The sequence below is a fragment of the Jaculus jaculus genome, chromosome 20, assembly GCF_020740685.1.
Source record: "Jaculus jaculus isolate mJacJac1 chromosome 20, mJacJac1.mat.Y.cur, whole genome shotgun sequence".
Classification (NCBI taxonomy): domain Eukaryota; kingdom Metazoa; phylum Chordata; class Mammalia; order Rodentia; family Dipodidae; genus Jaculus; species Jaculus jaculus.
In genome coordinates, this window is record NC_059121.1 from 23,899,197 (window position 1) to 24,043,375 (window position 144,179).

At 45.3% G+C, this 144,179-nt stretch overlaps 2 protein-coding genes across 5 annotated transcripts; both read right to left on the minus strand.

Annotated features, from left to right (window-relative positions):
* Positions 1-929: 929 nt before the first annotated feature.
* Positions 930-75,435, minus strand: Ndufs4 (NADH:ubiquinone oxidoreductase subunit S4). The gene is made up of 5 exons (XM_004664946.2): positions 75,322-75,435; positions 47,721-47,799; positions 19,749-19,921; positions 14,238-14,311; positions 930-1,117 (listed from the first exon to the last, which is right to left on the minus strand). The coding sequence occupies exons 1-5, from the start codon at positions 75,417-75,419 to the stop codon at positions 1,014-1,016; spliced, it is 528 nt and encodes a 175-aa protein (XP_004665003.1). The 5' UTR covers positions 75,420-75,435; the 3' UTR covers positions 930-1,013.
* Positions 75,436-124,279: 48,844 nt separating this feature from the next.
* On the minus strand, positions 124,280-131,497 carry Fst (follistatin). 4 transcript variants are annotated; one of them, XM_045138981.1, is made up of 6 exons: positions 131,410-131,497; positions 128,716-128,907; positions 127,781-127,999; positions 126,672-126,896; positions 125,205-125,432; positions 124,280-124,408 (listed from the first exon to the last, which is right to left on the minus strand). In XM_045138981.1, exons 1-6 carry the CDS (start codon positions 131,492-131,494, stop codon positions 124,326-124,328), a joined length of 1,032 nt encoding a protein of 343 aa, XP_044994916.1. In that variant the 5' UTR covers positions 131,495-131,497; the 3' UTR covers positions 124,280-124,325. The 4 variants fall into 4 exon arrangements, with proteins under 4 accessions (XP_044994916.1, XP_044994919.1, XP_044994915.1 ...); XM_045138984.1 differs by having other exon boundaries at positions 124,280-124,333; positions 125,205-125,435; XM_045138980.1 differs by having other exon boundaries at positions 125,205-125,435.
* Between the last annotated feature and the right edge of the window lie 12,682 nt (positions 131,498-144,179).

Consider the following 144,179-nt stretch of genomic DNA (forward strand, 5'->3'; position numbering starts at 1 on the left):
TTTTTAAAAGACTGCCAGTACACTCAGTACCAAAACAGACTCATATAGATTTACTCGCTGATGAACTTTGTTGCACTAGATCAATGTGCTAATATTGTTTTTTTTTTTTTTTTGTGACAGGCAATTGTGAGACAATATAAACTTTGAAGCACTGAAAAACGTGTGAATCATCCAGAGAAGTTATCTGCCATCAAGGAACCCATTTCTTTATAGCTACAGTGAGCATCAGGCTGTATGGGCTCACAGACAGATACATGGGTGTCAACACCGTCGTGGCATCTGCGACCACTGTGAGCCTGAGCATGCCACCTTGTCCTTTCAGGTCTCCAACTGTGCTTTTGCTGTGCAGTGCCAAAAAGTAACAGTGAGATCTTGACAAACTTCAGAGGGGTTGTGTTCAAAGTGTCTGCCAAGGAGCCCAGCGAGAGCATGCGCTGGTTTCTTAGTCACTGAAAACTTCGAGCTAGCTGGGCGTGGTGGCACACGCCTTTAATTCCAGCACGGGAGGCAGAGGTAGGAGAACTGCCACGAGGTGGAGGCCACCCTGACACTAGAGTGGATTCCAGGCCAGCCCGGGCTAGAGCGAGACCCTACCTCAAAAAGAAAACAAGAAAGAATTCCAATTAGTGAGGAAAGACTCGGGTTTGGGTTCGTGGGACTGCTGTGTTCCACACCTCTACCTGTGGCGTAACTTTGAAGAAGGCCTGTCAGGATGGCGGGAAGCTATGAACACAACTGGCTCAGGAACGACTGTAAAAGCAGAGCAGAAAAGAGCCAGGTTGCAGATGGCCTCAGGCGCTCCTCTAACAGACTTGGAGCACGGTAATTTTCTTGAGGTACGATCGCCTCAAATCCCCTCTCCACACAGGAAATCGTAATGTGTTAATGCGAGACAACAGGAAACACTAAACAGAAACTGCAGAAACGTGGCAGATTCGAGGCCAAGTTTATTAGGAGGTTCAGAGACGTGCACGCATGGTGTACGAGCACTGCTCAGCTGACGTCAGGCACCCCTATTTTGTGGACACTCTTGTTCTTTTGTTCCAGGAGAAATTTGCACCGTAAGACTTAGACTTGGGTTTCGGAACCTTCCTCTCTTCCACATCATAGCTCCACCCTAGGGTGAAAAACGAGAGAAAGAAAGACTCGGTAAGCCACCCACAGGAGGAGCTCGAGCACGGGCCTGCGCACAGACAGCAGAGGCAGACTTCACACGCATTCCTGCATTTCTTATTTACTGACCTACTTGAGAGAAGTAGAGAGAGAATGGGCGCACCAGGGCCTCCAGCCACTGCAGATGAACTCCACATGCACGCGCCCCCTTGTGCATCTGGCTAGCGTGGGTCCTGGGGAATTGAACCTGGGTTCTTAGGCTTTGCAGGCAAGGGCCCTAACTGCTAAGCCATCCCTCCAGGCAAGAGTCCAAGCGCTGTCTGCGGATGGCTTCTCGTTTCTCAAAGGTGTGACCTGTGATTCCTCCCTTACCCACTACTACTAGCACGAGTCCTGATGGCTATGGATGATCTGAAAACTAGGTTTCTCTATGTGGTTCAACACGCTCCTCTCTCTTCACTATAATGAGGAAGATTAAACAATATACCTCATCTCACAGTAACAGAACCTGGTGCCTTTTCAACAGCTTGGACCTCATCGGAGATCGGAGGAGGCACACCGGCTGGAATGGACCTGAGGGACGGACAGCCTGTCCAGCCTCCTCGCTGGGATAATGGGCCGGACTCAGGAGCACCTGGTAACGATGCCGCTCTTAGGCATGACCAACATCCAGTTGGCTCAGACTTTCTGGTGGGGACTTAAGAAATTCCACTTAAACTTAATGCCAAGAAAATGAGGCTCAAAAAACAAGAGAAGTGGTCCAAAATGTCCATGTGAGGTCTAGGGAGGTGGACACAACGCACACCGGCCACACAAGTGTGAGGACTGGCCCTCGGGTTACGGTGGCCAGCGCAGAGGCAGAAACGGGGTCACCAGGGCAAGTTGCCTCGCCAGATGAGCGGGAGACTGAGCCCGGCTGAGACCTCGCATCAGTACAAAGAGTGGAGTGTCCCTGGGGAAGACACTCACTGTCACCTCTGGTCTCGTGTGCTCACACTCATGAAAACACACACACACACACACACACACACACACACACACACACACACAAACCACACACAGAGACATGAGTAAACAAACAAAGCCCAGCAAACCCTGTCTGTGCTAGGAGTTTACATCTTCTCTCCAAAGCCTTTTGAGTGTTTTGGCATTTTGAGAGCTGGATTTGTCAGTACGTTCTTGTTTGAGACCTCTTCTTTAGTTCTCCTAAGAAAAGTGATCAAATTAACATACTCCTCCTCAAACACATAATGAAGTTATCCTTTTATTCCTTTTAAGCAACCCTTATAATCTTTAATAAAATCCATTTTTCCGTCATTCTCTCTTGGGACTTTCTTCAAATAATTCATCTTGAAACATGTTTCATGGTAATCATATATACAATGTATAAGCTGCATATTGTATAGTCAAAAGAAGTGAATGTCTTGATCTCACAAGTTCTGAAGAATTCTAGCATCCCTTCATGAGTTGAGTACTTCCTGCCCCGATGCTTATGTCTCGGCATCCCTGAGCTGGAATCCACCTTCGCCACACAAGCACGACTTCTGAAGCTCAAGCCCAAGCCCGGTACGGGTTGTCCGAAAAGGGAAGGCCCGACTTGAGGACTGTTTGCAGGTGTGTGTGCGTGTGTGTGTGGCACTAACACCTACGGCCCGACTTTAGTATTGTGTGCGTGTGTGCGCACCTGTGTGTGACTGGGGAGGCCACATGCTGACACGCGTGTCTTGTCTTCATCGCTTTCACCTTTATTTTCCTGAAGAGGGTCTCTCACTAGAGCCCAAAGCTTATCAACACCCCGAGTCTAGCTAGCCAGCTTGCCAAGGGGATTTCCTATCCCTACCTCTTAATGCTTGGGGAAACATGGGGCCTCCACGCCCACCCAACATTCATGTGGGTGCTGGGATCCAAATTCAGCTCCCCAAGCTTGCAAAGAGAGCACTTTATGCACTTGGCCAGCTTCTCAGCGCCTTACTGCAGTCTTTTAGAGGATTTTAAGTGGACGAGGACGCTACATTGCCCCTGGCAGAACTCTACCTAGGTTCAAAGCTCAATGGCTATAAGGACATGGGAAAGCAGTAAGGCAAATTAAACATCAGATATAGTAGAGAAAACGCCTATTCAGTTCACTCGTTCAACACGACTTTGTTCTCAAGCTGACCAAGAAACCGTACTTCTCTGAACGTAAGTGGAGAAGGCCCGTTGAAGACTACAGCAATGCACACTCGATACTAAAAGGACAGGAGACATGTAACTCTCTCGCTCTCTCTCTCTGGATTTTCTACCACTCAGAAAACTTTCTTTTTCACTATGTTAGAGCTGTTATAAGAAAACTGCTCTTTTTTGGGACATAAGGCTCTGCTTACATTTGCAAGCATACCCATTCCAAAACATCAGCGCTGGAGAGATGGCTCAGCAGTTAAGGCGCTTGCCCGCAAAGCCTAATGACCCTGGTTCAATTCCCCAGGACCCATGTAAAGCCAGATGCTCATACTGGCACATGCATCTGGAGTTTGTCTGCAGTGGCTGAAGGCCCTGGAGTGCCCATTCTCTCTCTCTCTCTCTCCCTCTTCAAATAAATAAAATTTAAAAACCAAACCAAACCAAACCCTCTACCGCAGCGTGCTTGGAAGGGCGGTTACTGGCCTCGCTATACTGACGCCAGGGTTATTAGCACAACGGACACTGCACTTCAGCTGACACGCAATGACCCGGAGAACTTGAACAGCACTTGAAAGACACTGAACACACTCAGCAATGGGCAAGGTACAGGAAGTATACTTTTGCTTTTTCTCATTTTAAATGTTTTCCTAACAAGGAAGAGTGAAATATATTTTGTGGGAGAGCATAAAAATTTTTACTTGTAAATTTTTGAAATGCCCGAATTCCTATACGGTCCGCTTTTCCACTCTACGGTGTGCGCACGTGTACGACGCACACCTTGTGCTTCGGGGCGGCAGAGGCAGCGAAGCCTGCACTAGGAACGCCTCTGCGAGACGACAATGGGCCCATAGGCTGCCTTGCTCGGCACTCCAAACCAGCCCGGGCTCTTCCCAGCTGCGCAGCAAGAAGATCAAGGGGGCTGCCCAGGGATGGGGGACGCCCCCTTCCTCGGAGGAGGGCAGCCATATGGTGCGGATTAGCCGCCCCCAGGCAGCGGCGCAGGCGTGATGAGGAGCTGCCGGCTGCCCTGCGTGCTCTCAACGTCCAGCTCGAGTCCAGAGGTACATCTGGAACATGCTCAGTCAACTTTAATGGGAGCCTTAACAGCCAATGTCCAGTTTCTTTTGCAAAAAAATATGCCCCATTCACTTTGTAGCTCACTACATTGTGGCTAGGGAATTCTATTTCCTGATTTGACTTTAGCAATCTTTTCAAATCACAAAAACAGAGCTCCTGATCAAAACCGGACCACAGTTAACTTATGACAGAAAAGGAAAATTCTATTCATTTTTATTTCCAGAAACATTCCATTTCTGGTCCAGTAATACAAAACGTTTATCACCGCTAGTACACAGATTCTAGTCCTGTGAAGTCTTTCTCCTTTAATGACATAATCGCAAACCCTGGCAAGGATCACATGCAGCAAACGTGCGCAACAGGATGTCACTGCGACCTGTGGGTTAGGACAGCACAGCGCTGCGGTGTTTCGAGGAGGAGGGACATCAGGACGTGGAAGGGCTCCGGTTCCTGCTTAGATTCTACCGATACTCGCCCTGGCTGAAAGCGGAGCACGCCACTGGAGAACAGCTCCTCAGAACTGCACTGCACAAACCCTCTTTGAAATGACCAAGTAGCCAACGCAGTGATCAGGGCGACAAAGTTTACATTAAGAGCATTTTGGATCTCTTGTGGGAAAATATTATGAAAGGGCCATAACAACAAGGACAAAGCAATTCTTTTTGATTTGAACCAGCAAATAAGGCTAGATATGAGGAACTTGAGATACTGATTAGATTAAAACCCTGTATGTGATGGACCAGTGACATCCTCTGAAATAACAACAAAACCCTTGAATGTCATGGTCCATGGTCTCTTTAAGTTTTACCTTTGAAAATCATACAGTAGCCATACAGTATTAGTATTATTTCCAAAGCAGTATCTGGAAGCACGCTACTCAGAATTTGCCAGAAAACAAATCGAAACAATGATCAATTACTGTGGCTTTGTGTTGTGAATGCACAGGTGAAAACCAGTTATTGGAGATTTAGAACACATTATTCTGAAGAAGGAAATTATATGCAAATAGCCAAATTTCATGAGCAGAGATTCTGGCTTCTGCACAGGAAGTCCCAGAAAACACTATACCCTAGGAACCATTAGGAAAACATCATTTCAGCATTCCAAAAGGGCATCTACGGGACAAGCCCTCCCCCACGGCATCGACATCTCTTCCCTGTTTCCCAGCTTTCTGACACTAAGGACTGGGAAGAAAGAGCCATGCAGGAGAAACAACACAAAGAACAGTGTAAGCTGTAGGCACAATAACTCTAAGTTGTGGACTCACCAATCAGTAAGAAAGTACCCCGACCTCGCATGTGAACTCACCAACTCAGTAGGGAATAACCCCAACCTCGCCTGTGAACTCAACTCAAAAAGGAAGAACCCCAGCCTCGCCTGTGAACTCAACTCAGTAAGGAAGAACCCCAACCTCGCCTGTGAACTCAGCTCAGTAAGGAAGAACCCCAACCTCGCCTGTGAACTCAACTCAGTAAGGAAGAACCCCAACCTCACCTGTGAACTCAGCTCAGTAAGGAAGAACCCCAACCTCGCCTGTGAACTCAGCTCAGTAAGGAAGAACCCCAGTCTCGCCTGTGAACTCAGCTCAGTAAGGAAGAACCCCAACCTCGTCTGTGAACTCAGCTCAGTAAGGAGGAACCCCAACCTCACCTGTGAACTCAACTCAGAAAGGAAGGACCCCAGCCTCGCCTGTGAACTCAACTCAGTAAGGAAGAACCCCAGCCTCGCCTGTGAACTCAACTCAGTAAGGAAGGACCCCAACCTCGCCTGTGAACTCAACTCAGTAAGGAAGGACCCCAACCTCGCCTGTGAACTCAGCTCAGTAAGGAAGAACCCCAGCCTCGCCTGTGAACTCAGCTCAGTAAGGAAGAACCCCAGCCTCGCCTGTGAACTCAACTCAGTAAGGAAGAACCCCAACCTCGCCTGTGAACTCACCAACTCAGTAAGGAAGAACCCCAGCCTCGCCTGTGAACTCAGCTCAGTAAGGAAGAACCCCAGCCTCGCCTGTGAACTCAACTCAGTAAGGAAGGACCCCAGCCTCGCCTGTGAACTCAACTCAGTAAGGAAGGACCCCAACCTCGCCTGTGAACTCAACTCAGTAAGGAAGGACCCCAGCCTCGCCTGTGAACTCAACTCAGTAAGGAAGGACCCCAGTCTCGCCTGTGAACTCAGCTCAGTAAGGAAGTACCCCAGCCTCGCCTGTGAACTCAGCTCAGTAAGGAAGAACCCCAGTCTCGCCTGTGAACTCAGCTCAGTAAGGAAGAACCCCAGTCTCGCCTGTGAACTCAGCTCAGTAAGGAAGAACCCCAACCTCACCTGTGAACTCAGCTCAGTAAGGAAGAACCCCAGTCTCGCCTGTGAACTCAGCTCAGTAAGGAAGAACCCCAACCTCGCCTGTGAACTCAACTCAGTAAGGAAGAACCCCAGCCTCGCCTGTGAACTCAGCTCAGTAAGGAAGAACCCCAACCTCGCCTGTGAACTCAACTCAGTAAGGAAGTACCCCAACCTCGCCTGTGAACTCAGCTCAGTAAGGAGGAACCCCAACCTCGCCTGTGAACTCAGCTCAGTAAGGAGGAACCCCAACCTTGCCTATGAACTCAGCTCAGTAAGGAAGTACCCCAACCTCGCCTGTGCACTCAGCTCAGTAAGGAAGAACCTCAGCCGTTGTCCTTCTGTGGTGTTTTATGAGAGGCACAGAGGGAAAGCCTGAATCACCTAACACACAAGGCCGCAGCTGAGGTCACACAAGGTAAGGTCCTGCCTTCTGGCTTCAACCCTCCCCATGTTAGGAAGTATACCTTTTTTTTTTCCTAAATTTTTATTTATTTATTTATTTGAGAGTGACAGACACAGAGAGAAAGGTAGAGGGAGAGAGGGAATGGGCACGCCAGGGCTTCCAGCCTCTGCAAACGAACTCCAGACGCATGCACCCCCTTGTGCATCTGGCTAACGTGGGACCTGGGGAACCGAGCCTCGAACCGGGGTCCTTAGGCTTCACAGGCAAGTGCTTAACCGCTAAGCCATCTCTCCAGCCCAGGAAGTATACTTTTTAAGGCCTATTTAGAGTCACATTTTTGTGTTTTGGTTCTTATGCATGGTTGGTTTCATTGCTTTGAAAGGTTCTTACCACTGTGCTAGAAGACCACACTATAGGGGTTAGACAAGCTGTGCGAAGTTAGCATGCCGCGGGTCTCAAGTTCAGTGTGCCTGAGCTAACAAACTACATCCAGCAGAGCGTCTCTGACAGGAGCACAGACAAGCGTGTGTAAGCAGAGGCCTCTGGGAACCCACCGCTGTATCAGTCAGGTAAGCGATTAGAACTGGCAGGTAAGTTCTGTCCTACGTTGTGATTTAACTTGCACTTCACACCCACCTGCCTCAATCCCAGAAATAACAGCATCTCCATTTGCTAATTCATGTAGTCTTGGTTTCTGAATTAGTTATAACAAATCTAGCTGGCTCTTTTGTGAACTCAATTACTCAGTAAGTAGGCAATACCCCAAACATACTCATCCTTTTGTGGGTTATAAATTTTTCAACCCATGTTAGAATCATATCTGCCTTTTCCTGGAAGCCTTGTCTTAATATCTTGAAGGTCTCCATGATAAGTTCAATGGATTCACCCACCAAGGCAAGCATACTTCTTCACCAAAAGATTACATACCTATGCTTAGTCCTGCACATGGTTCTACTTGGTTCCAACAGGCGAATCCAAAGAAGCAAGAGATTATTACTAACTCTGTTTTCAAATTAGCCACTAATTTGATGAATTGATTTTACAATCTACTTGATAATATAATGAAGAGATAAATCATTATCTATTCTCTGTTGGGTGAAAGAAGACAAAGAATCTGGTTAATATTCTCTACTGTGAGCTTCTTTAATCAGGCTGGAGAGATGGCTTAGTGGTTACGGTGCTTGCTTGGAAAGCCAAAGAACCTTGGTTCAACTCTCCACGACCCATGTAAGTCAGATGCACATGTGTTTGGAGTTTGTTTGCAGTGGCTAGAGGCCCTGGCACACCCATTCTCTCTCTCTCTAATAAATAAATAAAAATAAAATACTAAAAGTTTTAATTGAAAGGCTAGGCAGATGGCTCAGCAGTTAAAGGTGCTTGCAAAGCCTAACAGCCTGAGATCAATTCCCCAGTACCCACATAAAGCTAGATGTACAAAGTGGCACATGCATTTGGAGTTTGCTTGTAGTGGCTGGAGGACCTGGTGTAGCCATTCCCACTCTCTTTCTCTCTGCCTGCTTCTCTCTCTCATAATAAAATATTTTTAAAGGTAGCAAATAAATAACATAAAGAAATGTTATTAAATAAACTATCCCCAAAATTCCCAGAAAGCAAGAAAGTTGAATTTCTAATATTTTCAATATGCTAGATTTAAAAAATACTAACAAAATTGGTTTGCCTAGAAAAACTGTGAGATTCAGCTTACCCCAGAAAGGATGGCAATCATCAAAAAATTAAGGAGAGGTTGTGTGGAAAGAGGAACCCTCAATTCACTGCTGGTGGGAGTGCAAACCTGTACAACCATTACAGAAATCAACAGGGAAACTCCTGAAAAAGATGGAGGGAAGACAGAGCTACCCACTGAGCCAGCTGCCCCTCGACTGGGCACCTACTCTAAAGTTCTATGCCGCCCTGCAGAGATATTTACTCTAACATGTTTATAGCGGCTCAACTCATAATAGCTAAGAACTGGAATCAACCCAGATGCCCATTGTTTTATGAGTGGATAATGAAGATGTGGTACATATACGCAATGGAATTCTACTCAGCCGTAAGGAAACATGACATACTGAAATTTGTAGGAAAACGGACAGACATGGAACAGATCATACTAAGCAAACTCACCAAAGCACAGAAAGACAAGTGACACATGTCCTATTTTTTTTTTTTCCTTTTTCAAGGTAAGGTCTCACTCTGGCCCAGGCTGACCTCTCAGGGTGGCCTCGAACTCACCGTGATCCTCCTACCTCTGCCTCCCGAGTGCTGGGATTAAAGGCGTGTGCCACCACACCCGGCTACATGTTCTATTTTATCTAAGGTTCCTAACCTGGAACACCTGGAGTTGCAGGTATACCTGACACGCAACTCGAGATAACAGGGATGGAAGTTTTTTTGGGGAAATGGAATGGAAGGGAGAGGGAAGATATATACACACACAAAAAAAATCCAAAATGAATTTGTTCCAAAGCAATTTTTCTGCTGGACAGCAAACTAAACGATACATCCCTCAACAGGAGTATGCAGGAATTGTCTGGCAAGAAAGAAGGTTCCTGAAGAGGGTGGGATGGAGCCGAACCCTGAAACACCTGGCTCTGGCTTCTAACTCCCAGCACCAGAAATCAGCTAACATCCACACTGGGCTGTTGTGTGCTAACGGGACACCTGTGCAATCGCGGCACCTGGCCTAGGTAGGTAACTCGTTCTCTGGCTGGCTAAGAGAGCCACTGAGTAGAAGAAAGCCTCAGACGGCAGTGGGAACCGAGTCAGGGTCCTATGGAGACCAAGGTCGTGGAGTCCAATGAGAAGCCCCCACTGGTCTTTACCAAAACAGAGGCTGCACCATGAAAATCTCTCAACAATGCTTATCTCACAAACCTATGCTGAGCTCAGTCTCCTTTGGAGAATCTGTTTTCCTCTTCTGGAAGGCAGTGAGAACTGAGAGAGAAAGCACACAGCAGCCAGGGCCCGGGCGAAGCCACAGAGGAACTGGCGAGGTGAGCGAGAGCTGTTTCCGTGGTGAGCCTGGCAACCCGTGCCAGGGGCATGGAGACACGGTGAGGACACTCACAACGCAACGGAGCAGAAGTCCAGACCCTGCCGAGGGCGCAGCACTACCGCCGATTTAAAGCACACCCCCCGCGGCCTGGGGAACTCTGCGGAAGAGGTGCGGGAACGTAAGAGCCGCGGTTGACGGGCACATCCACAGGCCCTGCCCTACATGACCGGCTGCTGCTCTCCCATCTCAAAACCCACAACCCCGTGGTAGATGCCAGTGAAGCACTGAGGAAGGCCCCAGCGGAATGGGGGCAGGAGGAGGGAGAAGAGGTACCAACTTGTGATGAGTCTTGACGAAGCTTCTACTCAAAACTGGCTTGTAAACGTGCTGTGCGTGTGTCACGGGGGCCGCGGAGGGCGGCGGGCGGCGTCCCGTCCCTCCTGGCTGGTTACTTTACTCAGGCAGGCCCCGCCCTGCTGCTTCCCGAACCTGTTCTGCCTTGACCGTCTCCCACAGGCACAGCCGGATTTCAGAAGCTGCCGCGGCTTCTGGATTTTCACGGGACCCAAAGTCAGGTTCTCAGAGTCAGGCAGCAAGTGCTTTATTTATCCCCGGAGCCTTCTCCCCAGCCCTAGAAAGTTTTCTTTCTTTCTTTCTTTCTTTCTTTCTTTCTTTCTTTCTTTCTTTCTTTCTTTCTTTCTTTCTTTCTTTCTTTCTTTCTTTCTTTCTTTCCTCCCTCCCTCCCTCCCTCCCTCCCTACCTCCTTTCTTTCTTTCTTTCTTTCTTTTTTGAGATAGGGTCTCTCTCTCTAGCCCTGGAATTCACTATAGAGTCTCAGGCTGGCCTTGAACTCACAGCGATCCTCCTAACTCAGCCTCCTGAGTGTCTTCACGGGAGGAAAGAAGGAGAGCTTTTGGTAGGAGGCCTCCAGAAACGGACGCCATACAGAAGGAAGGCACCAAGCTCCAGTGGGCCTGCTTTCAAACTGTCAGGGAGCAGTGATTTTAGAGTCCTTAATCTCGTCAGAGCATTGACCAGGCAGACAGTTCCTGTGTGTTGTAGGCTAAAAATCCCCACCCCGTTAGCTCACTGTTTTCTAAGGCACGGTGCCCTAAGCGTTCCCAAGCTAAATTTTCTACCGACTCTTCCCTGGGGAGGCAAAAATGAAGGGAGTTCAGCAGCAGCGGTGACTAGCTCACATCGACAATTCTTGTGACAACCTAGAGACTAACTGGGGAATGAACAGCTGAATTTGATTTCCTATTAAGCTGATGTTACAGACTCAGATGAATGAATCATCTTCCAGGTGTGAGACATGAACTATGGTAGGCTGGAAGGATGATGGAAACAGTAATAGAAATGTTGAATTAAAATATTATTCTTAATAGAAATAAGTCTGGTATTCATTTTAAATCAAAATATTAAGGACCACGAGCACTTTCAAAACAACTTTGTATCTAGGAAATTTTGAACTTGTCTGAGAAAATATTAATAAGAAATTGTATAAAATCTTATTATAAAAAGCTTTCAAAGTCATTTACAGTATAGTAAGACGTATTTATAGACTTTACACAGTATGTGTTGGATCCCATTCTCATCACTGCTCTTCTTTTAACTCATTTAATTCTCCCAACCATTTCCATTTTATATATGAGGAAATCATACAAAGTCACAATGACATACAACTGATTCACATCCAGGTAGTTTGGCTCTGAATTCTGAGGCTCGGCTGCTAGGGCAGGGCCAGCCCTCGACTTCAGTCTTGTAATCATGAGCTCTATAATACTAAGTGAGGGAGAAAAGCAAATAGTATAGGTACCATTGCAGTGCGTTCATATATGAAATATTAGATAACACTAATTTTTACATTTATATAAATATTTTATAGTAATAATACCCTTAAGACATGATCTCACTCAAATTGATAAGGAAATTAGGCTGAAATTCAAATTGACCAGAGAGAACTTAAGTATCTGTTTTTGAGTGTTAAATTGGGGAATTTCCAGTATGTTATCGTTTGGCTACTTCCACCCTATTAAAACATTCCCTGCTGGTGAGAGGAGAGGAGAAAGGATTGTAAGACTCGAAGATGAGGAGGAAGCAGGGTTCCCTCGGCGAGGCTGTAGGAGCGAGCAGGAGCTTGGGGAGGGCAGGCTTCGGGAGCGCCGCCCGCGGGCTGGCAGGAAGCAGCTTGTGAGCGATCCATGCTGGGCGGCTTCTGCCGTCCCCTGTGCTCCTGCACGCGCCTCTCCCCAAGTCCTACAGATAACCCAGAGACAACCCCTGGCTCATTCACAAGCTAGACTTGGGTGGGGTTCTCGCCTCTCTGGTCTGTCATTATTAGTGCTCTAGCTGGGTGAGTAACCATTCGATCACGTGTCCATGGGAAACGTGCACACAGCCTTGTCAAATAGAACGCACTAGGTACAGACATAAGCAGTGCATATGAGTGAGAGGGACACAGGCAGCATGAGTGCCCGATGGGAGGCGGCGAGGGTCAGAACTAATTATCAGTGACCGACTCCGTGTCATATCCATGTGATATTCCCACTGCATGAGGAATTCCTTCAGCTATGAAGAAACGTTAAGTCGGCTACAAAATCACTCCAAAGTCACACTGCGTCAAAGTGGAGTAGGCTCCAGCTGGGTGTGGCCGCATGTTTCATTTCCCTACATTGTGTTCACAACAGAAAATGATAAAAGGGGGAGGGGGAAATCTTTAATGCCAGCACTGAAGAGGCTGAGGTACGAGGACTGCCAAGAGTTCAAGGCCAACCTGGAGCTATAGAGTGAGTTCCAGGTCATCCAGGGCTAGAGATCCTACCTCAAAAGAAGAAGAAGAAGGGATGGGCTGGAGAGATGGCTTAGTGGTTAAGCACTTGCCTGTGAAGCCTAAGGACCCCGTTTCGAGGCTCGATTCCCCAGGTCCCACGTTAGCCAGATGCACAAGGGGGCGCACGCGTCTGGAGTTCGTTTGCAGAGGCTGGAAGCCCTAGCACGCCCATTCTCTCTCTCCCCCTCTATCTGTCTTTCTCCCTATATCTGTCACTCTCAAATAAATAAAATAAAATAAAATAAAATAAAATAAAATAAAATAAAGAAGGAAAAAAAAAGGCACTTGACATTGTGTTCAGAGCAAGGTCAATGTCAGCCAGTGGGGTGACATGGCGTCTGCAAACGCTGATGCAGATTCTTAAGCTGCATCTGTGTGGCTGTACCGTGCAGATGTCTGGAATTGTTCCTGCCACAGCTACAGAAGTACCACAGGGACACAGGTAGACTTACAGGCAATATTAGGGTGAGCACAGTAACTATTTTCAAGCACTTGAAGAACTATTGGTGGAATAATAGACATTATATTATCTTGGCTCAAAATAAGAAAGAACTTCATACTGGAGATATCTTATTCATTTAGAGTTTAAATAACCAAATGTTAGTGATTTTGAAAGAGTCAGAAACAAGGTAGGTACTACATAAATGTGATCTTTTATTAATTTCTTAAAACTTTTTACGATCTTATTCTCAGCCCCTACTTCAAAATAGAGCAGTTTAATTTTTACCTGGAACAACAGACCATTCCATATAAATTTTTTGTTTTGGGCAGAGAAGCATTCTAATAATGTATTAAAAAATTCTAAGAACTATGGTTAGTTTTATTGAAAGCTTTCTTTCAATTCAAATTCCATAGTCTCAAATTGTTTAACAATACAGAAAATAAAACCATATCTGACTTCTGTGTTGTTTGATTCATGCGTCGCCCATAAACTCAGGTGTCCTGAATGCTGGGTTCCCAGCTGATGGAGATTTGGGGATTAACACCTCTTGGAGGTGGTGTATTGGTGGGGGTGGGCTTATGGGTGTTATAGCCAGTCTCCCTTGCCAGTGTTTGGCACACTCTCCTGTTGCTATTGTCCACCTGATGTTGGCCAGGAGGTGATGTCCACCCGCTGATCATGCCATCATTTTCCCTGCCATCATGGAGCTTCCCCTCGAGCCTGAGAGCCAAAATAAACCTCTTTTCCCCACAAGCTGCTCTCGGTTGGGTTTTCTACCAGCGATGTGAACCTGACTGTGACAACTAGGAAAAGAAAGGGCAAGGAGGAAATGGAGAAAGGAGAGACGGGGAGGAAGGGTGGCCACGCCAGGAAATCTTACCATTTTTTTCTGCAAAGGCAACCGCATCTTCTTTCGTACTAAAGTTTAGAACCATGTTGGACAAGGGGTCAGCCCTGTAAGAAAGAATTTGCCAAGATTGAATATTAAACTTTGGCCATAACCCACCAACATTTAAAATAAAGTGCTTAACAGATAGTTGCTATAATATCAAATTAGTGTACTATTGATGGAACATTTTATTTGCAATAACTTTTTAAAATGAACAAATACGTATTTCTGTGTTAAATCTAAGAAATTTTTCTGACATGTATTACATAACAGCAAAAATTGTAACTGCGAAAACATTCAGACTACAGTGAGATGCCGTCCTGAAAAATGAAACAAAATGAAATTCAGGTATTCATTAACAATGTTTATAAACCGAATAAAAAGGAGAAAATAATGCTTTAACTTTTTTTGTTTTGAGGTTGGTCCTCACTCTAGCTCAGGCTGACCTGGAATTCACGGAGATCCTCCTTCATCTGCCTCCCGAGTGCTGGGATTAAAGGTGAGTGCCACCGTGCCCGGCTCAACAATGCTTCCACTTAAAGACCCAAGAAAATTCTCAACGTAGAAATCACTGACGACAGCATAACTGTCAGCCCGCGTCGTCCCCGGTCACAGTGACGTCGTGACGGCGGCATAACTGTCAGCCCGCGTCATCCCCGGTCACTGTGACGTCGTGACGACGGCATAACTGTCAGCCCGCGTCATCCCCGGTCACTGTGACGTCGTGACGGCGGCACACCGTGGGCGCGGTCGTCCCCGTCACTGTGACGTCGTGACGACGGCACACCGTGGGCGCGGTCGTCCCCGGTCACTGTGACGTCGTGACGGCGGCACACCGTGGGCGCGGTCGTCCCCGGTCACTGTGACGTCACGACGACGGCACACCGTGGGCGCGGTCGTCCCCGGTCACAGTGACGTCGTGACGGCGGCACAGCGTGGGCGCGGTCGTCCCCGGTCACTGTGACGTCGTGACGGCGGCACACCGTGGGCGCGGTCGTCCCCGGTCACTGTGACGTCGTGACGGCGGCACAGCGTGGGCGCGGTCGTCCCCGGTCACTGTGACGTCGAGACGGCGGCACACCGTGGGCGCGGTCATCCCCGGTCACTGTGACGTCGTGACGGCGGCACACCGTGGGCGCGGTCGTCCCCGTCACTGTGACGTCGTGACGACGGCACACCGTGGGCGCGGTCGTCCCCGGTCACTGTGACGTCGTGACGGCGGCACACCGTGGGCGCGGTCGTCCCCGGTCACTGTGACGTCGTGACGGCGGCACAGCGTGGGCGCGGTCGTCCCCGGTCACTGTGACGTCGTGACGGCGGCACACCGTGGGCGCGGTCGTCCCCGGTCACTGTGACGTCGTGACGGCGGCACAGCGTGGGCGCGGTCGTCCCCGGTCACTGTGACGTCGTGACGGCGGCACACCGTGGGCGCGGTCGTCCCCGGTCACTGTGACGTCGTGACGGCGGCACACCGTGGGCGCGGTCGTCCCCGGTCACTGTGACGTCACGACGGCGGCACACCGTGGGCGCGGTCGTCCCCGGTCACTGTGACGTCGTGACGGCGGCACACCGTGGGCGCGGTCGTCCCCGGTCACTGTGACGTCGTGACGGCGGCACAGCGTGGGCGCGGTCGTCCCCGGTCACTGTGACGTCGTGACGGCGGCACACCGTGGGCGCGGTCGTCCCCGGTCACTGTGACGTCACGACGACGGCACACCGTGGGCGCGGTCGTCCCCGGTCACTGTGACGTCACGACGGCGGCACACCGTGGGCGCGGTCGTCCCCGGTCACTGTGACGTCGTGACGGCGGCACACCGTGGGCGCGGTCGTCCCCGGTCACTGTGACGTCGTGACGGCGGCACACCGTGGGCGCGGTCGTCCCCGGTCACTGTGACGTCACGACGGCGGCACACCGTGGGCGCGGTCGTCCCCGGTCACTGTGACGTCGTGACGACGGCACACCGTGGGCGCGGTCGTCCCCGGTCACTGTGACGTCGTGACGGCGGCACACCGTGGGCGCGGTCGTCCCCGGTCACTGTGACGTCACGACGGCGGCACACCGTGGGCGCGGTCGTCCCCGGTCACTGTGACGTCATGACGACAGTTCAACTGTGAGCACGGGTCATTTTTAAATGAAATACATGACTAAGGCAAGTTTAAAAGTGAGTTCGCCATGAAGTAGAACAGTTTTGGAAGCAAGGACAGCACAGACCATGCTCCTCTTCACCAGTAAGCAAAGCACTACCAATGAGGCAAGTGGTAGGTCCGCTTCGATAACTTCTTATGGATGAGGCTGGCACGCTGTGTGGGCAGTCAGGCAATGGGAGAATTAGCAACATCTAAATTAGTGACACATCTGCTTAAATTAGATGACCTTCTGTGTCTGTGATGACATGAAGTCAATCCTTGTTTTCAGAGCTAAATGACAGATTCATAATTCTCTAATGAAAAATTAAATGCAGAGTTCCTATTTTTAGAGGATGATGAAATTAACATAAAAAGTATTAAGTCTAGAGGTCAACACCTAGTGTACACTAATATAACTGAAGAAAGCATAAATATCCTACCTGCTATGTTTAATGAATTAAAAGCCTTCTTATAGAAATGAGAAGTGAGAATTTACTAGTCTAACAAATAAGTAAGTGTGCGGACTGACTGAGGATGAGTCACCCCTGGGCCATGTTACTGGATCAAGGAGATTTAAGCAGTCAAAACTTAGGGTCAAACTGAAGTGATGATTTTCACATCTTAGGATATTTTTCAAGTTTACATAAAGATAAACCTTTACCTCTGAGTTCTAACATTTAAAGATTAAGGTAATTAAAAAAGCCTAAGAAATTTCTGCTTCAGATAAGAAATGTAAATACGTATTTAAAAATATGAAGTTAGAAATCTAAAAACAAAGATCAAGCACATTTATCATAAAATCCTACACGTAGACAAAAGCGGCCTTTCAAAATTACAAAAAAATGCTATAGATAAATAGGTGACAATAAAATTTACTCTCCACATTTAAAACATCAAAATTGTGTTCATTAGTTAAGATGGCTATTTTCTTTTGCTTCTAATGAAAAACATGGAAACATATTTGAAATCAAGTTTTTGTCACAAAATCATCACAATCACTTTACACTCTCCTCCCCTAGGAGGTGAGTGACCTTCCTATCTGCGTGGAGTGGCAGGGCCAGGACGCCTCTGCGCAGATTCAAGTCCCCCCCCCCCTTCTCTCTCTCTCTCTCTCTCTCTCTCTCTCTCTCTCTCTCGATCCTCGACATTCTTCTCGTGCTGCGCGCTGCTAAGCACAGCCTCCTCCTCCGCCAGCGCTGGCTGTCCGGGCGCCTGCCCGGTCCTCCATCCGCAGGGCCGTCTAACCAGAGGGGCTCTCCGCAGGAGTATCGGCAAACCTATTAGGGAATGCTGGGTCTTTCGAAACAAACGTATTTAGGGTTAGCATGAAGTTGTTTCTCTTTCTGCGTATCCAAGACTTCTTTGACCTACAGTAAAAATCCTTTGACATTCTTTTTCTCATTAAATGAAGCAGTTCTCTCATTAAAAAGAAAAATTCACCTGGGCGTGGTGGCACACGCCTTTAATCCCAGCACTTGGGAGGCAGAGGGAGGAGGATCACTGTGAGTTCAAGGCCACCCTGAGACTACAGAGTGAATTCCAGGTCAGCCTGGACTAGAGTAAAACCCTACACCAAAAAAAAAAAAAAAAAAAAAAAAAAGGAACATTATAAGCTAGAGATGTGTCTCTGCATTAGAGCACATGCCTACTAAGCACAAGGCCCTGGGTTTGATCCCAAGCCCCAGACAGACAGAGACAGAGACACAGACACACACACACACACACACACACACACACACACACACACACAATGATTCTACAAAGGCATCTCTATGCCTTAAAGATTTTTCCTATATTCTGCATGTTCAGATTAAATACATAATGAAGTACAAGCAGACTGAGTACCCAACTATGGTCAAGCCATTAATTTGAGATGCAAATTTAAATGATGAACTTTTAAGTAGGTAATATGAAACTTTCTACTTCCAACAATTTTAGAGTTTAAAATATGTCCTAGGAAGAAGCCACAATTCAATATCCAATTATACTATATTTTTATTATTAAAATGCTAAAGATGAAAAATGAGATCTTAATAATAGTGTCATAAAATGTTTGTTTTAATCAAAAATAGTTAAGTAAATACTTAGCCACAATTTTTCTTCCTGTAATATTCATGTTAGTGGTTGTTTCTTATTATCACAACAAAGGTAAGTATTTCTTAGATACTTAAAATGCAAAATATGCTTCAGACAAACTAGCTAGAAAAATCCTTTGGGAAAGGCATATTTGAAGTGAAATTTACCTTTGGCTGTGGTTTGAATAGAAAGTGCCCCCCCCCAGGCTGCTGCTGCGTCTGCACGCTCGGCGCCCAGCTGGAGGCGCTGTCGGGGAGCCTGTGGCGCCTCAAGAGCTGGGGCTTGCTGAGGAGGTGAGCCTCGAGGAGGCCTCGAGGTCTTAGGCTGCCTCTGCTGAGGAGGTGAGCCTCGGGGAGGCCTCGAGGTCTTGGGCTGCCTCTGCTGAGGAGGTGAGCCTCGGGGAGGCCTCGAGGTCTTGGGCTGCCTCTGCTGAGGAGGTGAGCCTCGGGGAGGCCTCGAGGTCTTGGGCTGCCTCTGCTGAGGAGGTGAGCCTCGGGGAGGCCTCGAGGTCTTGGGCTGCCTCTGCTGAGGAGGTGAGCCTCGGGGAGGCCTCGAGGTCTTGGGCTGCCTCTGCTTCCTGCTAACCCTCAGCCAGGTGAGCAGCAGAGCTCCGGCCTGCGTGTCTTCCCACCACAGGGCTGCCTGGCTGCTGGTTTAGCCAAGCTGCTGAGCTCCATGTTCCCGAACCCCGACAAACAAAATAAACGTAAGAAAGGTGGCCGACTTTCACGGTTAAGAAGTTACGGCTAGGCGTGACTTGTAACCCAGCACTCAGGAAGAAGAGGTGGGGCTGCCGCAAGTCCGAGGCCGCCTGGTCTACTTAACACAGGGAGTTCCAGGCCCACCAAAACCCTGCCTCAAAAACGTGCAAAGCAAAACGAACACGCAGACAAATCGGGGTACGGTGGTCTTCACCTGCCACAATCTCAAGGCCAGGCTGGAGGACATAGCAAGTCCTGTCTCAAGAAAAATAAATAAATAACAGCTCCTCCCAAAACCAAACCAAAGTAAGCCAAACCAAACCAAGTTAAAGTGTCAGTAGCTACTAATACCATGCATAAGTTATCACAGACTAGCACAGAGCGTTTAACACCATATTTACTGATGTTTATGATTTTATATAATTTAGAACAGTGTATGAATAACTAATACACGAATAATTATGTAAATTTATAAAAATACTATGTCTATGTTTTTATTACAGTGATACCTCTATAAGTTTGAAAATCAGGATTGTCAAATGAGAAGTCTATACTGAAAAAGCTGAAGACAAGATTCATGTCAAGCCCAAGTACTCACGTTGATGCCCAGCCCATCAAAGGGTTCTCCCATCTCTCCCTAGTATCAAATTCCATCTTCCATTTCTTCGTGTTGTTCACTCCGGACTGCATGTTATTGCGAGCAGGAACAAAGATTCTGACCCTCCTGGTCTTGATATGCTCCTCTGGAACACCAGTTAGTGTGGTGATGTCCTGAGGAAAAACAAGTAGACATGCTTCACAGCCCGCACGCCAACCACCGTGCCCTCGCTGTTCCCGTACCCACACACTTTGAGGGTTGCGAGCTGGAGGACGCGTCTTGGCCTATTTCACTACCGCCTTGAGATTTTATGATGTCAACTGATGTACACGCGAAGTTTGAGAAGCCGTGAAGGGAAACAGTAGGAAAGGAGTCATAAAAAGGCCTCTCTGCTGAGGACAGTCGGAAGCCACGGGCCAGTGCGTGCAGGCAGGTGTTCAACCCCCACCACACATGCGGCCCCACATGGCCGTTTCTCATTGTGGGACGGGGGCTCACGCATGGCCTTGAACTCACTACGGAACCAAGGATGATGTTGAACTTCAGATCCTCCTGCCACCTCTTCCCAAGCCAGCACAGCTTGTGTAAAAACTTGCAGACCATATGCTTTTATTTGGTGAGCAGATATAACTGATCAGACAAGATAAAATGTAAGGAGATAGTAAAAGAAAAGGCAGTGAAGTGACTAAATCCTAAAGAGAAAAACAAAGACCAACAACAACGATGACAAGCGGTTTCTAGGTCGAACTGCTCACAGGAAGACAGACGTTACTTCAGAGGGACATCTGACACTTTGGGGAACAAGTCAACTCCAGGAATTTACTATTCCATTTTTGGTTACCTTGGTGAACTGACACAAACCTAATCTGTAAAGATAAGCTAGAAGTTGCACAACTTTTGCAGAATGAGAAATGACAACAATCGTACCTTTTCAAACTCAGTCTACACTTTAATCCCATAACAAATGCTAGATTGGGGAACTTACAGAATTATGGTGGTCACATGGTAGTAATCAGGGCACAAAACAATAAAGTAACCAAGAGTTTAAAGCTCCACCTAGTAATATTTTATTCTACTAAGGCAAAATCACATTAGAATCATAGCAGGGCCAACGACATCATTTGTATACTTGGGATATGGCTCAGTGGCAGGACACTTGCCTAGCATGTGTGAAGCCTTGGATTCAATCTGCAACATGCCAGAAAGGGAAAACAAGTTCATCTATTAACCCAAGTAACTGCTTAAAACCAAGAAAAAGAATAAAATTGTACCAGCTTCTAGAATCTAGCGAAAACCACTCGTTTTGTGGCCTTCTCTTCCAGTGCCGTGCGCTCCAGTGCAGACTTTCTGCGCAGTTCGTTCATCTGCGTGTGACCCAGAACACCTTAGCTCCTCCTCAGCTAACGCACTCTCCACCTTCAAGAACACACCCTTCACGTCCCTCCTACTCCAGCCAGTCCTCTGCCCAACTTGGTCTTTCACCAGCTTATCTACTTAGGGAAATCACAGAGTCATCCACATAAACATTTATACAAATACGGATTTCTGATACACATCTGTATGTTAGTTCTCTCACATCTAGGATAACATGAAGATAAACTTACAACTGGGATAAAAAATGAAAACAACGCATAATAGGTACAGAATTTAAATTATGAATGTAAACTTTAACTGGTAATTTCTTTTTTAAAAAATTATTTCTTTACTTATTTGAGAGAGGAAGAGGCAGAGAGAAAGAGAGAATGGGCACACCAGGGCCTCCAGCTACTGCAAATGAACCCCTTGTGCATCTGGCCTATGTGGGTCCTGGGGGAATCAAACTGGAGTCCTTAGGCTTCGCAGGTAAATGCAGGTAAACGTGCTAAGCCACGTCCCCAGCCCATAACTGGTAAGTTCTAATTGCCAGGCTGAACTTCAGATACAATCTTAAGTCTTAGTGTGTTTTAGGAGGTGGAGGGTGAAGCGTCAGCTTCGGACACACAAGGAACGGGTTTCAATCTTCAGCACCATAGGCTGCACTGCACCCACACCACACACCACTTTAATGTTAATTCTTATTTAGTATTACGAATTGTTAGGTTAGTAACTGCGCTTTCCTTACAGTTTATTATTAGCATGCCACAGAATTAAAGGGTAAGGCAACTTCTCCGCATTCCACAGTAACTTCTCTATTCTGAGCTGAGCTCCTAACAGATTGACCTATGATATTTTATTCTTCTTTACCTGTATGAAACATTACCTCAGGAAAATGAGAGTGCTGGGAATATTAACTCTGTCTTTATATACTTCTATATTGTGATACATACAGCAAACTAAAACATACAATAAAGCTTTGAAACAATGAAATCATGTGTTTTGAATTTTATTGAAAAGTAGAAAATGACATAATTCATTTTAGGATGGAAAATCTTCAAATTAGTGTTTGCAAAATGTTGCTAAGCTCTTTAGAGTTTGAATTCGTAATTATCAATCTTTCATATCTGTTCAAATTATGGCACTTATATGTTGACATATGCCCCCAATTCAAACCATCTGCGCAATGAGTTCCTGCATTGTGAAGCCTGGCTGTCCCATGTAGAAGTACTCTGTCTGCAGAAGCCGTGTTCAGGTCCTACAGTCCAGCTGAGCTGCTGCCAAAGGCAGAAGAAAAAGGCTTGGCGTCCCTCACACACCTGACACCTCAGGGGCACAGAAGCCTGAAAGCCCTGGTCCCTGCAGACACACTCACACAGATTTCTCACACTAGCAAAATGCATGACACTATTGTTATCACTTCACCTGCACAGCTTCAGCTAATGACATAAGAACATGTTTCCAACAGACATTTCAATGGGCCTAAAGTGCTTACTGCAAGATTCTAGTAAAACAACGTAACACTTGAAAAAAAAAAATCTATTAGGCGCTATGCTGAACTGTCTTCAATACTTTTCTTTCTAACTTCACAATGAATGAGTTACCTGTGACTCAACTTTCACGAACTATATGTAAATAAAATATCTGCAAATTAAACTATGTTGAATTAATGGCATTCTCTATCTATTTCTACTTATGAAATACTGATTATCTGTGCTCTCTCTAAAACCTATTTTTATTTTAAAAATGAGTTGAGGGCCAGAAAGATGGCTTAGTGTTTAAGGCACTTGCCTGCAAAGCCTAAGGACCCAAGTTCAACAATCCAGATCCCACATAAGCCAGATGCATAAAGGTGAGGCAAGCACAAGACTGCATATGCCCAATAGGTGGCACAAGTATCTGGAGTTAGAACGCAGTGGCTGAGACCCTGCTAAGTCAATTCTCTCTCTAAAATAAAAAATAAAAAAAAATGTGTTGGAGATTACAGTAATGTTTTTTACAGATTTCTCTTTGGTAAAATAAATAACTGATAAATAATGACAAACATTCAAGGGGACACTTGAAGAAACTTGACTCACTAGTTAAGATTATCTATAAATTCTAATAAAGTACATAACCCAATATATAGATCATGTATATGGATTTGTTGAATTTTAAAATTTGTAACAGTTTAGTTAAGAATGAAACTCTGACTTCTATTACTGCAGTATGTTATTATCCTAACATCATTTCAGACATACGCTTTCACTCACAAAATGCTTTTTTATGAAATAGTATAGGTCAGCTATGATTCATGGGCTAAGGCATTATGACCAAAACACCACTCCAGCCCACCTCTTCCAACTGTAGATCCTGGATTGATCTGTATCTGATCCACTTAAGGGAGGAAGTTTAGTGTTCTGAACAAAAATTGTAATTCAGCTAACCATCCCATTATCTTGTGTGACTTAATTTTTTTCTCCCTTTTTTAACAAAGGAAGTAAGGAACAAGCAATGAGAAGTTGGTATCAAAATGCACAAAAACACGCCAGCAAGCTTCTTGTAACCAACCACCCAGGATGTAGGCCTTGCTGGCTGCTCTCATATCAATACCAGAATTTCACACGTTTCATTGATTATTATGACTTCAAAGAATCAACTTTTCATCATTATCTGTCATCTGCCCGTTGATTTGTATAAAGAAATTCTGTGTGCACTCCAAACAAAAGCCTCCTTACTTTTGTGGCTATATATGAAGTTTACAATTTTTGTTTGTGACAGTTGCCTGTCTGGTAAATGAGGGTAGCGGTAAAGGAGTGCAGCTGCTCTGCAGGAACCTCCTTTTTGGCACCATTTCACTTAAATAAAAACTGAATAATTAGCTTCTGCCTTTATTAAACCACAAAAATGCCCCTGGTCTTAGTAATTACTTCCGGTTGCCTCACCTACTTAACCTTATCGGTTTGCACTTGTTATAAAGAAATAAATGAAGTTTTTGCATTTTTTCAGGGAATTTTTGCTGGAGCTCTTACAGCCAAATATTTCTTTTTAACCAGGCCTTCTGGTAGTAAATTAACCAAATTGCATGCATATGGATCAACAGAGCACACATTAAAACATTAGGGGTGACACTTCATACACAAGCTTCCTCCACAGTAGGCTATGAGTGATTGCATTTAAGTTTCTTGCGCAGCTAAATCTGATCTCAATCTGACAGCTATGTTTATGTTCGGGGTCGGCCGGGAAATATGCTGAAGAAAAACACTCAGATACGTAACACTGACTTCCTGTCAGCTGACACATGCCTGTAACAATAGCTAAGGAAAGAGGGTCGTGAGATCTAGTCCAGCCTGGGCTATAAGAATGTCTTAGAATTATGTTACTATGATTTTCATTACAGTAATAAATACTTAAAAAGCCCTAAGGTGTGTTTGGGGCGGGTCTGACTTCCAGCCACGAGGAATGCCGAGCAGTCCAAGCTTTGGCAGGTCCCTGCGGCTGGCTGCCCGGCTGTGTCTGCTTGTGCTGCTGGCTGCTTGGAGTGTCTCTGCTTGGACTGACAAACGGGAGCCAGCTTCTTCTGTCAGCTACGGAACTCCCCCTCAATCTAGAAGCTCAAATAAATCCTGTTCCTCCCCAAAACCGTGTCTGCTTTGGATGATCATCCCAGCAACGTAAAGCTGTCTTTAAGAATTATTGTGCTTTTTAAGTACTTTAATGAAAATCATAGTAACTTAATTAATTTTAATTAAGATAAAACTACAATTAACCAGTGCCTAACAGGGTGCACAGCCCTGGAATCACAGAAACCAACCCTGGCAGCTAACTATTCCAGAGGGGAACACTTGCTTCTAGGGGCAGAGCCTGATGGGTAGGAAATAAACTCTTGGGGTCACTTAGCCGAGAGCGGCCTAGCTGCGTCTACAGCAGAGCCCAAGGGGAGAGAACACGGACCGCTGGAGTCCTTCGGAGCACGGGCGAGCCCCTGCGTGTGCTGAGCTGACACGCCTGCAGCGGTGGCTCTCGCTCCCAGGCACTCATTGGTGTTTTTACTCAACAGCTAAAAACCAGTAATCCGTGAACAAGTGAGCATCCCCTGAGCAAGGGGCGAGGCACTTCCAGCCCTGGGTAGTCCGTAAATGCTGGCTAAAGGAAGAGTTCAGAGCGGCGGGGCTCTGCCGATGCAGACAGAGCTCACGCTCCACCAGCGCTCACAAGTGCACTCCCACTAAAGCCGCCTGTCCTCTTCCACAGGGCTGGGGCAGCCTGTTCCTGACCGTGCTGTCCTCAACGGCACGCTCAGCTCTCCCCTGCAGCTCTCCCCTGCTCTGGCCAAGAGCCCAACCAGGCCCCGGGGAATGGGCAAAGAGCGCAGCGTGTGATCGGTCAGCAGCTCTGAGCATTGCTCATCAATACTGACCATCTGTGCTGGTCAGGCCACAGGTAAACCGAGGCAGAGAAGCCTAGCCACACTGCTTTAGGCAGATGGATTCATGGGGTAAGATCAGCTTCAGGGCAAGTTACAAGTCAGGAATTTAGAAATCATCTCACAGCAATACTCTTCAAAAAGTACTCTGTAAGGTCTGTAAGACATATTCCACTGTTCTTTCCCATAGCTCATTCCCATACTTTGTTCTTATAGTTCATCCCAACAAACTGAGATAAGTGTTATAAAACCTTCCAGTCTCTTTGATATATAATTGCTTTTTTAAAAGGAGGTAAATTTTCACATTGCTAATAAGCACATTAGTGGCCAATTTCTCTTTATACTCTTTGAGGCAACAACAAAATGTTAGCAAAATTTCCTCGAGAGTGACCCAGCTTAAAGCTAATATAAGAGCTACTGCCAGAAGAAATAAGAATACAATGAAACAACTTAAAATCTAACTGCTCAAAACTGTAATTCTGGAACATGATACAGATGTGCAACTGCTTCGTGACTGTGTAGGAATAAAATACATTCAGAAATTTGACTTCATGGAATTTCATTTTGTGAAGTTGGGACTCAGAACATTCTACTTAGCATATAACCCCAAACTAGCAGCCTTTGAGAAGTCAGTCTCTGACCTCCTCCTGGGCCACCCTCTTCTCTGATCTTCCTGATCTGCCTTCTCTGAATGTAGTTTTTATAGCTCTCATTCCAGAGACATCCACCCTAAGAGTTGATCCAGCACAGAGTCTTCAATTTTCAATTCCATCTACAACTTTACAGCACAACCTTTCTGTTCCTACTTCTACACAACTGTCTTTTTTTTTTTTTTTTGTTGAACCAAAGCATAAAAATTCTCAGTTTTAAAGTCAGGCCTGGTGATACATGCCTTTAATCCCAGCACTCAAGAGGCAGAGGCAGGAAGACTGCCATGAGTTTGAGGCCAGCCTGAGACTACGTAGTAAATTCCAGGTCAGCCTGAGCTAGAGGGAGACCCTACTTAAAAAGACAAACAAAAACCCTCAGTTTTCCCTGGGTCTTTGGTATGAAACCACCTGTGTTTTGAAATTTTGACAAACTTAATTTGCTATTTTCTCTTGTCCCTTGTTCATCTGTCTTTTACTGTTGGATGTTCGCTATGGACCTTGTGATAAGTGTAGAAAAAAAAATCTTTTTTTCTGGTATAGTAGCTCATAATTAAACATGGTATACCCAAAATAAACCTGTAAGAAGCCATTTTGTGACTAAATGCCACATTTTAAAAAATGATATAGCCAGGCATGATGGCGCACGCCTTTAGTCCCAGCATTCCAGAGGCAGAGGTAGGAGGATGGCTGTGAGTTCAAGGCCACCCTGAGACCACAGAGTGAGTTCCAGGTCAGCCTGGGCCAGAGCTTCATGAGCCTGTCTTATTTTTGCGTGAGGATGACAATGGCACCTGTGGGTAGCAGCCACGTTCTGCTGCAAACTCGAGATGCAGTCTCGCCCTCCTACACACGCGCATGCACAGCTGAGGAAACACTTCCCCAGGCAGCTGTTTTCAAGCGGGGACCCCTGCAAGAGTATTCCCAGTTTCAGCTCCTTCTCTCTTTTCTTTTCTTTTTTCATTTTTCAAGGTAATGTCTCACTCTAGCCCAGGCTGACCTGGAATTCACTATGGAGTCTCAGGTCGGCTCTAAACTCACAGAGATCCTCCAACCTCTGCCTCCTGAGTGCTTGGATTAGAGGTGAGTGCCACCACGCCCGGCCAGCTCTCTCTCTTCAAGTGAGTTTGCGTTTTCACGAGGCGGGAGCCTTTGGTGGGTGGGTCTTGCCTTCAGAGCAGCTTTGTTATTGCTCTACTGCAGAGTATGATGTTCCTCTCTGGTCCTATTATCCTGAACAAGTCCATCTGATCTTTTCTGATGTTTCTTTAAAATGGGGCAGGTTTCTTAGCCGCTGTAACTGGTTTCTGGGCACTCACAGTACCTGCAACTTAAATGCACACAACTTAAATCTAAACTGGACACTTTTCTCATTTGACTCTTCTTACTGCCCTCTCTCTCTCACTGCAGGGTGGGTAAGAACAGTAGGCAAAAAACAGCCTAAATTCTATTGTCTTGAAATTTCCTCCACCAAACAAATGAATCCATTACTTTGAATTCAGCCTCACTCAAGTTCTCAAGACACAGGTGAATACTTGAAGACAATATGAAACACTTTACGACAGTACCCAAGTTAGTCCTTGTTCCTCTCTGAAATGTCCAGGCTAAACCTCCTGTGGATATTTTTCTTGGTATTCTGTGCTTCTGATCTTCCACCAGAATGGCCCAATAAGCTTTGCTTACAACACCACATACATGACCAGGTGACCAGTCAGGTAGACAATGAAGGATAAGCACCACAATAATGAAAAGTTAAGCAGGGTGTGGTGGCGCATGTGCACGCTTTTAATCCCAACACCTGGGAGGCAGAGGTAGGAGGATCACTGTGACTTGAGGCCACCCTGAAATGACATAAGCATGAGCTCAAGTGAGATCCTACCTCAGGAAAAAAAAGGGAAAAGCAAGAATGCATACGCAATCCCTATAGCAAGTGCTGCAAAGGGAAGAAAAGAGGAAGATAATTTAAAAAAAGGATCACATTTGAGGACAAAACAGCAACTTATGAATGACACATAATAATCTTCATTCTTTATGCACCTAACAGTAGAGATTTAAAATCAGTGAAGCAAAAACTGAAAATAAGGGCTGGAGGGATGGCTTAGTGGTTAAGGTGTTTGCCTGCAAAGCCAAAGGACCCAGGTTTGATTCCCCGGGGCCTATGTAAGCCTGCACAAGCGGGTGCATGTGTCTAGAGGCCCTGGTGCACTCATTCTCTTTGTCTCTTTCTGGCTCTCTCAAATAAATAAAACTTAAAATAAATAATAAAAGTAAAAAAAAAAAACCCTAAAAATAAAAAATGAAGATCCAAATAATGGAGTGAGGACATAAGTTAGAGTAAAGATGTCAACACTCTCATTCTGAACTGACAGAACATGTAGAGAGAAGTATCACTATGGATTTCCAAACTAAAATTTTAATTACGATTTACGGAATGTAAATTCTGAAGCCCGGCAAATACATCCTCTTTCCAGCTGTGCGTGGAGCGTGCGCCAAGATAAACTGTGCTGAGGGCGCAGCAACACTTGCCTAACGCCTGCAGGGACCCGAGTTCAGTCTCCAGCACAGAAGAGAGACGGCGCGAGGCTGTACTTTTAGCAGCAGCAACATTTAAGAGCGTCTAGGTTCCCAGATAAGACCACTGGGTAGAAGCGCAGACGCTACTTCTGTGAGAGCGCAGACTAGCAGTGCGAAGGGGGGCGAGGACGAAGGCAGCGGTGGGCGCGCGAGCCGAGAGGGCCGGGAGCAGGGCAATGCACTGGAGGGAAGTGACCCAGGCAAACAACGTCAAGCCCTGTGCTTCCCAGTAGCGCAGGCAAGATGGTGACTTGGCCAGAAGGTGGGACTGCAGTGGAGAAAGCCCATTCTGTTACGTACATGACTTGGAGAAGCAACCGATTGTTTAAAACCGAGCTGCTCTGGGGGAAAAGATCCGCAAGTCACAGACCTACTGAACGTAACCTATCACAGGCCTCGGGGCAACACCAACCCTGGGATGCAGCTTTAGGAGGCCGAGGGTCAGGACGAGGCGCTGACAAGCTGAAGAGCCCAGGCTGCAGGAGCTCAGCTCAGGTAGTGAGATGCCCAGGGAAAGGAAGACCTCTGCAGACGGCAGCCGACAAGGAACGGCACTGCAGCTGGACAGCCGGGCTCACGTCAGAGGCGAAGCAGCCTCCGGAGCTGTGGATCGGCCCCTTGCTGGCCCCACCCAAGGGTTCTGAAGCGCATCCCTTCTCAGGCTGCTCAGCCTTAGGAGATCTTGAAAGCTGAAGACAAGCTGTCCGCCTGTACAGACTTCAGTGCTGTGATTGCTCCCCACACCCCCAACACACCTGGGCGACACCTCCGAGCTAGAACACCTGCCACCCCAGTGGGTATGATACAGGGCATCTTGGCAGTGAGAAGAGAACCTGCCCAGACCACAAGCTGCAAACCTCAGTGTGGCCAGCAGAGGCCCCTGGTGCAAAGGAGGCAAGGTACTGAAGTGAGATGCTGGGTACCCGAGCAAAACAGGTGTAAACCACCAGTTCTTGTGACCCCACCCACCACGCCCTCACCGGCAGCCTCCAATCATCAAGACGCAGAAAGACTCTGCTCTAACACTTCATCCTATTACCCCCCACCCGCCAAACTGGGCTTCCCCTCTTACTCTTTTTCTCTTTATTTCATGTGTGTATGGGAACATCATAGCCTCTTCATGCTGGGGGAAAAAAAAAAAAAGAAAGAAAGAAAGCCAAGTGCTCGTACGACTTTGTGTCTGGCTTTGTGAGGGTGGCTTGCAGTGAAGGCTGTGTCCACTGCTCCCTCATCTCCACAGCTCCGCCAACAAGCCTTACGGGAGCGCAAATGCTAATATTCCTCAACAAGCCTTAAGGGAGAGCAAATGCTAATATTCCTCAACAAGCCTTACGGGAGAGCAAATGCTAATATTCCTCAACAAGCCTTAAGGGAGCGCACGCTACAGTCAGCGCCATCCCGCTGCCCAACCGGAGGAGGGCGCCACACGACGGGAGCCCTGCAGACCAGTTTCCGATGGACACGTGCACAATTCTTGGTAATTCTCTTGCAAACCGAATTCAAGAACATATGAGGAAGATCATCATACATGACCAAGTTGCTTTCATTTCAAGGATGCAAGGTTGGCTGGCTCAACATAGACAAGTCAGTAAGTATAATACAGACAGCAGGTAAAAAGGTAAGAACAAAAATCCTATGCTAATCTCAACTGAAGCAGAAAGGCCTTTGACAAAGTTCAACAAACGATACAACCCTAAAGAAACCAGGAACAGAAGGACATCTCAACATGAAAAGACTGCGATCCACACACCTCCAGGCCACACGACACTCCCGAAAGCAGCCCCCAAAACGCGGGCGAGGCGAGGTGCCTTCTCAGCACTGCAGCCCAGCACAGTGCTCGACAGGAAGAGGTCACGCTGTCCCTGTTGCATGTACACTGATCCACGAGGTCAGACCCCAAGGAGCCCGCTAGAAACCATCATATGCACAGACTCAAGGTGTCCTCGGCCACCATAAGAAAGTGGAACCATGACTGCTTCCTAGAAACAAATGCCAGTATGTACATTATGTAAACAGAAGTGTGCAAGACTCAGAAAGGCAAATACAAGTTTTTTTTAAATTTTTTTTTTATTTGGGAGTGACAGACAGAGAGAGAAAGAGGAAGAGGGAGACAGAGAGAGAATGGGCGCACCAGGGCTTCCAGCCACTGCAAAAGAAGTCCAGACGCGTGCGCCCCCTTGTGCATGTGGCTAACGTGGGTCCTGGGGAATCGAGCCTCGAACCAGGATCCTTAGGCTTCTCAGGCAAGTGCTTAACCACTAAGCCACCTCTCCAGCCCCAAATACAAGTTCTTAAACATTCAGAACCCAGATCTAAACCGCTACGTGCGTGCATGTGCAGGTTATGAGTGCAGGAGAGGCCAGGGGAAGGTGGAGGAGGGCGGGCGGTGGAACGAGGCATGAGGACACACTCGTGAACAAGCCACCCCGAGCGGCACGGCAGGCATTCGTGCTGGCGCGGCAGAAGCGAGCCTCCCGTTACCATCTCCAAGGAAGAAGGCAAGGGAGGAAAAGAACTTTACTTAACGACAGACAGAAGTAAGACATATTCAATTAACTTTCAATAAAATTTTAAAATGCATTATTTTTTTGTTGTTGTTTATTTTCATTTATTTGAGTGACAGAGAGAGAAAAAGGCAGATAGAGAGAATGGACGCACCAGGGCCTCCAGCCACTACAAACGAACTCCAGACGCGTGTGCACCTTGTGCATGTGGCTAATGTGGGACCTGGAGAATTGAGCTTCGAACCGGGGTCCTCAGGCTTCACAGGCAAGCGCTTAACTGCTAAGCCATCTCTCTAGCCCTAAAGTGCATTATTTTAATATTATAAAATAAGGTTATATTTTATAAATAGAAGTTAAATCACTTATTTGAGGTTGTCAAAGAGAGGGTTAATGATCTAAAGGCTGTATCTACAAGTATCCCAATCAATCTTTCCACTATGCTGTTGTTTTTACCAGGGTGAAAACTGCAAATAATGTATTAATATACAAATCACAGTATTTCTTCTCCCAGCTAGTTTCTCTAAAAAAAAAAAATCTATATACTTATAAAAGGGAAAATAAGGCAAAGAAAGAAAAAACTACGCAAAAAGCTCATCTGATGCAGCTCCTCGGGGGGTTGGGAAAAGAAATCAAGTATGGAAAGAACAGGGCAAAAGAAGCAGGTGTGGAAGCAGGGGAAAGGAGAGATCAGCAAAGGGAACAAAGCATGCAGGGAGTACAGAAAGAAAGGAACAATGACCCACAGAGACTCCGGCCAGAGCGAGAGGGTAAAGAAGGAGAAAGAGAGAGAGGGAAAGGAGATGAGACGGGCGGAGCACACCGGCTGCCAGCGAGGACATGATCATTCGTCACGTCTGCAGGAGGAGCAGTCACGAGAGGAGCGGCTCCCGGCCGCGAAGACACAAGCTTCACAAGGAGGGCCAGAGCCGCAACAGTGCGGCGTCAACCAGGGGCACAGCTCAGAGCCCGGGAAACTTATCAGCACCTACTCGGTGGACAGCAGCTTATCTTCCTGAACCACTTACAGACAAGCATCTAGTTCGCACGTGCTGCGCGGGGAGGAGGGAGCTTTGGGAGCGGGAAATTAGAAAGGAAAAAAATCTACTAAGCTAGGTCCCAATATGGTCTTTATCAAAACAAAATCTCACAGAGGTACAGCTCGATGGTAAAGTGTGTTGACATGAGTGAAGGTAGTGCTGGGTCCTCAATGGTGGAGCGTGTTACATGGGTGAAGCCCCGGGAACTCGATGGTGGAGCGTGTTACATGAGTGAAGCCCCGGGTACTCGATGGTGGAGCGTGTTACATGAGTGAAGCCCCGGGAACTCGATGGTGGAGCGTGTTACATGGGTGAAGTCCCGGGAACTCGATGGTGGAGCGTGTTACATGAGTGAAGTCCCGGGAACTCGATGGTGGAGCGTGTTACATGAGTGAAGTCCCGGGAACTCGATGGTGGAGCGTGTTACATGAGTGAAGTCCCGGGAACTCGATGGTGGAGCGTGTTACATGAGTGAAGTCCCGGGAACTCGATGGTGGAGCGTGTTACATGAGTGAAGCCCCGGGAACTCGATGGTGGAGCGTGTTACATGGGTGAAGCCCCGGGTACTCGATGGTGGAGCGTGTTACATGGGTGAAGTCCCGGGTACTCGATGGTGGAGCGTGTTACATGGGTGAAGTCCCGGGTACTCGATGGTGGAGCGTGTTACATGGGTGAAGTCCCGGGTACTCGATGGTGGAGCGTGTTACATGGGTGAAGCCCCGGGTACTCGATGGTGGAGCGTGTTACATGGGTGAAGCCCCGGGTACTCGATGGTGGAGCGTGTTACATGGGTGAAGCCCCGGGTACTCGATGGTGGAGCGTGTTACATGGGTGAAGTCCCGGGTACTCGATGGTGGAGCGTGTTACATGGGTGAAGTCCCGGGTACTCGATGGTGGAGCGTGTTACATGGGTGAAGCCCCGGGTACTCGATGGTGGAGCGTGTTACATGGGTGAAGTCCCGATACTCGATGGTGGAGCGTGTTACATGGGTGAAGTCCCGGGTACTCGATGGTGGAGCGTGTTACATGAGTGAAACCCTGGGTACTCGGTGGAGCGTGTTACATGGGTGAAGTCCCGATACTCGATGGTGGAGCGTGTTACATGGGTGAAGTCCCGATACTCGATGGTGGAGCGTGTTACATGGGTGAAGTCCCGGGAACTCGATGGTGGAGCGTGTTACATGGGTGAAGTGCCGGGTACTCGATGGTGGAGCGTGTTACATGGGTGAAGTCCCGGGTACTCGATGGTGGAGCGTGTTACATGGGTGAAGTCCCGGGTACTCGGTGGAGCGTGTTACATGGGTGAAGTCACGGGAACTCGATGGTGGAGCGTGTTACATGGGTGAAGCCCCGGGTACTCGATGGTGGAGCGTGTTACATGGGTGAAGTCCCGGGTACTCGATGGTGGAGCGTGTTACATGGGGAAGTCCCGGGTACTCGATGGTGGAGCGTGTTACATGGGTGAAACCCCGGGAACTCGATGGTTGAGCGTGTTACATGAGTGAAACCCCGGGAACTTGATGGTGGAGCGTGTTACATGAGTGAAGTCCCGGGTACTCGATGGTGGAGCGTGTTACATGGGTGAAGTCCCGGGTACTCGATGGTGGAGCGTGTTACATGAGTGAAGTCCCAGGTACTCGATGGTGGAGCGTGTTACATGGGTGAAGTCCCGGGTACTCGATGGTGGAGCGTGTTACATGAGTGAAACCCCGGGAACTCGATGCTGGAGCATGTTACATGGGTGAAGTTCCGGGTACTCGATGGTGGAGCGTGTTACATGAGTGAAGTCCCAGGTACTCGATGGTGGAGTGTGTTACATGGGTGAAGCCCCGGGAACTCGATGGTGGAGCGTGTTACATGGGTGAAGTCCCGGGTACTCGATGGTGGAGCGTGTTACATGGGTGAAGTCCCGGGTACTCGATGGTGGAGCGTGTTACATGAGTGAAACCCCGGGAACTCGATGGTGGAGCGTGTTACATGGGTGAAGTCCTGGGTACTCGATGGTGGAGCGTGTTACATGAGTGAAACCCCGGGAACTCGATGGTGGAGCGTGTTACGTGGGTGAAGACCCGGGTACTCAATTGTAGATTGGGTTTCATGAGTGAATTCGCTGGTAGTGTGTGTTCGCATGCTACACCACATACAAAATCTAAAATGCAAAGATTAAAAAAATCCAGGAAAAAAGCATGAAACGTATAAAAGTTATTTCTTGAATACTGAACAGTATACCTGAGTAACTAAAAGTGGTAACAAACCAAAAATTACTCCCTTTGAGTTTTCTGAAGTAAACTTTATGGTAATAACTAAGTAATTTCCAGATTTTTCTCCATCAGTAAATCTACTGAAAACCCTATAATGGCTACCCATTATAAGTACAATAGAATTCAAAGTTATCAAGAACCTTATGGGTTTTCTACTTGGCCTAGCCTCTACCAAAATCTCTGATTCAATTTGTTCTACTTTCCCCCTTTCTCATGTCACAGTTTTCTTGTGTCCCTTGACTGCAAATAGCTGGTTTACACTTCCTCCTCTGCCCTCATGGGCTGCTTCCTCCCCCTCCTTCATACTCCACTTTCCATGTCACAGCACTTCAAAGAGGGCTTCCTGACCATCCATGTAAATACCTCCCCCCCCCCAGCTGATCTCTACCCTATCACCTACCTTATTGCTTTGGTTTGGTTTTTTGAGGTAAGGTCTTCTCTCTAGCCCAAGCTGACTTGGAATTCACTATGTAGTCTTAGGGTGGCCCTGACCTCAAGGCACCCCTCCTTCCTCTGCCTCCCAAGTGCGAGGATTAAAACACCTAGCTTTTTTTATTTTTATCTTTTTGGTGACATTCATTAATCTGTGAAACTCATCTGAATTTTTATAAAATTGGTATCTGTTCACACATGAAAATATGCCCTAAACAGGAAGATGTGTTTTGTTCACTGTTTTCCCAGGGCCTACCAGTGCGCAAAACAGGTAATACATGAATGAATGGGAAAAGCGCAGGGACATTTTTCATTATAAAAAAGAAAACTCTTTTTATAGATCTTCATAAACACTACGAGTAGTCTCAGCTGAAAACCACCACCAGCTTCAGAGGAGCTGTGACACCTGAATCTTCCAGCCACAGGAAGCCCTGGCATGTGCGCTTTATTATAATGATCACTAATCTAGAAGCCTGGTTTTAATTCTAGATATGTCAAATTTCAAACTATTCAATTAGCCTTAGAATTTCGTCATGGATGGATTTTTAATTACAACACTGCACACTAAGCAATCACTATACAACAGATGCAAATGAGCAGCATAATCAGAGCCTTGGCTCTCCAGTTTAAATTAGCACTCTCGGTCCAACATTTTGGTGTCTCTCTGTGTCCCATGCGTTACTTAGAGAAAACTAAAATTGTTTATGTCTAAGGAAGCATGAAAAATTTTAACAACCTTCATTAACTAACATGCAATATATTGAAAGCTGTTAGCATTATTAACATGAAACATCAACTGAACAAAAAACCTCTTCACTCATTTCTAGAGAAGTATGGCTAAAAAAAGCAGCAGTTTGGTGGCAGTGCAGCACATTTAATTCCGTAAGCCTCCACGTCTCTGTGCTGTCTGTAAGGTCTGCCAGCTGGAGTGTCCACAGCCTGGAGAGAGCGCAGTCACAGCTGAGGCTGCGCCGTACAAAGTGAGACCCGGGGCAGAACCAAGGTTGCGGATGGCTGCTTGAGCACACGGCCAGGCCTGCGCGGCTCTTCCCTCTGCTGTGCCTCGGCGCGGACACGCGGCGCGGAGACGGGGCCGGCCGGCTGGCCCACAGGCCGCGCCCACTCTGCCCTCACCCCACCTTCCTTGAGAACTGATCATAAAACGATGGACATGAGCCTTTAACAACATAATGCTGCGTGACTTGAAAACTTTTTATTTTACTCTTTTCTCCATCAAACTGGCCAATTAAAATCTGTAACAAAAAACAAACTTCTCTCTACTCCCAAGAGGATCAAAAGCAAAGCAAAACCAAACCCAAGCCACTTATATTCAGGTGCAGTACAAAACAAAGCATGAGGCGGCGGCTATTAGTATCATAATGGTTAGCTTATTATGGTCAATTAAATGAAAAACGCAGACAAGCAACTTGCAAAGATAACAGACAGCTTAGACACTTCAAATTTATCGCAGACTAAAAGACTGATAATGTATTTTCACATGTAGGTGTCTTTAGAACATGACAACAAACTTTTATATAAATCCAAATAAATAAGATATCATCAATTCTATAAGCCAAAGCTCCAATGTAGTAACACTGAAGAATTTTAAATTCCTGCAGAGTGTCAAGTACTACACAGAATTTCCACACGCAGCAGGTAGAAGAGCCAGAAAAGAAGTGAAACAGTTACCCCCTCGAGACACGCAATGGAGCACTGTTACACAGCCCTCGCCCACGACAGGTCTACGCATTAAGGATGCTGCGGCTATTAACAGTTTAAACCTTTACTGGATTTTGCTAATTGGTACACAGAATTTCAAAGCTTTTGAAAGATAAAACATTCCAGTCAGTTCAATTCTTCAGTATTGTTCAAGTATTTCAAACAGGAACAAAGAAGAAAATAAATCTGCTTTAATTGCTGAAGAATCACAGATAATAGAGATAGCTGAATGCTGTGGAGGAAAGATCTTCTGTTCTTCCAATTTAAACATAGATATTCTCTATTTTGAGTTTGGGTGGCTCTTGTGTGTACATATAGAAAATATTTTTAAAATTTATTTCCTTTGTAACATCTTAAAAGCGTAAGTTTCATACAGTCTAATAATATGCAATATAACTTATTTAATCCTTTTGAAAATTCAACTACGATTTTATTATAATTTTAACTGGGGATCTATTTTAGGAAAAATTTCTGCATTGCTCGCTAGAATTTTACCTAGAAATAATTGTACATGTAAGTGATCTGACTGGTTTAATGATCTTTATTTGTGAAATGGGATGTAAGGGCCAGTTGTGCTTGCTTTAAAACTATTATGCTATTATGAAGAGTAGACACTTTTCTACTTTAATTCTATTTAGACAGTTTTTCAGTAGTTTCAAGGCATGCTTATATAAGCACAAAACCTTTTTATAAACATAAAATTAATATTAATCCATATGCCTCAGAATATGTCATGTGACAAGAATGTGAAGTACAATTATCTAAATATACAAGGAATTCCTCCCTGTAAGATTAGTGTTACTAGTACATGATGCGTTTACTGATTAACCTACGCAAAAAGTGCAGAAATAGCCTTGCCTTGTAGCCTTAGTCTAAACGTCTCTCATCGCTTGAGGTTCTGGTATTTCCCCATCTCCTCTCCCTCCGCACTCATGTGACACGCTCCCACCATCACCCGTTACAGGCTGCCTAGTTCCCCGGAGGACGCGGGCTTCCCAACCTCTAGTCCCTGCGTCTCCTCAGAACGGCAAGAGTGCCGCCACCACAACCTCAAGGGCTCTGAGGCTCCTCCTCAACTCTTTTCTCAAATGCGTGTCTAGGAAACTTCCAGCACAGTACACTGAAAAACACAGGTTGTTTTCACAGTATAAAGCTATCCTACAAGCTAACATGTAGATTTAGTCACTGCTTTTTCTTTGATTTGATAGCTAAGCATCTTCATCTGCACTGAAAAACCTGAGGAAACATTATATTTAAGCAAAGCCTCAAAAGAAAAACACCCCACATACTAAACTGCCACTACGGTGGGTTCTCAAAGGCTGCTGCTCTTCTTTGATGTAAAGTGAAATACTACTTAGTGAATAAAACATAAAAAAAAAACCCTCCTGTCTACCCTTCAAAGAGACATATCCTTTGACCCAGTGCTCCAGACGAAAGCCTTGAAATTTTTGCACAAGAATGCTGCACGAGGAAAGTCCAGACAAAACAGACACTTGAGACGCAGGACGGCTGCATCTCCCAATCACAGACCCTCCTTGTTACAATCCAAGAGCGCAGATAACACGACCATACACCAAAGAAAGGAATCTCACCGAAGGAAAGCTGACCCCTCACACAGAAGAAAGAAGAAGGGAAGAAAGAACGAAAGAACGAACAAGCAAACCAACCCTCAAAGTAAATGCACGCTTCTTAAGTGAGGTTTTTATTTTGGTGCAGCTCACCTCTTACTGGCCAATTTTTAATCTATGTTTGCAAATTTCATCTTGAACTTTCAGTGCATCAGTGAAAAGCACAACATAACTAAATGCTTATACAGCAAACATAACTGTTTTATTTTGAAGTCTGTGCAAAGCATCATTCAATGCAAGTTTCTTAGAACAAGCTCAAGTCATGAGATAACGGAAAGGATGCAGCGCCCCTCCTGAGTGGCCTGCGGCCCACACACGCGGGCGCACTTACGAGGACCCGGCTCAGCACACCGCTGCTGCTTCGCGGTGGTCGAGCAGACAGCGTGACTCGTCCCAGGTAGTAAGGCTTTAACTGCTCCTTAACAGCCATGTGGATGAAATGTTAATGAAATGACGACAAATCAGAAATGTTTAACAATGGCTGTTTTACAAGCACACCTTATTTTTTAATAAGGACCTCCAAAAATGTCCAAAATGCTAGGATTTTGCAACCGTGTACAACTTCTTTAAAAACTTTTGAAATGATTGATAGTTGTCCTTCTCCACTGCTCAAAAAGATGTAAGATTTATAAAGTGCTAAGTGAAAAGTTTCCTTTGGCCCCAGTATTTAAGTTTGAAGATACGTGTATACCTAACCACAATACCTTCACAGAAGCTAAGACAGACAGCAGTTAGTCGGGTTTAGTGGAAAGAATGACGTGTACAAGTACGCGCCATCTGAAACGACGACGTGGGCACGGAAGCCAGCGTGTTCTGACACACCGCGTCCAGCAAGCATTATTGGGGAAGTGAAGGGTGAAGGAAAGAGCCAAGCGGCCTTTACAAAATATACTGGTGTTCAAAATATTACAGCTTGTTTTATACAAATTCCATTAACAAATTCAAACTACTCTGATGAGAGCACTTTCCTATCTTTTGTATTAATATTGTAACTCCAGGGGCATATAGTTAATAAGACATTTTTTACAAATAGAAAATCAATATATTAAAAATAGGAACCAAAATAAAAGTAAATAAAAACTATACTTCATATAGGTCTAATTTATGTCTTATGATGGGGAGAATCTGCTCATTTTTTTTTTTTTTTTTTTTTGGTGGTCTTTCTAGGTAGGGTCTCACTCTAGCCCAGGCTGACCTGGAATTCACTACGGAGTCTCAGGGTGGCCTCGAACTCATGGTGATCCTCCTATCTCTGCCTCCTGAGTGCTGGGATTAACGGCGTACGCCACTACGCCCGGCTTCTACTCAAATTTTTAAAAGAACATTGAAAAGTTATCTTTTCTCTTTTTGTAAAGTTGGAGTGAAAATGAAAAGACAACACCATGGATATTCATGAAATGTAAAGAAAGGAGATGGAGAGGCATAAGGAGAAAGTTGTCCTTCTAAATACTGCACAAAAGCAAAGATATTCTTCACCCAACCTCCACAGCACAGCTCCTCCTTGACAAGAACCAAGCACCAGGCTTCCTTTTCATCTACAGGAAGCCTCCCATATTTGGAAATAATAATGGTACAACCCCAGAGAAATTTAAAAACGTATTGTGTTTCTAAACATAAGTTTATAGGCCTATTTTAAGATGCTGTCATCTACTCTGTTGGTATCTGATATTTAAATTCTTATTAACGGAAAGAGTAGTTTATAGAAAACAGAAAAGGCATCCTTGTAAGTTACTGATTAAAATTTTACTAAAAAAAAAAGAAAATTTTACTAATGACCTCTAATGAATTCTTTATTAATAGTAGTTCAGGAAGCACTGCAACTTTATTCTCTAACAAAGTTAATACTGTATACAGTGCCCAAATGATGGGACGGATTCTTTACACTAAAAAGAAAACACTAAATACACTTCCCCTTCTATGTTTTCTTCCTAAAAAAGGATGCATAATCTCAATCGAAAATTTAGACTCAGAAGAAAACTTTTTCTTTGTACTTATGATTCCAACACCCTTAAAGCACTGTGATGATTCCTAAAACTTATTACCTCTGTCATAATTTATAAGAACTGAGGTTTTTACAAAAATATTTAATGTGTGTGTGTGTGTGTGCGTGTGTGCACGCGCACGTGTACACAAACCAGTTCCACTGCAAATGAACACCAGATACTTGTGCCAGGGTTTGCATGGGTGGCTTGGGGTTGAGCCTAGGCTGGCAGCCTCACAAGCAAGGGCCTTTAACTACCAGGCCATCTTCCCAGCCCCCATAACAATTTTGCTTTAAGAAATGAGCTGGGCGTGGTGGCGCACGCCTTTAATCCCAGCACTCGGGAGGCAGAGGTAGGAGGATCGCCGTGAGTTCAAGGCCACCCTGAGACTATAGTGAATTCCAGGTCAGCCTGAGCCAGAGTGAGACCCTGCCTTGAAAAACCAAAAAAAAAAAAAAAAAAAAAAAGAAAAGAAATGCACGTATCACGTGCTCAACCATGTTTATTGCTGCTCAATTTACAATAGCTGGGAAATGGAACCAGCCTAGATGTTCCTCAACTGATGAGTGGATAATGAAGATGTGGCACATTTATACAATGGAGTTCTACTCAGCGGTAAACAAAAATGAAATTATGAAATTTGCAGAAAAATGGATGGACCTGGAAAGGATTATACTAAGTGAGGTAACCCAGGCCCAGAAGGCCAAGCGCCACATGTTCTCTCTCATATGTGGATCCTAGCTACAGATGACTGGGCTTCTGCGTGAGAATGAAAATACTTAATAGTAGAGGCCAGTATGTTAAAAAGGAGACATAAAGGGTAGAGAAAGGAAGGGAGGAGGATACTTAATAGGTTGATATTGTATATATGTAATTACAATGATTGTAATGGGGAGGTAATATGATGGAGAATGGAATTTCAAAGGGGAAAGTGAGGGGGGGGGGTGGAAGGAGGGAATTACCATGGGATTTTTTTTTATAATCATGGAAAATGCTAATAAAAATTTTAATAAAAGAAAAGAAATGCACGTTTCTACCTATATAAGACCATTGTAAGAGGAGGGAAAGATCACATCAAAATAAAAGAGAGACTTATTGAGATGGGGAGGTGATATGATGGAGAATGGAATTTCAAAGGGGAAAGTGGGGGGAGGGAGGGCATTATGATGGGATATTTTTATAAACATGGAAAATGTTTTTAAAAAATTGAGAAAAAATAAAATAAGATTTTTTAAAAAAGAAATGCACGTTCTTTGAATGGATCTGAAAGAAGAATCATGGTAAGAGCTTACATCAGAAGTGATCTGAGGGTTTAGTTCTCCAGGAAAGCCACATGACACGTGGTCCCTGCATTTCAGGTGCTCTTACTAGACTGCTGTGACTACCGAAAAAGGCAACGAGCCACCCACACCTGCAGCACGTCTGCGTGTCCGTCAGGAGGACCCGTGGTCAGCACGTCTGCGTGTCCGTCAGGAGAACCCGTGGTCAGCACGTCTGCGTGTCCGTCAGGAGAACCCGTGGTCAACACGTCTGCGTGTCCGTCAGGAGAACCCGTGGTCAGCACGTCTGCGTGTCCGTCAGGAGAACCCGTGGTCAGCACGTCTGCGTGTCCGTCAGGAGAACCCGTGGTCAGCACGTCTGCGTGTCCGTCAGGAGGACCCGTGGTCAGCACGTCTGCGTGTCCGTCAGGAGAACCCGTGGTCAGCACGTCTGCGTGTCCGTCAGGAGAACCCGTGGTCAGCACGTCTGCGTGTCCGTCAGGAGAACCCGTGGTCAGCACGTCTGCGTGTCCGTCAGGAGAACCCGTGGTCAGCACGTCTGCGTGTCCGTCAGGAGAACCCGTGGTCAGCACGTCTGCGTGTCCGTCAGGAGAACCCGTGGTCAGCATGTCTGCGTGTCCGTCAGGAGGACCCGTGGTCAGCACGTCTGCGTGTCCGTCAGGAGAACCCGTGGTCAACACGTCTGCGTGTCCGTCAGGAGAACCCGTGGTCAGCACGTCTGCGTGTCCGTCAGGAGAACCCGTGGTCAGCACGTCTGCAGTGTCCGGCATGAGAACCCGTGGTCAGCACGTCTGCAGTGTCCGTCAGGAGAACCCGTGGTCAGCACGTCTGCGTGTCCGTCAGGAGAACCCGTGGTCAGCACGTCTGCAGTGTCCGGCATGAGAACCCGTGGTCAGCACGTCCGCACTGTCCGTCAGGAGGACCCGTGGTCAGCACGTCCGCACTGTCTGCGTGTCCGTCAGGAGAACCCGTGGTCAGCACGTCTGCGTGTCCGTCAGGAGAACCCGTGGTCAGCACGTCCGCAGTGTCCGTCAGGAGAACCCGTGGTCAGCATGTCTGCAGTGTCCGTCAGGAGAACCCGTGGTCAGCACGTCTGCGTGTCCGTCAGGAGGACCCGTGGTCAGCACGTCTGCAGTGTCCGTCAGGAGGACCCGTGGTCAGCACGTCTGCAGTGTCCGGCATGAGGACCCGTGGTCAGCACGTCTGCAGTGTCCGTCAGGAGGACCCGTGGTCAGCACGTCCGCAGTGTCCGTCAGGAGGACCCGTGGTCAGCACGTCTGCGTGTCCGTCAGGAGAACCCGTGGTCAGCACGTCCGCAGTGTCCGTCAGGAGAACCCGTGGTCAGCACGTCCGCAGTGTCCGTCAGGAGAACCCGTGGTCAGCACGTCCGCAGTGTCCGTCAGGAGAACCCGTGGTCAGCACGTCTGCAGTGTCCGTCAGGAGAACCCGTGGTCAGCACGTCTGCGTGTCCGTCAGGAGGACCCGTGGTCAGCACGTCTGCAGTGTCCGTCAGGAGGACCCGTGGTCAGCACGTCTGCGTGTCCGTCAGGAGGACCCGTGGTCAGCACGTCTGCATGTCCGTCAGGAGAACCCGTGGTCAGCATGTCTGTGTGTCCGTCAGGAGAACCCGTGGTCAGCACGTCTGCAGTGTCCGTCAGGAGGACCCGTGGTCAGCACGTCTGCGTGTCCGTCAGGAGGACCCGTGGTCAGCACGTCTGCATGTCCGTCAGGAGAACCCGTGGTCAGCATGTCTGTGTGTCCGTCAGGAGAACCCGTGGTCAGCATGTCTGCGTGTCCGTCAGTTGGACCCGTGGTCAGCACGTCTGCAGTGTCCGTCAGGAGGACCCGTGGTCAGCACGTCCGCAGTGTCCGTCAGGAAGACTCGTGGTCAGCATGTCTGCGTGTCCGTCAGGAGAACCCGTGGTCAGCACGTCTGCAGTGTCCGTCAGGAAGACTCGTGGTCAACACATCTGTATGTAGTATCCGTCATGAGAAATCTTGGTAGCATTTCAGAGACCCAGGAAGTAATCAATCACAAACATGCTAAATCCTGAACTCATGTGAGAAAAATCAATGGCAGGAAAGACAAGCTCAGGAGAATGAATTTTGGTTTTTGGTCCCAAGATTCTTCACACTCTTGGGTGTACCTGGAACTCCAAAGATTAACTGTCTATATGAGACAATTAAGGGTATTTAACATGCAAAAAATTCAAAAGGAGGAAAATTGAAAAATATACTTCATTTGAGATAAACCAATTATATAGAAATACACTTAAATGAAAAATAACCTTATTTCAAAAGCTAAAAAAAGTGGCATTAATTTGCATGTTTAAAAAATCGCTAAGTCTTAGCCTGCTTAAAGACAGATGAAATGTTTGGGTTGCAATGCATGAAGAAAATGCACCATCATGTAGATACCTAGTCAGAAAAACCAGTCCTTTGAGGCCACTTCTTGCTTGGTTATGTTACAACTCACAGTGTTATCTAAATAGACCACTCTTCAAAGAAGACAGACAGACAGATGGCATATAAACATCTTTAAAAAGTTCTACAGGGCTGGAGAGATGGCTTAGCGGTTAAGCGCTTGCCTGTGAAGCCTAAGGACCCCGGTTCGAGGCTCGGTTCCCCAGGTCCCACGTTAGCCAGATGCACAAGGGGGCGCACGCGTCTGGAGTTCATTTGCAGAGGCTGGAAGCCCTGGCGCGCCCATTCTCTCTCTCTCCCTCTATCTGTCTTTCTCTCTATGTCTGACGCTCTCAAATAAATAAATAAATAAAATTAAAAAAAAAAAAAGTTCTACATCCTTAGCCATCAGGAAATGCAAATTAAAACTACATTGAGATTCCATCTCACTCCCGTTAGAAGGGCTATTATCAAGAAAACAAATGACAATAAATGCTGGTAAGGATGTGGAAAAAGAGGAACCCCTTCTACACTGCTGGTCCAGCCACTGTGTATGTCAGTGTGGAGGTTCAGCTAAAACCAGATTTCCCTTATGACACAGCAACTATGCCAGCCCCAGACACACCTAAGGACTCATGCCACTGCCTAGAGATGCTTGCACATCCAGGTTTACTGCCCTCTTTTCACAACAGCGAGGAACTGGAACCAGCCTAGGTGTCCCTCAGCACATGAGTGGATAATGGAGATGTGGCACATTTATACAATGGAGTTCTACTTAGTGGTAAATAAAAATGGAATTTGCAGGGAAATAGGTGGATCTGGAAAGGATTATACTATGTGAGGTAAACCAGGCCCAGAAAGCCAAGTGCTGCATGTTCTCTCTCATGTGTGGATCCTAGCTACACATGCTTGGGCTTGTATGTGAGCTGGAACAGAACTCGGCAGCAGAAGGCAGCAAGCTAGAAGGGGCTGTAAGGGAGGGAGCAGAGGGGAGGGCTTAAGGGGACGGCACTGTACACAGGTAAGTAGAGGCACAGATGACGGGGCTGCGAAGGCCTAAGTGAGGCCAGAAGAGACTGGGTAAAGGAGAGGTAGAGCGAGGGCTAGTCAAAATCTAAGAGGGTATGAATTAAGTCAAATGGAAATCTACTTTTTTGGACAATGGTGCACCCAGAAACTATAGATTGGTACTAGAAAACATTCAGTGTCAGGGATGGGATACCTTCAAGTGAGTTATTGGCCAAGGAGGTGCCTGATGCCCCAAAACATTACAGGCCATTGCCGAGGAATAGATGGTGTGGTGGTTAAGTTTTTGTCAACCTGACCTGTTTAGGAATCCACAGACATTACCCGTAAGTGGGTCTCTGAGGTTGCTTCCAGGGAGAATTAAGTAAAGGAGGAATCCTTCCCCCAGGGTGAGCCCTTCCCCCAGAGTGGGCGGCCCCTCTCAGAGGGTGGAGGGTGGGGGGACTTTATCTAAAGAAGTTCTGGGGAGGAAAGGATCCCCCCACCTGGCCACTGGTGTTACTTGCTTTGCTGTTCTTGTTCGCTGCTTGCTGCTTCCCCGCGGTGACTGCAGAGCGGCGTCTCTCCAGGACGCCTCACCGCGGGGCCTCACCGCGGGGACTCTCAGGCCTGCAGCCTGCTGTTGTTGGACTGCTGTAAACTAATCCAACAAATTCCCCTTTAATACTATTTATTCTATCAGTTCTGTTCCGCTAAAGAACCCTGACAAATACAGATGGTAAGACCCTACTGCTGAAGATGCCACATACTTGGGCTGCATGGTCATTGAGAAATCCTGTTGGAGCTGAGCTGACAACATCCTCCCTGTAGACCAGCTGACAGAACGCTGTTTGGAAAGCTATGCTGCATGCAGCTCCATGGGGCAGACAGAAGTTATCAGTGGAGATACTCAACAGTGGACACTACAAGCCTAAGTTGGGCCAATCAGGCCAAATGAGCCAATGGTGCAATATGGGCATGTCTGTTATAGGAGAAACCAACCGCCTTCTAATTGGACTGGAGGCTAGCTCCACGGGGAAACACATGTCTGATACTGAAAACCTATAATGGGGAAAGTCATGAGCCCTAGGGATGTAACGTCTGCTGATGCCTGGCTAAATGCATACATTATGCTCACCATACTGCCCAGTAAGCACTTCTGTTAATGTTCATACCCATACATTAATGCTACTCTCACTTCTGGTTAGAAAAGCTTCTCTTTTCAGATGGTGGTGACCACTGGGCTGACTCAAAAGGCAACATGGTGCTGAGAAGTGACAGGCATGTTCAGCACTGAGACTTCTCTATCATACCTTCCAAGTCTCGGGGTCCATTGTGGAAGAGGTGGCAGAAAGAATGTAAGTGCCAAAGGAAGGGTAGGGCTCCTTTACAATGCAATCTTCCAGATGACCTTACAGTGCCTGACACTACCTACACAAGCCCACAATAATAGGAGGAAAAGATGATGACATAAAATTAAAGAGAGACTGATTGAGAGGGGGAGGGGATATGATGGAGAGTGGAGTTTCAGAGGGGAAAGTGGTGGGAGGGAGGGAATTACCATGGGTTACTGTCTAATTGTGGAAATTATCCATATTAAAAAAAAAAGATTAAAAAAAACCACATTAGCCTAAGACACAAGATGTAAGTTTGTCTGCCTACTTCCCTATTTATTTTTTGGTGTCTTTAATGGTATACACAGAGGTTTAAGACTTATTTTATTATGTATATCAAGCTTATCAGCTCAAGGAAAAGTAACAACCTAGCACCCCATGAAGAGGGAATAACAATGCTGACGCTGCAGCTCAACGCAGAGAGCTGCCCAGCAAGGGAGCAGTTAAGCAGCATATGCACAGTTTAATAATAGTGTGCCAGGTGTCAAACAAAATATCACACACTTGTACCAAAAGTCATTGAAACATTACCAGATTTACGTTGTTGTATGATACGAGCAAACATTTCAAATGGTATCTTAAGTATTAGGCCATGCACTTAAGAAATGTTTAGGGCTGGAGAGATGGCTTAGCGGTTAAGTGCTTGCCTATGAAGCCTAAGGACCCCGGTTCGAGGCTCGGTTCCCCAGGTCCCATGTTAGCCAGATGCACAAGGGGGCGCACACATCTGGAGTTCGTTTGCAGAGGCTGGAAGCCCTGGCGTGCCCGTTCTCTCTCTCTCCCTCTATCTGTCTTTCTCTCTGTGTCTGTCGCTCTCAAATAATAAATAAAACTTAAAAAAATATATTTTAAAAAAGAAATGTTTAAGTGGTAGTTGCCAAACTTCTATTACTGATGAGAAAAGATTATTATGCAAGTCCACTAGCTGTAATTGACATAATTTTTAACATGTACATACATGCAATAACATTATACAATTCCAGGAAAACCCAATACAATGAATTTTAGATAGCACTGGTAAGTACAACTAAAATAGAAGTGCAACTAAAAATTTGAAAACAGAAACAATATATTTACTATCAAAGTAAAAGTTCTAGTTACTACATACAAATGCTTCAAAAATAGAAAGCTTTCATAATTTTAACTTCTTAACATTTATGTACAACACTCAAACATAACGTTCAACACAAAATACGTTTGTGTGAAAACATTTAAGGTTTATGTATAAGCTAAATATTCAAACTCCAATCAGTTTCCTAGAAGAACACAGAATACTGAGCTGAATAATCGGTTGGACAAAAGTTAACCCTGCAGGCAGAACACTCACAACACGAGCAAAAGTCCTTACCAATTTTTCATCAACTGTGATAAGTTGTGTAGCTTGAGTTTGGTCCTGTGCCAACTTCCATGTGGATGTGCTCATTAACCTGTGGTGCAAGACTTGAAGTTAAAAATGATCCGTGCAATGAAAAAAGACAAGCAGACAAATCTTACATAAACAAGCTACTTTAACAATATCTGTCTTATTAAAGATTTTAAAAAAGGAAGGAAAGAAAGAGAAGTGGGCACAAAAGTCCTTTTTCTCCCCAATTAGTTCTGTCTACTGCGTTTTTGGCAGACTGTCACTTGAGAGTTCACAACAGGCAACACTTTATGCCAGTCTTACAGGCTTTCTGTCACAGAAAGGCCACCAGTGACAAGTACTGTACTGCTCTCCATGAGGGTACAGTGGCTGGTTTGTCACGACCAGGCATAAACATACAAAACTATCAGCTGCTCTGGAATGCTGATTCCTAAAGGATGGCATCAGGAAAGGGGCTGCAATTATGAGAGCAAATTGTCTCCCATGAACCTCTGACCAAAAGTCAGGCGGCAGACTGTTCACGTGACTGCGTCAGTCAGCGCCATGCGGCCGGGGCGCTGCTCAGGACAGGGCGGGAGCGCGCTCAGGAGTCGGAGCCGCCGCCAGGCTGGCAGTGGGCTGGGTACGAGCCCCTCCTCCCACCTGACTCCAGTCACGCACACACTGCTGGCTCACACACACACTGCGTCTTACACCAACAAATGCCAGCAGACGAATTTCTGATCCGAACAGTTTTCCAAATTACAGAATTATCTTACGCAAACTTCTCTTTCATAAGTTAGTATATAGAATTATGGCTCAAATTTCCAAACCCAATATATAGCATCCAATCTTTTCTTTTTTTTTCTTTAAAAAAATCTAGTTAGTTAGTTTGTGTGAGAAAGAGGCAGACAGAGAAAAGGAGAATGGGCACGCCAGGGCCTCTAGCCACTGCAAACAAACTCTAGATGCGTGCGCCACCTTGTGCATAGGGCTTAAGTGGGTCCTGGGGAATCGAACCTGGGTCCTTTGGTTTGCAGGCAAGCACCTTAACCGCTAAGCCATCTGTCCAGCGCAGTCTTTTCTAATACTATATAATGAATATCTTCAGAATTTTGATACAACATATCCCTAGTAACTAATGAAAACTTTTAAGTTCAACTGTAAATAATCATAATCACATAATGATTTACAATTGAAACCTGTTGTTCATAATTTAAACTCATAATACAAAGGGCATACTTAGTTTTTTATAATCTGTCAATCGCAAATTTAAGATTCAATGTAATCCTTTGTAACTTGTGAATTTTCCAGAAGGCTTAGCAAGCAGTTAAAGGCACTTGCTTGCACAGCCTGCCAGCCCAGGATTCAACTCCCAAACCACCCACCTAAGTCAGACACAAAAAAATGGCATAAGCATCTGGAGTTCAGCAAGAGGCCCTGGCATGTCTGCCCCCAACACGTGTGTGTGAAGGTAAAAAACTTAATTAAACAAAATGCAACCACATGCAAAATATCCTAAATCAATCACACAATCAAGTATATATGTTCCAGGTGTTAAAATATTAAGAAAAAATAATAAAACCCCTTTGAAATTTATTTTATTCTTGAAATTATTAAGATCAAAATATGACAATAAAAACTATAGATACTTTTAGCTAGATCGACACATTGCAAGTGTAAACAGAAGAGCACTCCTAAGGACTTGGGATTGTGAAGAAGAGCCAACATCAAGGTCAAGATCACAATCAAAACCAGGTTACTGAGACAGGGGCTCATGTACCTAAGCCTAGAGATGGCTAGACAGGCTGAGAATGACCTTGAATTTCTGTTCCTCCAGCGCATGAGAAGCTGAACTATGACACATAGACCACAGAGCAGAAAAACGTTCCTGCCCAACACTGCTGACATGCTGTTCGTGGACAAACTGACTGGTGCTACCTAAGTCAAGAGAATACAGGAGTGGGTAGGGGTATGTGAGTACATGTGCATGTGGGGCAGGCGTGTGTGCATAAGGAGGTATGTGTGATGTAGGTGTACATGTGCATGTGGGGCATGCGTGTGTGCATAAGGAGAGGTGTGTGATGTAGGTGTACATGTGCATGTGGGGGCATGCGTGTGTGCATAAGGAGGGGTGTGTGATGTAGGTGTACATGTGCATGTGGGGGCATGCGTGTGTGCATAAGGAGAGGTGTGTGTGATGTAGGTGTACGTGTGCATGTGGGGGCATGCGTGTGTACATAAGGAGAGGTGTGTGTGATGTAGGTGTACGTGTGCATGTGGGGCATGCGTGTGTGCATAAGGAGAGGTGTGTGTGATGTAGGTGCACATGTGCATGTGGGGCATGCGTGTGTGCATAAGGAGAGGTGTGTGATGTAGATGTACATGTGCATGTGGGGCAGGCGTGTGTGCATAAGGAGGGGGTGTGATGTAGGTGTACATGTGCATGTGGGGGCAGGCGTGTGTGCATAAGGAGAGGTGTGTGTGATGTAGGTGTACATGTGCATGTGGGGCATGCCTGTGTGCATAAGGAGAGGTGTGTGTGATGTAGGTGTACATGTGCATGTGGGGGCATGCGTGTGTGCATAAGGAGAGGTGTGTGTGATGTAGGTGTACATGTGCATGTGGGGCATGCGTGTGTGCATAAGGAGAGGTGTGTGATGGAGGTGTACATGTGCATGTGGGGCATGCGTGTGTGCATAAGGAGGTGTGTGTGATGTAGGTGTACATGTGCATGTGGGGGCATGCGTGTGTGCATAAGGAGAGGTGTGTGTGATGTAGGTGTACATGTGCATGTGGGGGCAGGCGTGTGTGCATAAGGAGGGGGTGTGATGTAGGTGTACATGTGCATGTGGGGCATGCCTGTGTGCATAAGGAGAGGTGTGCGTGATGTAGGTGTACATGTGCATGTGGGGCATGCGTGTGTGCATAAGGAGGTGTGTGTGATGTAGGTGTACATGTGCATGTGGGGGCAGGCGTGTGTGCATAAGGAGAGGTGTGTGATGTAGATGTACATGTGCATGTGGGGCAGGCGTGTGTGCATAAGGAGGTGTGTGTGATGTAGGTGTACATGTGCATGTGGGGGCAGGCGTGTGTGCATAAGGAGGGGGTGTGATGTAGGTGTACATGTGCATGTGGGGCATGCGTGTGTGCATAAGGAGAGGTGTGTGATGTAGGTGTACATGTGCATGTGGGGCATGCGTGTGTGCATAAGGAGGGGTGTGTGTGATGTAGGTGTACATGTGCATGTGGGGCATGTGTGTGTGCATAAGGTGAGGTATGTGTGATGTAGGTGTACATGTGCATGTGGGGCATGTGTGTGTGCATAAGGAGAGGTGTGTGTGATGTAGGTGTACATGTGCATGTGGGGGCATGCGTGTGTACATAAGGAGAGGTGTGTGTGATGTAGGTGTACATGTGCATGTGGGGCATGCGTGTGTGCATAAGGAGGTGTGTGTGATGTAGGTGTACATGTGCATGTGGGGGCAGGCGTGTGTGCATAAGGAGAGGTTTGTGTGATGGAGGTGTACATGTGCATGTGGGGCATGCGTGTGTGCATAAGGAGAGGTGTGTGATGTAGATGTACATGTGCATGTGGGGCATGCGTGTGTGCATAAGGAGAGGTGTGTGATGTAGATGTACATGTGCATGTGGGGCATGCGTGTGTGCATAAGGAGAGGTGTGTGATGGAGGTGTACATGTGCCTGTGGGGGCAGGCGTGTGTGCATAAGGAGAGGTGTGTGATGGAGGTGTACATGTGCATGTGAGGCATGCGTGTGTGCATAAGGAGAGGTGTGTGTGATGTAGGTGTACATGTGCATGTGGGGCATGCGTGTGTGCATAAGGAGAGGTGTGTGATGGAGGTGTACATGTGCATGTGGGGCATGCGTGTGTGCCTAAGGAGGGGTGTGTGATGTAGATGTACATGTGCATGTGGAGCATGCGTGTGTGCATAAGGAGAGGTGTGTGATGTAGGTGTACATGTGCATGTGGGGCATGCGTGTGTGCATAAGGAGAGGTGTGTGATGGAGGTGTACATGTGCATGTGGGGGCAGGCGTGTGTGCATAAGGAGAGGTGTGTGATGGAGGTGTACATGTGCATGTGGGGGCATGCGTGTGTGCATAAGGAGAGGTGTGTGTGATGTAGGTGTACATGTGCATGTGGGGCATGCGTGTGTGCATAAGGAGAGGTGTGTGATGTAGGTGTACATGTGCATGTGGGGCATGCGTGTGTGCATAAGGAGGGGTGTGTGATGTAGGTGTACATGTGCATGTGGAGCATGCGTGTGTGCATAAGGAGAGGTGTGTGTGATGTAGGTGTACATGTGCATGTTGGGCATGCGTGTGTGCATAAGGAGGGGTGTGTGTGATGTAGGTGTACATGTGCATGTGGGGGCATGCGTGTGTGCATAAGGAGAGGTGTGTGATGTAGGTGTACATGTGCATGTGGGGGCATGCGTGTGTGCATAAGGAGAGGTGTGTGATGTAGGTGTACATGTGCATGTGGGGCATGCGTGTGTGCATAAGGAGAGGTGTGTGATGTAGATGTACATGTGCATGTGGGGCAGGCGTGTGTGCATAAGGAGAGGTGTGTGTGATGTAGGTGTACATGTGCATGTGGGGCATGCGTGTGTGCATAAGGAGAGGTGTGTGATGTAGATGTACATGTGCATGTGGGGGCATGCGTGTGTGCATAAGGAGAGGTGTGTGTGATGTAGGTGTACATGTGCATGTGGGGGCATGCGTGTGTGCATAAGGAGAGGTGTGTGTGATGTAGGTGTACATGTGCATGTGGAGCATGCGTGTGTGCATAAGGAGAGGTGTGTGTGATGTAGGTGTACATGTGCATGTGGGGGCATGCGTGTGTGCATAAGGAGAGGTGTGTGATGTAGGTGTACATGTGCATGTGGGGGCATGCGTGTGTGCATAAGGAGAGGTGTGTGATGTAGATGTACATGTGCATGTGGGGGCATGCGTGTGCATAAGGAGGGGTGTGTGTGATGTAGGTGTACACGTGCACTGGGCTGCTTCTTTTGTGAACTGTCTGTGCTTTCTGTTTACCCGCCTGGCACCTGGCACAGTGTTTGCATGTGTGGTGTACTTTCCGCAGTTCTGATTACCAGCCCTGTCTGAGGTATAGCTGGCATCATGCACTGAATGTTTCTGCTCCGTGTGTGAAGGGCAGGTGCCCCGAGCAGTGTGAGCTGATGTCTGAGTCCTCTGTTCCGCTGTACTCGTGTGTGTGTGTGTGTGTGTGTGTGTGTGTGTGCATGTGCGTGCGTGTGCATGCGTGGTGACAGAAGCACACAGTTCGTCCCCACCACCGTGCGGTGCAGCCTGAGCACAGGCTCGGCGGCGCCTCCCCCTGCTCCTGCTGTGCAGCGCTGTGGCTGCTGCTGCTGCTCTTTCATGTTTCCATATCAACTCTTGCTTTGCGTTTTCCAGCTCAGTGAGGAACATTATTGGAATTTGGATGAAGATCGTGTTGACTCTGTAGATTATTTCTGGTAATATGGTCATTTCCACATTAATTTTCCAAATCCAGGCATATGGAAGGTCTTTCCCTCATCCTGTAGCCTTTAATTTCCTCTGCTTAGTGTTGAAGATTTCACTATAGAGGTCTTTCACATTTTTGGTTAGGTTTATTCCTAGGTATTTAAATTTTTTGTGGCAATTTTGAATGGGATATTTTTCTTGATTCTTTATTTGTGAGTTCATTATTGATGCATGCTGATTTTGTACTTGGCAATTTTACTGACTTATTAGCTCTGGGAATCTTCTTGTAGATTCTATTGTATTTTTTTAGGTGATGTCTCTTTTGGGACAAAGCCTCTCACTGGCTTGAGCTCACCAATGAGGCTAAGCTAACTAGCCAAAGAGCTTTAGGAGTTGGCCTCCCTCATGCTAGAATTACAGGCGGCAACACACCCACATTTTAAGTGGGTGCTGGGGAACAACTAAGGAAAGTACATCACTGGCTCAGCTACCTCACAGGCCAGCAAGAGACATTTCTAAATATTTCTGCAAATAAATGAACATAGTATTTTTATAAGCATTAAAACTAAACTAGTTATTTAACGGAAGCACAAATGATTTTGGCATTTTAGACAAAAGAAATTTCCTAATGTTATAGAACTCTTTAAAGAATTAATTAATGCTTAGCCTTCTGATTAGAAGTTATATTTGTTTTCAATTTATTACAAATTTAATTAATCCAGATTCATATTAAACCAGTGTTTAGTTTCATGCTAAACCATAAGAAAATATCACTGAGTTCTAAAATGACAAAGTAATATATATATTCTCCATGCCACAATAATTATTGCAGACTTGAAATATGTTGATACTTGAGTCAATCACTTTCAAGTTAATGATCTTAAAGCTTTTCAAGAGTTTGAAAAGAGAAATTTAAAATTGTCTTCAGCAGTAGTGGGGCGTGGTGGCGCACGCCTTTAATCCCAGCACTTGGGAGGCAGAGGTAGGAGGATCGCCATGAGTTCAAGGCCACCCTGAGACTACAGAGTGAATTCCAGGTCAGCCTGGACTAGAGTGAGACCTTTCCTCAAAAAAAAAAAAAAAAAAAAGAAATTGTCTTCAGCATACTGTACTCTCTAGACAAGCAAAAGAGAACTAATTATTCATAGAAAATTAAAGATAAAAGATCACAGGATGGTTTTTGTATTTTGGGAAAGTACGGAGTAAAGGGAAAGACTATACAACGCCGTCTGTCATCCTTAAGGCCCAATTTCCTTTATAATTCAGATTTGCTGTAATGATTTCTACTCTGCTGACTACCAGCTTCACATGTCCAGCTCACTGAGTCAGGACAACGTGACGCCTGCGCATAGATGTCCACGCTCACACTCCTCCTGGCCAGGTAGAGCTCGTGGTCAGAACTAACAGCAGCTGGACCTCTTTCAACAACGCAAGCCCAAAGCTGAAACTAACTGGAAGACCAAGACAGCCCAGACGGACATAACTGAGAGGTAAAAAGGAAAAGTAGCAAGGTGTTAGAGGACTGTAGTAAAAAAAATAAAAACTTGCAGGGTATGATGGAAAATGTAAGGGAAATGGATATATACACTCAGGTTTACAGAACTAGGTTATAAAAATAAATATATATGAGGTAAAATGAGCAGAATAAGAAATACAAGTTTCATGGTAATGATAGCAATTATATTACCAAATACAAAAAAATCGAAAGTTTACACTTAGACATGTCATCTCACTGAACTACACTGGCAACTAAAGAACACAGCACCTGGACTGGCCTGGAATGTTTTAAACTTTAGGGCTTCTAACATTTCAGCTTTGCTGGGCCACAGTGGTTGGGCCGCATATTAAACACACTAGGGAAAGGGATGCTGTGAGTCCCCCAGGTGACAATATACACATTAATTTTGCTTGACATTGTGACACAAAGTCAATCACATGGTGAAGTTACAAAACAGGAAACTGTGCCTGTGAGACCAACGCAGGACTACAGTGAATCCCAGGTCAGCCTGGACTACAGTGAGACCGTGCCTCGAAAACCAAACTATAGACGCATGGATCTGCCAATTTACTACACGTCAAGGCAAAATCAGTAGTGAAAGACCGGTGTGTTCAATAGAAAGTACTGAGACAGTTGGCTATTCTTTCATGGAAGAAAGAAACCTGCATTCCCTTCTAAACAGTTACAACTTGTAACAAAGAGCTCCAGATCTATTTTAAGCACGTGAATACGAGAGTAGTTTAGGGGCGATTTGAATAGTAGTTTAGGGGTGATTTGAATAGGTCTTCCTCAATGTCAGTGAAAGTTGTTTTTAATGTCCATAAAAAACTGTATATAGTTATATAAACATTAAAACTAAACAAATAATTTCAAAATTCTGAGATAAAATATGAACTATTTATTTATTTGGTTTTCTGAGAAAGGATTTTCATGTGGCCCTTGAAAAGAGCTGGTTCTTTGAAAAACAAACATGGGCTAGAGAGATGGCTTAGCAGTTACGGCACTTTGCATGCAAAGCCAAAGGGCACAGGTTCAATTCTCTAGGACTCACATAAACCAGATGCACAATATGGTGGATGCATCTGAAGTGCATCTGTGGCAGCCAGAGTCCCTGGCATGTCCATTCTCCCTCCCATATCCCCACCCCAGAGACAGAGAGAGAGATCTGTATCTGTCTATCAATCGGTGGAGAGGAAAAACCCCTAACCAAAGGGATAAAAAGAAGAAAAAAGACTGGTTGATGTCGTAGCTGGCAGGATCCACGGCTCGTCCACATTGTTGGTGACATTTTCACACAGCTCACAGAGCACACTCCAGCACCATGGGAGCTGGTGTCCATTTCAGACCCAGCGTGATCCCTCGATGCCCTGCAACCACAGCCTGTGGTGTCTTCAGCAACACAGTCTGACCGTGGACAGGACGTACACACTGGCTCAATAACGGCACACAGGCTATGGAGGTAGCCAACTGCTCTGATTAGATATGGGACCCACTCTATAGGAGCGAATTCGTATCTGGTGCTGAGAACCAAGTAGGAAGCCTGTGGCTTGCATTCTATAGGAGCGAATTCATATCTGGTGCTGAGAACCAAGTAGGAAGCCTGTGGCTTGGAAGGTCATCGCCTCTAGAAGGAAGCTTCTACTGTTTTTTGGCTAAAAGGAGTGGTAACACCCATCAAAAAAAGTCTTCAAGGGGCTGGAGAGATGGCTTAGCAGTTCAGGCATATGCCTGCGAAGCCTAAGGACCCAGGTTTGACTCTCCAGGTCCCACATAAGCCAGATGCACATGGTGGCGCATGTGTCTGGAGTTCGTTTACAGTGGCTGGAGGCCCTGGTGTGCCCATTCTCACTCTTTCTCCCTCTCTCTGTCTCTAATAAATAAATTTTAAAAATTTTTAAAAAGTCTTCTAAATACCCATCCATGTTCATCCCCTTTGACCTACGGTGCTTTCACTCTTTTCTAGAGAATCTGCATTTTAAAGACTATGGCAGTTACTAGGGAGACCCAAGCTGACTGCAAGCATGACGTGAGTCACCTCATCTCCTTCCCATCTGCCAGGGGAGCGTCACCGAGAAAGTGCTGCTCTCACTGCCGGCCTGACAACCTCCTTCACGGAGACAATGGCAGACACCAAGGAGGATCAAAGGTCATTCAGAACTGAAAAGCAGCCGGGCGTGGTGGCGCACGCCTTTAATCCCAGCACTTGGGAGGCAGAGGTAGGAGGATCGCCATGAGTTCGAGGCCACCCTGAGACTCCACAGTGAATTCCAGGTCAGCCTGGGATAGAAAAACCAAAAACAACAACAACAAAAAACCCAAAAAACAAAACCTGAAAAGCAGAGGCTTCTGAGAGCTCAACCACAAAGGGGACTTATGTCTTCTGAGGCTCAGGAAACATTGCGGAACTGGAAGAGGAAAGAACGTAAGAGGCACAGGGTGAGAAGAAGTATCTTGAGGTATTGTGTGCCTTCCCCATGCCCCACACAGACACTGACTGGTGCAGGCATGGCCCCGCTTAGGAGGCCCTCAGTGGGACGGGGGCAGGGGAGAGGGGGACACAAGATCATAATCCTATGGGAATATGACCAATTTGCAATACGTTCATATAAGAAAGTCTCAATTAAAAAGGAGGAGAAAACCAAAGCACTCACAAAATGCCGACAGGGCTGGAGGTGCTCAGCTGGCAGAGTGCGTGCCTAGCGTGCGTAAAACCCTGGCGTGGATCCCCGGAATAAGCCAGGAAGGAGGCGGTGCAGCAGCTCATGCCTGTTACCCCAGCACTCAGGAGGCTGAGGGAAGAATACCGTTCCGAGTTGAAGGCCAGCCTGGCCCACACAGTAAGTTCCAGGTCAGCCTGGGCTACAATGAGAACCTGCCTCAAAACCAAACAAACAAATCACTCATCACAGCACTAGTGAAATGCAGGCAGAAGGAACACAAGTTCAAGGTCATCCACACTACATGCCTTACTTCCATGACACCCTGCCTCAAAAACAGTACCCAAGCCAAAACTTCCACAACTCAAAAGAAATGGTGGAAGCAAAACACAACTCTCACCTCAAAGGGAGTAAAAGACGGTTTATTCTGGAGCCAGACAGGAGTGCTCAACGTCCTGGGTCCGATTCAGGTTGCTCTAAATAACGTTTCAACACGGAAATGGTTTCATTTAGGTTTCTACATACAGTACAAAAGAATACCATCAACATATACGCTGCTTATGAAAAGCTGTACACCAGGGCTTTTTTCAAATGTACTGGAAGAGACATCAGGCAGGCAGGCATCACAGCTGAGCAGGACAATCCCTGCCATGGGTCTCAGACGTTGAGTTGATGGAAGCTAGTGTTAATATACTCTAAAAATAGTCCTATCAGACAAAGAGGTGGACAATGAGTGACCACTCAAAGGACGAAAGATAGCCCAGAACAGTGTGGCCCTGGAACTTCAGCCTTCCAACTCCCACAAGCGAGAAGTTCGAATCAGCCCATTTTGCAGAATCTGTAGCACTGGCATGGCGTTTCTTCTCGTTTCCTTTTTCTGGGAACGTGAGTTAGCAGAACAGACACTTAAGCCCCGTAATTACCATCAATCTAATTTCAATGCTTCATAGCTGCATGCGTGGCGGCAGCGCGTTCCTTCAACCCCGGCTCTCAGGGGGCTGAGGTGGGAAGCTTGCTCTGAGCTTGACAGCAGCCTGGTGCTACAGAGCGAAGCCCAAGTCCATGTGGGCTAGAGTGAGACCCTACCTCGGAAAAAAAAATTTTAAATACCACTACATGGTTTCCCCTTAAGATCAGGAAAAAGAGAAAAATACTCTCTCTAGCCACTTACATTCAACACTGTATTAGAACTCTAAGTTATCACTCTAGTCAGTACACGAAAGGAAACTGGGTATATTAGGCAGGAGCAAAAAGTGTGTCTTTGCTCACTGATGGCATCACAGTCTACTAATCCCAAGGACTCTCAAGACAAATCTTTTAACTAACAAGTGAACAACCAGCGAGGTTGCATTATACAATGCTAGTAATATTCCAAAGCAGTGATCTGCTGGGATCTGATACTAAAAACACAGCCCTGCCAGGCATGGTAGCCATAACGGCAGCACTGGATGGCCAAGGGAGAAGCATCACCATGAGTGTGAAGCCAGACTGGGCTACAGTCTGGATCAGTATACACTAGAACAAGACCCTACGCCAAAATAACCTCCACCCACCCCAAAACCCAGCGAAGCAAAAATCCTACAAGGTTATGAACATTAGCTCCAGAATAAGTAGATACGTTGGGCTGCACAATGGCATTTCAGTTAGCAGGAAACCACGTACACAATGGGGTCCCATCAGATTTAATCCTTCAGAAACACAGGCATCTCAGGTCACCTAAGTACACTCTATGATGTTTGCACAGTGACGGATTTCTCCAAGTGTATCCCCACAGTTAAGTGCCACCCGCTTATACAGAGAGCCACACAGAACGCCCAGGGCTGGGGAGGAGGCTCGGGCGGCCGCGGTGGACCACCCGTGCCCCAGCCCTTGGGATGAGGAGACAGCCCCGAGAGCAAGCTGGCTGGCTACTGTCGACAACTTGGCGATGTTCGGGCTCAAGGGGGACTCTGCCTCAGTAAAGTGAAGAGCACCTGACATCGGCTTCTGGTCTCCATATGCACCTGCGCACACGCACGCACACGTGATTTCCAGGTCAGCCGGAGTTGTAATGAGATCCTGCCTCAAGGAAAAAAAAAGAAAGAGAGAAAGCAAAAAAAGAAATAAAAGAAAGGCTAAAATCCAAATGCTGCCCCACACTGAATGCTCACGGTAATGAGAACAGTCCCGTTCACTGCTATAAGAACACAAAACGGTGAGGCCGCTTTGGAAAACAGCACAGCGGCTTTTTACAAAACTGAAATAGTCTTAACACAAGACCAGTGGCTGTATACTTGAGATGCAAGCTGATGTCTAACAAATACATGCAAAAGCGTAGTAAGGGCTAGGGAGATGGCTCAGTCAGGAAAATGCTTGCTGTGCAAACATGAGAGTCTGAGTTTGGATTCCCACACCCAGACAGAAAGCCAGGCACGGTGGCACGTGCTGCTCCCATCCCGGTACTGGGGAGGCAGAGTCAGGAGCAAGCCCTGGGCTGGCTGCTTAGCTTTTGAAGCTAAATTAGGTTCTTAGTGAGACACCCTGGCTTACAAATAAGGTGGAGAGTGATAGAGGAAGACCCTTGATGTTGACTTCTGGTCTCCACGTATCTGCACGCATGTGAGCACACAAGAGGTATTATATACAGTCCTGCAGAGCTTCCATGACGCTGACGTAAAAACCACACAGACTAAAGACCAGTGACGGTATTACACAATCATGCAGAGCGTCCACTGCGGATATAAAGTTCTGGAAATGGTGCTTGCAGCAGTGATGGCTTTGCATAGTGTAAACATACACAACATCAGTTATTTATTAATTAATTCTGCATTTTACTCTATATATTTATTTAATCACAATGAAAATGTAAGCGGCCAAGCATGGTGGTGCACTCCAGTAAGCCCAGCATCTGGAGGCTAAGGAAGAAGAAGGGTGAATTCAAGGCTGGCTGGGCCACATAGTGAGACTTTGTCTCAAAACAAGGGCTGGAGATGGCTCAGCGCTTAAGGTACTTGCCTGAGAAACCAAACAACCTAGGTTTGATTCCCCAAGACCCACATAAGCCAGAGGCACAAGGGGCACATGCGTCTGGGGTTCATTTGCAGTGGCTGGAGGCCCTGGTGCACCCATTCTGTATTTGCCTCTCTGAGCTTCTTTTTCTCCCTCTCAACTTAATAAATAAAAAATATAAAAAAATAAACATTTTAAAAAGACCAACAACAAACTTGTTTGAGCCCTGCTTTATCCCAATAAAGAGGAAGACATAAAAGTTTGCCAATGTTGAAGATTTGTAACTTTGCCTAGAGAAACTCTCTTCACATATGTGTGCAGAAATACTATGTCTGTATATATTAACCATTCATCTCACAAAATTTTAGAAGTAAGTCCAGATTGAAGCTACTGAACTTCAAAATAATTATTCATTTGTACTGCATCATGTAGCAAAATTTCTAAAATTGTACACTTTTAGAAACTTCCAGTGAGTTATCTGTGTGGCACAAAATATGTCAGTGCTGTTTGTGACCATATGTCCTGCAATTACCACCCTGTGGTTTTCAGACCTCACTCTGGCATAGCTGTTCAACATGTGTTTTGCATAAAAATAGTTGATTTTGAATTTTTATTAATAAATTTATATTATAAGCAAACATATTAGGGAAATTAAAAGAAACCTATACTTACAAAAATGTAATGAGGAGCTGGAGAGATGGCACAGTTGTTAAGGCACTTGCCTGCAAAGCCAAAGGATCCCAGTTTGACTCTCCAGGACCCAGGCAAGCCAGATACACAAGGAGGTACATGCATCTGGAGTTCGTTTGCAGTGGCAGGAGGCCGTAGCATGTCCATTCTCTCTCTCTCTCTTTTTCTTTCAAATCAATAAATAAAATATATTTTTAAAAAATGTAATGAGCAAAACAAGGAAGTAAGCCCAAATGAGGCAGTTGATTCATCTTTTCCAATAATTATTGGCTGGGCATGCAGGTTCATGCCTTTAATCATAGCACTAAGGAGGCAGAAGCAGGAAGATTGCTGTAAATTCAAGGCCAGCCTGGGACGACAGAGTGAATTCTAGGTTTCCCTGGGCTACTGTGAAACCCTACCTCAAAAAAACCAAAACTAACTAATTATTGGACATTTTAAGTTCACTTTTCAGCATCCAAAGCCCTAACTCGGGGCTGTGGCCATAGCTCAGTGGCAGAGCCTGGTCTAGCATGCACATGGCCCTGGAAGCGGCGCCTGGCAGGGTGACTTCACAGCTACTTAGCAAAATTCACCAAGATGTCCCCAGAAGTAATTATGTGTACTCCTCGTGAGGCTTGGTCTTAGCGTTATACACGAATATACCGATTGTTCTAAGCAAATGGTGAAATTTATTTTAACCAATAAAATGTGAGAGGACTTGACAGCACCTAGCAGAATGCATGGAAACTTTCTTTCTCTTCTGTCACAGTAACCAAAGATGTTCAGTGTAGGCCCCAAGAGAGGACACAGGGACTAGAATTCCTGGTTGGCCCACAAGGGACACACACTATCAGCAAGAAGTTAATCTTTATTTATTTTAGGCCATGGATCCTGACTGCTACAGCTTGATAAGCAGCTGCCTGTCCACGTAATTCTATAGGGAGGGGCCGTCACACGGGAACTAAAGCCGTGCGCTGTGCGTACACTGACTCTTTGAGGGACAAGGGCTGTCACACGGGAACTAAAGCCATGCGCTGTACGTACACTGACTCTTTGAGAGACAAGGACTGTCACACGGGAACTAAAGCCGTGCGCTGTGCGTACACTGACTCTTTGAGGGACAAGGACTGTCACACGGGAACTAAAGCCGTGTGCTTTGCGTACACTGACTCTTTGATAGATAGATAAGGCAATATGTTTTTAAGAGTTAACTATTTTCAAGGGAATCAAGATGTCACTTTTAACACTGTTTTTCTGGTCTTAGGGGCAGCGGGATTTATTTTTCTATGTCTTCCAAGCTTAGAAAATCCAACAGTCATTAGACGATTTGTTTCACACAGGTTTAAGGCTAGTGGTTCACCCTGTAAAACTTAGTTCTCAATAAAGCGTGGGGGGGGGGGTTGTAACGGGCTGGAGAGAGAACTTAGCAGTTAAGGTACTGCCTGTAAAGCTGAGGACCTAGGTTCTATTCCCCAGTTCCTAAGTAAGCCAGATGTACAAGGTGGTCCACGCATCTGGGGTTCATTTGCAGTGGGGTGGCTAGAGGCCCAGATGTACCCATTCTCTCTAATAACCAAATAAATAAATAATTTAAAAAAAAATCCGGGCTGGAGAGATGGCTTAGCAGTTAAGCACTTGCCTGTGAAGCCTAAGGACCCCGGTTAAAGGCTCAGTTCCCCAGGTCCCACGTTAGCCAGATGCACAAGGGGGCGCACGCGTCTGGAGTTCGTTTGCAGAGGCTGGAGGCCCTGGCGCGCCCATTCTCTCTCTCTCCCTCTATCTGTCTTTCTCTCTGTGTCTGTCGCTCTCAAATAAATAAATAAAAAATTTAAAAAAAAAACACAAAAATTCGATCCTTATGACTACGTACTCCATCCACATTTACACAATTCCCACTTACGGCTGCTTTGCTGCAGTTTAGGAATCTTCTGGCTGAAAGCATGTCCACCTTTGCAGTGTGAGTAAACAGTAAATAAGACCAAGGAAAATATGCTGAAACTGTAATGTGCTACCTGACAGGCTAATGAGACAACATTATGTCAGTAGTAGTTTTTTGTAATCAGGGTGGCCTCGAACTCATGGCAATCTTCCTACCTCTGCCTCCCGAGTGCTGGGATTGAAGGTGTGTGCCACCGCACCCGGCTTAGCAGCAGCTTTACATTAAAGGAAAAGCTGGTGGGGAGGAGGTGCTTATAAGTGTGTGTTCATCAGAAAATCTGACCGTTTTGAACAAACCATTTTTCAAAGATCAGCAATCAAGTGATTAAAAATAATAATTACATTTATAAAAAGAGCAGTGATAACTTTTTTCACTTTATGAAACAAACTGGAAGACAATCACATAGTGGCTAGAAGAGTCAGATCTGCCCACAACAGAATGCAGATCTTCCACTTAACAGCAATATGATCTTGAACAAATAACTTCACAACTCTGCACACCAGTTTCCTCGTCTGCAAAAATAAGGATAATCATACCTCACAGAGTTACCTGTGAATTAAACACAGGCTACGACATCTGTATGTACAGAAAAACAAATCTTGACGGCACAAGGCACTACGACAAAGAGGAAAGAGAATGCTACAAAGTATAAACAAATACATCTTTAATAGACTTTGGTCCAATATATTTCGTTCAACAGCTGACTTTATTTCATATCATCATATCCACTGCTCTGTGTCTGTATGCATGACTTCTCACCTGGGCTAGTGTAACAACTACTCCATTAGCCTCTTGTTTCTAGTTGTACCTTCCTCAAAACTTTTCACCTAATTCTATCCAATCATGCCATTCTTTGCTTAAAATTCTCCATTGACTGGGAGGTAATTTGTCTTTTTTTCTCTACAGACAGTGTCTCCAGCCGAGGTTGGCCTTGAACTCCCTATGTAGAAGAGAATGACCTTGGACTTCTGATCCTACTACCCCCTCCTCCCGCTATAATTACAGGCAAGTGCCCGGTTTTTATGCGGCAGGGATCACACACGAAGCTCCGTGCACGCTAGGTAAGACACAGCCCAAGCTCAGCAGTCTACCTTTAAAGAAGGATGTGTCGGAAATGGTGCACCCTGGCACTCCAAACCACTTCAAGTGGCTTAGGCAGAAAGAACCTATGTGGATATGCTCTTTGTATTTTTCAGATATAGCCTCCCTTTACAAGTGGGCCTCAAACGCACAGATTGCTGCTTCAGCTACCTGACGGATAGGGTTACAGGAGAATGCCGCTCCCACCCACTCTGTACACACACGAGCAAAATAAGAAAAACAAAACAACAAAAAACATGACTATGGGGAAGTATGAACACCGTTAAAGCTAGGTGTTATGGTGCTGGAGAAGTGGCTTAGCGGAAGGCATATACATGCCTGCAAAGCCTAAGGACCTGAGCTCGATTTTTCAGGTCCCACATAAGCCAGCTGCACATGTGGCCCACACGTCTGGAGTTCATTTGCAGTGGTTGGAGGCCCAGGCGCACCCATTCTCCCTCTCTCTCTTCCCCCTCTCTCTAATAAGTAAATAAAAATAAGTAGATAAGTTACAAAATTTGAAAAGCTAGGTGATGTTTGTGGATTCACTGTACTCAACTGTTTTCCATGTGTTAAAACTTTAGAAGCTGGTGTGGTGGCTGCCGTCTACAACCCTACGCTGTAGAAGCTGAGGCAGGAAGGAAGGTCACGAGTTCAGTCTGAGCTACAGAGTAAACTCCAACATGCACTGAGAGAGACAATGCTTCCCCAAAATACTGACGATTTTTCTAGTTCTTTTTGAAAAATATTTTAGGGCTGGAGTGATGGCTTAATGGTTAAGGTGCTTCCTGCAAAACCAAAGGACCTCGTTTTGATTCCCCAGGACCAACATAAGCTAGATGCACAAGATGGCACATGCACCTGGAGTTTTGTCTGCAGTGGCTAGAAGCTCTGGCATGCCTATTCTCTTTCTCTCTCTCAACTAAATAAATAAAAATAAAAAGTAAAATAATTAAAAAACATTAAAAAATATTTTATTTATTTATTAGCAAGAAGAATGGATGCTCCAGGACCTCTAGCCACTGCAAATGAAATCCAGATGCATGTGCCACTTTTTGCATCTGGCTTTACATAGGTCTTAGGGAATCGAACCCATGCTGTTAGGCTCTTCAAGCAAGCAAGTGCCTTAATCACTGAGCAATCTCTCCAGCCCCAGTTTTCTTGTTCTTAAATTGACTGTGGGTACACAAGGAATCATGTTGCTAGTGTGCTTCATAGCAAACCGTTAAATATATTCCTATATATATGAAATACTTCAAGGCAGTTTCAGAGAACAGGTGGGAGCAGTGGTACACTCCCATGATCCAGCACTTTGTAGGTGGAGGCAGGAGGGTTAGGGGTTCATGGCCAGCCTGGGTTACCTGAGACCCTACCTCAAAGCAACAGAGAAGGTCAACGGCTATAAATGAAACTCTAAGAAAAAGCTCCACAAGTGAGCCATTGTTGCACTATGGGGATAAGAAAGACAGGATTGAGGATATTCTGATGTACTACAGAAAGGAATTTAAATTTAGATACCAATTACCAAAGTGAGGGGGGCAATTACAGGGAAAGGAGAGAGGAAACAAGAAGGAAGCAAAAAAAAAAAAAAAGCTACAAAATGATACTGACTGTCTGGGTATTCGTGACAATAATCAAGAAGGAAGAGCAGGCTGGAGCGACAGCTCAGCAGGTAAGGACCCAGGTTTGATTCCCCGGCACTCCCATAAACCAGATGCACAAGGTGCTGCATGCATCTGGAGTTCGTCTGCAGTGGCTGAAAGTCCTGGAGTGTCTATTCTCTCCCTATCTGCCTCGTTCTCGCTAATAAATGAAATAAATTAAAAATAAAAAAAATTAAAGGAAAAGCAGTCGAGTGGTGAAGGAAACTCTCTGCACTGTGTTACTTCAGCTCTGGGGTGGGAGGCAGGGAGAGGGAGGAAAGGGGTTCATGAAGGACAGGGAAGGGCGGAGGGCCGTTAAGGACCCCCCCCCCCCGGGCTAAGTGCACTGAGACAACCAGAGGGCCACAGAGCGCTGCACTGCAGTCAGAGCGGGGAATGGAGGACAAGGCCGCCAGTCAGCAAGACGAGAGAGCAGCAGCCGCCTAAGCAATTCTCCTTCCTCTTCTGTTTAATCCACAATGTGCTTACTGCATGGTTTCCCACTCATCCTTTATTTTTTTCGTCAACATACTAAGATTTATGCATCATTCATTGTGGCATTTTCAAATATGACTAGTTCTATAGATGACTCTCCCCCTTCTCCGTAAGCCCCTCCTTCCCCCACCACCTCCCCTTAGTTTACAAGTCACGTGACCTTCTGCCCCGCCCTACCCATACACTCCTGTTACCCTATCTTAATTAGCGCCCTGTCTTGATAGGTTTGGTCCACATCTGCATGCACATGTGTATATATATGCACACACACATGCATATATATGCATACACACACTCACACATATGTATTTACAGACATTACGGGCTGGACTCCACATATCACTTCCACTTAGGATGGTGAAGTGTTATTGTCACAGACCCCTTTTATATACGCACACACACATGCACACATATGTATACACACACGCACACGTACGTATTTACAGACATTACGGGCTGGACTCCACATATCACTTCCACTTAGGATGGTGAAGCGGTCTTGTCACAGACCCCTTTTATATACGCACACACACATGCACACATATGTATACACACACGCACACGTACGTATTTACAGACATTACGGGCTGGACTCCACATATCACTTCCACTTAGGATGGTGAAATGCCCTTGTCACAGACCCCTTTTATATATGCACACACACATGCACACATATGTATGCACACACGCACACATACATATTTACAGATATTACGGGCTGGACTCCACATATCACTTCCACTTAGGATGGTGAAGCGGTCTTGTCACAGTCCCCTTTTATATATGCACACACACATATGTATACACACAGGCACACATAGGTATTTACAGACATTACGGGCTGGACTCCACATATCACTTCCACTTAGGATGGTGAAGTGTTATTGTCACAGACCCCTTTTATATACGCACACACACATGCACACATATGTATACACACACGCACACATAGGTATTTACAGACATTACGGGCTGGACTCCACATATCACTTCCACTTAGGATGGTGAAGTGTTATTGTCACAGACCCCTTTTATATACGCACACACACATGCACACATATATATGCACACACACACACATGTATTTACAGATATTACGGGCTGGACTCCACATATCACTTCCACCTAGGATGGTGAAGTGCTCTTGCCACAGACCCCCTTTATATACACACACACACATACACATATACGTATTTACAGATATTACGGGCTGGACTCCACATCACTTCCACTTAGGATGGTGAAATGCTCTTGTCACAGACCCCTTTTATATATGCACACACACATGCACACATAGGTATACACACACACACACATGTATTTACAGATATTACGGGCTGGACTCCACGTATCACTTCCACTTAGGATGGTGAAGTGCTCTTGCCACAGACCCCTTTGCCTGGCCGCCTGTGATACTTGCTGCCCAGTGCCTTTTACTGGCTCCCGGCTCCCCACCACTGCCCACTATTCAGCCCTATGGGTATGTGCTCTGTGGCACTATCCTTTGTTGGCACTGGAACCAAGTTTCCTGGGTCTCCCAAGGCGGACTGACAACCAGCCACTGCTCAGGAAGCCTGCAGGCCTTCGCTGCCGGGCTGGGACGGCGAGGCATCGAGCCATGTGGACTGCGCAGCTCCTGGGTTCCCTGATGCTCGGGCCAGCAGACTGCTACGGCGGGACTGCTGTAAACGGACTCAACAAATCCCCTTTCAACACAACGCACCCTGTGAGCTCCGTTCCAGGAGAGAACCCACCACCACGCACCTCGGTTGGGGCGCCCCTTGGGGCGCGGGGCGCCCCCCCCCCCCCCCCGCCGCCTCTGATTCCTTCTGCAGGCCCACACTTTCACATGCGGAAGGAACTGGGGCTCTGCACCAGGCCCTGCTTCTTCTTGTTCCCCGTTCTTCCAGAGAGGAGTGAAGAGTCCTTTGTGGAGGGAAGTCCTCCCAGGGAGGGCCTCCCCCAGAAAAGCTCCCGCAGCTGCTCTTCAGCCTTTAGGAAGCACCAGGGAAGATAGGAGCCCGAGGTTCCCAGGCAGTGAGGCTTTCTAGACTACTGGCCGCAGACTCACCTGTGACATTCTTGAAATCAAGCTAGACTTGCATGTTGCTCTTAGCTGCTCGGTGGGTGGGTACGATACAGTCCCTGCCCCACCCCAGCACATGGCACAGGAATATTCGGCTGTCCCGACTGCCCTGAACAAGGAATGGTACAGAAGACACCATTTCCTCCTTTAAGAACCTCTGTTATCTTATCACAGGAGGTTGTAAGGTCTCGGCTGCTGGCTCCCTGGCCATGCCCTACAGAGTATGTGCACCACTTACTTCTGCAGCACGTGGACTGTTCTAGAACCCTGGCCATATGCAAAGCTGTCAGTGCTAACAGAGCTCCTAACACGAGATGAGCTGAGGAGGTGAAACGACACCTTGGCCCCGAGCGCTCACTGGCAGTCGCGGGTGAGCAAGCCCAGAAGGAGCCGGTCTCCCATTACGCAGAAGGCCATTCTGATACCAGTTTGCCGCAGCCACAGCCTCCAGCATCCCAAGTCAAGGGAATCCATCGCGCTTTGCGACATTCAGCTGGAGAGGAACAAATGCTTCTGGAGGAGTCTTTAAGTGGGCAGTACGAGAGCATCCCTAGAACGCGGCGGCTCCAGAACCAAACCTGCAAGGCTGACTGCAAAGAGCTTCAGTCACTCGCCAGTGTCCTCAGCTGACTGCATCTCACTCTTCCTTCCTACACCAACTCTGAGGTACGCCATCAACTACACCACGTCCTTGTCTCAAGCTCTACTCTGAGAAAAGCCAAACTGAGTACTCTGAGAAAAGCCAAACTGAGACAGAGTTTTCCGTGGGACCCTGAGAAATCAGTAGTATCTAACCCTTTGTCCCAATGCTCACCAGAGACGTAAGAGCCCACACAGTAGTGAAGTCTACAGATGCAGCCTTTCGAAACCAGAAAAGAAACAGATATTTGCTGGACACATGAACAAAGTCCCTACAGAAAAAAAAGTGGAGCTGTACCTTGTGTATCCCTAAAGACTGCTCTAATATAAAACCTTCCTGTTAAATGTAATTGAGGGGAGGGGTTGGACAACATGCATTACCTCTGCCTTCTAAAGTTCCTATAATCTAGCTGCATATGATCCAGCAGTGGAAGAACCATAAACCCTGACTATATTACTGCAAACACTGAAGCTGTCTAATCTGACTTAAGTCAAGTATTTCCTCAGGTGTGGCGTTTTTGTTTTTTTCTCTTAGTATTTAATTTACTTGTGAGAGAGGAAGAAAATGGATGAAATTGCTCCAGCCACTGCAAATAAATTCCAGATGCATGTGCGACTTTGTGCACCTGGCTTTGTGTGGGTCCTGGGGAATCAAGCCCTTGAGTGCTGAGCCATCATTTTCCAGGCCTCCCTGCACCTTATTCTTTTACAGAGGGCTTCTCATCAATTCAGCTAGACTAACTTCCTAGCAAGCCACAGCGACTGCCAGGTCTCCACTGCCGAGCTCTGCGAAACCAGTGCAGGCTGCCACACCCGGCTTTTCCACGCGTGCTCGAGCTGAGCGCAGACCCTCAGGCTCACGCAGCACCTCTGTCAACTGAGCCCCCTCCCTGGCCCTTTATATGAAATAATTTTAGATTTACAGTATGATGGTCTAAACCAATAGCTCCATGCATCTTTTTCCTGCCTCTATATCACTCACACATGTCCATCTTTTATTAAATGACAAGGTTTGCAACTGGAATTAAATACTTTGAAATCCTTTCTCTAACTTCCAGGAATCTGGTATGTGAATTCTTCCCTGTCCGAGATCAAAGTTGAGAATAACTGGTTATGAATCTGAAAGTATGGGGCGAGAGATACAGTTCAATTGGTAGAGTGATTCCCCAGCACAACATAAAACCGGAGTAGTGGTACGTGCTTATAATCCCAGCAATCAGGAGGCAGAGGCAGGAGGATCAGGAAAGCTGTGAGCGCTTGCTCCCCCAGTCAGGGCAAACCATGGCAGGCTGAAGGAAAACTGCCTACACTTGAGCCAGTGAGCTTAGCAGGCTCCTGTACAGAGCGTGAGGGGGGAGTCAGCCTGCCCACGGCCGCACACTGAGCTCCCCAGGCCCCGACCTTCTCTCCCTAGTCATTCCTGTTGAGCCTTCTGTCACAATGATGAAAACAAACAGCGCTTTTGTAGAGCTTCCAGAAACCCACCATCTTCCTCAAAAGCTGAATAGTAAGAGGCAGAGAAGTTCTAGCAATTCTTTTTTTCCCAATTTTGATATTTATTTTTATTTACTTATTTGAGAGGTTAGAGAGAGAAAGAGACAGAATGAGGGAGAATGGGCACCATGTGCACCTGGCTTATGCGGGTCCGTGGGATTTGAACCGAAGTCCTTTGGCTTTTCAGGCAAGTGACTTAACTGCTAAGCCATCTCTCCAGCCCAAGTTCGAGCAAGTCTTACAGGACTAGACTGGATCATCGTAGAATTTCTAACTCAAGTTTTATATCAATCTATGAACCATAACTTCTACACTTAGCCGATGACAGCAATGAATGTACAAAATGACAGCTCTTTCAATAAAAAGTATCACTTTTTAATGCCCCAAAGTATTAGAAAGCATTTCAAGTTCCTTAATCCTGAAAGGGTTCAAAAAATACAAGTTCTTAACAAAAGTCATACTGAGATGTATTTTATTTCTCAAAATTTCATGTGCTATAGGATATTAAAATTAAATTCAAATTACTAATGCCATTAGCCTTAAAAAAATAAAAGGTGTTTAGTCTAAACTTCTGTAAGTTTAAAAAAAAAAAAAAGGAGAAATCTCTTAGAAAAAATGTGTTCTTTCTATTCAGAGTGTGGAAGTCCTCAAAAGACACAAAACATCTGTCTTCACTTTCGAGCTCATCAAGACAGAGTGACATTTTTAGGAGAAGCATATGGCTTGCTGAGCAGTCTAGAACAGACTCTTTGTGCCCCTGACCCTATTCAAGGACCCTTCACTTAGGTATGAAAGCTTGTTTCTGAGGCCCAGAACACAAAGATAGCCTCTTCATCTAGCCCTGCTAAGCATTCAGTGAGCATGCCTTGGCTCAGACACTGTGAGCAACAGTGAAGACCGTTCTCAGAGGTCACCAAGACAAAGCAAGTCTGGAGAAGCAAGGAGCTTTCTTAAACAACTGTGCCACAAAATACCACCTCATAAATGTGCATCTGAACTTTAAAGGACAGAATGCTGTCTTCTGGAAACTCTGAAGGCTGGGGTCCAAAAGCTGCACGCTGTACTAACCCTCAGCCCTTCCAAAGAAGTCGGACAGCCCCAGCAGCCACAGGGCCTGCTCTCTTCGTCAGCACAGAGCCCTCTCAACTACGGAAATGGGTCTGTTTTCCAAGAAAAAGGCGCTCATGAAATGCAGGTGGGCAAAAAGCATACAATCTAAATGTGGATTAGTAAGATATGAAAAAAAGTGTTTTTGTTTCTAAAAATAACCTTGGGTTGCAGAGATGGCTTAGTGGTTAAGGCACTTGCCTGCAAAGTCAAAGGACCTCGGTTTGATTCCCCAGGACCCATGTAATCCTGAATCACAAGGGGGCGCACGCGTCTGGAGTCTGCAGTGGCTGGAGACCCTGGCGCGCCCATTCTCTTCCCCTCTCTCTCTTTGTACCTGCCTCTTTCTCTCTCACTCTCTCAAATAAGTAAAAAAATCAAAACTATATACACACGCGCGCACACACACACGCACACAAACACACACATATGTATATATATAAAATCTCCCTCACTCCTCTCCCAAGGAAAAATTATTTTTGAAATCTTTCAAGGTATAATATAAAAGCTTTGAAAAATCAGTTGTTTTCAGCTCTAGCTTGCTATGAGATGCCCCAAAGAACTAAACCTCAATCTAAACTTACTGAACAATAAGCTAATGCCAAGGTGTTGACGGGAATGCCTTGGATGCATACAACAGGTGATTTTGATGTACAGCTAACACTTAAAAGTCACTAAATTGGACAATGGCCCCGTTTTTAAAAAGTTACATCTAGTGAATACAGTCAAAAAAATACTATATTTTGAGCAATTGCTCTTAAAAAATTATTTAGCTGAGGGGGGCAATGAAAATGAACACCAGATGCAAGCTCTGCTTTGTGCACTTGGCCTTACAGACCCAGAATGGCAGGCTTTCCAAGCAAGCCCTTTAACCACTGAGCCATCTCCCCAGCCCCCATTTAATTCTAAAGATCTTTAAGTCATATTTACCTGTCAAAATTCTCAAGAAACAAAAAGAACTTGAAACAGCAATTCCAGATTTCTCTCTCTTGTCTTTGTCATTACTTAAAGGCGAAAGGACAAGAATTGCTTACTAAAATATTCAATTGTTTAGATGAAAGAAGTTACAAAAAACTGAGGCAACTATAAAAGTCAGGTACAATAGGTTCTTTCAGAATCTTTGGACTCTGTAAACTAAAAAAGAAAAGTTATAAGTGTGTTAAGCATTACCAGTAAAAAATCTGTCAACCTGGAAGAATTCAAGCCTTTTTTGGGATTTTTTTTTTTTTTTTCCAGGCAGGGTCTCACTCTGGCCCAGGATGACCTAGAACTCACTCCAAAGCCATGCTGGCCTTGAACACACGATGACCCTCCTACCTGTGCCGCTGAGGGCGAGGGCTAGCGAGGCGCGCCACACCTGGAAGTGCTGGGATTTAAGACATCTGCCACCAGGCTTAGCGCAAAGCCTCCTCTCTTTCCTCACACCACTCACAGTTACTCATTTATGTGAGGAGCATGTACTTGCTAAGTGTACGTCATTGGCCACACGTCATACAGTATACAAAAAGAAAGATCTGTCCCAGCTCTCAAAAGGCTTATGATCTCACTATGAGACAGCAGCCCCTGCTATAAAACTGTGTAAATGTGTTACAAGGGCAGCAAAAGTAACTAGGTGACATTTCTCAAACTTAGGCTGAGAATTTTTGGGGGCAAACGTTGTATACCAAACTGCTATCAGTATCAGAACCACCTCCTCAATGGAGGACCCTACAGAATAAACTTCACACTGGGAAATAAAACAGCAAAATACAGGCAAGATATCAGAGCTCAGAACAAATTTCAAACAGAGGTTTTAGACACCCAAGTTTCTACCACAGTCATGAATAGCCAGCGGGATCTACCTCCACAGAGCTGTATTCTAGGCAACTTGAGATCTAGTCTGTGGAGGATACTTAGTTGCTGAAATGGACACGTAATAGCAGCGCAGCAAACACCCTGGTTCCCCAATATCGCGGCTCTGAAAGAGCACACTGTGTCCTGACCGATTATATCCAAAGTAGGCATGTTTGTACCAGAAAGTGGAAAGTATGGAGACTGTACATGTTTAATCACATTTGAACCCTTTTTAGACCAAGGTAATGGAAGCTCACTAGACCACAAACCCAGCAGACCAACTGAAATCACTTATGTATGTATGTACAGTGATAAGCAATCCAGGAAAAGCTCAAGAGAAACGAGAACAAAGCATCACCCCCCACCCTGGAAAAAAAAATTCAAGACAATAAAAAAAAAAAATCAGGCTGGGGAAATGGCTTAACAGTTAAGGAACTTGCCTGCAAAGCCAAAGAACCTAGGTTCAATTCCCCAGGACCCATGTAAGCCAGCTGCACAAGGTAAATGTATCTGGAGTTCGTTTGCAGTGGCTGGAGGCCCTGGTGCACCCATTTTCTCTCTCTCTCTCTCTCTCTCTCTCTTTCTGTCTTTCAAACAAGTAAATTAACATGTATATATATTATTTTTTTGTTTTTTTTTTAATTTATTTATTTGAGAGCGACAGACACAGAGAGAAAGACAGATAGAGGGAGAGTGAGAGAATGGGCGCGCCAGGGCTTCCAGCCTCTGCAAACGAACTCCAGACGCGTGCGCCCCCTTGTGCATCTGGCTAACGTGGGACCTGGGGAACCGAGCCTCGAACCGGGGTCCTTAGGCTTCATAGGCAAGCGCTTAACCGCTAAACCATCTCTCCAGCCCTTTTTTTTGGTTTTTTAAGGTAGGGTCTCACTCTAGCTCAGGCTGACCTGGAATTCACTATGTAGTCTCGGGGTGGCCTCGAACTCACAGTGATCCTCCTACCTCTGCCTCCCTAGTGCTGGGATTAAGGGCATGTGCCACCACCGCGGCCAGCCTTAAATAAAGTACATATATTTTATTATACATCTAATATAATATATAATAGATATTTATATATAAAACACATCATGTACATTATATATTATGCTATATATAAAACATATATATTTACACATATTTTATATACATATATACATATATATGTATATATGTATATAAAATATATACATACAATATGTATATGTATATATATATGTATATGTGTGTATGTATGTATGCGTATATATATACGTATATATATACACACATATATACATATATATATATATACATATATATATATATATCTGTGAACTACTGTGGATGCGTTAGGAAAACTGTGGATGGGAAAACTGGCGGGTACCAGCACCCTTTTTGCAAAACGACCTTCCTGGCTGGACAGGTAAGCTAGTGATGGGAGCCCTGAATTTAATTCCCCAACCCCATCGACTCCATCCAGCACCAAAAACAAAAAACAAAAAAAAAACATCAGCCCAACACGAACGACCTTGCCATGTCATAACGCTGCTCGCGGAGCTGCGGTCAAGTTCTGGGGCTCCAGGCTGGCGAACAGAACCCCCTTTCTCCCGGGGCCGGGGATGGGGGGGGCGGAGGGGGACTCGAGCGTCCCGCCAGCTCCCTGCAACAGGTGGCGGGCGGAAGGGGGAGGGGGAGAGAGCGACGCCTGCCCTCCCCCGGCGGTGACAACCGCTTGGGCCGCACACACCCTGTCCCCCCTGCGCAGCCACACGGGGCAAGAGCCGAAGTCCGCCAGCGCGGTCGCTAGTCCCCGCGCGCGCGGCCCCGTCGTCCGCCGCGAGCCCCCCGGGCGCCGCCCGCCCCGAGCGCGTCCTCGGCCGGGGTCAAGCGCACACGGCGACGCTCGGCCTCCCGCGACACCATCACCCCCCCACACACACACACATACACCTCTACAGGACTCCCCAAAAGTAGCCGGCAGAGAAAGCCCGGCGAGTCCGTTACCTGCATGGAACTCTGAGGACGGAAACGGCCGCGACGCTCGCCGCCCTTCGCCTCCACAACGCCGGGCCCAGCGCCGCGGACATGGAGACCGCCGCCATCTTCCCAGGCCGGGACGGGGACGACGGATGCCCGCGAGGGACTCACTTCCTTCGTTCCTGAGGCAGCGCGACCGCGCAATGCCACAAACCCGGGGTGGTGCGTGCTTTGCTTTACTTCCCAATACCGGGTTCGGAAAAGAGTTAAGAGGGTCTGGTTGAAAGAGGCAAGAAAGAAAATGGATAAAAGGAAAGGGAAGAAGTGCATCAAAATAAATAAATAAAAGAATTTTTTTTTTCTCCAAAAATAGGAGGGGGGGGGCTGGAGAGATGACTTAGTGGTTAAGGCACGTGACTGCAAAGCAAAAGGACCCAGGTTCGATTCTCTGGGACCCAAGTAAGCCAGAGGCACAAGGTGGTACATGCGCCTGGAGTGCGTTTTCAGTGGCTGGAGGCCCTGATGCGCCCATTCTCTCTCATTCATTCGCTCTCTTTCTCTCTCTCTCTCTCTCCCTCTGTCTCTCTCTCCCACACAGTGCCTCTTTCCCTCTCTCAAATAAATAAATAAGAATAAAATATTTTTTAAAACTAATAATAATCCAAGCTGGGCGTGGTGGCGCATGTCTTTAATCCCAGCACTGAGGAGGCAGAGGTAGGAGAATTGTGGCCCTGAGTTGAAGGCCACCCTGAGACTACATAGTGAATTCCAGGCCAGTTTGGGCTAGAGTGACACCCTACCTCCAACCCCCCCCAAAAAAGACTGATCATATACCCCACCCCAAGAAACTAACAGAGGTCCTAATGACCCCACAGTGAATACCAAGAACCGTACTGAAGAGGACCCTCAGGGAAATGGGGACCCCGTGAGACTACAACAAAACTGTAATCTATGTAAATATATAGATGATAGCTAGATAGATGATTGATGGATGGATGGATGGATGAATAGATAGATAGATAGATGATAGATAGATTGATCTGTCAATCTATATACATGAATCCTTGTCTGTTACTAGGACTACTAACCCTGATGGTGAGCACCCCCCAAATAAAAAGTTTTTTTTTTTTGTTGTTTGAAAAGTTAAACACCTGCAACTCATCATTTTTCAAAGACCTCCGAATATCTGGAGCTGTGCTCTCTGGAAGAGCCAGAGGGCTCTTTGAGTCTTTGAGAAACTAAAGTAGCACTTTCCCAAAGTGTTGCCAGACTCCAAGCATTCAGAATAGGCTGCATTCGGTTTGATGGTCTGTAGTTATGATAATCATATTTTCCACATGAAAAATCTGGCCCAGCAGAGGACTTATAAAACAAAACAAAACATGTGCACTTTCAGGAAACCAAATGGGGACTGGGGATGTAATCTCTGCGGGTGGAATGCTTACCAGCATGCATAAAGTCCTGGGGTTCGAAACCCCAGTTCTTCATAAACTTGGCATGGTGGCCCACAATGGTAAGCCTTTGGTTTCAACATAAAATTCTGGTCCGTGGCAAGGGCTTGTCACCAGGGCTTTGCACAGAACCTTAGCCTCAGGCTGATTCTTCTGCTCACATCTCTCTTCTATTCTTACCTGTTTGCCCTCACCCATATCACTTCTAAACATAACAGTAACCTAAGAGTTGGATTTATCTGCCCTGAATACCATCTGACCTTATGTGGCACCTTAGTAGTTGGACCCAGCTTTGCGTTTTCTTTCTCCCAGTGCTGGGGATTGAACCCAGGGTAAACATGCATTTTACCGATGGATTACATTGCTAGCTCCTTTGGTTCTTTTAAATTATATATATATATTCACAAGCAGAGAGAGAGAGAGAGAGAGAGAATGGGCACTGGAAATGAATCCCAGATGCATGTGCTACTTTTTGAATCTGGCTTTACCTGGGTACTGGGGAATTGGACTTGGGTCATTAAGCACCTTAACCACTGAGCCATCTCTCCAGCAACCCCCCCCCACACACACACACACCAGCCTTTGGTTCTTAAAAAACAAAGAGTTTCTGGGCTGGAGAGATGGCTTAGCGGTTAAGCGCTTGCCTGTGAAGCCTAAGGACCCCGGTTCGAGGCTCGGTTCCCCAGGTCCCACGTTAGCCAGATGCACAAGGGGGCGCACGTGTCTGGAGTTCGTTTGCAGAGGCTGGAAGCCCTGGCGCACCCATTCTCTCTCTCTCCCTCTATCTGTCTTTCTCTCTGTGTCTGTCGCTCTCAAATAAATAAATAATAAAAAAATTTTTTTTTTAAATGGAAAAGTCTGTATTAAGCTGCCTGGCGTCTTCCCCCCTCCCCCACCCCCCCACACACAGCAAGGAGGACAGCAGCCCCATCCTGCTTTTACGGTGAGCTTTATTTATGTTTTGTTTTGTTTTGTTTTGTTTTGTTTTGTTTTGTTTTGCTTTGGTTTTTTGAGGTAGGGTCTCACTCTGGTCCAGGCTGACCTGGAATTCACTATGTAAGTCTCTGTGTGGCTTTGAACTCACAGCGATCCTTCTACCTCTGCCTCCTAGAGCACTGGGATGAAAGGCGTGCGCCACCACACCCAGCTTTACAGTGAGTTTTCAAAGGCAAAACCCACATTCCTTTACAATGATCTGAAAAACCTCCAGCCACCCTCACCATACACAATTGTCTTTAGCATGACCAAGCAAGCAAACATGATTACAAAAGCAGAATGTTTGCAGTTAGCCCCAGGTATGAAGCAGATACCAAATAACAGGCCACCTCGACCTCATGGTGGGAGCAAACACCAGATACCTTGCTGGGATCCATCCCCTTTCTTGTAATTAATGCTCTGTGCTAATCTTTAATCTCTTATGGCTCCTTTGAGAAGGTCAAGATGGCTGAGTGGCCTAAGATGACTTCCCGTAGGTCTCTTCACCAAAGGTTGCTTCAGCATCAGGCTTTCCATGGGTACTGGGGAATCGAACCTAGGTCCTTAAGCTTTGTAGACAAGCGCCTTAACCACTGAGAAATCTCTCCAGCCCCATCTTGCCGTTTTGCTCACACCTCACCTTCACAGTAACGGTCTTCATAGCCACCTTACCTATGGTTTCAGTCCACCTCAGCAATTTCTGTTTTTTGCTGATTACGTTCCTCGAGAACCTAACCTAAGTTCTTTTGTTTTCCCCACTCTTGAAACAGGGTCTTACTATGTAGCCTAGGATGGTTTCAAACTCACCATCCTCCTGCCTGAGCCTCCAACATGCTACAATTACAGACATGTGCCACCAAAGTTAACTCACTAACTGACTAATTAACACATGATAGGCTCTAAAATATTTGTAAAATAAATGAATGAGTGAATGAAGCTACTTAGAGCCTTAAATATAGATAGATAGATAGATAGATAGATAGATAGATAGATAGATAAAATAAAAATTAAAAGGGCTGGAGGGATGGCTTAGTGGTTAAGGCATTTGCTTGTAAAGCCAAATGACCCAGGTTCAATTCCCCAGAACCCACGTTAGCCAGATGCACAAAGGGCGCAGACATCTGGAATTTGTTTACAGTGGCTAGAGGCCTTGGTGTGCCCATTCTCTCTCTCTCTCTCTCTCTCCCTTTTTCTCTGTCAAATAAGTATAAAATTTTCTTTTAATGTAGAAAAGGTCGGGCTTGGGAGATGGCTTAGCCATTAAAGCTGCTTGCTTGCAAAGCCTGCCAGCCTGTGTTCGGTTCCCCAGTACCCACATAAATCTGGATGTACAAAGTAGTGCATGCATTTGGAGTTTATTTACATCAGCAAAAGGTCCCTATATGCCCATTCCTCCCCCCCCCCCCCGCCGTGGTTAGAAGCACTTTGATTATAAAGCCTGACAGCCTGGGTTTCAATTCCCTGGTACCCACATAAAGCCAGATACACAAGGCGGCACATGCATCTGGAGTTCATTTGTAGTGGCAACAGTATCTGTCTCTCTCCTTGCAAATACATAAATACAATATTTTTAAAAAATTAAAAATATATATCAAGAAAAGATTATTCTCTCTTCATATTTTTGCTTAGGAAAAGCTTGTACAAATTAGGTTTAATGTGATTATTGCCTCAAGTCTATGAATTTTATTGGTTCTAAAATTCCATCTTTGATCAAATGCCATTTTCTGAATTCCTCAGTGGATATCATGGATAAGGACTCCATGTTGCTGGCAAGAGATCTGAAAACACAAATCTACTTTTTACTAAGCTCGCATTAAAAAAAATTAATAACCCTTTCCATTTCCTTATTTCTCATATTTCAAATACTAGCTATAGGCTTACGGATGGAGCAGAAATCATTTGCTACATATACATTTTCTTCCAAGCTGTAGGTTATACCAATAAGCTTAATAGAATGTCTCAGTCCAAATGCCATTTTATTATTTCAAATAGGAGCATTAAAATATGAATCAATTTTCCTTCTTGCTTGTATTTCATGCATGGTGGCCAAAAGAAACATTTAGCTTAGTTTTTCTGAAGGCATGTGAAATTTACAGTGGATCTGAGGTGGTCTGTTTTTAATTTTTCTCCTTGCACATGGGTCTTTAATAAAGCATTGAGAAAAAAAAATAAATTCAAACCAGACATTTCTACCAGAAGTTTCACATAGACTCACCATGGGCATGATAAAATCCACCATTACTTATTGACTACAAACTAACTTTTTAAATCACATCCTATTTTTCAATGTTAATTTAATTGTAAACCTTGAATTAATCCAGTGTCATGTTATAAAATGATCCTGACCTGTGGCAGTGGCTGTTGAGACACTGGCAACCAATGAAATAATGTCTTTATCCAGGGAGGCAATTTCCTTGAAATCGGGTTTGGAAAGCAAGGGTTACAAACAAAGTTCCTGAGAACTCCAGGAATTTTTGCGCATAAATTTTATCACGTGCCCCTTTCCATCTTAAATTCCAGTCCTAAATTTTCAACTGCTTGTATGTCATTCCCAAACTTAACACGTAGAATACCAAACCAATTATGTTGCTTCCCTTTCTCTTACCCTAAGCAAATCTGTTCCTCACCTCCAGTAGTCTCTATTTTTGGCAAAATGCTACCATCTTTCTTCCAATAGAAGATGTCATCAACTATAAAATGCATCATTATATTCTGCGCTAATAAGAAAGAAAAGGTTTCAGCCATTGAACCATGACACACTACCAATTATATATCTTGGCTTCAGAAGTAAGAAGTAGGAAAATGCACATATCAGAAACAGATATAGCAATTGCCTAATATGGTAACTGCCTACTCTAGTGTTTCTTCTCCACTTTTTTCTATCATTCTTATTCTTCTTATTGTTTTGCCCACCTCTGGAATACAGGCTTTTTAAATTGACATAGGATCTCTTTCTAGGTGGCCCAGGCTGACATGAAACTCATTATATATCTCAGGCTAGTCTCAAATTTGTAATCCTTTGCTGGGATTACAGATGTGGGCCACCACACCTAGATAAAATAAATACTTTATAGTTCAGCCTTTTTATTGGTACAGATAGCCATATTTTAAGTCCTGGCCACGAAATAAAAGGGAAATAGTCTCTCATAATGTTTTATTGTTTTGCTCTTTTGTTGTTTTATTTTTTTATATTTTATTTTATTTATTCGAGAGAGAAAGAGAGAGAGAGAGAACAGGTCTGCCAGGGCCTCTAGCTATTGCAAACAAACTCCAGACACATGTTCCACCAGGTGCATCTGGCTTATGTGGGTTCTGGGGAATTGAACCTGGATCCTTAGGCTTCAGAGGCGAGAGTGTTAACCACTAAGCCATCTCTACAGCCCTGCAGGGCCTTTTTAATCTCTATCTCATTTTCTTTCCAGCTATGCTTCCCCCCCCCATTTATTATATATTAGAAAGAGAGAGAGAGAGTTAGAATGGGCATTCTAGGGCCTCCAGCCACTGCAAACGAACTCCAGACTCACGTACCACCTTGTGCATCTGGCTTACATGGGACTTGGAGAACCTGGGTCCCTAGGCTTCATAGGCATGCACCTTAGCACCTTAACTGCTAAGCCATCCCTTCAGCCCATGATTTTTTCCTTCCTTCCTTCCTTCCTTCCTTCCTTCCTTCCTTCCTTCCTTCTTTCTTTCTTTCTTTCTTTCTTTCTTTCTTTCTTTCTTTCTTTCTGTCTCTCTCTTTCTTTCTTTTTTACTAGTATTACTACTTATTTGGAGGAGGAGCAGGAGGATTTGTCTAATTATTGCTTCTACACTTAAAAGATCAAACAGGGCTGGAGAGATGGCTTAGCGGTTAAGCGCTTGCCTATGAAGCCTAAGGACCCCGGTTCGAGGCTCGGTTCCCCAGGTCCCACGTTAGCCAGATGCACAAGGAGGCGCACGCGTCTGGAGTTCGTTTGCAGAGGCTGGAAGCCCTGGCGCGCCCATTCTCTCTCTCTCCCTCTATCTGTCTTTCTCTCTGTGTCTGTCGCTCTCAAATAAATAAATAAATAAAATTAAAAAAAAAAAAGATCAAACAGCTAAAGGGAAAAATTACTTCCCCAAAGTCACATAGGGGAAGGAGATAACCAGAGTACCATACACTCTCCGTCTTTATTATTACAGGCTGTCACCGAGGAACCGTCCCTCACCATTCAGCTTCGCAACGTTGTAAAGTGAAGGAATGTCCGTGTGTGGCAGCGAGGCGTACAGGAGAGGGTCCTCGGTCATCTTGAGCTGCCAGGTTGGCTCCGTTGATTAGCAAAGCCTGCACACAGGCATCCTGACCTCTGACTGCAGCTATGTAAGCAGCCGTGCAAGCTCTCACAGTCCGTGGGGTGATGCCTGCACCATGCCAGAGAAACCAGCGAAGGCCGGTCCTAAGGGGAAGCTCCCTGATGGCAGGGGAAAGCCTGGCAGGAGCAGAGGCTGGAAATCGCCTCTGCACAACAGGTGGAAACCAGCGGCAAGAGAGTAAACTGAGCTCTGGCCTTTGTTCTTTTTCGTTTTCTTTTGTATTCACAGAGCCTCATGTTGTCCAGGCTAGCCTCAAATTAGCAATATAGCTGAAGATGAACTTGAACTTGTGATCCTCCTGCCTCCATCTCCAGGGTGCTGGGGTCTCAGGCATGCCCAGTTTTATGCTGTGCTGGGGATCAAACCCAGGGCTGCTTAGGCTAGGCAAGGGCTCTACCACCTGTGCTGCGTCCCTAGCCCACACGCCACAGCTTCTGAGTCACCTCCTCTAAACGCAAACGTTGACCGTGTTTCCTTCCCTCGTTGTCATTTCTGTTCTGTTGCCTGGCTGTAATTATGAAAACTCAGCTCATGAAGGAGAAGGGATCTTATCTAGATTAAATCCCACGCTCAACCACTATTAAATTTTTCTTTATTTTAGAGAGAGAGAGAGAGAGTGACAGGGAGAATTGGCCCACCAGGGCCTCAGGCCACTGCAATCACACTCCAGACGCTTGCGCCACCTAGTGGGCATGTGCAACCTTGTGCTTGCCTCACCTTGGTGCCTCTGGCTTATGTGGGATCTGGAGAGTCGAACATGGGTCCTTAGGCTTCGCAGGCCAGCGCCTTAACCGCTAAGCCATCTCTCCAGCCCTCCGTAGTCAACTATTATGATCCTGGTTGCTTGCAATCACAGTTCCTTCTATGCTCCACTCACTTCTTTTTTTTTGTATTCAGCCAAATGACCAATTAGGTTAAGTCCAACACTCCACATTTAATCCATCCAATGCTCTTTTGTCCTCCTGCACAGTCAGATAACTTCTCTCAGGTGAAATCATAATTCTTTTTTATTTTTTATTTATTTATTTGAGAGCGACAGACACAGAGAGAAAGACAGCTAGAGGGAGAGAGAGAGAATGGGCGCGCCAGGGCTTCCAGCCTCTGCAAACGAACTCCAGACGCGTGCGCCCCCTTGTGCATCTGGCTAACGTGGGACCTGGGGAACCGAGCCTCGAACCGGGGTCCTTAGGCTTCACAGGCAAACGCTGAACTGCTAAGCCATCTCTCCAGCCCGAAATCATAATTCTTAACTTTACCGGGGAGGTGGGGTGGGTGCTGGCGGGGGGGGGGGGCAGTGGGGACCGGGGCCTCAGTGATGAAGAAGAGATTGAAGATTGAGTGAAGAAGAGATTTTCTAGGCTGCGGAGACAGCATAGCAGCTGAGACCACTTGTTCCTTAAGCCTGAGGACCTGAGACTCCTCAGATGTGACTACGTAAGCCTCTATGTAACCCCAGTTCACGGGGATGTGGGTGGGATGTAGGGGTGATAGGTCGGAAAAGGCTTGGAGTTGACGGAGAGACCCTGTCTCAAGACAGTATGTGGCTGAGCAGCAGAGAAAGACGCCCATTGTTTCTCCCTGGCCTCCACAGGCCCACATACAGCGCCCATATCATACCCCGCACATACTCCATGCACACACAAGCACACATGCCAAAAAGAAAGGGGAAATTTCACATGGATTTAAGCATAGCGGTTAATAGAAAGGTAACTAGGGAGAAGACAGTACACACACAAGTGTGGGAGCGGGCTCCTCAAGAGAGACATTTGCTTAAGTGTTGTGACAATATACAATATGGCCGAGCATGGTGGTGCATGCCTTTAATCCCAGCACTTGGGAGGCAAAGGTAGGAGGATTGCCATGAGTTCAAGGCTACCCTGAGATTACATAGTGAATTCCAGGTCGGCCTGGAATAGAGTGAGACCTACCTTGAAAAACCAAAAAGAAAAGTATTGTCTCAATGTCTAACTTTGTAGCAAATAGGGCCTATAGAAGGTGGAGAAAACTTAATCCTAAAACCATAGGCTCTGGCTGGTAAATCCCAGTGCCAGAACTGGGTTCCCCTCCCCCCCATCTTCCCCCACAGTGAGCTATTGGTCAGGGAGACCTGTGACATCCCCCAAACAATGCAGGTCATTGTCAAAGCACTTGGTTACCTGCCAGAGCTAAATGGTAAGATCCTGTTGCTGAAGACAGGACAGGCTGAGCCATCTCTCCATTCCACCACAGAGCACTTTGAATTTAAGAGAAGTGTATATACAGTCGGTTGAGTTGCTGAGAAACCAATTAGATATTGTCATCAGCAGGCTATGTTATCTCTCCTTACAGATAAAACACACCACAGAAAATAAGTGGTATTACCAGAGCTCATGAGATCTGGATCCTTAGCCAGGGCTGTCATAGCAGGGGTTTGGGTCCGGGAGGAAAAAGGAGACAGTACTCTTAACTTGCCCTTCAGGCTGCCAGCGTTTACCATCAGCCAAGCCTGCATAGAAGCCGGAAGTCAAGAGCAGAGAGGAGCTTTAGCAGGATCTTCCGAACAGTACCTTGCCCAAAACGCAAACCCCTCACCCACACGCTTTCCAGTTGATACCAGTTCCTCTTGACCCACCCTGCGTTCTTGCCTGTTGCAATTCACAGTGATAGTGGGGTGGGAATCTTCTATTATAGACAAGGACTTTCTGAAAAACATGAGCCAGAAACAGAATCACAGGAGGCCTCAAGAAGGAAGCTTTACTATCAATTTATTATCAATCTACCATCCATCTATCTGTCTAATTGTTTTCAGTGTAGAAAATCCAACCCAGGGAGATAGTTTAGGCATGGAAGGGAGGGACCTTAAAAGGAAAACAATATCCTTGAGCCTATAAGAGACAATCTGTTTTTAAATATTTTTTAATCTTTAAAATTTTTTTTTCAAGTTTATTTATTTGACAGAGAGGGGGAGAAAGAGAGAGAGAGAAAAAAAATGGGCACACCAGAGCCTCTAGCTTCTGTAAAGGAACTCCAGACGCATGCACCACCTTGTACAGTTGGCTTTTGTGGGTCGTGGGGAATCAAACCTGGGCCCTCTGGCTTCTCAGGCAAATGCCTTAACCAGTAAACCATAAAGTCATCTCTCCAGTCCTGGTTTTTTTTTTTTTTTTTTCTTTATCTCTTTATCCCTAAAGCCTCACTAGAAAAGGTGTATGTGAGCCTTAACATATGGCATGGGCTCTAGTCTGATCTCTCTCTTCTTTTTTTTTTTTCTTAGAAGAGAAAATTAACCCATTCCAAGAAGGAATATAAAGGGATTACTACCTTTTTTGAAAACCTGGCAGTGCCTACACACCTGATATAGGACCTGGCGTCCAGCTCCTGTCCAGCAAACTGCCATAGAAGACGTCAATCAGCTGGTTGTGGCGATGCTTGGCGGGAGGAAATAGCTTAAGAGTCAGCAGTGGGAGGATCAGGAGTTTGAGGCCAGCCTGGGGTACCTACTAGCCAGGCGTGGTGGCGCACGCCTTTAATCCCAGTACTCGGGAGGCAGAGGTAGGAGGACCACTGTGAGTTCGAGGCCAGCCTCAGACTACAGAGTGAGTTCCAGGTCAGCCTGGGCTAGAGCGAGAGCCTACCCTGAAAAAAACCAAAACCAAAAGAAACAAACAACAGTCAGTCTCCGGGCGTGGGTTCCTATTTTGGGGAACCCCCTCTTGGGTCTGAGCTGTGTCTTATTTCCTTCTCTTAAGCTCTACAGTAAAATCTTTCTCAAGTTCATCTTCTGGTCTGTGGATTTCATTAGCTGAAATTCATAGTAAAGTGGGGTGGAAAAGAAGCAAAAAGTTGAACTGATCCACAGAGTTACTGTCAGAGTGAATTGCTGAGGAGCTGAAGCTTGTCCTTGTCAGCAGATGGGAAAATCCCAAAGAAGGGACTGTCCACAAAGTGCCCAAAGGGACGATAAGAAGGAACGACAGCTTAGGCGAAGACAAAGTAAAATGGAGTTCACTGTTCGGGTGGCCTGACTGCAGAAATGGTTGATATGAAAATTGCCAATCTTGTTAGTTCACTCACCCCTCCCCTCACCATAAAGACTATGAAATGGAAATAAAAATCTCAGCTCGGGGGCCAAAGCTTCTCTGGAGGGCTACCTCAAGCTCCTTGGTCCCCGGGGTAATGAACTCATCCACTTTTACTCATTCTGGCGTTGAAGTGATCTTTCCAGAGAATTCCTACAACCCAAGCACCCGGAGGCTACCATGAGCTGCTGGCGCTCTAAACTCCCGAGTTACTGCCCAGCTCAAAGCTGAGAAAGGTTCTGCTGCCCTCAGATTCACTGATTCTTGTATCACCAGGGCCTGGTGGATGCTAGGAAAACACTTCAGGCCTGAGCTCCGTCTCCAGGCCCCTGGGCTAGTCTAAATAGGGCAATTGCAGAGAAAGCAATACAGAAGGCAGTACCAAGGCCAAATCGTGCCAAAAACCTAGTCCAGTGAGGACTCCAGTAGTAAGTGCAAGATGTGCGGCTGTTTAGACCTCGCTGTTGGCCACCAAGACTACTCATGCCCATTGTTATTACTGACGCTACCTATTGCAACAAATTCCCCACCACCCCAGGATCTGGTGTCAGTGGCTCCTCGTCCATAATTCAAGGCAAATGTTTCCTTATTTGATGCCCACCCACTAAGCCAGTGTTGCCAACAGCATTATTGCCCTTCCAATACAAATTGTGCAATGGTTCAAACACAACGTACGCTTTCCAGCCCACATAAAGCCCGGTGTAGGGATTGTCTCCTGGAGTCCTCCTCGAAAGCATTTCTGAATCCAGGCCTGCCCCAGCTTTGGCCTCAAGCCTCCTTCATTGAAAGTTGACAAAAGTCACCAAGCTCCGAGCCAGGTTGGCAGATGGAGAAAAGATATAGAAGATCACGTATGAGAGACTTTTATGAGCCAGGCCTGGCAGTGAAGCCCATCCTATTAGCTAAATCCGCCCTATTAGCGGAAACCCAGTCACATAATTACATCTAACTGCAAGAAATGACAATACAGGATGTGTGGTCTGGCTGTGTTGCCCAGGGTGGGGGGAGTGAAAAGGAGAGAATAAGAAAGAAGCAGTCTTTTTCTTTCTTTCTTTTTTTGGTTTGGTTTTGTATTCTGAAAAGCCAGCCAGTCTCCATCATGCTAGGTTTAGAAGGGACAAGATTTGCTCACTTGTTAGTTGTTCACAGACTTGTGTGAGATGCAAATGCAAGTAAATATCATTGTGCGCTGCCCTTTTGGTGATAATTTCTCTTCTCTCTGTGTTTGAGCGTGCACGTGGTCGACATTCCTGTAATACCCTCGCTGCCTCCAGAATCATCCGCATGTCTAGATCTCCCTCCTGGAAATGCAGAGAAACTGGTCACTTTTGCCAGCTAGCCTCGGGAATTGCTTACAGATTAATTTAAAGGGCACTTCCTTTCCCATCACTGGATGTAAGTGTGCTAGTCCAACAAACGTATGTTTTAAAAAATATTTTTAATTATTTATTTTTTTTATTTGAGAGAAAGAGAGAGAAAGAGACAGATAGAGAGAGGAAATGCCAGGGCCTCTAGCCACTGCAAAAGAACTCCAGACCCACCTACCTGGCTTACGTGGGTACTGGGGAATCGAACCTGGGTTCTTGAGATTTGCAGGCAAGTGCCTTAACTGCTAAGCCATCTCCCCAGCTCAACAAACCTATCTGTTTGCAGATTAGATATAGAGCGGTAAATGGCATAATGGAATGGGCCATCACTATGGAACTGAGTATCATCCTTGAAGGTTCAAGTGACTATTTTGTGTTTACTGTATTGTACTGTGAGTGCTGGCAGTTAATAAGCACAAAAGGCACATTTAATTAATTATTTATTTATTTATTTTGAGAGCCACAGACACAGAGAGAAAGACAGATAGAGGGAGAGAGAGAGAATGGGCGCGCCAGGGCTTCCAGCCACTGCAGATGAACTCCAGACGCGTGCGCCCCCTTGTGCATCTGGCTAACGTGGGACCTGGGGAACCGAGCCTCGAACCGGGGTCCTTAGGCTTCACAGGCAAGCGCTTAACCGCTAAGCCATCTCTCCAGCCCAGAAAGGCACATTTAAGAGGCAGTGCTTGATAATAAAAACTTTACAAATAAGTTCAACATCTTTATAGTTAATTTTTTTTAAATGTTTTCAACATTTGTCATCAGTTTTTGTAGAATTTTTTAAAATGAAGAAATGGTAACAACAACAACAACAACAAAAGAACCCTGTTAACAGATTCTCCAACAGATTAGTTCTTTTTAAACTCTTAAAAATGAATTATGGGAGAAGCGAACAGTTTTGTTTGCTGTGTCTTCTTTCCTTCTCATAGCTCTGGATTACCCACCATCAAGCAGTTAAAAAAAAAATGAGCAAGAGGAGTCAGTAGATTATGTGAGCAGAAGGAATATTAATTTCTGGAAGACATCAAGATTCCAAACTTGCCTTGAAATCATCGGTTAGTCACGTGGCCCAGTTGCAACAATTGAGGAACGCAGGATGGAGCTATCCCAGGCCACTAAAAGGCTTAGCATACTAATGACCCTTTGACACTACCAACCATTCAGAAATCAGACTTTGTCAGGCTAAAGAATAGACCACTCACCCCCAACAGGAAGCACTGGGGAGGCAAACGTGACAGTAATTCCCTGTCAGATAAAACTGAGCTATTGTTTTGGATTCCATCATATGAGAAAGGAATGACCCAGTCATAAATTTAGAAATATTCTTTCTCTTACCTGTTAAGTCACTCCGTGTTAGAGTTAAGGATTTGGGACGGATGAACGGTTTTTAGAATCTAGGTATTTTTGAACAGGTCACAGAAATTGGTACCGGGCCACCTGCTATATTTTGGTAATCTAAATATTCGCTAAAGATTTAAAGTAACAGCCTGGGAAGAGAAAAACTAATCAAGGTTCAAGTACTTTTCTACGTTTAATGAGCTAGAAGGTAGAAAATAGTGTGAGAAAAAATAAAGCCTAATAAGGAATAATCCGGTTCGAGTTTACTTTTCTGTGTATTTACGGAGTTCTAAATGATTTTGTACTAACTCTCGACAAAGCCCCAGGAACAATTCAGGGCAAAGCCAGCATAGAAAGCCAGCCACAGCCCTTGGAAACCCAGGGAGGGGACTCACACATTAACACATCAAAACTAATTTGAAGAGGATTTAATTGATCCCTGGGCTGTCAAAGAAAGACTTCAGCTTGTAAATTACAAGTGATTGTCTGCTCCTTACTTTCCTGTCTTCCTTTCTTTTTTTTTTTTTTCTTTTGAAATCAGAGTGGAGACAGAGAATCTTAGTATTTTGTCTGTTAGGTATTTATTTCCCACTTCAGCCATGTATGTAGTGCCTTATTTTGCCCAATTATCTTGTGTTTGAATCATTTTTTTTTTCCAAAAGGGGAAATATTTATTTCAGGGCGATTATCTCTTGTTCCATGAAAGAGGAAAAAACAGGTTCAAATGAGGGGAGACTTCATTAAAGAGACTTGTAATCCCTATTGTGCCCTGCATATTCGCCCATCAGTTTGGAGAACGTGATAAATACCTCTGTGAGTCAAGCATCGGCACTTGGCACTTACGTTTTTCAGTCTCTGACCATTTAAATGTGCAAAAATAAGATCTTCAGACATAGTAATCTACTTAGCACACTGAATTGCTTTTGAATGTAAACAAATCTACTTAAAGCCCTCTTTTAAATGCATCTGGCTAAAAAGCAGAATCTGTTTTTTTCTATAACTTTTATCAAAACATGTTGGGGGCGGGGGGGGAAAAATAAAATAATACCATGCTTTGTGAGTCAACATATTTTACTGAATCTAAGAACTGACTAATTGCAAAAGAAAAAGAAAAAAAAAAAAAAGAATGGAGCTTTTTTAAGGTTGCATTTGCCACGAAAACCCATTCCCAGATTGTCAGCTCCTGTGCAAGCAAGCAGTCGAGTCTTGAACAGCGTGGGTTTCCAACGGCCTGGGCTTTCATTCTTCTTTTATTCAGTTGCCACAAATTCAGAGATTGCTTTCAGAATGCTGCCAGAGCATCTCGCCAGGTGCCCACGTGGTTTTAGTTTGATGCTCCTCTCTTGGCATCATTATTTCTCTTCTTGAGATATACTGGCTCATTTTTCAACTTTCTTTTCAACACAAGATAGTCAAAGTTATGAGTAGAACTGGAATTATCTGAAAGCTTCATTAGAAGTTTCCTTTATTTTAAAAATAATTGAGAATCACGAAAATAGTTTTCTTGAGAAAAAAAAGCACATGCTTTATATGATAGCATTATTTTGTGAAGGACAGACACATATTTTGATTTTTTTTTTTTTTTGCTTCAGAAAAAGAGTTAAAGCACCTCTTTCCAAAATTAAATTTTATACTGTGGGTGATTTATGAATAACTGGAACCAGTTATTGCCAGTATCTGTAAGCATTTTAAATTTTACAAAAAAATAAATTTATACTGAATGTAAAATATTGACAGTACGCCAATGGGATTCACATACACACAGTCCTTTGAAATTAAAAAACAAACAAACAACTAGTTTCAGCTTTATCTCTAATTTTCTTTTTGATATCCTAAAATCTAAGTGCTTAGTACTTGGTAATGATGTTTCACTTGCCATACCAAACCATAGTTTTTCTTAAAATGTTATTTTAAGTTTAAGGATTTTAGATGTTGAAAAGAACTGGTAAAACAAATACACACACACACACACACACACACACACACATACACATACACACACACACATATATACATATATGTTTTTGAGTTCTGGTAAGTAAAAGCAAGTGTGTTCTAGAAAATCGCCGTCTCGGTTTTCTTTCCCTGCTCTGGGGTTCCACCCGAAGCCCTGGGCAAAGGGGAAGCTTCATGTCACAGGAACTGTGATGTTGATTTCAGCCTCACACTTTGCAGACTTACTTGTTTCTGGAGGGAGGATGGGAGCTCCACCCCAGTAGCCTTGTAGACACTGAAAACTGCAAGGAAGATGTGCCTAACTTCTCCTTGCAGCATCAGCCTTGCTCTAGGACATGTAAGTTTGAACCACCGCTTGGGCAGGAGAAACGGCTTCACAGTTAAGGCACTTGCCTGTCAAGGCCGAAAGGACCTTGGTTCGATTCCCCAGGAGTCATGTAAGCCAGATACACAAGGTGGCCCATGCGTATGGAGTTCCTTTTGCAGAGGCTATAGGCTCTGGCCTGGCATGCCCATTTATTTTCTTTCTTCTTGCAAATAAATAAAATTATTTTTAAAGTTAGGTGATGAGGGCTGCAGAGATGGCTTAGCGGTTAAGGAATTTGCCTGCAAAGCCAAAGGACCTCGGTTCGATTCCCCAGGACTCATGTAAGTCAGATGTACAAGGTGGTGCATGTGTCTGGAGTTTGTTTGCAATGGCTGGAGGCCCTGGTGGGCCCATTCCCTCCCTCTTTATCTGCCTCTTACTCTCGCAAATAAGTAAGTAAATAAATATAATATATATTTTTTAAATTTTATTTATTTATTTATTTGAGAGTGACAGACACAGAGAGAAAGACAGATAGAGGGAGGGAGAGAGAATGGGCGCACCAGGGCTTCCAGCCTCTGCAAACGAACTCCAGATGCGTGCGCCCCCTCGTGCATCTGGCTAACGTGGGACCTGGGGAACCGAGCCTCGAACCGGGGTCCTTAGGCTTCACAGGCAAGCGCTTAACCGCTAAGCCATCTCTCCAGCCCAAATATAATATTTTTAAAATTTAGTGATGGAGCCGTGTGTGGTGGCACACGCCTTTAATCCCAGCACTCGGGAGGCAGAGGTAGGAGGATCGCAGTGAGTTCATGGCCACCTTGAGACTGCATAGTGAATTCCAGGTCAGCCTGGGCTACCGTGAGACACTACCTCAAAAAACAAATAAACAAGCAAATTCAGTGATGAATTTTAAAACATTGAGGAATTTTAAAAACAGTGATCCGATGCATTGTTTAAATGTATCGTAAGAGTTTAGAGAAAGTTTGAGGTTATGGAGTGCCTTTAACCATCTTCTCCAGCTTGTTCTCCTCTACTGTGAAGATATCCAAGTAGGATTGGAAAGATAGCTTAACACTTGCCTGCAAAGCCCAAGGATCAGGGTTCAATTCCCCAGGATCCACAAAAAGCTAGGTGCACAAAGTGGCACATGCATCTGGAGTTTGTGGTGATTAGAGGCCCTGGCATGCCCATCCTCTCTCTCTCTGTCTCTCTGCTTATAAATAAATAAATATATAAAATTAGCAATTAAAAATATATTTGCAAAAAAGGACATTCATGTAGAAAACTGTGAGAAACCTTGAATTAAAACAAAAGATAAACAAGCCAGACATGGTGGCGCACACCTTTAATCCCAGCACTCGGGAGGCAGAGGTAAGAGGAGCTCCGTAAATTCGAGGCTACCCTCGAGTTAATTCCAGGTCAGCCTGAGCCAGAGTGACACCCTACCTCGGACTCCCCTCCCCCCAAACAACAACAACAACAACAAATGAAAGATAGTGAAATCACTGTTGTTTTTTTTTTTTCTTATTAACTTTATTGCTATTTTAATATATGCTTCATTTTTCTCCAGTGAGTTTTCCTCATCCAAATTCTTCTATTTCTGACACTTGGGGTTCTTGATCAAGATAAATAACAGAAAAGTACTATCTCAGTGAAAATCCAAAGGGAATGGTTTTTGGTATTCCAAGACTATCAACAGACGGACTCACAGCTCTCACCTCAAAGGTGGTGAGAGCTAGTGTATTTAGGAGCCAAATATGAGTGACTTGGCTCAGGAACACAGACTCAGGTTACCCCAAATTCCATGTTCCGAGGTATTAATGATTTCCTGAGGGTGTTTTAGTTACAGAAGAGTCATAAGCAAGTCACCTTTGAAACACATTGGTGGAGACATCCGGAATGTGGGTTGGCACAAATTGGGGAGCTCTCTGTCACTGGCTTTAGTATTGTCTGACGGTTCTTTGGCCTTTGGGATGCTGGAAACTGGTGTGGTCATTCCAGAAAGGTTTCACCCGATCACCTGACTGGTGGTCGCAAGGATGTCAAGTCAGTCACAGGGGTGGGCAATGAATGACTAGGGGCTAAAGGGAGTCCAAAGTCATTTGGCTCTGATCCCTCACCCGTCCTGTCTCAGTGTGATCTCCGGAACTCTACCAATTTGTTCAGCCTCATTCCAAGCAGACACTGTGCTTTTCAGGAGCTTTCGTTCTCACATATTAAGAAGCAATGATATTATTATCTTGTTTTTTTTTTTCTCTTTAATTTAAAAAATTTATTTGCAAGGAGAGAGAGAGAATGAGTGAGAGAGAGAGAGAGAATGGGAGTACCTTTGTCACTGCAAGCCAACTCCAGATGCATGTGCCACTTTGTGCATCTGGCTTTACTTGGGTACTGGGGAATTGAACCCTGGGCAGTCGGGCTTTGCAAGCAAATGCCTTAACTGCTGAGCCATCTCTCCAGCCCTCTTTTTTAAAAAAAATTATTTATTTATTTATTTGAGAGTGACAGACAGACAGAGAAAGAGGCAGATAGAGACAGATAGAGAATGGGTACGCCAGGGCCTCCAGCCACTGCAAATGAACTCCAGATGCGTTGCACCCCCTTGTGCATCTGGCTAACATGGGTCCTGGGGAACAGAGCCTCGAACCGGGGTCCTTAGGCTTCACAGGCAAGCAGCTAACCGCTAAGCTATCTCTCCAGCCCTCTTTAACTTTGTAAGTTTAATTAACTTTGCATGTGTGTGAGTGTGCGTGTGTGTACTGGTGCACGTACCATGGAGCACATGCGGGGGTAAGAGGACAACTTGGAGATGTCTCTGCTCCATCTTTTTAGGACAGGGTCTCTTGTGGGTACAGATGAACTTCAGCCCAGCTGCTCCGTGAGCTTAGGCAGTCCTTGTTCTGCCTCCAATTGTCATAGACATGTGGGGAGCCACAGATGCATGAGGCATCTTCTGTCTGGCTTTACATGGGTTTGGGGAGGATTGAACCTGGGCTGAGAGGCTTGTAAGCAAGTATATCTTTAACCACTGAGCATCTCTTCAGTCCTTCAGTCGATATCCTTGAGAACTGTAACCACCACCTTGAGGACAAATATATCAAAGGGGATCTTTATTCTCAGTATAATTGCATAACTTGAGCAGGTCTTCCTTGGATAACCCTTCTCTCTCTTTTTATTTTAAATATTTTTTATTTTTGTTTTAGAAAGCGGGGGTGTGGGGGGGGGAGGAAATTGGTGTGCCAGGGCCTCAGCCACTGCAATCGAACTCCAGATGCTTGTGCCACCTAGTGGGCATGTGTGACCTTGTGTTTGCCTCACCTTTGTGCGTCTGGCCAATGTGGGATCTGGAGAGTCAAACATGGGTCCTGAGGCTTTGCAGGCAAGCGCCTTAACCACTAAGCCATCTCTTCAGCTCTCCTTCTCTCTTTTTGCTTCATTTTCTCATGGAGTTAATCACCCAAACTGAATTGTCTCCGAGGAAACTGTATGCATATTTCTCTGCATAATCTGTTGCGTTTAAAGGCTTTGATGGTTTTTGTACATAATGAAAAAGGGGGGTCCTTTGACCATAATTGTCTTCACCTTTAAGATATTTTGTGTGCCACGAAAGGGAGAAGCCATTACTTCTTTCAAGGCATCCTGAGAGAGGATCTGTAAGATATTTGCTTCTTGACAAAGCCATTGAGTTGATGAAGATAATAATCCCTTAGTAAGTTCATGCTAAATAAATTCTGTGCAACTGTGTTTTAAGGTTCATTGGCACTCTTAGCTTGTACCAAACTATGCAAATTGGAATTTCATAGTGAAGAAGGTATATTTGTCTTGTTGAAGTGAATGATTATTTTAAGCTGGCGAATGTTAAACACATTACTCTGAACTGAACTTGGCATACCATTCTTACTGCTGGGGGATTTTCATTTCTGACCTTTTACATAAAGATAGCCTTTTAAACTATTATTTTATTAGCAACATCTTAAACCAGCATTCATACCAGAGCCCATCATAAATATGACCGTAAAGTGATTTTGTGCAGCTAGCTAGATTTAATATAGAATCAAAGGAAAAGCCCCCCCCCCACTTTCTTTTTTAAAATTGTTCCCAGTGGAAAATGCGTAGTCACGTCTCCCCTCCAGATACTTGACCTGTAGAACATTGTTGAAGATAATTGATATATTTAAGAACATGGAAACCCAATGGAGATATTGAATTTCACTATCTACTCAAAAATAGTGGAATTTCTATCTCATGGCTGCTTTATTCAGCACTTCTCTCACTGGAGATATGGATATTTAAATTTTTATTTATGGATTAAAAATGCAGTTGGCAAATGATGAAACACAAAGCAGAGAAAACCAGTCAGGCATTGCCTTAGTTTACAGACTGAGGCCAACTGCTTCCGGGCAATTCTGGTCAATAATGATGGGTGGCGACATCAAGTGAGGATCACTCTTTCCTTCTTTCTTTCTTTCTTTCTTTCTTTCTTTCTTTCTTTCTTTCTTTCTTTCTTCCTTCCTTCCTTCCTTCCTTCCTTTCTTTTCCCCTTCCTTCCTTCCTTCCTTCCTTCCTTCCTTCCTTCCTTCCTTCCTTCCTTCCTTTCTTTTTTTGTTTTTTCTCAGCTACTTAGGAGGCTGAGGCAAGATGATCTCAAGTTCAAGGCCTTTGTGGAATATATAGAGAGTGAGTTAGAAGCCAGCTCAGGCAATTTAGTGAGAGCCTGTCTTGAAATTAAAATGTATAAGCTTAGGGCAGTCAGGGATAGGATGCTTGCTGAGCATGTACAAGGCCCTGGTCAATACCACAAAAACAAAATAGCAAACAACAGAGCCAGGCATGGTGGCTTACTTGGGAGGCAGAGGAGGGAGGATCACCGTGATTTCGAGGCCACCCTGAGTCTACATAATGAATTCTAGTTAGACCCTACCTTGAAAAACCAAAAACAAAACCCAGTGTGTTAGTGGGTCAGAGATGGACAGGTTGTTAGGAAAAGGTGCTGAGTCTAAGAACTGGACAAAGTCTTCACAAAGGTGTGTTCAAACCAGTGAAGCAAAAGACATTATTCATCAAGTGACATTTAACAGTTGGCTAGTGATGTAGAAAAAGCTATGTTAATTTCTTACTCTTACAGCCTTACAAACTTATATGCAAATCAATGATATAAATGTCGAAATGACTTGAAGAAAATATGTGCATGTATTTTATTGTTGGACAAGTATTATATAGCCAACCAGGCATTGTGGCTCATGCTTATAACTCTAGCACTTGGGAGGCTAAAATAGGAGGATCAATGTGAGTTCAAGCCCAGCCTGGTTTACAGAATGAATATCAGGCCAGCCTGGGCTAGTGAGAATCTACCTCAAGCCCTTCCAATGCTTTCCACCCCATTTAAAGGACATTGCTAAAGAAATTCGAATTTTCATTAAATTTTAAAACTGCCATATGGAAAAGAATCCTATCTACAAACAGGATGGTAAGTAAAAAAATACAAGCAATACATTACATGTGTCAGAGGATTAATAATTGTAATGTAACAATGAATAAATATGTAAGAAAAATACATAGAAAGAAATCAGTGATAGGTTTCAGCAGATGAGTACTATATGAAGAAACAAAATAAATGTGAAAATGTATTCAACCTTATTAATAAACACATGTCACTAGGAACAGTAAAAACAAAAAAATTCTACGTCTGTAAAGTTTTAAAAGGCTTAAATGACCCATTGCTGTAAGCAGTGAAGGAAGACAGATGCCCTTATTCATTGTGGACATTTTTTATGTCGATAAAATCTTTCCAGAAGCAATTTGACACGTGTATCAAAATGTAAAATGTGTTTAAGCCTTCAACCCACCATCTCACTTCTAGGAATGTACTACAAAAGGATAATTGTAGAGTGCAAAATGATATATGTATTAGGATGTCTAGTTTGCTTGTGTTTATTTTAGTTTACCATTCTCCAATCCATTAGTATAGGACTGGACCAAAAAAATTAAGGTCTGCCTGTACAGATGAATACTGTGTATGTTAAAATTAATACATATGATACTATATTAATGCATATGAAAATATACCTGCAAGATTCTATCAGTGAGAAAGAAACTAAGCATAGAATTATTCCTTTTTTTTTGTTTTGAGGTAGGGTCCCACTCTAGCCCAGACTGACCTGGAATTCACTATGTAGTCTCAGGCTGGCCTCAAACTCAGCGATCCTCCTACCTCTGCCTCCCAAATGTCAGAAGTAAAGGCATGTGCCACCACTCCTGGTGATTCCATGTGTTTAAAATTGAGTACTAAGCATGGGAATTTAGATTAATAGCTTCCGGGAAAAAGTATTCATAAAAATGTTAATTGCAGTTAGCATCTAATGTTGGTATTTTAGGCTATTTTTTAGTTGAAGTTTTCTACTGCCTCAACTTAAAAAATTGATATGCATAATTTTACCAAAACTTCTAGCTGAGCTAAAGGAATTAATTAGTTTATATGAAAACCCAAAGCAGGAAATCCTACCAGTCTGAGTGAAGCTGAAGTCCTACAGTGCAAGGTTCCCCCTGGTCATGAGCTATCGGAGTGCCCCAGTAGACCCCAGGAGCTCTAAACTCAATACGGTAAAAGCCACATATCATGAACTCAGATCTACAGAGCTTTACCATAATCCACAGTGTAAAAGCCACCAAGAACCATGGTGGATGTGAATTGCCCATCAGATGGGAGGTGAGAGAAGAAGTTCTATTTTATTTATTTATTTGAGAGTAAGAAAAAGGAGAAAGAGAGAGAGGGAGAGAGAATGGGCATGGCAGGGCCTCTAGTCACTACAGACAAACTTTAGATGCATGCACCACCTTGTGCATCTGGCTTACATGGATACTGGGGAATTGAACTCGAGTCCTAAGGCTTTGTAGGCAAGTGCCTTAACCACTGATAATGGGAGAAGAAAAAAACATATTAGTAATGTACATAAGCAGAAAAAACAAAACACAAGCATTCATTGGATTCTGAGAAAGAGATCTGGTGAGCCTTCATCCCAGATCTTGGGCATGATAGGTGAAGCATGACAAGAAATGGTAATCCTGGATAACTCAAGAGGGAAGCATAGGGCCTCCAAGCTAGACTATTAAAACATCAGAAGCAGGCGGGGGATTCGGGGGCAAGGCTGGGAACATTGTCCGTAGATGTCACATATTAGTAGCAGAATATAGAGACGCCGTAAAGAGTGCTAAACGGAGAGACTTGGGCTGGGCCAAGAACTCGGGAGTTAGTGGGGCAGTGACAAGCAGAGGCCATAATGCAGACGGTGGTTGTCACCAGGGTGGTGACCTTGCAGAACCTGAAGCGACTTAGCAAATGCCAGACCAGCTACTGAGGGAACAGACGGACCGCCTGCCTTGCATTGGCGATAGTAGCCAGGGTACCGCCCATTGGAAACACAACACAAAGTACACTTGCAACTTAAAATGTTTAGTAGTGGGCTTTGCTTAGTGGTTAAGGCGTTTGTCTGCAACGCCAAAGGACCCAGGTTCGATTCCCCAGGCCCCACGTTAGCCAGATGCACAAGGGGGCACACATGTCTGGAGTTCAATTGTAGTGATGAAGGCCTGGCCCTGGCAAGCCCATTCTCTCTCTCTCTCCATCTTTCTCTGTCGAATAAATAAATAAATAAATAAAAATAAAGTATCTTAAAATGTTCAGTAGTGGGCTGGAGAGATGGCTTAGCGGTTAAGGCACTTCCCTGTGAAGCCTAAGGACCCAGGTTCAACTCTCCAGATCCTACGTAAGTAAGCCACACACACACACACACACACACACACACACACACAGCACAAAGGTGAGGCAAGTGCAAGGTGGCACATGCCCACTAGGTGATGAAAGCATCTGGAGTTTGACTGCAATGGCTGAGGTCCTGGTGTGCCAAGTCTCTCTCTTTGTCTCTCAAAATAAAACAAAAATGAAAAAAAAGTCTATCTAGAAAGGAAATTAATTTTAACACTTAACATTTTAAAGATTTTTTTGTTTATTTTATTTATTTATTTGAGAGTAACAGACAGAGAGAGAGGGAGGGAGACAGCGAGAGCGACAGAGAGAGAGAGAGAAACAGGCAGATACAGAATGGGCGTGCCAGGGCCTCCAGCCACTGCAAACGAACTCCAGACGTGTGTGCCCCCTTGTGCATCTGGCTAACGTGGGTCTTGGGGAATCGAGCCTTGAACAGGGGTCCTTAGGCTTCACAGCCAAGTGCTTAACCACTAAGCCATCTCTCCAGCCCAACACTTAACATTATTTACGCAAATATATTAAATATATTTTCAGTTCAGCTTGCCGTAAATTGTAAAAATCTTAATTATATCATAAATAACTTTTCCTCTCCATGATCTTGATTCTCACCGCCCTTCTTTCCATGGTGTGCTAATGCTACAGAGTCCTCTGACTAATAAACACACTACATGACGTTACTTTTAGCACTGTCATTGAAGTCCAGTGTGTGTTTTATATCGGCAGAGCATATTCATTTGATGTACTCCACATTTCAGCTTCTAAAGGGTCATATGTGACGAGCCTGTCCTGGTTTGGGGACACACAAATTCAGAGCACAGCACACAGGCTAAAGGCTATTCTCCGTCCTATGCTCTTAAGTCTTCCTCTCTACCCAGAAACAGCCTTAGCCAAAGCAAGAAGAGATGCTCCATCCATAAGCAATGTCTTCAGTAATGAGGGCTGAAATTATGGATTGGGAAAAGTTTACATAGGAATAGTTCATTTTAACTAGAAATCAAATGTTTCTTCAATTATCACTGGTAGTGGGGGCTCAAAGGGGAAAAAAAAAACCCAGATCATTAAATAATGTATAATGAATTCTCACATGTCTAAGGACTACTGGGTAGATTCCAACTCATATTGCGAAAGTTTGAATTGTATTACTGTGAGGGAATTTGGCAATTACTATGCTTATTGCTTAAGTAGCTCATTGCTCCTTCTATCACTAAACTGAGACTCATCCCCAAAACACTCTGCCTTAATTGACTGCTCAGAGTAGTTTGTAACTACTGAATAAACATCTGCCGTATCTACGTGTAGCTCCTTGACTGTTGTCTTATCTGTGAGGCCATGGGGACTCTGAGAAGATTCCTGACTCTAATAGATAGCTCCTTGGAACACTACTATAAACACCCTATCAGCAATTTTTTTTTAAATTATTTATTTATTTATTTATTTAAGAGCGACAGACACAGAGAGAAAGACAGATAGAGGGAGAGAGAGAGAATGGGCGCGCCAGGGCTTCCAGCCTCTGCAAACGAACTCCAGACGCGTGCGCCCCCTTGTGCATCTGGCTAACGTGGGACCTGGGGAACCGAGCCTCGAACCAGGGTCCTTAGGCTTCACAGGCAAGTGCTTAACTGCTAAGCCATCTCTCCAGCCCCCCTATCAGCAATTTTGTTTTCACCCTCAAATGTCCCGAGGCCAATATTCCCTACTTTCTATTCTTCAATCACTTTTCATAAAACTGCAGGTCACTTCATCTTGGCTGCGTAGAAAGTCCAAAGGAAGATAACCAGCCCCCTCCATCCCCCTTTTTAAAAATAATTCTCCAAGCAAGTTAACACTGAAACTAATTCACATGCATGACCGTGGTGGAACACTTCCACTTCTGCCACGTGCGTATTTTTCCCTTACCCACTAAGTCATCTCTCCAGGTACATGCGTATTTTAAAAATATATTCATTTATTTGTTTGCAAGCACAGAGAAGAGAGAAAGAGAGAACACCTTTGGCCACTGCAAACGACTCCAGATGCATGCGCCACTTTGTGCACCTGGCCTTACCTGGGTACTGGGCAATCACACCTGGGTGGTTAGGCTTCGTGGGCAAGTGCCTTAACCACTGAGCCATCTCTCTAGCCCAGCATGTGTATTTTTCAGATCAATAGCTAGGAGCCCAAACTACTCCCTGAGATGTGAAACAGGAGCCTTTCCCCACTCATTTCTTTTTTTTTTTTAAATTTTTTATTTATTTATTCGAGAGCAACAGACACAGAGAGAAAGACAGATAGAGGGAGAGAGAATGGGTGCGCCAGGGCTTCCAGCCTCTGCAAACGAACTCCAGACGCGTGCGCCCCCTTGTGCATCTGGCTAACGTGGGACCTGGGGAACCGAGCCTCGAACCGGGGTCCTTAGGCTTCACAGGCAAGTGCTTAACCGCTAAGCCATCTCTCCAGCCCCCCACTCATTTCTTTTGCTTGCATTAGGCTCAGGGGAAGGAACTGACTGGTTGGTCCCCTTGATTGAGGCAGTGCCAGTGTGGAGTGCCCTGAATTACTCTTAGTGGAGTCATTGGGCGAGCAATGTTTACCAAAGCAGGCCTCAGCATGTTTTACATGCGTGTGTGTGTGCACACACACCCACACATGCACACACCACTACTACACATGCATGCACACATGCACACACACACCCACACATGCACAAACACGCACATGTGCACGTACACACACACGTGCACACCACTATCATACACACACGCACACACACACACACACACGCACGCACACACTACTTGAGAGCAATAGCAGTCATCTCTGCCCAGCAGGGTCCCAGGAAGCGTTCCTGGTATTGCAGATGGACATTTCAGTCCCTCTGGAGAATGCAGGACAATAAAGATTCTGAACTGAGGTGGTGACCTTGGTTGGCTCTTGCGTGGCTGGAGACAAACCTGCAGCTACCATTGCTTGTTCATCACAGGCCTCCCACGTTTGCCAAGCACCGCGCTTTGCGTCCTACCTTGCAGTCTTGAGAAGTTCTATACTAGCATTCTGTTGTGGAAATTATTTGCGGGGGAGGGGGAGAAAGGGATGTAGCCCAGTCGAACAGGCTGCCTAGTATGTACAAGGCTCTGCAAAACATTAAAGAAAAAAAAGCAAAATATTTCCATGTGCTTTATGATGGCATGCATGCTGAAGCAAATAGTTATTATTTGACCAAAAAGCCTTCTTTACTTTTGTGAAGGAACTCGGTTAAAAGAACATTTTATTCAAGGAAATAAACTAATTTAGTAACTGTGGTTTCCGTAAATCCAAAGATTTTAAAACAGGACTTCTCAGAGGCCTGAAAGGATGATTTCAACAGAATAAATTTCCTTGGATGTAGTTCCAGTGATGGGGACGTAGTGTGAATCGGAGGATTATCCAGAGATAATTCTTAGGACTGAAGATTTATATACAGAGGTCTAGGTAATGATTGGTTATATTCAAAGTATGGGACACTATTCATTCTATAAACATCCATTGAGGCTTTACGACTCGTTAGACAGTGTCTTAGATTGTAGGTAAACTGTAAGGAAAAGTGCGCACAATATTCATGACCTTGGATGCTGAAAACTCCAGCAGACGCAGATGTGTTGAGTAGGCGAGAGGAACTTCCTCTTATCTCAGGTAACCAGAGGTCTGCTGGTGCAAGCCAATGTTCCTTACTCAAAGGAAGTCACGGCTTGGGTCAGATTTTACATCCCACCATATTCAGTGCCCCAACAAAAGAAGCATAAAATCTCATATTTCTGAAGGGTGTAGGTGTTGAAAGTACAGACTGCTTGAAGTTTTTGCTTAAGTCTTTTCAGCTTAAAGAACATTTTATAATGGATACATTTTTCTTTTAAAGCCAAAATTAGACTTTGGGAAAGTGTATACCCCTTTTTATAACTCATCCTTCACAAATTTTCGGAGACATTTGACAAACTTTTGATAATCGCAAAAATATGAGACATTTAAAAAAAGAACATTAAGGGCTGGAGGGATGGCTTAGCGGTTAAGGTGTTTGCCTGTGAAGCCTAAGGACCCATGTTCGATTCTCCAGATCCCACATAAGCCAGATGCACATCATGGCGCATGCTTCTGGAGTTCATTTGCAATGGCTAGAGGCCCTGGCATGTGCATTCTCTCTCTCTGTGTATCTCTAATAAATAAATACATAAAATATTTTAAAAAAAATAACATTAATTCTTTGCCTGGTACTCTAAGGGAACTGAGGTGTGAAGGCTAGGGTTGACCATGAGACTGAAGGAGCATGTTATGCCCCCATAGTGAAGAGATAATTAGAACCTCACATAAGCGTTGCTAGTTTTATAAACTCTCTCATGGTTCAGATTAAATTCAGGCAAGGGAAGGGAAATGTTCAGAATTTTAAAAACACAATCTCCCTTCCTTGTAATAAGCAGTCATTACTTTGGGTTTTATTTAATTAATTAATTAATTAATTTTTTGAGGTAGGGTCTCACTCTAGCCCAGGCTGACCTGGAATACACTATGGAGTCTCAGGGTGGCCTTGAACTCTCCATGATCCTTCTACCTCTGCCTCCCGAGTGCCGGGATTAAAGGTGTGTGCCACCATGCCTGGCTTGAAGTTTTTCTTTCTTTCTTTCTTTTTTTTTTTTTTTATGCTTCAAGTGGAGGGAAAAATGAAAACACACAGTAGAAGGCAAATGGGATGAGCAGTAGGTATAGAATAAAAAGCAAGTGGCTAGGAAAACAGCCCGTTAGATTGCACTAAAACGTTGTCTTCCTACCTAGACACTTGCACTGGTAAAATGAATGTGTCTGGTGCAACTTTTTTGTTTGTTGTTTGCTGTTTTTTCGAGGTAGGGTCTCTCTCTGGCCTAGGACTGAATTCACTATGTAGTCTCACAAAAATCCTCCTACCTCTACCTCCCCAGTGCTGGGATGAAAGGCATGTGCCACCATGCCTGGTGCAACTGTATTTTTAGAGATATTTTATTTTTATTGATTTATTTGAAAGAGAAGGAGGAAGGAAGGGAGGGAGGGAGAGATGGAGAGAGAGAGTGAGAAAGCATGGGCACACCAGGGCCTCCAGCCACTGCAAATGAACTCCAGACGTATGTGCCACCTTGTGTGTCTGGCTTACGTGGGTCCTGGGTGATTTAACCTGGGCCCCTTGGCTTTGCAGGCAAGCGCCTTAGCTGCCAAGCCATGTCTCCAGTTCTGATGCAACTGTTTTGCAACTATAAAAATCTGCTGAAGCCTTGCAGCGACTTCCAGCGGAAGATGCGGAGGTTAGCTTTGTTGGGAAAGGGGGAAATATTTCTAAGAATCTTAAACCTTGCTGCAGTTTCCTTCTTGTTTCTGGCGTAAAGTACCCAACTAAAAGCAGGTGATGGGATGAAAGGTGTTTATTTTGGCTTACAAACTAAAGGGGAAACTCCATAAAGACAGGAAAACACGGCATGAGCAGAGGGTGGACATCACCTCCTGGGCAACATCAGGTGGACAGCAGCCATAGCCACTGAGCTCGGGGGTTTCCCGAAGCCACCTGGCACACCTGTAAAGAGCCCAGCTTGGGGGCAGCATGAGATTAGGGGGTGCCATCCACCAGAACGTTCTGCCCACCAGCAAGCTTTCTATTGCACAGGAAAATCCCACGAGGGGAGGAAAGCAGTCTGCTAAATTAAGCCACAGACAAAATAATTTCTTCTTACAAGTGATGGGGACTAAAAAAAAAAAAACAATAATCGGTCAAATTTTTACAGACTTCTCTGCATAAATACAGATTTGGAGAGGGCTTGTTGGTGTAGTCTCAGAAATTTGAGGGTAAGGCAGAAGATGGCAGCCTCTAGGCCTTCCTGAGAAATTAGTGAGACTCTGTCTTTAAACAAAATAAAAAGAGGTAGAGATACACATTAGCACACCGGTGGTGGGCACTTGCCTAGAATGCACGAGGCTCATTCAAAGTACCGGGGTGGGGGCGGGGCACGCGCATCTGATGACGTCATTCCCAAGGGGCATAGGGTCGATGACGTCATTCTCAAGGGTGCGTGTAGCCAATGACGTCACTTTCAAACTCTAGGACTGAGGGTGGGAAATGCCTTATCTCTTGAAAGCCATTGTGGCCTTAGTACCTGGCTCATAAATATTTGTCAATGCAATTTAAAAGCCGTACTGGCTGCTTCTCACTTTTAAAGATTTTATTTATTTATTTATTATTATTCTTTATATGTGTACAAGAAGGAGAAATAGGCAGAGAGAAAGGGGGGCCCACACCTGGGCCTTCAGTCACTGCATCAAACTCCAGATGCATGCGCCACCTTGTGCATCTGGCTTTATGTGGGTCCTGGGGAAATGAACCTGGGTCCTTTAATTTTGCAGGCAAGCACCTTAACCGCTAAGCCATCTCTCCAGGCCTGCTTTTTGTTTTTAGATCACAGGTCAGATTCATCATTCTAACCCACACCAATCTGACTGCAGCCTGTCTTTCTCGCTCAGTACTTCATTCCCGCAGCCATCAACATCAGGATTCACTCACAAAAAGCTGTTTTATTCTGGAGACCTCCGAGTATGTTCTCTATTTTTCACACTAGTCCTTTAATTCAAACGTTTCCTTTTGCTTTTTATCAAGCTAGTCAGTCCAGCTTACTATATATATATAATTTATTTGCAAGCACAGAGAGGTAGAGAGAAGAGAAGAGAGAGAATGAATGGACATGACAGAGCCTTCTGCCTCTGCAAACCAACCCCAGGCAAATGTGCCACGTTGTGCATCTGGCTTTAGGTGCGTACTGGGGAATCAAACCCAGGCTGCCAGGTTTTGAAAGCAAGCGTTTTTAACCACTGAGCCATCTCTCCAGCTCAAGCACGGTATTTTGCCGTAGAGGCATTGCTATGGATTGAAAAGCTCATGTCTTAAAGATGTGGACCCCATGTCATGGTACCATTGGGAGATGGCGGAACCTTTAAGAGGTGCAGTCTAGTGGCGGGCCATTCGACATTGCAGGGAGGCAGGCCTTTGAAGGGGGTACTGGGATGCCATCCTCTTCCCCTCTCTCCACATCTTGCTGCCAGTATTTCCACAGCATGAGCTTAGTTTAGCCATTATGCACTGTCTCACTACAGCTCCAAATGCAATGGGACCAACCATGGACTGTATTTCCGAAGCTGTGGACCAAAATCAGTCTTTCCTAATTTCAAGTTAATTATCTCAGGTATTCTGTTGCAGTAATACGTGACCGACTCAGATATCAACAGGGGAATTTTCACTGGTGATTTATAAAATTAAATCAATTTTAGACTGGTTCCTCTAGGGTAGCTTTATTTATTTATTTTTTTCAGTCCATGATTACTTTTAGGCTTTTCTTTTTGTGCTGTAAACTGAAAAAGCATGTAGTGACAAAAACCCTGCTACCAGGTCAGTGAAACTTAAACATGGATTTGTATTTTATTTATGATTGAAGCATCTGCGACACATGCAGTTGCAGACTTATTAGCTTACACATTGTAACACTTGTCTAGGAAATAGACTCACCAAAGGGTTTTCTGGGTGGGCGATGGCATAGGAAATTTGAGCCACAGAATACTGAGATGTTCTTTCAGACTCCTCTGCTTTCTGGGCATGGTGGTGCATGCCTTTAATCCCAGCACTCGGGAGGCAGAGGCAGGAGGATCACTGTGAGTTCAAGGCCAGCCTGAGACTACAGAGTGAATTCCAGGTCAGCTTGAGCTAGAGTGAGACCCTGCCTCGAAAAGCCACCCCCCAAGCCCCTGAGAATTCTCTGCCTTGCTTTATTCTTCACACATTCATTTTCTTTAACATGAAATGTGATATGTGATAGGCAGCGTTCTTGGTGTCGTAGATACAGGAGTGAACAGCCACAAACCTCATGGAATGCACACTCTATGAGGAAGACAATAAATAAGTGGTGTATGTGATATACATATTTATTTACATCACATGTAGGCTGGTGCATGTTTGTGTGCATGCATGTGGTTGAGAGAGAGAAAGAGAGGGAAGGTGGGTGTGCCAGGGTCTTCAGCTGTTTCAAACTCCAGAAGCATGTGCCACTGTGCATCTGGCTTTACATGGGTACTGGGGAATTGAGTCCAGGTCGTTAGATTTTGTAGGCAAATGCCTTAAGAACTGCACCATCTTTCTAGCCCCTGCACATGATTTTTTGTGTCAGAGGCGCTCACTGAGCCTGGAGCTCATCAATTTGACTAGATTGGCTGCCCAACCAACTCTAAGGATGCCCACCTCTCCAGTGTTGCAATTATAGGCACACATGGACAGCCTGGCATTTTAATATGGTCTTCCTGCCTGTGAAGCAAGCACCTTACTGAGTCATTGCCCCAGACCCCTTGTTTTGCAGGACTGGGGTAAGTTCCCCAAGGCCTTGAGCATGTTAGGCAAGAGTTTTGCTATTGAGCACCATCCCCAGCCTCCCTTGAACATATGTGTAAAGGCTGTGATAAATCCTATAAAGGGGGAAAAATTGGCGGTAGAGGAAAGGTGATAGAAGATGATGACAGATTATAGGTGATGATCTTTGTGAAGTTGCCATTTGAGCAGCGTCCTGAAAAAGAGCATGAAAGAGCAAACGTGGCTCATCCAGGAAGGAGCGTCCCAATGGCAGAGATGCCGAGTGCGAAAACCCTGAGGGATTCCAGCCTTGCCACTGCAAATGAACTCCAGGCACATGAGCCACCTTGTGCATCTGGTTAATGTGGGTCCTGGGGAATCGAACCCGCCTTCTGATCTTTCAAAATCCTAGCGCTCGGTGGTTAAAGGCACTTGTTTGCAAAATCCTACCGGCGTGAGTCCTTACGTTTCACATTCGGCATTGTAGGGCACCTCTAGGCCAGGGTTCCAGCTCTTCTGCATGGCTCCCCTAAATTCCAAAGACCCATGAACCACATTTGTCAAATGTATCATAGCAATGGCTCCAATTCTGATTCCCTTTTTTTCTTCCCGAGCTAGGGTCTCACTCTACTAGCCCAGGATGACCTGGAATACTCACTATGTAGGCACAGCCATCCTCCCACCTCTGCGCCCCGAGGGCTGGCTATCATTTTTATTAGTTACTGCTATTATTAGTTATTGCTATGACCAAATCCCTGACTAGAGGCAGCATGATGAAGGGTGGGTTTATTTGAGTTTTCTCTTCCCTGTGGCACGTGTAGCCCGAGGTGGAGAGAAGGCGCCGTAGCAGGAGTGGCATGTGCTCTGGTCCCAGTGCCTTAAGTTGGGAAACTGGAGATGGACAGGAAGTGGAGGTGGTTTATAAAAGTCCCCCCCCCCCCCCACTTTTTGGTGCAAAGCCCCAGTTTCTAAAGGTTCCGCTACGTTCGTGAGCCGGGCGCACCACCTAGGACTATGTGTTCAAACACATGAGATCATGGGAGACATTTCACATTCGAATTTCAGGCAACAGAGCCGGGTGTGGTGGTGGCGCACGCCTTTAATCCCAGGGCTCAGGAGGCAGAGGTGGGAGGAGCGCCGTGAGTTCGAGGCCAGCCTGAGACTCCAGAGTGAGTTACAGGTCAGCCTGGGCTAGAGCGAGACCCTGCCTTGAAAACACAAAAACAAAACAAAGCTAAACAAAAATCAACCAAATTTCAATAACAGGTGTGTGCCATTCTCTTCTGGTTTTATGTGGTGCCAGAGATCAAACCCAGGGCTTCATACACACTACACAATTACTCTAGCCAATGAGCTACATCGTCAGCTCCAAGGCAGCCTTGTCTCATCGCTTAAATCTGACGGCTCTGGGAAGCGATCATATGAAGCTGGAATAGAGAAACTGTTCTCCCCTAAGGTGTTTTTTCTTTCCATTGTCCTGCATGCATTAAGAACTTATTGGCTAAAAGTCAGGTCTGACTAGAATGTGAAGATGGCTTGAATTCTTCTTGGTCACTTGCAACTGGGACACTCGAGATTTGGAGACCCTGGGCTTCATCTGGGCCATGCTGAAGCAAGCGCCCCACCTTGCTCCTCTGGCATCAGCTGCTCTCTTTATTTATTTATTTTGTTTGTTTGTTTTTATTTATTTACTTCTTAGAGACAGAGAGAGGGAGGGAGAGAGAGAGAGAGAGAAAGAGAGAGAGAGAGAATGGGCGCGCCAGGACCTCCAGCCACTGCAAACGAACTCCAGACGCGTGCGCCCCCTTGTGCATCTGGCTTAAGTGGGACCTGGAGAATCGAACCAGAGTCCTTAGGCTTGGCAGGCAAGGGCCTTAACCGCTAAGCCATCTCTCCAGCCCTAGCTGCTCTCTTCATAATGGCAGGACCAAGTCTGGCTGGAGACCAGTGTCTGTGGAGGCACAGGACAGGCTGTCTTTGGGGCTCTGGTTTCTGGGGCACTGAGCAGAGGGATGGAGGTGGGAGGTAAATGGAAATGGAAAAAGCTAAGATGAGGCACGATGTCTGTCCCTCTGTTCCTTAAGCTATTAGTGGCCTTGATCTGTCTAAACCCAAAGTAATTTTGGGTGACTGTCACAGCCTCATGTTTGCTTAGATAAGGCTTTATGGAATGGTTCTTTTTTGAATTAATTATAAATGCATGGGCATCATTGTAACACTATCTCGCATGTCGTATCTTGATATTGATGATTAATATTCTAGATAAACAGCAAAGTGTTGGCATAAATTCACAAGTTCCCCCCCGCCCCCGCTACACCATCATAGAAATTTAACAAATGAAATCTGGGGCAAATAGGTATTTTCAGCTTTCAACAGTAGGAATTTGAGGAAGACTGGAGGATATTGTGGAAGATGTTAAGTGAAGAAGATGGCTAATCCTTTCTTCCAACATTCTGAAAGCATATGCTATAATTTTAAAACTAATTTGTGAAAATAATTTAAATTAGTTAAAAGTTAACATTCAGATGGCTTCTAAGTTGAAAATAACACATATTTATTTTAGGTGTGAAAATATTTCTTAAAGAAATAATTGGCTGTTACCAGAAAGAACAAGAATGCATAAATACATTTGCAAGGAAAAAGTTGCAAACTTTTTATTTCCAAGATAAAATGTAAAAGTAAAACTAAGCTACTATAATAAATTGAGTGTTTTATACAAATGATTTTCTTTTTAAGAATCATTTACACACAAAAAGGAAAAATGACTTTAAAATTTTTTTTTTGTTTATCTTTATTTATTTATTTGAGAGGGACAGACAGAGAGAGAAAGAGGCAGATAGAGAGAGAGAGAGAATGGGCACGTCAGGGCCTCCAGCCACTGCAAACGAACTCCAAATGTGTGTGCCCCCTTGTGCATCTGGCTAACGTGGGTATTGGGGATTCGAGCCTTGAACCAGGGTCCTCAGGCTTCATAGGCAAGCACTTAACCGCTAAGCCCTCTCTCCAGCCCTACTTTTTTTTTTTTTTTTGAAGCAGGGCTTCACTCACTCTAGCCCAGGCTGACCTGGGCCTCATTCTGTAGCTTAGGCTGGCCTCAAACTCAAAGTGATCCTCCTATTTCATCCTCTCAAATGATATACATGAGCCACCATACCTGGGGGGAGGGGAAATAACTCTTTTTTTTTCTCAATTTTTATTAACATTTTCCATAATTATAAAAAAAATCCCATGGTAATACCCTCCCTGCCCCCCCCCCACTTTCCCCTTTGAAATTTCATTCTCCATCATATGCCCTGCCCATCTCAATCATTCCACTTACATATATACAATACCAACCTATTAAGTACCCTCCTCCCTTCTTTTCTCTTCCCTTTATATCTCCTTTTTAACTTACTGGCCTCTGCTACTGAGTTATAACTCTTTTTTTTTTTTTTTTGATGAGGAAAGTTAGCAGCAGAAAATTAACTCATTTTCTAGCATAATTAATTATCTTGAGACTAGTAATTAATGGATGTGGTCAAAAATCATCCTCTCAGATAATATTTTTCACACAAATTTGGTGGCTATTTTAACTTTATGAGGAAAGGTTTCAGTGCAAAAGATGCATTTGGGAAGAATAGGGGATTTGTCATCCTCCTGGTTTGTTAGTTTCTAGGTGATGTTAAGATAAGTGTACATCGGTGAGTTAGGTCTTGGTGTCCTTTCACTGGCATCTCCATGTAATAGTGCAGTTATCTTACTGAATAAAACTAGGAAAAAGTGTATTACATTTGCAATCTATGAAGTATTTGGTGTTATTCCCAGTGAAGTTACATTGACTATTTTTTGAGCCACATTTTCAGTACTTTATTCACCTCTATTATCATCAAAGCTGACTTTTTAAAAAAGATTTTATTTATTTATGAGAGATAGATAGAGAGAGAGAGAGAGAGAGAGAATGGGCATACCAAGGCCTCCAGCTACTGCAAATGAACCAGACGCATGCACCACCTTGTGCATCTGGCTTTCGTGGGACCTGGAGAATCAAACTTGGGTCCTTAGGCTTTGAAGGCAAGTGCCTTAACTGGTAAACCTTCTCTCTAGCTCCCTCCTTTTTTTTTTTTTTTTTTGGTAGAAAACTGGTTTTATGCAAGGAGAGCTCCTGTGGTAAATATGTTATGCTAATTCAGATGGGACAAAAAAACAGATTCTTTTTCCTGCATAGATGAACGGAATGTATTTAAGTTATTCTTTAAAAATATTTACTTGCAAGCCGGGCATGGTGGAGCTCGCCTTTAATCCCAGCAGCACTTGGGAGGCAGAGGTAGGAGGATTGCCATGAGTTCGAGGCCACCTTGAGACTACATAGTGAATTCCAGGTCAGCCTGAGCCACACTGAGATTTTCTATTTATTTGAGAGAGAAAGAGGCCGGGGGTGGAGGGGTGGTATGCCAGGGTCTCCAGCCTCTACAAACAAACTCCAGGCACATGTGTCACCTTGTGCATCTGGCTTACATGGGACCTGGAGAATTGAACTTGGGTCTTTAGGCTTTGCAGGCAAGTGCCTTAACCGCAAAGCCATCTCTCCAGTCCAAGATTTTTTTTTTCCTGTTTTTTTGAGGTAGGGTTTCACTCTAGCTCAGGCTAACCTGGAATTTACCATGTATTCTTAGGCTGGCCTTGAATTTACTGTAATCCTCCTATGTCTGCCTCCCTGAGTGTAGGGATTAAAGGTGTGTGCCACCATGCCTGGTTTTTTAAATCCTAGTTTGTTTTTTTTTTCAGGGTAGTGTTTCACTCTACCTGGAATTAACTTTTGCAGTCTCAGGGTGGCCTCGCACTCACGGCGATCCTCCTACCTCGGCCTCCCGAGTGCTGGGATCAAAGGCATGCGCCACCATGCCCAGCCTTAAATCCTAGTTTTTAAGGCTTTGCAAATCTGAAGTCAATATGGGAACACAATGGGAATTTGTGTTAGCAGGTAAATACTGCATGTCTTATAGATTAGCCTGCTGTAGTTTAACTTCTCATTGCTGGGACAGAACACCAGGTAGGTCTGGTTTACAGTTTCAAGGGGATGCTTCGTCATGGCAGAGACAGCTAGCTCACTTCATCACACATCCATGGCAGAGAGTAAAAATCAAGCACCAGGGCCGGAGGCATGGTTTAGCAGCTAAGGCGCTTGACTGCAAAGCCAAAGCACCCAGGTTCGATTCCCCAGGACCCACTTAAGCCAGATGCACAAGGGGACGCATGCATCCAGAGTTCGTTTGCAGTGGCTGGAGGCCCTGGTGTGTCCATTCTCTCCCTCTCTCTCTCAAATAAAAAAAACAAAAATAAAAATAAGCTGAACTCCATCCCAAGGCCCATCCCTGGTGACACACTAACGTAGGGACAAAGCGGGAAGTCCAACCACAAACACCTGAGGCTCTGGGGATGTTTAATTCAAAGCACCACAGAGTCATTGTAATCCTAAACCAGAATTGGGCCCGGGGCAGTGGGGCTGTGCAGTGTGAGCTTGGATCACCAACATCTACAGAAATGCTAGTTGCAAGGGTGACTGTAACCTCAGCACTTGAGAGGTGGACACAGGCGGATACCCCAAGCAGGCTTCCAGATAGGCCAACCTAGTCAGTGAGCTCCAGGCTCAGGGTCAGACCCTGTCTGAAGCGTGACCAGTATCTTCTTTTTCTTACACACACACACACACACACACACACACACACACACGAAAATGTAGACCACACACATACAAAAACACAAAAATGTACAGCAGAATTTGAAAAGTGAGGCCATCAGCTTCTTTCATTTAAACCATCTACAAGATGTTAAGAGTAACTTCACTGAGCTGTAATTTGTACCATGCGGTTCATGTGCATATGTGTAGAATTCCATGTCCTGTACATCTCCACGCAATAGGAACCATTGCTATCATACCATCGATTTTAGAACCTATTCCAAACAGAATTAGCAATGGAAGACACCACAGGCTGCCCTCACAGGACCGTAGAATATCATGCTGGGACCTGAAGGGAGATGGCGCTTGCACTTGGTTAGTCCTCATGGGAGCCGCTGGAGGACAGCAGTCACCAGCGCCACAAAGAAGCGGGCTGTGGAATCAACCAGCCGGTCCAAAGGTCCACACTTGTGCAATGGTTGCAGGCAGCCTCTGCGGTTAGCCAGATGTGAGAGCCCACATCTGGTACTGGAGACCAAGTCAGAACCCCATGGTCAGGACCCTCAGGCTTCAGATGGAGGTCCCCACGGCTCTCTGGCAGAGAGGAGCCAGCTCTCACATAAGCTTGCATACCCCCTTTGGCCCAAGCTGCTCTCTTGTTGGGAGAATCTGCTTTATTTTACAGAGGGCAGAGAAAACAGAGGAGCGTCAAGATCCATCGATGGGAGAAGGCAGCCCACTGTCCACCAGGAGATGTACCACCTCTGACGTATCGACCAGAGCCCAGGAGAAACTGCAAGGAAGGGTGACGTGAACACTGCTCTTAGTAACAGTGAATTCAGAGCAATAGTGACAGACACAACGATCAATCAAAACCTATCGAAGCAGAAATCCAGAGGCTACAGAGAGCTCAACACTGAACCAGTCTGCAAACAGGCCTGCCGGGGCTCAGGGAACATTCTGGAAGATGGAGTGGAAAGATTGTAAGAGCCACAGAGTAGGTAGGAATATCCTGAGGCACTATTTCTATCTTCAACCCTACAGGGATTCTGAGGTCTTTGTGACCCCCACAGTAGACTTCACTGAGGAGGGCCCCAAGGGAACCAGAGCAGGTTGAGGGGATAAAGGAATATAACCTGTTATAATACATGTTTATATATAATAAAAAAGCACAAAATACAAAATACTTAGCAATTGCCATGTTTTCCTATTCCCTTGACTATCTTTCTGTCTTATGTATTTGTTTATTCTAGATATTTGGGGAAAAAATTAAAGTACAATTTTTTTCTGATAACTTCTCAACCTACTGACTTATACACTGATATAAATTTGTTTATATCTTTCTCTTAAAAGTTAAAATTGCATTAATTTAATATTGAATTCATACTTAAGATTTCTGAGAAAAAAATACAAGCGATCTGCAAATAGTTGCAACAAAATATAAACGACACCTGAATGTTCATTTGGGTGTAATTTTGGCCCATAAAAAATATAAAACATAGCCAGTCATAGTGGCACACTCCTTTAATCCCAGCACTCTCAGGAGGCAGAGGTAGGAGGGTCGCCATGAGTTCAAGGCCAGCCTGGCATTACAGAGTGAGTGCCATGTGCCCAAATATTTAGAATAGACAAATATATGATGGAAAGATAGCTTAGGGAATAATAAAAATGGTAATTACTAATCTTTTAAAAAAATTTTAATGTTTTTATGTAAGATTGTCCTTATTACCTCTGTCCCTGAATAGTGGCAAAAGGAAATACTTAATCAAATGGTGTCTTTTTCCTTCCCGTTTTCATTTGCTTGCATTTTAAAATTTTTATTAGCATTTTCCATGATTATAAAAAAAAATCCCATGGTAATTCCCTCCCTTCCCCCACACTTTCCCCTTTGAAATTCCATTCTCCATCATATTACCTCCCCATCACAATCATTGTACTTACATATATACAATATCAACCTATTAAGTACCCTCCTCCCTTCCTTTCTCTTCCCTTTATGTCTCCTTTTTAACTTACTGGCCTCTGCTACTAAGTATTTTCCTTCTCACGCAGAAGCCCAGTCATCTGTAGCTAGGATCCACATATGAGAGAGAACATGTGACATTTGGCTTTCTGGGCCTGGGTTACCTCACTTAGTATAATCCTTTCCAGGTCCATCCATTTTTCTGCATCATTTGCTTGCATTTTTGAGGCAGTGTCCTGTCCTGGAAGGTGACGTGTTAGTCAAAGTTGAGTGTTGTATCAGAGTTGGCCACAGCTCTGCTTCACCAGCCTGTGGGTTGCAGGGAAACCCCCGATGGTGACGACGACGATGATCTGAGAAGCTTAGAGAAGACTGTGGACTGGCCAGGGGGCAGAGAGTGGAACTCATGGCCTTATACAGACAGGACGGTCAGGCGACCAGAGGGCGGAAGGAGCCAGCCTGAGGACAACGGGAGAATGGCAAGCGCAGGGAGCGAAGGGCAGATGGAAGGAGAGACCTGCTTTGCTCCTCGGCCATGACGTCAGAAGCACAGGGATGTCTGCCTTTCAGACTTTATTTTTTTTTTAAAATTAATTAATTTATTTATTTGAGAGCGACAGACACAGAGAGAAAGACAGATAGAGGGAGAGAGAGAGAATGGGCACGCCAGGGCTTCCAGCCTCTGCAAACGAACTCCAGACGCGTGCGCCCCCTTGTGCATCTGGCTAACGTGGGACCTGGGGAACCGAGCCTCGAACCGGGGTCCTTAGGCTTCACAGGCAAGCGCTTAACTGCTAAGCCATCTCTCCAGCCCATAATCTTATTTTTGAGGTAGGTGTACAGGTTCAGATGTAAAAAAACAATACAGAGGGAGACGTTCAAAGCAACGGCGTGAAGTGAGTTTCTGAAGAGACGAGGTGGAGGACACAGATATGGAAGTAACATTGTCTGGGATTGGAGGAAAGGAACTCAGAAGTCGTATGGAATTGGGCAAAGCCAGGGTTAATAAGGCCAGTGGAGGAAGCTGAGGTAATTCCAGTTTAGTAAGTGACTAAAGGTCACTGATAGTGAGGGGAAAGGGAGTGGTTGGGAATGGCACAGGGCTGGACATACCAGACAGGGGAATGGGTACAAGCGATGCAACACAGGGCTGGACATACCAGACAGGGGAATGGGTACAAGCGATTCAAATAAAACACACCCCGAGATTAGGTTTTCCTGGCACACTCATCCTTGGGAATGATGGCTGTCTTTGCAAGCTCGGGTAGCTGGGAATCACTGAGAGAACTTGGAAATTAGTTTAAGGAAGTATTTCTCAACAATTTGGCTTGTGTTCCAAGTACCTGGAAAGTTTGTTTAAACGCCAACTGTTGGATTTTGACCTTAGTCAATTTGGTTCAGTGAGTCTGTGGTAATGGTCAGGAATTTAGATTTAGAATAAACTGCCAAGCATGCTCCTGCTACTGGCCCAAGAACTGCACCTTATTTGTATCTTGGAGTTGTACTGATTAGCATCTCGTTTCATCCATGGGAATGAGTGTTGGAGACACCGCCAGCTCCATGTTCCTGTGTGTCGTCTGGGGAGTTCTCTTCAGAGATCTGCACTCAAGACAGGCTGAGAGTTTTGACTTTGCCACAGGTAAATGATGACAGGATGAGTTAGTGGGATTCAGGGCTGGAGTGTATTATGAAGAAATTTTACAGCTGAAGAGATGGCTTAGCGGTTAAGGCACTTGCCTGCTAAGCCTAAGGACCCAGGTTCGATCCCCCGGGACCCACATAAGCCAGATACACAAGGTGGCGCATGCATCTGGAGTTCTTTTGCAGTGACTGGAGGCCTTGATGTACCATGTTCTCTCTCTTTCTTTAATAAATAAATAAAAGTAAAATTTTAAAAAGAAAGAAATTTTAACATAGAATTAGTGATGGAGAGGTGCTTTGGGAAAGGAGAATAATGTATGCCCAAGTGTGGGTGTGGGCTTCTCAAGGGAGAGGCATGATTAAATGTCTTATCAGTAACCATGCATATGATTTTTGGTGGCTTCTGAAGTTCATTTTGTTCAAAGAGTTCCTGCGGAACTCTCAGCCTCCCTTGTCAGTCAGTGAGATCATAGGGTGGTTCCTGCTATGGTAAAGCCATAAGTCACAATGGTAGCACAAGGGTGTTAGGATATGTTTCTTTTTACCGTAACTGAAGTTCATAGCCTTGTTTCCCAGAAAATTTCACATCGCTATATGGAAAGGATTCAGGCTATACTTGATCTTAAGCACAGTTCACCACTATTTTAGCATTCCTTTTAAAAATTTTATTTTAGTTTAGTTCTAGTTATTTATTAGAAAGAGAAATACAGAAATAGGTAGGGGGAGAGAGAGAGAGGGAGAAAATAGGTGCACCAGGGCCTCCAGCCACTGCAAACAAACTCCCTGTTTTTCATACCAGGGCCCCCTTGTACATCTGACATATGTGAGTCCTGGGGAACTGAACCTGGGACCGTTGGCTTTGCAGGCAAGCTACTTAACTGTGAAGCCATCTCTCCAGCCCCTATTTTAGCATTCTTATTTGAAATATCTCTATATAAAAGAAATATTATTTCTGTGTAGGTATTCTTCACCACAAATTTTGTTAATATTGCTGGAATTTTTTTTTTAAAAAGTTATTTTCATTTATTTATTTGTGAGAGAAAGAGGCACAGAGAGGGGGGGGAGAGAGAGAGAGAATGGGCACCCCAGGGCCTGCAGCCACTGCAAAGGAACCCCAGACACGTGGCCCACCTTGTGCATTTGGCTTATGTGGGTCCTGGGGAATCGAACCTGGGTCCTTTCGCTTTGCAGGCAAGTGTCTTAACCACTAAGCCATTTCTATTTTGCTGGAGTTATTGACTCTTCTTTGGCAAGAGAGATTTCAAGCAGCCACTGGGGTGAGGGGATTCTTCCCCTACCTGTGTTCCTTAATTTTTTACTGTTCTGTCTCAGTTCCATGTTCCCAGTACAGAAATGGCCCTAAACTCATTTTGATGAATTCCCCCCCCCCCAAGGCCCTGATTCTACAGATACCTACCTAGAAGTCCCAAGTTCCCACTTGCTGACTTACCCAGCCCCAATGTCACCTGCTGTCATTAAGTCTAAAGCCAACAGTAACCTCAAGAAATCTCAAAAGACTAGAGGACCTTGGAATATGAAGTCACTCTAACTCTGAGCTCTCCAACCCTCTCCAAATGGCACTTGGTTTTGCTCATGGACTCAAATTCAGATTTCTACAACATTCTCACTACTTATGAGCTATGAACTATGGTCATTATTATTATTATTATTATATTTTTGGTGTGGGAATAGAGATCTATTAATCTTTGTTTTTTTTAATCTGTTTTAATTTTTTTCAACTGGACTCAATGCACAGGCACAATAGTTTTGGTTTTGATAATGTTGGATAATTGAGTTCTTTTAAATAAAAATTTCCATGAGAAATAAGCATATCTAAATCTCTTCTTTACCAGGATTACAACTTTTGCCTCTAACTTCTTGCTCTGGCCCCAAATGCTTGAGAAAACTTTAGACTCTGTAGTCAGAGACCTCAATCCTTGAGGATGGATATAGAAGTCTATCTGGCTCCCTGTGTTACCAGTTGGTTCCTTGGCCATATGCTTAAAATAGAAAAATGACAAATTATACTTCTGCCAGGACTACATTTGGTCTAATCCAGAGAATATGTTTTTAAGTGTCTGAAGGACTCTGCCACAGGAATCTTGATGGGCCCAGCCAAGACATCTGAAGGCCAAACACGGCAAACCCCAGACCATCCAGTACCCATGAGGGGATTCCAGCAAAATAAGAAGCTCGGCTTTGGACATGTCTGGGCAGGTCCGCTGACGATGTAGGGCAAGAATGCAGGGAGGCTATTTACATAACAATTTCTGGCTGAATGCAGGTTGTGAGGTACTCTGAATGGAAAGTGGAGTGGGAATAACAGACACATGTCAATCTCAGGATCCAGCTTTTGAAAAAAAAAAAAAGTTCTATAATAAAAAGAGTTTACTCATTAAATAATATAGGCATCTTTTAAATCTGGTACTTGAACAATTTAGATTATCATACTGGATAGGTTTGTAAATAATCTGCCTTATTGTCTTTAGTGATTTCTAGTCTTCATACAGGAATCTGTATCACAATGAGAGGAGAAGACTGATGTTTTTCATACCAGGAAGTGTCTTAGGAATGTGAATAAGGCATAGTTTTGGATTTTTTTAATGTTGAGTGATATTTTTCCCCCTTCCTTTCCATGGGAAGTAATATATCCAAACCTACTTTTAAAAAGCAGTACACTTTTGTCATGGCACCTAGACATCTATGACGTTTGATTTAATATTAACATGGATTAAATACTTTAAAATTTTATTTCCTCTTCCTTTTAAAAATTGTTTATCCTCCTGCTTCTGGTCTCAATTGGTACTATTTCTCATTTACATATTTCTAAGGCAAAGAATTACATATCTTTTGTTTTTTTTTAGCTAATAACAATTATTCTACTAGGGGAGATCCCTTACTGACTTTTCACGGGCCAGCCATTAAAATAAACATTTTATTCACCTTATGTCTTTTAATTTTTACTGCCTTGTGATGAGGGAGGCACTTCATTATCTGAGTGCAGAGATAAAGGAACTGAGACTCAAAGAGGTTAAATGAATTGGCTAATATGTATAGAAAACACTAAAGAGAATAGGAAGTTTGGGTTTTGGGGGTGCTTTAATCCCTTTAAGTTTTAAAATAATTAGAGGAAAGAAGAGGCTATTTCTCAGTTTGATATGTTAAGTTGTCAGGAATTTTCTTATTATCAGCTTTGATTCTCTAAATCAATTTGCTGAAGTCATTGGATTATTTTTAGAGGATTTTTTAGTTTTTTGGTCATATAACATGATTTTTTTAAATGACTACCCCAGAGAGAATGAATAGATGGCTGTTATGTATATCTGAGAATGACTATTTAAAGAAACTTTGAACTCCTTTTTTTTGTATTTTATTTACTTATTTGAGAGAAGGAAAGAGGGAGGGAGAGAGGGAGGGACAGAGAGAGAATGGGCATGCCAGAGCTTCCAACCACTGCAAAAGAACTCCAGATGTATGTGCCACCTCATGCATCTGGCTTACATGGGTCCTGGGGAATCAAACCGAGGTCCTTTAGCTTTGTAGGGGAACCCCTTAACTGTTAAGCCATCTCCTCAGCCCCCTAAACTCCTTTCTTTTTTTTTTTTTTTGAGGTAGGGTCTTGCTCTAGCCCAGGCTGATCTAGAATTCACTATGTAGTCTCAGGCTTGCTTCAAACTCATAGGGATTTTCCTACCACAGCCTCCTGAGTGCTAGGATTAAAGACAGACACTACCATGCCAGGCCCTTTGAACACTTTATTTGGGTATTTTTTCAAATGTATAGGAAATTTGTTAAAAAAAGGAGATAGTACTAAAAATTCCTATAGATATTTTCCTCAAATTTGCTAACATACTTCATCATTTTTGTACTTTCGATGTATTATATATGAAAACTATGATAACACCTATAGTATTTTTTCTCTTAAAGTAATTTAAAGATGAATTACATACATTTTGACCCCCTTTCCCCTAAATACCTCAATAGGCATTTCATTACTGTAGGAATATTCTTTTATATGGCTATGGTACAAATTCAGGAAATTTAACACTGATGCAACATTTCTTTATGAAGAATATTATAATTTTGCCAAATAGTCAAATGATCTTTATAGATTTTCCCTGTAGGGTTCAGGATTGCAGCTACCACATTCAGTGGTCTTGTTTCAGGATGACTTAAATTATACCACATTTTATTTAGTTATCTATTTTTTTTTTTGCCTTACTTGAGAACAATATCTCACATAATATACAAAAATCTAAATTTAGGAGTAGATTTGATGAAAATTAGGATGTAGTCATATTTTAATGAATAGTAATGAGTTACTAACAACTGTTTCTATTAACATCATACATATAAGTAAGTTTGATCTTTTTGAGTCACAGTTGAAATTCTAACAAGAATATGATGATATAAATCTTTAATTCTTTTGCATATGTGTATATGTGTATGCACATATCGGTATGTGGTTTGTATACGTGTGTTCATGTGCACATGTGTGTGCAGACCACAGGTAGATATTGTTGGATGTCTTCTTCAATCACCTTTCCTTTATTCTTTAAGACTGGATTTCTCAGTGAACTTAGAACTTAATGGTTGGGTTAGACCCGCGAGCCTGGGGACCTAAGGGATTCCCTGTCTCTGCCTCTCTCACATGCCATGATAATGTGTGGTATTTTATGTGAGTCCTGGGGATCCAAACTCAAGTCCTAATGCTAGTGTGTCAAGAGTTGAGCCATTGAGTCATTCCCTCCTCAATCTTTAATTAGAAAAAAACAGAACTAGGGTTGGGGATGGAACTATGTGATAGGATAGTTAAGCAGAAAAGGTTTCTATTTTGAGGTTGCTAATGTAAGATGAGTGGAAATGTATGAAATTCCAAGAAGGAAAATGAGACGCACTGGTGTTAAGGGAATGGCTGATGCAGACAAACATGGAATAAAAACTTAAACAAAGAATAAGGATGTTGTTTAGAAGCTGAGATGTTAATTTTCTCTCTCTTGCTTGGGAGACATACACTGGTGCCTGTCGAATTTGATGTTTCTACTTTTTTTTTATAATTTCTTTTTGTTTATTTTATTTATTTATTTGAGAGTGATATATAAAGAGAGAGAGAGAGAGAGAGAGAGAGAGAGAGAGAGAGAGAGAGAGAATGGGTACGCCAAGGCTTCCAGCCACTGCAAACAAACTCCAGACACTTGTGCCCCCCTGGTGCATCTGGCTAATGTGGGTCCTGGGGAATTGAGCCTTGAACCGGGGTCCTTAGGCTTCACAGGCAAGTGCTTAACTGCTAATCCATCTCTCTAGCCCTGATGTTTCTACTCTTGATGGTCAGTGGCATGTTGAAAGCCTGGTAGCATCCCAGGAAGCAACAAATCTGGGAAGAGGGTCATGAAACTCTCTGAGTGTCTACTTTCTGTAGAGGTTCTTTCTCGAGAAGCTTGGTCAGTCCTTCCCCTGCCCTAGAGAACTGTAAGACACTCTTCTTCTTGCAGTTAATGGTAGTTGGTTTGTTTTTTGCACCTTTTCTAGGCATCCGGGAATGGCAAGTAACACAAAATCCTCACCTCCTGACTGTTAAACTGCCTGCCTCTGCCTCCGTCTAATTTATCTTTTGCTGACCAGCTGAGAGTCAATGGTTTCTGATGGTAATTTTTAGTAATATCTATCCTAAATCGGGATAGGCTTGTTTTTTATGTACTTTTTGAAGTCAGGTACTACTGTAGCCCAGGCTGACCTGGAATTCACTCTTTAGTCCCAGGACAGCCTCTCTCAAATGCACAGTGATCCTCCTGTCTCTGCCTCCCCAGTGCTGAGGTGAGAGGCCTGGCCAGGGACAGTCTTTCCAAACATCTTTGCTTAGCATTGGTAATACTGGGTCTTTGTTCTTTCCCTCCTGGTCTTCAGGTACCCCTACTCATCACACTGCAAAAGATTGGCAGGCTTTCTCCAACCTTGAGCGTGTCACCATTCAATGCCCACCAGCCAGGGGCATCGTCATATCACTGTGGAAGTGGCCTCCACTTTCAGCCCCATCTCACAGTCCCCAGAGTCTCGGAGCTACACCGCCCATTCCTGCAGTTCATATCTTCCCTTCTAGAATGTGCTGGCCACATACCAGTCTCTCTCCACTCCCCCCGCCCCCGCCACAGTGATGTATTAAATGGTGCAGTTTTAAATATGGAAGGCATACTTTCTTTAGATGAGGACAGTCGGCTATGAAGCCCCTGGTGGTGACCAGACAGACAGGAGTGCTTTAAGATGGCCTTAATAAGGGAAACTGTTGGCTTATTTTCGGGAGGAACCTGCGTGTCCAGCAAAGGTATTGTTGGTTCGTTTATTTTTCAAGCTCCACTAGGGTGATTTCTCACTATGGAGAATCGACTGTCCAGACCACTTGAAGCCACAGATATTATCATGTACTACTTAAAAAACCTTTTTTTTTTTTTGGTTCACTTTTATTTATTTATTTGAGAGTGACAGAGAAGAAAGAGGCAGAGAGAGAGAGAGAGAGAGAGAGAGAGAGAGAGAGAGAATGGGCGCGCCAGGGCCTCCAGCCACTGCAAATGAACTCCAGACGCGTGCTCCCCCTTGTGCATCTGGCTAACGTGGGTCTTGGGGAATTGAGCCTTGAACCAGGGTCCTTAGGCTTCACAGGCAAATGCTTAGCCACTAAGCCATCTCTCCAGCCCATACTACTTTTTTTTTAACCCTAAAGTTCTTTGATAGCAACAGCAATGGAGATCATTGACTTTTTGAAAATTTTTTTATTTTTTCACTCATCATTTATTTACAAATACACATTATAACTTTTATATACATTGCACATTTACATGGTAGAAAAGTACAAAACTATATATTTAAATGAATTTATATTTAACTTGCCATGTTTGAAAATATAAAATTGCATCAGAAAAAAGTATTATGAAAAGCAAGAAACTTGAACTGATAAAGCTTTGATAGAACTTTTGGTGAAACATTGGTTGAAAAAGAACTAATTCGAAGATACAGCCGACTCAAAGGAAACCCTTAGTGAAAGGCTGACTGTGTGTAACCTCCGCCTTCCGTTAGTCTCCCGACACCCACATCACCCCACTTCTTTGGATCTGTAACATTCCTAGAATTCTAATGCCACTCTCATGAATGCTTTCGTCAGAACAAGAGAACTGAAGAGGCAGTTTCCTCCAAGCGCATGTCCTCTGGACCTTGTATTTGAGGCAGAGTTATAATGCCTTTTGGTCAGTCAAGGTTCCTTGTAAACAAAACCCGAAGGATCGTGTATGTACAGATCAGGCAGCTGAGAATCCAATAAATAAAACATGACAGAAACTGACATGCAAATTTGTTAACAACAGTGAAATGAAGGGAGACAGATGAATGAGTGTGGCTAGTAAGGAATGGACTTAAATGGTTTACAAGGAAGGAAAAAAAAAACAAAAACAAGGTTTTACTTTACAAGCAAGAGACCTCACAATAAATAACAACTGCTCTTCCTCTCACGAATAAATTTCTTCAAAAACAAGGTGTACAGTCAATGAGACATTTTATGTATAAATTATAAAACATGACACAGTATAAATAAATGTCTACAAGTCTCAACTATGGGCCTTATCCAGTAGACCTCACAATGACCGCCTCTCCGTGCCCAGTGAGTAACAAGGTGGCCTCGGAGAGAGCTTTCGGACAAAGGTCCTTTAATGTAGAGTTTTCCCCCCAAATAAATAAGCATACACTTATTTACAGTATGGACAATATTTTTTTTCTTTTTTCTTTTCTTTTTTCTTTTGTGTTGCTGTTGTTTTTTTTCTTTTCTCTTCTTTTTCTTTTTCTTTTCATTTTGCCCAAAGGCTATGTCTGGAGGAGGGTTTACCACTCTAGAATGGAAGAGATAGGAAAGTTGTAGTCCTGGTCTTCATCCTCCTCCTCTTCCTCGGTATCTTCCGAAATGGCTAGATGGGGAATACAGGGAGCTGTTGTTTAAATGTGGACAACAGCAATGGAGAAGCAGCTCACTGTATGCTTTCAAAGCCCTCTGATTTCAAAGCCACACGACCGCCTCGGCATTTCTATATGACTTGCTGCAGTGTGGTGCTTTTTTTTTTTTTGTTTGTTTGTTTGTTTTGTTTTGGATTTTGGCATCTGATGTTATGCAATAAATTTATTTATTTATTTATTTATTTATTTATTTTAAAAAAACATAATCTATGAAGTCAAAACTGCAGAAAGTTCTGAAGAATCAATGGCTCGGGTTTTACGGGCAGATTCCTGAAATTAGATAAAAAGCGCTCTGGTGTTCCAGGTATCACGGCTTTTGCTGCTTTAATTCAGAGTTAGCATGGCAACTGCGAGAGGCAGCGGCCTGGGCGTGATAACGTAAAGCTGTCTTTAAAAAATAAAACCACACACACACAAACACGCGCGCGCGCACACACACACACACACACACTTTGGAAGCAGTTATAACTTAAGATTCCAGGGTTAATAAAGCAAAAAATGTCAAAGCAGCCTACTGGAGGGAAAGAATGAGGCACACATCCGTGAAGGTTGGTCCTTAAAGCAAGGCAGCATTGCAGAAGGCTCCCCCCCCCCCCACCACCCCCGGGTCCCTGCGGATCATGAGAAATTGCTGGTGGAATTTAGAGCTGGGTTTGCTGGGGAGGTCTGCGTGCTTTGGGAAGGAAGTGTTCTTTCCTCGGGGCTGGTCTGGGGACAGCCTGACATTGCAGTGAAGTTAATCCCACTTACAGTTGCAAGGTCCAGCGTGCTTGACTTCCAGCAGCGTGCCCGAGGAGCACGCGGCTTCCTTCATGGCACACTCGCTGGCGTACGTGGCATTATCACTGGCACACACAGGCTCATCCGACTTACTGTCGGGACACAGCTCATCACAGAGGGAGCACCGGCCTCTGCCGACTTTGAAATCCCATAGGCACTTTTTTCCACCACCACATTGGATATCTTCACAGGACTTTGCTTCTAGGATAAAATACACCTGTGATGAGTCAACTGCGTGGCCCTCTTCCCCCTTATTTCCATCCTGCTAGTTCCTTATTCATAAACACAAACACCCAATTTGTATTTTATTACTTCTGGGGGTTATCTTACAAACACTCAAACACACACACGCGCACACACACACACACATGCACAATGGTTTCCTACTTACTACAGTCATACGTGAAACAGTACTCTTTTTTTGGAAGATGATTTCACAATATCCTTGAGTTAAATACACATCGGATTATTTCCCACAAGTGGGATCTTAAAAGAAATGTCATCAATTATTCGAATTTGATAACAGGTTTTAGGAGCTGTTAAGTAATTATTTTTCACTTCCAGCAAGTCTGGCACTTAAAAATAATGTGTAAAATTGTGGGCTGGGAAAATGGCTTAGCGGTTAAGGCGTTTGCCTGAGAAGCCTAAGGACCCAGTTTGATTCCTCAGGACTGATGTCAGCCAGATGCACAAGGGGGTGGGGCGCATGTGTCTGGAATTCGTTTGCAGTGGCTGGAGGCCCTGGTGTGCCCATTCTCTCTTTCTATCTGTCTCTTTAGCTCTCCCTCTAATAAATAAATAAAATATTAAAAAAATAATGTGTAAAATTGTGTGTGGTCTAACTTTTCCAAGAGGGAACACTAATTTCTGCTTCCTATTGTCTTTTGATATATATCTCTCCAAATATGTGATATATATTAAATATTTTTTAAAAATTCATTTATTTATTTGTTTGAGAGTGACAGACACAGAGAGAAAGACAGATAGAGGGAGAGAGAGAGAATGGGCGCGCCAGGGCCTCTAGCCTCTGCAAACGAACTCCAGACGCGTGTGCCCCCTTGTGCATCTGGCTAACGTGGGACCTGGGGAACGGAGCCTCGAACCGGGGTCCTTAGGCTTCACAGGCAAGTGCTTAACCGCTAAGCCATCTCTCCAGCCCTATATTAAATATTTGATATATACCTATATCTATCTATCTATCTATCTATCTATCTATCATCTATCTATCCAAATGCCTCTCGGAAATGCTGGTTTCTAGGAGAAGTGTGGTGTTCATACCAGTTTACCAAAACATACTCTACACTCATTGCATTTTCCCTCTGGGACAACTGTTTTTGGAGAGGACTTGGGGATGTATTCCCAGGTGAGTCCCACAGTGCAACTAGTGTTTTGGATTCTCCCTTTTCCTTTTTCCTTTCCTCAATCCGGAATACCTACTGATACATCTTCCCTCGTAGGCTAGGCCAATGGACCTGCCCAGCAGGCAGGTGGCCTTCCTCAGGTGGCAGGCGCTGGAATACGTGATGCCGTCGTTCCCGCAGAGATACTGCTCTGCGGAAGAGGGCTCTGGGCAAAGCCGGTTACAGGTCACGCAGTATGCGTTGTTGGTCTGGTCCACCACACACGTGGAACTCCCTGGACAGAACACATCCCTGCACGTCTCTGGAAAGGCAGAAGGGAACACATGTCAGTCCACACCTTCCAGTCCTTATGGAGGAAGTCTTGATACTTTTGTGAAGGAAATAAATGTGGAGCATCCTCATCTTAAAAGGCATGTTTGGGGGCTGGAGAGATGGCTTAGCAGTTAAGGTGCCTGCCTGGGAAACCTAAGGACTCAAGGTTTGGTTCCCCCAGGACCCACCTAAGCCAGATGCACAAGGTGGTGCATGCATTTGGAGTTTGTTTGCAGTGGCTGGAGGCCATGGCATGCCCATTTCTTTCTATCTCTCCTGCACCTCTCAAATAAATAAATAAAATACTTTAAAATTTATTTTTGTCTATTTATTTGAGAGCAACAGACAGACACAGAGAAAAAGAGGCAGAGAGAGAGAGAGAGAGAGAGAGAGGGAGAGAGAAGGCGCACCAGGGCCTCCAGCCACTGCAAATGAACTCCAGATGCATGCGCCCCTTTGTGCATATCTGGCTTACGTGGGTCCTGGGGAATCGAGCCTCGAACCGGGGTCCTTAGGCTTTACAGGGAAACCATCTCTCCAGCCCCTAAAACACTTTCAAAAAAAAGGCATTTGTGGGAGCCCATCAGCTTAACACCTGAGACTCTAGGTGGCTTCCTTATGAACCCTTTATGTGGTGTCGTTATTCTTTCTGTTGTTGTTTCTCCAGGTTGGGTTCTCCCTCTAGCCCAGGCTGACCTGGAATTCACTCTGTAGTCTCAGGCTGGCCTCGAACTCACGGTGATCCTCCCACCTCTGCCTGCTGCGTGCTGGTCTGATCACCAGGCTCTAACAGTGGACTCTACTCCCGGGGGTCTAATTAAGGCCTGGCGTTGGAGGAGAGAGCCAGGGTCTTGCGCCACGCGGGGGACCTACTTTTACATTTGCCCTGGTACTGGACTTCCAGCTCCGGCTGCTCTTTGCACCGGGCCTTGAGGAGCGCGCACTCGCTGCGGTAGGTCTTGCCGTCCAGCCCGCACACGGGGCCCTTCCAGGTGATGTTCGAACAGTCCGGGGCGCAGACACAGCGGGGTTTGTTCTTCTTGTTCATGCGGCATTTCTTTCCGGGCCCACAGTCCACGTTCTCACAGGTTTCTAGGAGTCGGAAAGAGGCATGGAGCATTCGACGCCCATCCAGCAGTCTCGTGGGTCAGCCAGGGTGGATGGGTGGGATTGCGGTGGTGGAGAGAGGGCTTTGGATGCAATCTTGGGCAATGTTGCAGCAGGTTTGAGCTGAGCAGCCGTTGGGGGGGGGGGCGGGCAGGGGGGCTACCTGTCCTCTTAGAATACTGGAAAGGTGGTGAGGAGAAGAGCAGGGTGGGGGGAACCCCCAAATCACTTCCACCCAAGGAGCTAGGTGGGCCACTTCTACTACCATACTTAGCAAGAAGTGGCCTGGGGGGGGGGCAGTGAGAGGGCCCGCGAAGACTTTGTTTTGATTACAGGGTGTCTGGGACTGGTGTTGGGGTGGCGGAGAAGATGGGGGAACCCACCAGAGCACTCCCAAACCATCCTCTCTCTCTCAACCCCATCAGGACAGTGGGATTTGACTATGGGGTGTCTGTGTGTGTGTGTGTGTGTGTGGGCGGGGGGAGAGGGGGTTTGCAGCTAGGCAACTAGGACTGGTGGTGGGGTGTCGGAGAAGATGGGGGAACCCACCAGAGCTCTCTCCCAAACCATCCTCCCTCAACCCCATGCAGACAGTGGGAAAGCTGAGGACCAGACGCCCTCTACTGAGAGTTTAGGGAGGAGGAGAAGGAGAAGGAGGAGGAAGAGGAGGAACAGGCGGACGAGGAGGAGGGGGGACCCACCTTTACAAGGGATGCAGTTGGGGGCGCCCCCGTTGAAAATCATCCACTTGAAGAGCGTGTTGTCGTTGACGTCCTCCTCGGTCCAGGAGGTGCTGAGGCGGCCGGTGCTGCAGCACTCCTCCTTGCTGAGCTCGGTCTTGTAGAGGACCTGGCAGCGGCCGTTCTTGGCTTGTCGGAGCCAGCAGTTCCCAGCTGCAAGGAGAGACAAGGAGGGTGAAGGAGTGAGTGTGTGTTGGGGTGGGGGGCGGATGGAGGGAGCTGCTGGGGCAAAAGGAGCCCTGGTTAGGGATGGGATGGGAAAGGGAGGCAGGGGAGGAGACACAGGGAGGGTGGGTGAGGACCGGGAGAGAAGGGAAGGCAAGGGGAGAGAACGCATGCAATGGGGAGGGAGAGACAGGCGGGAGGAGGGAGAGGTGGGGAAGGTGGGTGGGTGGGTGGATGGGGATTGGAAAGCCCTGATCAGCGAGGCCGGGGGTGGGCGACCCAGGGAGGAACAGCGGATCGCGGGGCCCTTGCCATATCATGTCAGTTACCACTGACCCAGACACAACACGTGCACATTGCATTGACTTTTTCTTTTCTTTTTTTTTTTTTTTACAAGTCTGTTTACTTTTTTTTTTTTTTTTTGATCCGTCCCATTTCAGGGACTCGAAGAAGGGGAAGAAGAAGAAGAAGAAGAAATGTAGCAGATTAAAAAGAACCTGGACCAAAAAAAAAAAAAATTTAAAAAAAAATTACAACCCCCCCCCAAAAAAAAAAAACAATACAAAACAAAACAACAACAAAAATCCAGGATGCGACAGATGTTTTTACATGTCGGTTTCACGTAGGCGTCAGGGAATTATTTGTGACAGGGGTTAAGAAAAGTAGGAGGAAGGAGACAGAAAGAGAGAGAGAGAGGGAGAGACAGACAGAGAGAGAGAGAGAGAGAGAGAGAGAGAGAGGGAGAGAGGGAGAGAGATGAATCTTTTTAGAAGCTTAGATCAAGCCAAAGGCACTTGTGAAAAATGAAAGCAAAAAAAAAAAATTTTTTTTTTAAATAAATAAATAAATTGGAAAATAAACAGCCCCAGCTTGCGTCTGCCCCGGTGAGGCCTGGAGGCTCAGCCCGCCCGCCCGACGGGCCGCAGTGTTGCAACCGGCCGGGCCCCGGAGCCCGCCTGCCCGCCCCGCGGTCCCCGCGGTCTTTCGAAATCTTCCCCGCGCCCACGTCCCGGCACCGGGCAGCGCCTCTGGCAGCCAGGCCCGGGCGGGCAGGCCAGCCTCGCGGTGCCCCGGGCAGGAGGGGCAGCTCGCAACGTACAAAAAAAAAAAGAAAAAAAAAAAAGGAGAAAACGTGAACGCTCCCGGAGGCAAAAGAAGCCCGCTCAGGGGGATGGGGGAGACGGGGCACCGAGATTCAATCTACCTATTTCATGTCTTTCCCTCCAACACCCCCCCGCCCCCCCCCCCAAAAAAACCCTGGGCTAATCGTCTCCCCTGCTGACCGTCCCCCACCCCCACCCCAGCCCCCAGTCCCCTTGATGCGCCTTGGGTCTTTGGGGGAGGGGGCCGCAGGAAGACTTCTCCATGAATCATCTCTCACTGTGACTTTTAAACAATTTTGGACCTTAAGCTATTATATCATCCTCCTCCTCCTCCTTATTATTATTATTATTAATTTTTTACATTCTGCTCAAAGATTCATTAAACTAAAACAAATCTATTTTCTTTTCACGTTATAAGATAAACTTCAGAAACGTGTCCCGAATCCCTGTCAATGTCTAAATTCAGTTCAGGGCTGCACATTGTTTCAGACAGTTGAACTGAGGAATGAGGCAAAGAAGAGAAAACTGTAAAATACTCAAAAAAAAAGAAAAAAAAAGAAAAGAAAAAAAAGCCACTTCGGGCTAATCATTTGGCTTTTCACCCTCTTTCCGTTTCTCTCTTTTACCTTTCTTCTTTTTTTATTATTCTTTAATTTTTTTTTTTTGCGGGGCTGGGGGAGGGGTGGAGGAAGCATCCACCAAACATAAAATTACTTGCCTCTGAAAATTTCAGCACCTACATTTCCAAGTTTGGGCAAAGTTTCTGAAACCACGTCCCAGCAGCCACCTAAGAAAAAATTCAGTATCTCTTCGCCCATCCCCCCACTCCAGGTCTTTCTTATTTATTTATTTATTTATTATTATTTTAAAAAGTCATCCGAAGATGTGAGAGGCAGACAGGTTAGATGTGGGTCCAGATATGAAATCTCCACCATATGGATGCTGGGTCCCCTTCTTCCTAGCCAAGCGACTTTCTTTTCTTTTCTTTTTTTGGGGGGGGTGAGGAAGGGGTTCTGGGGGTGTCAAGAGATAACATCTTAAAGTCATCACGTCCACAACTTGGAGCATCTAACCCTAAGCACTCCCGGGGACTCTTGGACCCTCCTGGCAACTCAGTCCCTTTTCCGTCCTTAAGCAACTCCTCAGTCCTAAAAGTGTCACCTTGCCCGGTTGTTTTTTCTTTTTCTTTTCTTTCTTTTCTTTCTTTTTTTCCCTTGTCTTCTCCCTCCCCCCCAACCCACTCGAGTTTGGTACACTGGGACGTGGGTCCAACATCCATCTCTCGACAGTCGCTTGGAGATGATGTCTGGAGACCACAGGAGAAAGTGGAGTGTATCCCAATCCTTCCCCCCCACCCCACACCCCCGGGGGTGGGTTTGCCACTCACCCTGGGCGCTGCGATCTTCCATGAACTGACAGAGCAGCAGCAGCAGCAGGCAGAGCCCGCCGGGCTGGTGCCTGGCACGGACCATGGCTCGGGGGGCCGCCGGGGCGCAGGGGCGCAGGGGCGCGGAGAGGCGGCGGGGGGACTGGAGCCCAGCGAGCGGCGGAGGGCGCAGCGATCCCCGCGCTCGCCTGCGGACGCCCGCGCGATTCAATGGACGTCTGGAGCCCGGCGCAGCCTCGCTTTAAATCTAGACGGGGGTCTCCGGCGGTGTGCGGTGGGCGGTCTCCCAGTGTGTGTGCGTGCGTGTGTGTGTGTGTGTGTGTGTGTGTCTGTGTGTGGCTGTTGGGGAGGGCGGCCGCCACCGAGGGTGTGCCCGGCTCTTTGGTGGTGGTGGTGGTGGTGGTGATGGTGATGATGGTGATGGTGATGGTGTGTGTGTACTGGGGGGGGGGGGAGGTTGGTGGTGGTGGGTGGGGGAGTGGAGGGAGGGGGAGGTGGGGACGCTTTTAAAAGTTCCGTGTGAAATCAGGTGACGTTTCCCACCTTCTGGAAAAGCTTTTCCCAATTATCTGTCGGAAGGTGCCCAGCAATCAAAGCAGAGCGCTCGGGGAAGTGTGTGTGTGTGGAGGGGGGGGCTTGGGGGGGGGGAAAGGGGGCTGCTGGTGGTGATGGGGTGTTTGTGTGTGTGTGTTGTGGGGAGGGGGATCGCCCCGTTCTTATGTGCGTCGGAGCGAGAGGGAATGGAGTGGGGGGGGGGCGGGTAGGCCGGCCACTGGGGCGGGTGTGTGTTGGTGGTGGTGGTGGGAGAGAGAGAGAGAGAGAGAGAGAGAGAGAGAGAGAGACTGGGAGAGAGAGAGAGGGAGGGAGGGAGGGAGGGAGCACTGGCGACGCGTCCGGGGTGGGTGGGGAGCGAGCCGGGGTGGGGGGGGAGGGTGGCTTAGAACACCCACTTGGGTCCAGCCAGACGCCCGGCTGCTCGCGAACCCCGGGCAGGCGCGGGTGCCAGGGTGCGCGCGCCAAGGGAGTGCGGGCCAGTGTGTGTGTGTGTGTGGGGGGGGGGGGTGTCCCCGAGGAGGAGACCCTAGGGCGGGGGGTGGTGGTGGTGGTGACCTCAAGTCTTCAGGAATCGGGGGTGGGGGGGGGAGAGGCTTCCGAAACACTCAGCTTGGGGAGCCCCCTCGAGAGAGAGTCTCCTCGCTCGGGGCTCCCCCCCACTCTCTCTCTCTCTCTCTCTCTCTCTCTCTCTCTCTGCTCCCGTCCCCTCGTGGGGGCCCTTCTGGGCACACGCTGGGACCCGGGAGAGGTTTTGCGTCCTGGAGCCCTTGGTGGTCACCCTCCTGCCTGGTGTGTGGGTGTGTTTCTGGAGGGGGGGGGGTTGCTGCTGAGAACTCTCCGGTCCTATCCCCCCCACCACTACGTATGTACCCCCAACACCCCCAACTCTCCAGACACCTTCCCTTCCAGCCCAGCCGGCCCAGAGCCGGGCTGGGGACTCGGCCCCTCCGTCTCGACAAGTCAGAAGCAAATAAAAATGTGCAACACCTCGCTCCCCGCCAGCCCACCCCTGCCCGGCCCTCCCCGCCGCCCAGGCTCGCCCTCTCCCCGTCCTTCCTTCCTCTCTCTCTCTCTCTCTCTCTTTCTTTCTCTCTCTCTCTCTCTCTCTCTTTCTTCTTTCTTTCTTTTTCTTTTCCTCCCTTTCACTCCGCCGCCGCGTCGGCACTCGCAGCCCCGAGCGGGGGCGCCCACGTAGGCGGTCTGCGCCCTCCTCCCCCGCGCCCCAGCCTCAGCCCCGGGTCTCCGCCTCTCCTCCCTCTCCTTCCCTCCCTCTCTCTCTCCGATCTCTCTCTCTGCTCTCCCTCTCACCTCTCTGTTTTTCCTCTCCTCTCTCTCTCTCTTCCCCCTCTCTTCCTCTCCATCGCTCCCCTCTCTCTTCTGTCTTTCCTCTCTCTGGAATATGAATATGAATATACACACACACACACACACACATATATATATATATGCACATCTATTTTCTCAACATCAATAATGAACTTCTCTGGCCTCAGTTTATTAACTACAGTGCCTGGCACTGTTCACAGAAAGTTGGCGGGTCTCTCATTTATAACATTTTTTTTTTTTGGCACGGTTCAATGAAATTGTGGAGGCTATATACATACATACATACATACATATGTATATATACATATATATATTATATACATATAATGATTATCCTCCAGAAAATGCTACGTTGTTGCTTCCCAAGCTGCCCTTTTCATTGCTATTCTTTTTCCGCTTCTGAAGCCCTCATGACAGACAGACAGACAGACAGACAGACAGCGAAGTATGCAGACGAAATTCTTGGACCTTCGCAGGTCGCTGGGATTTGTTCAATGGATTTCAAATCCACCCTTCTTCGACGCACCCCCTCCCCTCCCGCCCCCCGCAACTTCTCCCAACCCCATCCCCCCCCACCCCCCCCCCCGCCAGACCCTTCCCCCAGTCCTCCTCTGGTCCCCCACCCCCGCCCCCTTCAGCCCCCTCCCACTCCCTCCACAACTGCAAATAACTCAGTGATAACAGATTTTTTTCCACCAACTGCAGGAGATAGTGCTAATCTTTTAATAAAAGATCCCATTACAATGGGATCTGTCTGGACAGACTATAATAGATCCCGAAATACAGCCGTGCTAATATTAGAAGACAGTTGTTTGGGTGCCTCTCAGACGGGGGCCCCCCCCAAGCCCCAAGCCCCAGCACCCCCCCCCCTTTGAAAGTGGGCATGAATCACAAAGCCCCGCGGCCCGCCGCACCTGCACCGCCAGCATTGGGGCAGCAGGCTGGCAAAAAAAAAAAAAAAGGAAAAAAAAGGAGGAAAAAAAGGGAAAAAAACCGGTGACCTCGCCGCCGCTTGTGGCTTTATAATTACCGTCTTGGGGACGCAGGGGAGGGGGCGCCGGGGGTGGGGTCCGGGGGTGGGTGGTGGAGATTGGCTTTTTACTTACTTCAGACGGCTCTGGGTGCTGTGTGTGTGTGTGTGTGTGTGTGTGTGTGTGTGTGTGTGTTCTCCACATCCTTCCTCTTCCCAGATTCATTGGGTCTGCTTCTATCTGTCTGTCTGTCTGTCTGTCTGCCTCTCTCCCTGCCACTCCATCCCTTCAGCTCTTTCCCACTCCTTCCCGGCTTTCTGTCTTCTCTCTCTATGGCCCATGCTCCCCCCCTTTCCCCCCCCAACCCTTTCCCCTCCTGTCTCCTGTTCTCTTCCCTCCAACGCATTAATGTGGAGTTGTTTAGTGCCCTCTAATGGTAGGCGACATTAACAATTAATAGCCAGCTGTCCCCCTTGCTGGAGCCGCCACGCCATGGCAGAGTTCCAAAGTTGACTCTATCTCTCCTTTTTATTCAGAGATGCTTATGTGCTGGGAAGAAAGTTTTTGTTTACCTCCCCTTCAAAGGTCCTCAACGCCCCAAGCCCCCCCCCCACCCACCCAACACCACACCACCGCCCCATCCCGGGCGAAAATGTACTTGAAGGAAAAGGGAAAAGTTAACCATCATTGTAACTTGGCCCTTCCTCCCCAGACATTTTTTTTTTTCTCCTTCCTCAAACTGAAGACACGCAGCTTTTTATTGCTTTTATCAAACTCTATGTCCAGGCTTGAAAAATAAGTTCAACACTCTAAATCCGTAGATCTTTCATGGCGGATGATTGACTCCAGGGCGGGTAAGACTTCTTTAAGACTGAAATATAATAATTACAGGATTTTATATTTGTTTCCAGCATAAATACGTTTTTTGTTTCAGTCCTGAATCAGCAAGGTAGCTTTTGGAAGTTGGGAGGACCTTATTACACTTTGCAATGTGGAGTCACATAAAGTGTGTGTCTGCTTTTTAGAAACATTGCGTATTTCCCTCTCTCTCTCTCTCTCTTTCAATCTCTACTTGCATGTCTGTGCAGAGGCCAGAGAATCTCAGGTGTCCCCCTCTATCGCCCTTTCCCCTGAGCTCCAGGGAGTCTCCTGTCTCTGTCTCCCTCATTGCCAGGGTGACAGGCATATGAAGCCACGGAGGGCTTTTTATGTGGGCCCTGGAGGATCCAACTCAGGTAGCTGTGTTTACTCGGCAAGCAGCCCCTAGTTGTAAATGAAGCCACCATACCCGGAGGAATATAAGGTCACATTTTAATTCAGTTTATATTCTCAGGATGGTCTTGGAACGTTTGCTTTAAAGACTGTAATCAGCCCCCTCACTTTGAAAAACAACACACAAAGCCATGAAAAGTATGATGGACCTTGTATGTTCTTGTTAGATTTAAATTTGCTTCACTGACATATGCACATGAAATCTGTTGATGTAAAAAGGCCATAAAAGAATTAATAAATCTACTTTTTTTTTTTTTCTGAGGTAGGGTCTTATTCTGGCCCAGGCTGATCTGGAATTCACTATGTAGTCTCAGGGTGGCCTTGACCTCATGGCAATCCTCCTACCTCTGCCCCCAAGTACTGGGATTAAAAGCATGTGCCACCATGCCCGGCTCCTCAAATATACTTTTTAATGTATTATTTAGTTGCAAGGAAAGAGAGAGACAAAAACAGAGAAATGAGAGAGCGAGCAAGCGAGAGAGAGAGAGAGAGAGAGAGAGAGAGAGAGAGAGAGAGAACGAGAATGGGCATGCCAGGGCCTCCTGCCACTGCAAAGGAACTCCAGACACGTGTGACCTTCTGCATCTGGCTTTGCGCAGGTTCTGAGGAGCTGAACCTTGGCTGTTAGCTTCGCAAGCAAGCGTCTTCAGCTATGGAACCATCTCACTAGCTCCAAATCTATGTTTTTAAAGGGGTGGGTGTCTATGGAACTAATTGAAAATTAGGATAGAATCAATTTTGTGCAGTTAATAGAAGAAACTTCATCTGGGCGTTTAAGCAATATATGTGATTTAAACCACACATTTTCGTTTATTTATTCAAGAGGGAGAGGCAGATAAAGAGAAAGAGGATGGGCATGCCAGGGTCCCTAACCACTGTAGATGAAGTCCAGAAGCATGTACCAGCCTGTGCATCTGACTTTCACATGGGCACTGGGAAATCAAATCTGGGCACTTTTGCTTTGCCAGCAAATGCCTTAGCTTCTACGCCATCTCCCCAGGTCCTACATTTTCTACATTTTGTATGCTACAGGAAAAAACAGACAAACAAACAAACCATGGTGCCAAAAAAAAAAGCTCTCTACATTTATTAACCCTACATGTATACACACCATTCCGAGTAACTGGACAAGAAGCGGGTATTTTTATTTTTATTTATTTATTTATTTTTTCAACATAGGGTCTCACTCTAGCCCAGGCTGACCTATAATTCACTATGTAGTCTCAGGTTGGCCTTGAACTCACTACTATCCCCCTACCTCTGCCTCCCAAGTGCTGAGATTAAAGGCACGTGCCACCACGCCCGGCTCTGTTTTTATTTTCTGAGATAGTGTCACAAGTAGCCCAGATTGGCCTTCGCTGATGATGACCTTGAACTGATCTTTCTGCCTCCACCTTTTAAAAAATATATATATTTTACTTATTTATTTATTTGAGAGAGAGACAGAGAGAGTAAGAGGCAGATAGAAAGAGAGAATGGGCGCACCAGGGCCTCCAGCCATTGCAAATGAACTGCAGATGTATGTGCCCCCTTGTGCATCTGGCTTACTTGGGTCCTGGGGAATTGAACCTGGGTCCTTAGCCGCTTAGCCATTTCCCCAGCCCTCTGCCTTTACCTTTTGAGTGCTGGGTTCATGGGTGTGCACAAATATGTCTGGCCACTTATTTCTAGTTCATTTTCTCTGTGTAATATCAAATACTCAGAGCACTGTTGGACTGAACTGATGAGTTGGCCTTCTGTGACTGTTTTGGCTAGGCCAATGCTGATATGGTAGTCCTCATGGTTAAAAAAAAAAAAAAGCCATTCCAGGGCTGAAGAGATGGCTCAGCTGTTAAGGCACTTGCCTGCAAAGCCTGACAACCAGGGTTCACTTCCCTAGTACCCACGTTAAGCCAGATGCGCAAAGCGGCACATGTGTCTGGAGTTGGTTTGCAGCAGCCAGTGGCCCTGGTGCACCCATGCTCTCTTTTTCTCTCTCAGTTTGGCTCTCTTTGCTTGCAAATAAACAAAAAAAATATAGTTTCTTAATCCCAGCACTCGGGAGGCAGAGGTAGGAGGACCTCTGTGAGTTTGAGGCCCCTCCTGAGAGTACATAGTAAATTCCAGGCCAGCCTGGGCTAGAGTGAGAGACCCTATCTAGGAAAAGAAAAAAAAAGAAAAAAAAGAAAAAAGCCACTCCACATGGAAGCTCAAGAGGAAGGCCCAGCCCAAGAGTACTTCCGGTGCCAGAGAGGGTGACCTTGCTCAGGGTTGAGGCCACTGGCAAACAACGGCGCCGAAAACCCAAGGGATGTGTTGCTTTTGCCCTTGTGAATAAGCAGCGCCCTGTTTGCTCAGTGCTCCAAGCCTGCCCTGGTTTGCAGTCGCACCTTGGATAGTATTGATCTGTTTGGGAGCATGTCTGCTGTGATGATGTGCAGAACTAAGTGGCCAGGCCTCTTGCCGTCTTCTGTCCAAGGCTGAGGACGGTCCCGCCCAGGTCGACACTGTGGCTTCCCTATGGGCATCCCCAAGGCATCCATCCAGTTTATGTGGTGTGCTATGGCACCCCACCTGTCCAGTGACGTCACAGAGGAACAGCTGCTGCGTCTTTCACTGTTTCCTCTTCCATAAATGTTAACTATTGGCTCGGCAGATATCTAAATGTCAGAGGGCCATTTTAAAATAAAAATGCCATCTTTCAGTCTTGTTGTCTGCCTCCAAGTTTGACTTCTGATTCTTTTCTCCTCTCTGTTCTGCCAAAAAAAAAAAAAAAAAAAATGTAAATTATGAGGAAACACAATAGGAGCACTTTGTAAGTGAATTTCTGGGCAATACACAAAAAGACTACTGTTCTCTGATTTTTTTTTTTTTTAAGTCAGCTTCAAAAGCTATCTTCCTTCTTGAAGTTTATAAATTCAAAATATTAAAGAGTTTAACAAATAACTTAAATCAGATCCTAAAGCAGCTATTGAACTAATAAAAATTATTGTTTGAGATTATAACTGACCTGTTTTAGTTCCAGTCCCTGAAAAGAGCGTATGTAAAGTGGGGAAATGATGTATAGAGAATGTAAAAGTCACAAGCGAACTTGACTTTAAAGGCCAAACTTTACTGTGGTTAAGCGTTCTGCAAAATGAATGCGTTTTCAAATGCAAATAACCAATGTTGATTAGACAATGGAATTTAAGCATTTCTGAAACAAGTTGAGATGATTTTAAAAGCAGATTTTGTTCTTCTAGGTACAAAACACGTGATGCGGCCCAGTCTTCAAATTTGTGCCGTCTCCTAGGCTAGAATTAGGATGGAGGAGGCTGGGATTACTAGTTCTGTATTGGCTGGCTTTTTGCAGGACGAAAATATTAAGAAATGTGAATACATATCCAAACAGCTGGCGTGTTTATCCAAGATAAACGAACCATAACTTGATTAGGCTTTAAACATTATTGTAAAATAGTTTAAACTGAAGTACTAAGGTAACAATTCATTGATTGCTTTTCCCTCTTCAATGTTGCCTTGCTGTTACGCAGTGCCAATCAATCACGGGCAGTTCTTTCTTGGCACTACTTTTTTATTTTTCCATGTAACGTGCGTATTGCTTTTTCCCCTTCATTTGATTTCAGATCTGCTCTGGGTTTCCAGGGGCTAGCTAAGTATGTGGCACCTAGGCACTAAACTAGCCATGCTTCTCTGTTCTGCTCAACATAATGAAGTCATTACGATAAACCTCAGTGAACTATTGAAATTATGCTGCAGGATAGAAATCCTGTATTGCATTCATAGAAAGTTCCGAAGTGTTTCAGGTCACTTTGGCAACACGGATGATTCATATGTTTGGAAAGAACTGGAAATGTCTGTGTGTGACCTTTAGAACTTTCGACTCGTTGTACCACATGGAAAGTGTGAGGGGAACAAACCAGTATTTACTATTCTGTTTCTCTACTTTATATTTAAAATAATGTGTCAGTCCAAGCAAGGGATCTTCCCTGAGTTATTAACTGGCTAAAATTGCACTGGCATACTGGAGTTACTTCTGTGGGCATAAGATTATGATGTCTCATTTTAGTTGCTCATTGAGTAGCACTGGCTCATGTACTTAAATAGTTGGCTGTTTATTATTATTATTTAATAATTTTTTATTGACGACTTCCATACTTATAAACAATATCCCATAGTAATTCCCTCTCTCCCCCCCCCCCACTTTCCCTTTTGAAGCTCCATTCTCCATCATATCCCCTCCCCCCTCAATCAGTCTCTCTTTTATTTTGATGTCATCATCTTTTCCTCCTGTCATGATGGTCTTGTGTAGGTAGTGTCAGGCACTGCGAGGTCATGGATATCCAGACCATTTTGTATCTGGGGGGAGCACGTTGTAAGGAGTCCTACCCTTCCTTTGGCTCCTACATTCTTTCCACCACCTCTTCCACAATGGACCCTGAGCCATGGAAGGTGTGATAGAGATATTGCAGTGCTGAGCACTCCTCTGTCACTTCTTCTCAGCACCATGGTGCCTCCTGAGTAATCCCAAGGTCACTGCCATCTGAAATGAGAAGGTTCTCTATGCAAACGTGAGAGTAGCATTAATATATGGGTATGAGCATTAAGAGAAGTGCTTACTGGGCAGTTTGGTGAGCATAGTATATACTTTTAGCCAGACAGCAGCAGATGTTACACCCCTAGGGCTCATGACTACACTGTTGTAGGTTTTCAAAATCAGGTATATATTCCCTCTCATGGAGCAGGCCTCTAGTCAAATTATAGGGCAGTTGGTTTCCACCATAACAGACGTGCCACTATTGCACCCGTTGGCTCATTTGGCCTGGCTGGCAAAATATAAGGCTTGCAGTGTCCACTGTTGGGTATCCTCACTGGTGATTTCTCTCTCTCTCTCTCCTATTGAACTGCATGCAGTGTGGCTTTTTTTCCAGCTTTCTGTCAGCTGGTCTACATGGAGGAGGTTTTTCAGCTTTGCTCCAGCAGAGTTTTTTGGTAACCTTCCAGCCAAAGTATGTGGAGTCTTTAGCAATAGGGTCTTACCATCTATTCCTTGTGGGAAACCAAGGGCCTTGTCAATGGCCTGTAATGTTTCTGGGGGGGGGGGCATCAGGGACCTCCCTGGTCAACAACACACTGGAAGGTATCCCTTCCCTGGCACTGAAAGCAATCTATGGCTCCTGAGTGTTTCATTGTCCAAAAGACTGGTTTCTATATGACTTATTTATATCCTTTCAGATTTTGATTAGCCCTCCCTCCACCTTTCCTTTTTTTAATAGCAGTATTTAAAAATATTTTGTTATTTATTTATTTATTTGCATAGAGAGAGAGCGAGAGGATGGGCGCTCCAGGACCTCTAGCCATTGCAAACTCTAGATTGCAGACACTGCTTTGTGCATCTGGCTTTACGTGGATAGTAGGGAATCCAACCCAGGTGGCTAGGTTTTGCAGGCAAGCACCCTAACCAATGAGACATCTCTCCAGCACCTGCAACAGGATATTTTTATGTGAAATTTTTAATGTTTTTGCTTTTTTAGTTTTAGAGAGAAAGAGTGATGAGGGAGAGAGAGAGAGAGAGAGAGAGAGAGAGAGAGAGAGAGAGAGAGAGAGAGAGAGAATTGGCATACCAAGGCCTTAGCTACTGCAATAGAACCCCAGATGCTTACACCACCTAGTGGGCATGTGCAACCTTGCGCTTGCCTCACCTTTGTGCATCTGGCTCGTGGGATCTGGAGAGTCGAACATGGGTCCTTAGGCTTCTCAGGCAAATGCCTTAACAGCTAAACCATCTCTCTAGTTTTTTTGTGCAGTTTTTAAGTGTATCTGTGAAACTGAGTGAGTTGTAGAGATTTTCTTGTGTGAATTGAATGACACTTTGCCTGCCTGGATTGTCCATGGTTAAGGAAAAAGAACATGAACATACTTTCTGTGAAGGATGGGCTAACTCAGTAAAATATCTTATATTTATTATTTTGGTGTTTCTCTGATACCATACCCACTCTCTTCAAGAAAAATAAAAATCTGTCACCATGAGTTTTATACACAGTGAGTATTGAAAATGATCCATTATTGGCTAGTGTTTTGTTGAATATTATTTCATAATTTTTGTGTAAGTAGTAGATTCTTATTCAAAATAATTCATTATTATTTTTAGGTTTTTAAAAAGTATTTTAGGGGCTGGAGAGATGGCTTAGCAGTTAAGCGCTTGCCTGTGAAGCCTAAGGACTCCAGTTCCAGGCTCAACTCCCCAGGACCCACGTTAGCCAGATGCACAAGGGGGCACATGCGTCTGGACTTTGTTTGCAGTGGCTGGAGGCCCTGGCGCACCCATTCTCTCTCTCTCTCTCGCTCTCGCTCTCATAAATAAATAAAATACTTAAAAAAATTTTTTTTATTGTTTATTTATTTATTTGAGAGCAACAGAGAGAGAGAGAGAGAGAGAGAGAGAGAGAGAGAGAGAGAGAGAGAGAATGAGAGAGAGGGGTGTTGCCAAGGCCTCTAGCCACTGCAAATGAACTCCAGATGCATGTACCCCCTCGTGCATCTGGCTTATGTGGGTCCTGGGGAATCAAACCTAGGTCCTTAGCTTTACAGGAAAGCACCTCAACTGCTAAGCCATCTCTCCAGCTCTAAACTTAAGTTTTGAGAGATAGAAGCATACTGTTTTCATTATGCCAAGATTTGCTTTCTGCTTTTATTCTCCCCCCACCCCCCGGCCCCTCAGGTAGGGTCTTGCCAGAGCCCAGGCTGACCTGGAATTCACTAAGTAGTCATCAGGTGGCCTTGAACTCACAGTGATCCTCCCACCTCTGCCACCTGGAATTCTGGAACTAAAGGCGTGCACCGCTGTGCCTGGCTCTGCCTTTATTGCCTTTTGGAAGAATTATGACGTCTTTTCATTTGTCATCATTTTCCGTCATTTACTCATCCTCCCCATAGTTTCTTTTCCCCGTGTGTTAGGGTTTTCACTCAACAAAAGGGCAGTTACCTCAATATAGCTTGCACCCTTTGCGGCACATATTGGTTTATTTTTTTTTTTTTCATGTAAGTGTCGCATTCAAAAGCAAGCAATACTTTGTATTGTTTATCCGGCAGCGCTATTAAATATTAAACAATGGGCTGAGGTCAAATGGTGATGACACAGCGTGTGGAAATAAGGGACTGATGATGCAGCAAGTGTTGAAACAAATCATTTCAACACATGGCGGGCCTTGATAGCTTCTGAACTAGAATGGAAATATGTATAAAATGTGTAGATAGGCATATTTATATATACACATATGTAATACAAACTAGTAGAGAATGACTTAGAGGTTGTCTTGGTCAATGTGGTTAATCTCTGTTTCAGCAGTATGAAATAATACACAGAGGAGGTATATTTATTTGCTTTTCCAATACATCACATAATTCTTTTTTTTTAATTTATATTTTTAAAAAGTATTTTATTTATTTATTTGAGAGAGAGAGAGAGAAAGAGGCAGATAGAGAGAAGATGGGTGTGCCAGGGTCTGTAGCCACTGTAAATGAACTCCACATGCATGTGCCTCTTCTGCATCTGGCTTATGTGGGTCCTGGAGAGTCGAACTGGGGTCCTTAGGCTTCTCAGGAAAGTGCCTTAACTGCTAAGCAATTTCCCCAGCCCCAATACATAATTATTTATCTTTATTTTTAATATTATTTATTTATTTATTTGAGAGTAACAGACAGAGAAAGAGAAAGAGAGAGAGAGAAAGAGGGGGGGGGGGAGAATGGGCACGCCAGGGCTTCCAGCCACTGCAAACGAACTCCAGACGCGTGCGCCCCCTTGTGTATCTGGCTAACGTGGGTCCTGGGGAATTGAGCCTCGAACCGGGGTCCTTAGGCTTCACAGGCAAGTGCTTAACCGCTAAGACATCTCTCCAGCCCTATTTTTAATATTTTATTTGGTTTATTAGAGAGAGAGAGAGAGAGAATGGGCACACCTGGGCCTCTAGCCTCTGCAAATGAACTCCAGATATGTGCGCCACTGGTGTATCTGGCTTTATGTGGGTCCTGGGGAATCAAACCAGGGTCCTTAGGCTTCACAGGCAAATGCCTGAACCGCTAAGCCATCCCTCCAGCCCATATGGCTCTTTTGAACTGGTCTCAGTACAATTTGCTTGCAAATAAGAACAAGAAAGTCGTCCCCAGGAAGCAAGTGCTAACAAGTGACATGCTGCACGGATGGGAACGGTGCAGAAGGGCCGTTTGGTTGAAGTCATCTTGGCCCCACGACTTCTAATCTTGGCTTTCGTAGGAAACATTGTCTCGGCCAGGCAGATGACACAGTCATCACACTGTCAACATTTCCATTTATTTTTCATTTTTTATTTTTGCCAGAGCAGCAGATTTCCTGAAGAAACTGGGAGACAGCGATTCTGAACTTCTTCCTAGTCTCTGAGCTTTTCCATGTCCTGAGCATGGGTCAGTACACAGACACAAAACGTAGACACACCCAAACAAACTCTCACATCTGGTTTGAAGGACTGCAATCTACGTATGGATCTTGTAGGTTTTCCGGAATCCCGGAGTTTGAAAGACCGAACTGCTGATATGGGCTGATTATTCTGTCAGTACAGTTTAATCACCTACCACTTGCTTTCCAAGAACCTTTCAGATTTTAATTGGAAGTCGGAATATTCTTCCTGGTGCCAC

What these genes read in the sequence shown, in the direction of transcription:
- Ndufs4 (XM_004664946.2), bottom strand. Translation starts at nt 75,419, where the DNA reads ATGGCGGCGGTCTCCATGTCCGCGGCGCTGGGCCCGGCGTTGTGGAGG. An exon ending in TTGATGGGCTGGGCATCAAC is followed by an intron (nt 14,312 to 19,748) that starts GTGAGTACTTGG and finishes TCTTTCTTACAG; the next exon opens with GGCTGACCCCTTGTCCAACA. An exon ending in TGCCTTTGCAGAAAAAAATG is followed by an intron (nt 1,118 to 14,237) that starts GTAAGATTTCCT and finishes TTTTCACCCTAG; the next exon opens with GGTGGAGCTATGATGTGGAA.
- Fst (XM_045138980.1), bottom strand. Translation starts at nt 131,494, where the DNA reads ATGGTCCGTGCCAGGCACCAGCCCGGCGGGCTCTGCCTGCTGCTGCTG. An exon ending in CAACTGCATCCCTTGTAAAG is followed by an intron (nt 128,000 to 128,715) that starts GTGGGTCCCCCC and finishes TCCGACTCCTAG; the next exon opens with AAACCTGTGAGAACGTGGAC. An exon ending in GTACCAGGGCAAATGTAAAA is followed by an intron (nt 126,897 to 127,780) that starts GTAGGTCCCCCG and finishes CTGCCTTTCCAG; the next exon opens with AGACGTGCAGGGATGTGTTC.